The 121,896-nt window shown below is 37.8% G+C and overlaps 1 protein-coding gene across 5 annotated transcripts; it reads right to left on the bottom strand.

Annotated features, from left to right (window-relative positions):
- Positions 1-357: 357 nt before the first annotated feature.
- arhgef11 (Rho guanine nucleotide exchange factor (GEF) 11) lies at positions 358-106,979 on the bottom strand. 5 transcript variants are annotated; one of them, XM_052147479.1, is made up of 41 exons: positions 105,538-106,979; positions 93,332-93,423; positions 93,114-93,212; positions 92,981-93,030; positions 84,501-84,558; positions 84,220-84,416; positions 74,254-74,325; positions 74,056-74,163; positions 72,192-72,240; positions 72,059-72,096; positions 71,778-71,867; positions 71,633-71,701; positions 70,284-70,388; positions 70,028-70,126; positions 68,206-68,248; positions 67,997-68,093; positions 66,220-66,342; positions 65,237-65,260; positions 65,015-65,144; positions 60,785-60,878; positions 60,554-60,583; positions 57,451-57,574; positions 56,919-57,122; positions 53,391-53,438; positions 47,433-47,581; positions 46,480-46,620; positions 46,315-46,391; positions 44,959-45,084; positions 43,099-43,216; positions 37,253-37,431; positions 37,048-37,123; positions 35,856-36,026; positions 29,040-29,121; positions 23,974-24,051; positions 23,858-23,892; positions 23,249-23,425; positions 8,418-8,633; positions 7,649-7,723; positions 6,644-6,960; positions 6,377-6,512; positions 358-2,264 (listed from the first exon to the last, which is right to left on the bottom strand). In XM_052147479.1, the coding sequence occupies exons 1-41, from the start codon at positions 105,570-105,572 to the stop codon at positions 2,206-2,208; spliced, it is 4,290 nt and encodes a 1,429-aa protein (XP_052003439.1). In that variant the 5' UTR covers positions 105,573-106,979; the 3' UTR covers positions 358-2,205. The 5 variants fall into 5 exon arrangements, 4 of the variants coding, with proteins under 4 accessions (XP_052003439.1, XP_052003451.1, XP_052003447.1 ...); XM_052147491.1 differs by lacking the exon at positions 7,649-7,723; XM_052147487.1 differs by lacking the exon at positions 60,554-60,583.
- Between the last annotated feature and the right edge of the window lie 14,917 nt (positions 106,980-121,896).

Here is a 121,896-nt window from a genome sequence, read left to right as displayed (position 1 = left end):
AACTGTTCTGAACAACATGGTATAAAAATGGCATTAAGCCTAAATTAGCTGCAACTACATTATGATGAGAACACAAAAAATTACGGACAGGCAGAAAGCATCAGAGACCACAGCCCGAAGACACATTTGTGTTGGCTGTTTACAGAATCTAGTGCTGTCACAGAGACAGGTGAGATATCTCACAACAATTATTTCATTAATATCTTTCAGGGAGCAGGATTTTTCTTTTTGCATGTCTTTGCATAAAAAAAGCTTACATAACCTTTAAATAACTTTTAAAAAAATGACATGCACAGCCATGCTGCTTTCCTCACATTAAAACATCAATTTAGACTTAAACTTTATTGAACGTTATTACCTCAAGCTTCTGAATTGCTTAATAAATGCTTTTTGCTCTTACTCATTGAAAAAGTGCTCATGTAACTTAAAATTGTGAAAGACATACAATTTCATGATTCCATTCAGTTTTATAAAGCAAGCATCATCTCCACAATGCCCATATTCAGTTTCAAAGAAGCTTTTCATTTTTTGTTAGATACATCAAATTCGACTGAAATTTGATAAATTGTATGAAAAGAGATTTTCCTAAACTAAAAAAAAATAAAAAATACACATTTATTTTACATCTTTAATTTCACAAAACAAATATTTTTTTTTAACATGAGTTTCTCATTTTCCTTCTGTGCATCTAACAATCTCACAATAAAGAAAATAATTTACACATCTTTTGTTTGTCTACAAAAATAAAATTAAAGAAATAACTAGAGCTTTACAGTAAATTAACATAAAACAGACTGTAAACTCTATATTACATGAGTGAATGTCAATAAACATTTTTTTACGTACAGTAGTTAGCACGAGTATGAATATCACTGTGCAGCATACTTCTACAAATCTGTGAGTTGTTGACAGAATATGAATAAACATGGAACAATGGAGGAATGAGGGAATAAAGATAAGACAAGTTTAAAGGGTAAGCATACAGCCAGTGAAAATATAATGGTTAAAAACATAGTGGAAAAAGGGCATTAAAGCTAAAAATGAGATCAGGTTTACATTTCTCCACCTGAGTTTTAAAGTAGTTATCCATTCAAACATATCTCAGTCACACAAAAAAATGTAAGAAAACAATAATAAAAAAATAAATAAAAAAGCTTGTGTGAGGTAACTGTCATCCTTTCGTAGGTTAGCTTTACATGCCAAACGCTTATATAAAGATAACGCATTTCCGTTACGGTTTTTGAATTGGAGTTCCAGATCCCTTCATTTGTGCTTCGAGCATCCGTTGAGAGCTACAACTGAACTACGACAAACAGAGAGGGACAAAAGTTTACATTATTTACACGTAAAATGATATGTCAGCTTGATGGTCATGTGACCATGCCAGACAACAGATTTCATAAATACACTTTTTCTGTACAAACCGGAGTCAGTGCAGTTATGAGCCGTCAGCAGGAAACACTGTGTGTAGACACAACAAACATTTGTGGACTTTTTCCAAAGCACATTATTAAAAGACTTCAAGATAAATCTTTTCTTTTTCCTTCTTTCGCATAGTGTTATTCTATGAAATATAAGCCTCAAAATTAAAGATATTTGTGATATATCCTTAATTGCACCCCATATTTTCCACAGTGAAAAAGAACCTGGATTTGTCAAAGCCGTACCATCCACATACAGCTCCACAGCAATGGTCGACACCGCCATCTTGAGTATTGTTGATATGGCTCATGATATATTCGAACCAAAATGGTGCCTGTTTGGATTTCCGAGTGTCCTGATTAGCTGAATGGATGAGAAGCATGTATAGCAGCAGGTAAAGTGCTAGGATTTCCTTCAAAGGGCAGAGTCATGTCTTCAGCCACACTATTTTACATTCCATTATTCCACTTTCTTTTCACTTCCTGTTCTGTTCATCACTTCACAACTACGTTCTCATCAATAACATTTAATTTTCTCTCAAATGCGTTACTAGAATCCACTTGAATCTTCTCTTCCCTCCTTTTATCTTTCTTCATCTTTTCTTTCTTTCTGGATGTAGGCCGAAGTGTCGTCTGCCCTATTTTAAGTCCCGAATTATTGAGTTACAAACACCACACATTATGCTTCCAGGAGCAAGGCATGCTGGGAAGGGACTACATTATCAGTGCAGAGCATACATGTGTTTGTGCGTGAGAGAAAAATGAACAGGTCCAGTGTAAAATGTCAGAATCCAGTAGACTGGATTTCTGGTTGAGATGGTTCTTCCGAGACACCCTCCTTGCCTAAATGAAAAAATAAAAAAATAAATAAAATGACAAACAAATCACATATGTTGAATAATGTAATCTTGAAATAATAATAAAAAAAATGATATCCTATATAGAAAGATGAATAATTAGAGATACAGCAAATAACTTAAATTTCAATCTGTGAATCATACAAAGTGATCAAATGCTTCAGAAGCCTTGGAATTGGATGCATGGACGTTTTTTGATGACAATTTTGGGTGCTTTATTAAGTGTTATATGAGTAAAGAATAACTGACGACGCATTATTTTTAAACAATTTAACGGGCTGGAGTCAATTATTCCGCTTATACCATGGTTATCACACCTTAAGACATCGTTCAGGGTTCTATCTCAAGACATTTTCTGGTTTTCGTCCCTAAAACTCTCTTATGAGAGGAACTAATGTCTTTCGTCACGGATTCAGCATCTTGCTTTAATACAAGCTTTCCTTGCTATTTAGAAAACATCACTTCAGGACTAGCAACGTCACTTCAGGACTAGCAATGGAGGATTGCGAGGCTTGTGCTGCTTTACTGGAGCACTTACTGGAGTAACAAGTTAGTGTGTTTGTGCGAGTTTGTATTTGAGGGATCGAAAGTGAGAAAATTAGATATCTCGCTTCTGGGATTACCTTTTTTGTTGCAGCTCTTGTCAGAAGTAACATCGCTTTAAAAACACCAAGATGTGTGTCTAGCAACGAAGGATGGGCTGCTTTTAGGCATAGGAGTAAAAAGGTTGTGTGTGTGTGTGCACGAATGTAAGCGCACGTGCATGCGTTTGCATATGTGTGTGCGAGCGTATGTGTGCGCATGCACGGGCGTATGTATGTGTGTGTGTGAAAGTGCGGGGGAGACGAGGGAGCACAAGGGCTCTTTTTTTTAATCGAAACTGAAATAAATGTAGGATATTTTAGACATTGTTTTGACGTTCTTAACCAATTTACTTAAACCAATGACTTCGTTTTAATTTTTTTTATAATTTGGCGAAGTGATATGGATCCGTTATGCAGTCAAGACCTGGAACTACTTTATAGCCATGCGTTTACTTCAAAAATAATTGCACACCTTAAAATGTCCGTGAACCAATCAGAATCAAGGATTCAACAGACCCGTGGTATAAATGTCTTTAATGAACAAATCCCAATAAACATTCACAGTGCTGTGGAAAAAGTAAGTGAACCCCCTAAGATGAAGACGTTAACAAAAGCTAATTAAGAGTCAGGAGCTGGCAAACCTGGCATCTACTTAATGAAACGAGATTGGAGGTGTGGGCTAGAGCAACTTTGACTAATAAAAATCAAACATTTTGAATTTACTATTCACAAGAAGCATTTGCTGACGTGGACTATGCCTCGTTAAAAGAGATTTCAGAAGACCTACGATCAAGAATTGTTGCTTTGCATAAAGCTGGAAAGGGTTACACAGTTATCATGAAGACCTTAGATATTCATCTGTCCAGAGTTAGATCAACAATAATCAACAAATGACACATGAAATTGATATTTTGTATTCATTTTCATAATTTAAATAAAAAAACAAAAAAAGATCAGTCACATGGAAAAAGTAAGTACACCCCTTAATTTATCACACCTTCAAATCCCAAAAATTTGAATCAGGTGTTCAAGATTAAAACCACCTTAGGGAGTGCAGGTGGAACCGGTCTTAATTAAACCTCTCACATCTAGTGGCTGGTGTTTCTTTGCTATTAAGGTGTGTGGTGTCATCATGCCAAGATCTAAATAGTTCTGTGAGGCCTTTGGAAAAAAGGTGGTGGATGCCTATCCAGCCTGCTGGGGTTGCGGGGATCCACAGCACTTCAGGGATCAATGCCCTGTGAAGGAGCTGGGGACTGTGGTCCTGACCAGGCCGGAGCATACCGGATACCAGTAAGGATCAAGAGGGGGACTCACCAAGCATTGGTGGACACAGGTTGTAATTAAACCATGGTCCACCAATGCTTGATTCAGCACGAGGCATTGGGCACAGGTAAAATGGTGAGGGTGAAGTGTGTGCATGGGTATATTCACAAATATAGGGCCGGTTCTTGCCTCCTCCTTTCCATTTAACTGCTTTACAGAGACGTAACAGAAATTACATCAGAAATTAGCATAAATAATTCTGATTCAATGTAATGGCCAGCATCATCCAATCACTGCCAACCATGTTAAAATAAAATTATACATTATAAATTCTGAATCTACGTACTGATTACCAATACTCCATGTCTGCCAAACATGTTGAGAGGTCCAAACATCATCCGTAGCCTGAAACGGAACATTAAATAGGAAGTTTGGACTGAATGCACTTAGGATGCTCCCCATTTAGTGAATGACTGAAATGCTGTCTGTCTGCACTGGTCTCAGAACAGTTTGAAATGCATTTTATTTTCATGCTAAGCCTGTAAACTTTTTCCAAATTTTTGGAAGCATTGATTGATTTGAACTGAAACAGAGTCCACGAATGTGGTCATTAAACAGCGTTTAACAGAGTGCCGTTTAAAGATAAATCTCTCCAGTTATAAAAATGGCATATCGGACGAAACTAAAAGACACTAATCTTTTGACTCAAACAGGTTTTAAATGTAAAAACGTAATTAGGTTTCTTACCAGATGTAGTTTTGTTGGCGTTTCAACCAAACACAAACTCCGCTGTAATCGACGCCATGTTGTTTGTTCACATGAAAGTTTAAACCTTTACTGACAGCACAGTCTCCCGAACTGAGGTCAGTCGGTTTAAATTAAATTAAAATATGCGTTGCGTATAGCGAAGCAAAATACGTCAACGCATGTGGACACGGGTTGCACTAGGTTAAACTGGCCCAGATCGGATTTGAAAATGTCAGACTCAATGTGCTTGTGGCAGTCCACACTGTCATCTAATTAAGAGATCTGTGTCACATGTGAGTGGAAACAAATCAGATGTGGGCCACATTCAGCTGTGGTGTGAACATAGCTTATGTGAAACTGCACTTGTCACAAACACATGAAGACATGTCGACCTGATATCATGCTGATGTCATAAAAATTTACACGTTGTGATTTTGTCCCACGTATTTTCAGATTTTCTACACATGTGCTGCCACATGAGTTCTGAGAAAATCCTTTATGCATCCTAGATAAACGTGCGGCTATGTTTTCCACCAAGATGAAAGTCGTAAGATGACATAATTAGCTGTTTTATGTGACTGTTTTATATGACTTCTTTCTTCTGCAGAACATAATTTTAATTTTAATTTATATTATCCAACATATCCACTTCTGCCATTACTTACATTGCTCTGTACATAATATACAGTTTTTTGTTCTTTATATAACAGATTGTATTAGATTTGCACTACGTGTGTGTATGTGGGTATGTATGAAGGTGAGTGTATGTACGTATATGTATAATTATTTATTTTGTGTTCTTTTCTGTTTTTAATTACCTATGTCTTGCTGCTGTTTTTGGTATTGTTTGTATTGTTGTAGACAGGAAGCTCCTGTCACCTAGACAAATTCCTTGTATGTGTAAGCATACTTGGCAATAAAGCGGATTCTGATTCTGATAAAACAAAGATTTTTAGAATAATATATCAGCTCTGTAGGTCCATACAATACAAGTGAATGGTGACCAGAACTCCAAAAGCTCAAAAAAGGAGATAATTCAGCATAAAATTAATCCATTAGAATCCAGTGAACTTATATTTTGGTCTACTCTCACCCAAAGCCAACTGGATCGCTTCAGAAAACATGGATAAAATCACTGGAGTTTGATGCTGACTTTATCACTTTTTGGAGCTTGAAAATTTTGGTCACCATTCACTTGCAATGAATGCACCTACAGAGATATTCTTCTAAAAATCTTTTGTTTTCAGCAGAAGAAATCATTCAAATCTGGGATGGCATGAGAGCGAGTAAATGATTATTGAGAGTTTTTATTTTTGGGTGAACTAACCCTTTAACCCTGTATTATGCTGTTACTTATATAAATGTTCACAATAAACAATTATTTCACCAAGTAATTTCATTAGCCTAACTGCCAATCAGAATTTAGAGTCAGAAATATTGCTTTTAAAAATAATAATATACATTACACATTATATAATATTTGAGACAGAAACGTCCTCACCATCGCCTGCTCCACGGCCCATTGACGGTATTCCGGCTGCTGTGGGAGACTTGTGGAAGAGTTCACTTGACGCTTTATCAACAGAAAGAGGCTTCCTTAATTTCTTCAGAAGTTTGTAGTGGTCTGCTTCAATGTCCTAGAAGGGAGAAGAAATACATTAAAGGTGAAATCTTGAATGCTTTGAAGCTCCATTTAATTGTATATCAAGAACTTACACTCACAACTTATTTTGTAATGGGAAATGAGTCTTTTGTTTGTATACTTTACCCTAAGGTGCTGAAGTTTCCTCATCAGCTCTTCAATCGTGTGGAAGATCTCGTCCACATTCTTGATCACGTGCCGCTGGCTGTTAGCTTGTGATTGGCCAAGCCCCTCCTCTTGACTCAGGCTCTCAGTCAGTGATTGGTCTGTTGGAGACAGGCAGGGAGTCTCTTGTTGTTCTTCTTCACCAATAAAGGATGATAAGAACACGCTCGGAGTCTGATGGTGGTTCTGAGATGTGTCCGAGTCTTCAATTGCATCTGTGCTGCTCTCGTCTGTGAGAGCACTATTTTGGTTGTGCATGACCAGAAAAAACATGTTTCCTGGAAACAGATGGAATAACATCATAAATCGCTCAGACAGCACTAAGGCTTTGTTCAAATGGCACACAAATCCACAAATCTTTTGGACTGACTGTTCGCACAATCATTTCGCAGGGGATAAAATCAGGTCAATTTTTTCCTTGATCAGGTCAATACCTGTTCTACATCATTTGCTTGATGCTATATTATACATCTGAGATGCTATTCTTCTCACCACAATTGTACAGAGTGGTTATCAGAGTTACCGTAGACTTTGTCAGTTCGAATCAGTCTGGCCATTCTCTGTGTACCTCTCTCATCAACAATGCATTTCTGTCCACAGAACTGCCGCTCAGTACGTTAATTCAGATACATGACTTTGACTACTAAAATAACTACTGTAACTATTGTAATATTATAATTTACAGATGTACAAACTATATCCCCTTGTAACACATATACTTATTGTAAAAGCAAAGTTGCAGAAATTCTGAATTGTTGAAGCTCAAGAACCGACAAAGAGATTGTCTGTATTCAGAATCAGTTTCAAAAACTGAAGATAAATCTCATACCAGATGAAATGATAGTCAATTGAGACTAAAAACAAATTGTGACTTGTCTCCATGAAGTTTGAGACAAGTCACAATTGTTCAGAGGAAACTGGCCCAGAATGCATCTACCAGAGTATTGTACTATATATTAGCCCCACCTTTCTCCATAGAGGATTGGTAGGAGGTGACATCATCAGTGATGTCTTCAGGTATATAAGAACCCGCACCCACAACTGTGTAAGAAAGACAGGTAGAAGGTGTGTGTGTGTGTATGTGTTGAAATTAAAATGTGTGCAAATGAGTGTGTAAAAATTATTTTGTGGTGCATTTATGTTTGTGCATTTAGTTAGCAAAAGACATATACAAGAAAGCCATAGCACCAGTACGTTTGAGTGTGTGTAGGTGTGTGTGAGAGTTAGAGCGAGTGTATGTATGTGTGTGGTGAAAAAGTAGCAAAAAGAGATTGAAAAAGTGTTAAAATCACATAAGCTTCATCAAAGCGAGTTCTAAGCACATGCAGAGAGAGAGAGAGAGAGAGAGAGAGAGAGAAAAAGGGGAAAAGATAGATAAAAAGTTGAATTTGTTTGAAAATGTTAAATAATTTTACCACAACAATATCTGAGAAGATTCAATGCAATCACCAAAAATATTGCATTACAAAAATTTGTATGTAATACAGTAAAAAGTATTGCTCTGCAGTAATGACAATCTAATGGAAATCACTATTGAGAATAAGGGAAATTAATAAATAAATAAACCCCTCCAGAGTAAAACCATGTGGACACATTCAAGTAATGAGAATGGGGGGGGAGGGGGGGGGGGGGGCACTGATAGGGTTACTGTTATATCATATATCCCTGCTGATCAACATTCAATAGTGAAGATAAATGGCCTTGATGATGCTTAACACCATCAATTAGTTTTTACCTTTCCTCACAACCTGAACAGTAGGTTGCACCACCTCAACATGTTCCTCCACCCACTGACTGGGTCTCTCACTAGGGGCAAGTTCAGAAACCTCTGGCTCCACTCTGTCAGAAAAATAATTTCTTTCATTGGCCGTCTCATTTGTGGGTGTGTCATCTGAATCTTGACTCCATCCATCCTCAACATCCCTGAAGATCAGCTGTCTGAGGTTCTCCACTGAGAAAACGAGAGGAAAGGAGGGAGAAGTGTGAGAAGAGAAGATTTCGTAAAATTTAAAACTTCAATCTGATTGGTTGTCTTTATGCAACTGTGTGAGCCAGGTTGCACAAGTTTTTACCAGTTTGCTGCAGTGAGCATTTCTGAGAAGAAAACTATTTTGCCAGATTAAAGGCGGTAATTTTTTTATAAAAAAAAAAAAAAAAAAAAAAAGTACTTTGATACTACACAGCAAATAATGTGCATAATTTTTAACGGAAAAAGAAATGTAAAACTGACCTCCATCCTCTTAAAACTATCTGTCTGACCCAACACTTTGTGTCTATTCGCTACATCGATGACCGCCACATGGCCCAAAATACAGAGTCTGGGGCAAAATGAAACCCGAATGCCCAATATGTCACACACAAAACTCTGAACCTTCAAACAAAACTCCTGGATCTTAACACACCACCAAAAGACATGGGTTATGTCTCCATCCTCTGATTGGAATTGCCAGCAGGTGGGTGTGTCTTTAAGACCAAGCCTATACAATCTATAGGGGGTCCAACAGTATCAATTAGGGCTGGGATAAACGATTATTTTTTAAACGATAAATCTAGCTATTATTTTTTCGATGCATCGATTAATCTAACGATTCATTTTTCCAGTCCAATTCAATTTCAATTCGATTATCTCCCCATTAATTGACTAATAGCAATTTATACATGTTGATTTACATATCTGCATGAAAAAAACATGAATTCCTTAACATTGCAATATGTGTTTATTGCTCTTAAAATTCCAAAATAAAAGACTATACAAGTGCAAAGTAATGCATTTTTAGTCAGAGGTAACATTCAATAAAAACTTGAAGCCTTGAAAACACATAGGCCTAGCTTACTGAAAAAAAGTGCATCTTGTAATTCTTCTTTCAGATTAAAATAACAACAACTTGATGTCTAGCATTCAATAAAAAAAATAAAAAGGTCACCCAGCCACCCTTTCTTAGAGCTATTGAAAGAATACAGTAACTATTGTAAATTGGGGGCTTTAAGCTAATACAGAAAGTTATTTTCCAACAAAAAATAAATAATAAAAATAAACATTCAGAATTCAACATTTATGTTGAACATAGGCCTAGCTTACTGAAAAAAAGCATCTTCATTCACATGCAAAAAACAACTTACACTGACACATTCCTTTCACCTTAAGAATACTGTGTGTGTGTGTGTGTGTGTGTGTGTGTGTGTGTGTGTGTGTGTGTGTGTGTGTGTGCGCGCCGGGTGGCGCCTCTTCAGGTGCTGGTGCATTGTCGTGGTGCTAGAATGGAAGGCCATCTCCATTTTGCAAAGATGAAATATCACGGAATTGTTTCCTTTTAAATTAAAGAATTCCCATACTTTAGAGGAAAGCTTCGGATTTAGACCAATTAACTACAATAGTGATATAATTCTGTGGAGGCAAGGTATAGATCTAGAAGGGTCGGAGACAAACAGACAGAGTAGCCAGAAAAAATCTTAAACAAATATGTGATAATTTTGATTTAACACAGGTAGTCAAGGGTCCAACAAGAAAAACTCATAATACTGAAACGCAGATTGACTTAATCTTTTGCAATAAACCAGAAAGAATTACAAAATCCTTTAATATGATCACAGGACTATCGGACCATAATTTAGTTCTGGTGACAAGAAAGTTAACTAGCAGAAGGTTTTGTGTTTCAACTATTAAGGAGAAAGAAGTATCTAGAATACCATACAATGCACAGGATCATTTTATAGATACAATAAACAGGTTTAACTGGAGTAATTTGCTAGATGGGAAAGATGTACATGATGGAAGTACAGTGCTTACAAGTAGACTACAGTATTTTGTTAAGGAGTTTACCCAAAAATTTAGAAACAGAAATTATAAGAATAGTCTCCCATGGATTAATGCTGAAATTTTTAATATGATGAAAGAACGTGCTCTTGCAAAAAAAAGGGCAAATAATTCAAAATTAAGTACTGATAAACACAGTTTTGCAATGTTGAGGAATAAAGTTACATCTCAGTTAAGAAAGTCAAGGGCTGACTTTTTTCTGACCATTATAAACAATGCAGGGGGCAATTCAAAATTGATTTGGGATCAATTAAACAAATTGCTGGGGCAGGAACATAAAGAAAGAAAACCTGTTGAACTTTTGTTGGATGGGAAATGTATTTCTGATCCAACTGTGGTTGCTACAGCTTTTAACAACTATTTTGTAGACTCTGTTGCATCTATTACACAGGGTTTCTCACACATAGATATTAGTAAGTGCCCTATCATGTCGTCAGAGCACAGCCTTGTGTTTTCCAGCGCTTCTGAAAGAAATATAGAATTCTTAATCTTACCTTAACACTTAATACTTCTAAAGCGAAAGATGTTTTTGGTATGGATAATACAATGTTGAAAGAATTAGGTTCGTCATTGATTATCCCCATCACAAAAATTATAAATCAATCGATCTCTGTGGGGGAATTCCCAAACGCTTGGAAATTATCTATTGTTTCCCCTTTATTTAAATCAGGAGACAGACAAATTATTTCCAATTATAGACCTATTAGCATTTTGCCAGTAATATCGAAGGTTTTAGAAAAATGGGTGTCTCAACAGATTAGGGATCACTTGAATAACTCAGTATTTTCCCTTCATCCATTACAATTTGGATTTAGGTCAAATCACTCCACTGAGACAGCGAACTGTTTTTTTATCGAAAATATTAAATCTTTGCTTGATAGGAACAAGGTTGTGGGAGCTATTTTTTTTTTAGATCTTAGGAAAGCCTTTGACACTGTTAATCACAATATTTTACTGTCTAAATTATCTCAATTTAATTTTTCAGATAATGCTCTAAAGTGGGTAGCATCTTATCTTTGTCAACGATCACAAACTGTACGTATTGGCAGCTATCAATCTGAACCTCTTCAGTTGTCCACTGGAGTGCCTCAAAGGTCTATACTGGGCCCTCTTTTGTTTTGCATGTATATTAATGATTTGCCGCGTGCGTGCCCAGAAGTGAAGAGTTCAAATGTATGCAGACGACACTGTTTTATATATACATGGAACATCAAAAGCAGCAGTGGCAGCCAAACTTACAAATGCTATGGTTAAAATTAGTGAATGGTTAAACCACTGCAGCCTTCAGTTAAATCTTTCCAAAAGAGTTGGTATGTTTTTTAGTAAAACCACCAACTCTGCAGTTGATCCGGACATTTTTATTACCGGTGAAAAAATTCAAATTGTTTCAGAATTTAAATATCTTGGTATTATCATTGACTCCAAACTTAAGTTTAATTGTCAGATTTCAAAAACTGTTAAGAAAATAAAATTTAATCTAATTTTCGACATATCAGGAATTCAATGTCTACCCAAGCTGCCAAAATATTTATGCACTCTATGATTTTTTCACATATGAATTATTGTCTAACTACTTGGTCTCAGGGCAACTACTCAGCCTTGCTACCAATACAGACTATATATAAACAAACGCTAATTTTGTTTTATAAGAAACCACGTCATTTTCATCATTGTAAGACTTTATCAAAATATAAATTGTTGAGTTGGGAAAACTTTAAGTTTTCAAATGGCTGTTTAGCTTATAAAAATTTGAATGGCCTGGCCCCACCACCTCTTAGTTTCTGAGTTTCTGAGTTTAAGATCGGAATACAGTCGTCTCACTAGAGGTACACTTAGAAGGGACTGTGTTATTAATTTCAGGAAAACTGCTTTTAGTCAGTCTGCCTTCTCTAGTAAAGCCTCAAAAGAATGGAATGACATCCCAACGTCAGTTAGAGAATTAAATAGTTATAATGGATTTCGTTCTTCTTTTAAAACTTGGCTTTTTAGCATGCAAATATGTCAACATTGATTTTTTAATTTTTATTTTCTGTGGTTTTGGAAATTGTAGGGTTTGTTGATTTTTGTTTTGTTTTGATTAAATTGTTGTATTTACATTGTATTTTTAGGTTGCCTATTGTACATCTGGCCTAGGACTGCAGATGAAAACTAGCCTTTTGGCTAACTCTGGCATATTTTGACTTGTCATGTTAATATGCATTGTCCTTATAATAAATTAAATTCAAATAAAACCTATGTGGAGTGGTTGTGGTGTAGTGGTCTAAAGCACATAACTGGTAATCTGGTAACCAGAAGGATGCTGGTTCAAGCCTTGAGCAAGGCACTTAACTCCAGGTTGCTCCGGGGGGATTGTCCCTGTAATAAGGGCTCTGTAAGTCGCTTTGGATAAAAGCGTCTGCCAAATGCATAAATGTAAAATGTAAATGTAAAACATCATCTGCGTAAAGCAGAAGCTTATTCACCACACCTCCAGCCATCACCCCTGGAAAATCATCCTCCTTTCTTATTGTGGCTGCTAATGGTTCAGGGCAAGACAGAACATTAAAGGGGAAAGAGGGCAACCCTGCTGGGTGCCCCTATCCAGAGTAAAGTAATCTGAAATGAATCCATTTGTTTGTACTGCTGCTACTGGGTGTCTATAAATTAACTTAATCCATCCAATAAACGTATTCCCAAACTTGTACATTTCCAAAATCTTAAAAAGGTAATCCCATTCTACCATATCAAACGCCTTTTTGGCGTCAAGTGAGATGGCATCGACCACTGACCACATATTGATGAACCTCCTAATGTTATCAGAAGAGCTACGGCCCCGAATAAACCCCCACCTGATCTTAGGGCTGGACGATAAAACAATATCGATATTTATCGCGATAAAGAAAATCCACGATAAGCTTTTGAGGAATTTTCGATATTTACTGCATGTCGCTAAAACACAAGCAGTTCGGCTTTCTCAGGCTGTGTTTCCTGCCTTGCTAACAATTAGGTTACATCAGACACCGGATTGATTCCATCCGCAACGCAAGACTTCATGACAATGATGAGAGCGCGACAGAACAACAGTGATGTGGACAACAGCTCTGATCTTTCTGCGCTGTAATCTTGAATATTGTTCTCTAGCACCAAACATGCATAGTTTCTGCCCTGTCCCGCTCCGCTTGCTTTGCCTCTTTTTCCTGCATGTGTGTAGACATGAAGCCCCGCATGAGTTAACGTGGTTTCAAAGCAACTTTTAGAAATAACGTTTTTCCATTCTAAATGTATCTTTATTAATCAGCATGTTACGAGCCTTTAATAATAAACAAAACGATTTCTGTTCTAATTTTGTGAAAATGGAAAGACTAAAATTATTATTTGGTAGACTAGTCTCTCACTTTAATGAAAATATACAAATGGTTTTTTTTTTTTTACTTTTTCAAAATTTTCTCTCGTGACACCCCTGAACCCACATTCAGCATCATTCCACAGTCACAAGGGCTTCTATGCCCCATACTTGGGTATCTGAATCTAAAGAAATATAAAAAATATTAAAAAGTTTAATGTAAAAATATTCCAACAAATACTGGACAACTGTCACTATGCTTCAGAACAAACAGATGATCTTTTAACATTTATTTTTAATTGATAAACTATAAAATATTTTAATATTTTGGTAAAAGATCCCGCAGACCCCACTGCTTTGGCTGTCTCTGGAGAGTTTTGTAGAGACTATTCTGACTGTTTAGAATAATTTTTTTCTTCTTTTCTTCAGTCAACTTTGAAATAAAAAAAAGACAGTGCAATGTGTAAATGTATAACGTGATAAATATGGATATCAAACAATATGAAAAAGATTATCGTGATAACAATTTTGGCCATATCACCCAGCCCTACCTGATCTATATGTATAAGAGATGTATTTACTTAAACTTTACTTAATTGGTTGGCCAAAATTTTTGACAATATTTTAATGTCTAGCTGGATCAGGGAAATCAGACTCTAACTCTTACACTCACTTGGATCTTTGTCCTTTTTAAGAATCAGACTGATCCGGGCTTGTGTCATGGTTATTGAAAGCTTTCCGTTCTTTAATGATTCCGTATAAACTTCTAGCAAATGTGGAGCCAATTCTGTAGCATAAGATCTAAAAAACTCAGCAACAAAGCCATCTGGCCCCGGAGCATTGCCAGTAGGCAAGGCATTGATTACCTCACCAAGCTCCTCCAGGGTCATCTCAGAATCAAGAGAATTGTTTTGCTCATTCGTCAGTTTAGGGAGTTCAAATGGTTCCACAACGTTTCTAATTTCTTCATCAGTAGATGAAGAAGAGGAACTATAAAGATCAAAATAGAATTCTTTAAAAGCATTATTAATATCAATTGCTGAGTTAAAAATGTCACCACCAGCAGATTTCACTGAGTGAATGGTAGAAAAAGACTCTTTCTGCTTTACATATCTAGCCAAACGCTTCCCTGCTATGTCTCCTGACTCAAAATATGGTCTTGCCCTGAATAGCCAAAACTCCACCTTCCGCGACAAAATAATATATCTATTTAAATCGGGTCAATTCTCTGAGGCCATCAGACAACATTCTGCACTTCATCCCTGCCTCGGCACTTTTAATATTCCCTTCCAACTCCACGAGTTCTCGTACTTTGGATTTTTTGATGAATGAGGCATACTGAATGATCCAACCCCTAAGAACCACCTTAAGTATATTTTATATATATATATATATATATATATACAGAAGCTGGCATTAAGAATTACTATAAAATTCAGAAACAAAATATACTTGGTACATGAGAAAGGACATGTAAGGTCACACAATTGTCCTCCTGTTCTGTCCCTGGATAGCAATTCTGAGTAAACTTCCTGTTGCCTATGAATGAATGCAATGTGAAGGTTGTACAAAGTAATATTTATTTTTAATAATGCTATCAGAGTGAATAGCAGGCACAACAATGCCTCTACGACCCCACACACCCCTCACACAAACTCTTTACCCTCCTCCCGTCTGGCAAGAGGTACCGAAGCATTCGGGCCCTCACGGCCAGACTGTGTAACAGCTTCTTCCCCCAAGCCATCAGACTTCTCAATACTCAGAGACTGGTTTGACACACACGTGTCCTGAGTTGCACTTTAATAACTGTCACTTTATAACTGTCTGCTACCTCAATAACTGCTATGTGCATAGAACATTATCTCATAGTATGTTATGTTTACATTTTTAGAAACTGTCATCTTTTTGCACTACTGTGTACTGGTCGGCGCTGCACTGTCTATTGTCCTGTTCATTGTCAGTAATTTGTTGTACTGTCCTGTACTTTTTGCACATGTTTGCACGTGCACTTTATATAGGTATATAGGTAGTTTATATAGGTATTTTATTTTGTTGTGTTGTCTCCTATGTGGTCCTATGTTGGTCCTTTGTTGTTTTTATGTAGCACCATGGTCCTGGAGGAACGTTGTCTCGTTTTGCTGTGTACTGTACTAACTGTATATGGTTGAAACGACAATAAAAACCACTTGACTCTACAACATGGGCCGCCATCTTGAGTGTTTTGGGTTGATTGGATCTCACATGATAATAAATAAGTCATTGTTTTCAGCTATCTTTGTTTTCCCTATCCCCACTTCAATGCGAAGACTTGTTTTTAAATGCATCTACTTGGGAGAGTGTTTTCTAAAAGCTCAGTTTTCAATGTCAAAAACTTGGTGTGGAAGGAAGGACAAAACGTAGAGAAAGCAATGCGTTTTCAAACAAACATATATTGGTGTGGACATGGCCTGAAAATGATTTAGTCGCAACAGTTCTCAAGTCAACAGTACACTGAACTGAGAACCGCCTCTTTGGCTTTGTTCACACATGCAGAAAAAAAAAAATCTGATTTGATCAGTTTAGGATTTTGTAGTCCAAAAAGGACAAAAAACAAAAAAAAAATCAGATTTTTACAAGCCTGATCCAAACTTATCTTTTTATGCGTTTTTTTCATCATTCATTGTGCGCGACAGGTTGTTTCGTTTAGAAGACATGTACTGTGTTCCAAAAGGCTTAAATGATCTCTTCACAAGGCACTTAGAAGGGAAACCAATAATGATAACCACACTGTAAGATAGTTACCAACTATCAAAGTACCAAACTATCCCACTCTTTTGCTGCAAGCCCCCAGATATCAAGCAAAAAACGGCAGGCCCCTCAACCACCTGCGGGCCCAGCTCGCCCTCCCCCTCCTCCTGTGAGAGCTCTTCGACCTCTGCCACAACGCCAGGGCTCACACCCTCCTCCATCTGCTCGAGGTGAACCAAAAACAACTGATACCAGCTCTCAGTGATATGTGTCGGGTCCCTGCTATGATAACAGACGATAACAGTCAAATGTTTACAAAACAAGCGGGAACCCAGTGTGCCTGTATCTTTCTCTATTGCTGTTTGATTACATGATAGAACGTCTAAGGCCTTCAAAAGCCGTACAGCAAACCCATCTAATCTGGTGCCTATTACACGCCAAACTAAGATTGCTGTGGGGACAAAAACTGTTAAGTTAGCACTTTTAAACATCCGCTCACTTAAAAATAAATCACTTCTAGTCAACCACTTAATAAGCACATACAACCTGGATTTTATGTTTCTAAATGAAACTTGGCTAGAAGACAGCTGTAGTGCAACAGTCCTTAATGAAACATCCCCTCCTAACTTTACTTTTTTGAGTGTCTGCAGAGAAGGTATGAGAGGTGGGGGTTTAGCTGCTCTTTTTAAAGATGTCTATCAATGTAAGCAAATATCATTTGGGAATTACCCGTCTTTCGAATATCTGGGTAGTGTTTTAAAAGGTGCTTCACGCATTTTACTTATCATTATTTACAGGCCTCCAAAATACTCTCCAGCCTTTGCTGAGGAATTTACAGAACTGTTATCAACAATTACCTCAGAGTTAGACTGTCTTGCCATTGCTGGAGATTTTAACATTCACATAGATAATGCAGAAACCAATATGACAAAAGAAATCAAAACTGTTTTAAAAACTTTTGATCTGACTCAGCATGTACATGGACACACACACATTCATGGACACACTCTTACTTATCAGTAAGGGTCTAAACATTTCATCGATTGTTATTAAGGATGTAGCACTGTCTGATCATTTTTGTATTTTCTTTGATGTATTAATCTCTCCTGCCATTGAAGCTAGATCTGTGTCTGTCAAGAAGAGATGCTTAAATGAGAACACTAGTGTACTATTTATGAAGGCTATTTCTTTAACACCAAGTATATCTGCTGACTGTTGATTTTCTCCTTGATTCTTTTAACTCAAAAGTTAAAAGTGTAATTGATGATATTGCTCCTGTGAAAGTCAGGAAGAAGAGTGGCAGACAAAAAGCACCTTGGAGAAACTCAACAGCAGTGCAAAATATGAAAAGACAATGCAGAAAAGCAGAGCGCATGTGGCGGAAGACAAAACTTGTACTCCATTATAACATCTACAAAGACAGCATCCATGCTTTTAATATGGAACTAGGCAAAGCTAGACAGACTTTCTTCTCAAATATTATAAACAGCAACTTAAACAACACACGCACTTTTTTTGCAACTGTAGAGAGACTGACAAACCCCCCAATCCAGATTCCCAGTGAAATGCTCTCAGACAGCAAGTGCAGTGAGTTTGCTTCTTTCTTCTCTGAAAAAATCAATAATATCAGAAAGTAGATCAGCACATCCTTGAGTTGTGCTGGGTCAGACAAATCAAACCACAACCTGAGAAAGTAGTTACTATGTCTGATTTCAAAGAAATTGATGGCAAAATTTTGGAAGAAACCGTACAGCACCTAAAAACATCAACCTGCGCCCTTGATGCACTTCCCACATCTTTTTTCAAAAGTGTGTTCAACTGTTTAGAAGCAGATCTCCTAGAAGTGATAAACTCCTCACTTTTCTCTGGGAGTTTTCCCAAACTCCCTGAAAACTGCAGTTGTCAAGCCCCTCTTGAAAAAGTGCAATCTGGATAAGACCATATTAAGCAACTATAGACCGATCTCAAATCTTCCTTTCCGCAAGATCATTGAAAAAGTTGTCTTCAATCAGCTGAACAAATTCTTGAACTCAAATGGATACTTTGACAATTTTCAATCTGGTTTCCGATCGCATCACAGCACAGAGACAGCGCTCATAAAGATAATAAACGACATTCGCTTAAATACTGATACAGGCAAATTATCAGTACTGGTACTACTCGACCTCAGTGCTGCATTTGACACTGTCGATCACAACATACTTCTTGACAGGCTGGAAAACTGGGTGGGGCTTTCTGGGATGGTCCTAAAATGGTTCAGGTCATACTTAGAAGGGAGAGGTTATTATGTGAGTATAGGAGACCATAAGTCTGAGTGGACATCCATGACATGTGGAGTCCCTTAAGGCTCAATTCTTGCGCCAATCCTGTTCAACCTGTATATGCTCCCAATGAGCCAAATAATGAGAGAGAACCAAATTGCTTACCACAGCTATGCAGACGACACAGATCTACTTAGCCCTATCACCTAACGATTACAGCCCCATTGACTCCCTGTGCCAATGCATTGATGAAGTAAACAGTTGGATGTGCCAAAACTTTCTTCAGTTAAACAAAGACAAAACTGCAGTCATTGTCTTTGGAAACAAAGATGAAGTTCTCAAGGTGAATGCATACCTTGACGCTAGTGGTCAAACAACTAAAAATCAAGTCAGGAATCTTGGTGTGTCTCTAGAGTCAGACCTTAGTTTCAGTAGTCATGTCAAAGCAATAACTAAATCAGCATACTATCATCTGAAAAATATTGCAAGAATTAGATGCTTTGTTTCCAGTCAAGACCTAGAGAAACTTGTGCATGCTTTCATAACCAGCAGGGTGGATTATTGTAATGGAATCCTCACTGGCCTTCCCAAAAAGACCATAAGACAGTTGCAGCTCATACAAAATGCTGCTGCCAGGATTCTGAGCAGAACCAGAAAATATGAACATATCACACCAGTCCTCAGGTCTTTACACTGGCTCCCAGTTACATTTAGGATTGATTTTAAAGTATTATTACTGGTATATAAATCACTCAATGGGCTAGGACCTCAATATATTGCAGATATGCTCACTGAATATAAACCCAACAGATCACTCAGATCATTAGGATCACATCAGCTAGAAATACCAAGGGTTAACTCTTAAGCAAGGAGAGTCTGCTTTCAGCTATTATGCCAGCCGCAGCTGGAACCAGCTTCCAGAAGAGATCAGATGTGCTTCTACAGTAGTCACATTCAAATCCAGACTCAAAACACATCTGTTTAGCTATGCATTTACTGAATGAGCACTGAGCCACTGTGTGTCCGACTGTTTGTACTGTATTTTATTTTATTTTATATTCTAAACTGTTTCAATTATTCTTATTTTTTTTTTTATTCTTATTTTAATCTCTTCTATGTAAGGCACTTTGAATTACCATTGTGTATGAAATGTGCTATATAAATAAACTTGCCTTGCCTACAAGAATATTTTCAATTAGAAATTAATTAAAAAGGGTGTTCAGAATTACTGTTTTATTTCACCTTTCAGTCCACCGACAGTGGAAGGTAAAGCCTATGAGGGGAATAGGGCATTGGGCTAATCACTTCTCAATGGAATGCACCCTTGTGCCATACATATGTTAAAGGGCAGCCAAAGCAGTGCAAACCTCTAAAATAATACAGATATTGGCTTTACTTACCAAAAGAGGTGTGGTAACACACCGGCTGTGAGCCACCACAGTGAGATAAGGTATTGAATGACTCACGGATACAGGAATGTAGTGTACTGGAAATATGTTCATTATTTAGTTGAATTCGAATTTTATCAATGTATATTGATGATCTGGTCACAATAGTTCTTGTCAACAGTACACTGAACATAAAAACGTATTTCTCGGACATGTTCAAAGTATCGATGAGTGAGCTGCTCATACTATGAGTATGCGTGTACCAAGGATTTAAATTAGGGGGCGAAAGTTTCTTTCATAACAAATAACGTGATTGGAAATATGCGTATGACTTTTTATGAAATAATTTGTATTAAATCATGCAAAAATATTTCAGTCGATTTTGCTAAATTTTATTATTGTGTATTATGCATACAGATTATATTTTAAGTTGCTATGAGCTGGAACCCATTCGCAGACATTAATTGGACTGCTTAACTTACTGTTATCATACTGTTTTTTAGCGTACTAAAAGAGAATCACAAAGCAGTTGTAGTGTGTATGCGTTGAACGCATTCATTTTCGCTCACAGTCAATAAAGTTAATTTGAAAAAGCAATGTGGTCAACCAGACATGATATGATATGAAATACAGAAAAACAAAGTATACCTGGGACTTTAGCGTCTTGCGCATGAGCACCATGTTTTAGGACATCCGTAATTTTACAGAATTTAAAAACCATTGACAGATAATTGAAAATGCGGTCCGTCATTTTCACAAGATAAAAACAAGCATAAAACTTTACTTAAACCGTCTTTATGTGGTAAGTATACCCATGTGGCTTCATTCTATTTCTGAGAATGACAAAACAGCACTTAAGTGCAAAAATGTATATAAAAGTTTCAACGTATATTACAAATGAGGTTAGATGCATTATTAAGTTTTTATTCTGATGGTAGGTTACAATATATGTTCTTAAGTTTGGGTGTCAGATGTTACTCGCCCTGGTGCAGCCAAATAGTTCTCCACTTGTGAATGCAGTACATTTTATTTGCAAAAGCTGGTGGACTAGTGGTCGTAGGTGTTGAGGTTACAAATGTTGTGGTCCTTAAAATAGGTAAGGTGCTGAATGCAATCACTTTTTGAATAAAGGCTCTAAATATGATAAAGATTCAATGTAATAATTTTTGGTTTTAAAATATACACTGTTCTATTGATGTTCACACAGTACATTCAACTAACATATTATTCTATAAATAACAGGCTATGTGGACTTCACATATTGTGAAGTGCTCAAAAATCACCTAATATCCTGAAATATACAATATGGCAAAAACTGAGAAATGTATGTATTAAAATTGAGAAATTCATTAAGATACGTAGTTATTGCAATATTGTTTATATTTTACAGCCTAGATCAGTGGTTGGACACGTCCCCTCTAATGTCTACTGTGGTTACAGCCTTGGCCAAATAGCACAGTACGTCGTCTTTGCTAATACTTACTCTTCGCTGTAGCCACCAGCTTCATCCACTGCCTGAGTTCAACAATCAATTGGAAAACTCAAGATTTCAATGGATGAAGCGACACGTAAAAGAATATAATTTGTTCTAGGACTGGTATAGGGTCAGCCGCAAACCGAAAGCGGAGGCTGCAGTGACCACAGGCTCACAAAAGTTGGACAGTTAAAGACTGGAAAAACATAGCCTGGTCTGATGAATCTGTATTTCATCATTTCATTTCAGGCCTACTGCAGCTTTTCTGTTCTTGGCTGACAGAAGTGGAACCCGACATGGTCTTCTGCTGTTTTAGCCTATTTGTCTCAAGGTTCTGCGTGTTATGCATTCTGAGATGCTATTATGCTCACTACAATTGTACAGTGGTTATCAGAGTTACCGTAGCCTTTCTGTCAGCATGAACCAGTCTGATCATTCTCATTGACCTCCGTTCTCTCCACAGAACTGCAGCGCCCTAGATGTTTTTTGGTTGTTTTTGGCACCATTCTGAATAAATTCTAGAAAATTTTGTGTGTCAAAATCCCAGGAGATCAGCAGTTTCAGAAAAACTCAAACCAGCCTAACTGGCATAAAAAATCATGCCACGGTCAGAATAACTGGGATCACATTTTTCCCCATTCTGATGGTTGATGAGAACATTAACTGTAGGTCCTGACCCATAACTGCACAATTTTATGCACTGCAGCCACACGACTTGCTAATTAGATAATCGCATGAACAAGTATACCTAATATAGTGGTTGGTGTGTGTGTATATTAATTGTATCGGCACAGCCCTATAAGAGTATCCTTTTAAATCAAAATAAATTCATATTTGTAGCACAAGTAACAAAAAAGAAACTGTAACTGCATCAAAAATGCAGTAAAGTAATTTCTTGCATTACTTTATAAGAGAAAAAAGTAATCTGCAACACTGTTGAGCAGCACTTCTCTGCATGTTTGTTGCATTGACACTAATTAGACGTCAAAAAGATGATGTCTTGGCGAGTGAAATATCCCTTAACTCGTAATTTTTAAGCCAACCAGAGCACAAAGTGTGATTAACACTCACACATTACTTGTACAATATTAAGATGAAGTAATGGTGGATATCTAATATAATATAGCACTATTTTTGAATTACTACAGCTATGTGGCCCATGACTCCTAATTTTTTTCAGGATTTGGCACCCAATAGAACAACAAATCTGGATACCCCTGATGTATACAGTTGTAAACAACAAAATATACAGGCACCAAAATTACATCCCATAATGTCTAAATCATGGTCACTGTATTTTTACAATGAATTTCTGGCAACTACAGCTTTCAGGTTTACCCCCAGTATATTTTCACAGAATTATTATTATTTTTACAGTGTGCATACAAGTAGATGTGCATATTCTGCTTTGTTTTTTAGCCTGTAAAATAATCTGTTCTTATACTTGTGGGCAGACAGAAATTGAATGAATGTCTACACACATTTTCTTCAGTGTCTATACAACCAATCGTGGAAACGGCTGCTGGTCTCTAGTTCTGTGAGACCAAGCATAAACACACTGAACACAAGCAATCCCTTACCATCTTGAAGAGCAGCTTCTGCAACACCAGCTTTTGCTTCTAGGTAGACATCCTTGTCCTCATCATTACATACTTCTGACTCGTCTGTTGGTGTGGTAGGTGTGAGAGCACATTCATCCTCATCATCATCAGCCGAGTCCTTCTCCAGAGACACAGACTCCTCTGACAGTGATATATCTATCGAAGAGTTTGGAAAATGTTTGGATTCTTTTAATATTAAAGCAACATTAAACAATATTTATGACACATTTAGCTTACATAATGTGATGTGTTTGAGTGAAACAGAATATTCTGCATGGAATTATGTGTTGGGAGGGACTTGATTTCATTGTGATTTCACTGGATCATTACATGTTAAATGGTTTTAAAAATGGTTAGTTAGTTTTACTTTTCCCTGCCCATGCTGCCTCAGTAACATCAGCAGAAAGTAATTTAAAAGAGGCGGATAATTTTATTTCATTTTGATGAAAGATCTCTATAAGAGAATAGAGAATAACTCTCATGAGTAAGACCAAAGACATTTGTTAAGAAAGTAAATGGGGTTCATTTTAATTTCATATGACACCCTGGCCCACAAATAAGAGACATAAATCACACAAGCAGTCTTACGTAATTGATTGGCAGATGAACTCCCACCTGATGACCTAAAAGAGAGCGAAAATATATGTAATAACATATTTACGGTTTTCAACAAGAAAATAAGTCCAAATCATGTGCTGACTTACGGCGCTAGCGATCCTTGTTTGACTTCGCCTGCCCCTTGAGTGGCTAAAGCGATTGTCTTTTCAAGCAGGTCTTTCCAACTGCACAAGAGTAATATAACAAAGTTTGAGAAAGCATAGCTGTAAAACAATTTGAATAATTCTTTGCTTTTCATCTTAAGATTTAAAAAAGGTACTTTTTCCATTTGTGTACAGTGCATCCAGAAAGTATTCATTGCGCTTCACTTTTTCCACATTTTGTTGTTATAGCCTTATTCCAAAATGGATTAAATGAATTATTTTCCTAAACATTCTACAAACAATACCCCATAATGACAACATGAAAGAAGTTTGTTTGAAATCTAATAAAAAATTTAAAAAATAAATAAAATAAAAATAAATCATGTGTACATAAGTATTCACAGCCTTTGCTCAATACTTTGTTGAAGCACCTTTGGCACCAATTACAGCCTCAAGTTATATTGAGTATAATGCTACAAGTTTGGCACACCTATTTCTGGGCAGTTTCTCCCATTCTTTTTTGCAGGACCTCTCAAGCTCCATCAGGTTGGATGGGGAGCATCGGTGCACAGCCATTTTCAGATCTCTCCAGAGATGTTCAATTGGGTTCAAGTCTGGGCTCTGGCTGGGCCACTCAAGGACATTCACAGAGTTGTCCCGTAGCCACTCCTTTGTTATCTTGGCTATGTGCTTAGGGTCGTTGTCCTGTTGGAAGATGAACCTTCGCCCCAGTCTGAGGTCCAGAGCACTCTGAAGCAGGTTTTCATCAAGGCTGTCTCTGTACATTGCTGCATTCATCTTTCCCTCAATCCTCACTAGTCTCCCAGTTCCTGCCGCTGAAAAACATCCCCACAGCATGATGCTGCCACCACCATGCTTCACTGTAGGGATGGTATTGGCCAGGTGATGAGCGGTGCCTGGTTTCCTCCATGACGCTTGCCATTCAGGCCAAAGAGTTCAATCTTTGTTTCATCAGACCAGAGAATTTTGTTTCTCATGGTCTGAGAGTCCTTCAGGTGCCTTTTGGCAAACTCCAGATGGGATGTTATGTGCCTTTTACTGAGGAGTGGCTTCCGTCTGGCCACTCTACCATACAGGCCTGATTGGTGGAGTGCTGCAGAGATGGTTGTTCTTCTTGAAGGTTCTCCTGGAAGGAGCTCAGTCAGAGTGACCATCGAGTTCTTGGTCACCTCCCTGACTAAGGCCCTTCTCCCCCGATCTCTCAGTTTGGCCAGGCGGCCAGCTCTAGGAAGAGTCCTGGTGGATCCAATCAACTTCTATTTATGGATGATGGAGGCCACTGTGCTCATCGGGACCTCCAATGCTGCAGACATTTTTCTGCACCCTTCCCTAGATCTGTGCCTCGAAACAATCCAGTCTCGGAGGTCTACAGACAATTCCTTGGACTTCATGGCTTGGTTTGTGCTCTGACATGCACTGTTAACTGTGGGACCTTATATAGACAGGTGTGTGCCTTTCCAAATCATGTCAAATCAACTGAATTTTCCACAGGTGAACTCCAATCAAGTTGTAGAAACATCAAGGATGATCAGTGGAAACAGGATGCACCTGAGCTAAATTTTGAGTGTCATGGCAAAGGCTGTGAATACTTAAGTACATGTGATTTTTTTCATTTTTTATGTTTAATAAATTTGCAAAGATTTCAAACAAACTTCTTTCAAGTTGTCATTATGGGGTATTGTTAGTAAAATTTTGAGGAAACTAATGAATTTAATCAATTTTGGAATAAGGCTGTAACATAACAAAATGTGGAAAAAGTGAAACGCTATGAATAATTTCCTGATGCACTGTATAAGTCATCACCCTCTTAGGCCAGAAACATACTCTACATAACTAAGCCAATTCGAATGTTCAACCAAGGCATTGTCAGCAAGAGCTCCTGTTGTACCTACTTTGAAACTGTAGCTTCCAAGGTTCAAGCTATGCATAACAATGTCAATAAACTACAGTCAAGCTACTCTTTCATGGAGTTTCCAGGGGCAAATATGGTCTTCAGTGAAGGCTGATGTGGACAATCTTCCACATACTCAAAGTTGGTTTATTACATAATTGCAGTTATTTAATATAGAACATTATTCCTTAATAGCATAAACTTTAGGAACATCTGAAGGCAAACAAGGCTATTTTATTTAATACAAAAAAAATCTGAACATATATTGCAAAGGAAAACCTTTGGCATAATTTTTCCACAAGTCTTGGAGGTCCAGACTTTAAAGCCCTTTATGTACTTGCCCTTATAAGCATAGGTCGGATCTTCATCAATGCTGTTTAGAATGTCGTGGCTGTCTACGATTTCATAGGTTTGACTTTCTACATAGCGCTGTAAACTAAATTCTCAGTAGAATTCACATGGTTCGTATCAGTGTTGTGGTCTGCGCCACGATACAGAGGGAGGCCAGGTTTATATTCCTTAAGTCATCTGCTCTGCGCTATCCTATATTTGGAGCACGGATATCGGAGGACACTCGACTGATGCGAGCATGCTCCAGAGATCGTGTATAGCAGAGCAAAGCGGATCAGATGAGAATCATATTTAGTGCGTCTAAAATGTTGGACACTAGATGAATATCATAAAATTAGCTTGAGCGGCTGTTGAAAGTTTTTGAATGCAGGAAAAATCCTGTGTTTTAAAAAAATATTTAGCTACAAGGGGAGTAAATATTTGGACTGACAACGATTTGATTACAATTGTTTAACTAAAACGTATGATACAAGGTAAAATCTGAAATTTGTACACGATTTGATTCTTTAAGAACGATTCATAATTATTTTCAAAAGTGTAAAGAATTCGAAAAAATATTTACAGTTTTTATGGAACTTTCTAATTTAGACAGCACAGACATGTACCAATTTGAGCTCAAGAGTCACAGATGCATTTAGGACCAGAGAGGTTTGGCTTATGTGCGGCTCTATATATAACCAGAAAAATTCTAATAATTTTACATGCATTATAGATCTGATATAATTAAAGGATATCATAATGTAACAATGACTTGATACAAACACACACAGACAGTATGTGAACCGTGGAATAAGAGTTGGAATTGCATATAAATGTAACGTTAGAATTTATTGCACAAATAATTACAAATTAAATATGTCATGTACAGACAGATAAGGCCCATGTTTAAATGAAATTTAATCAAATGAAAAACTATCTATAAGTAGCATATTAAGGCAGATTTACAAGGTGTGTTGTACCTTCAAGTTGCCAATAAATGTTAAATGAGGAGGTAGAACAGAGGTGGCTCAGCTTGTGTTCACAAGAATGTTTTAACTTTTTGTGGCTCCCATGTGTCACGGATCAATCACAGGTAACTTTAATCAACCAGCATTTAGCTTTTAAATGGCACTTCCATTTAGGACAGTCTGAAACCACTCCCTATTCCCTACAGTATATCGTGCACTATGTGGCATTCAATATAACTAGAGCGAATGAATGAGTGAATGATTTAGCTCCTTCACATTTCTTTAGGCTGTGTTCCATTTGTGCTTAAACAATTTTATGTAGAACTAATGTCCAAAAAGTAAAATTTTTGTCTCATCTGACCATAACATCTTTTGCCACTTGGCATCAAGTTTTTTGCCACCTCCAAATGTTTTTCCGCAAAGTGCAAACCAGACTTTGCATGGCACCTTTTCAGAAAAGGACTAGGGATATTGTTGTCACATACACAGACCAAGCAATCTCAGCCATAATGGCATGTAAATCCTTTGAAGTTGTCATTGGCCTCTTGATAGCTTCTCTGATCAATATCCTTCTGGCATGGTCATCTAGTTTGTGGAGAACTAAAGGAATAGTTCACCCCAAAAAATCTCTCTTTATTTACTCACCCTCATTCCATTCCAAATGTGTAAGACTTTCTTTCTTCTGCAGAACACAAATTAAGATTTTAGTACAATATTTCCACTCTGTATGTCCATACAATGCAAGTGAATGGGTGCCAAAGTTTTGACACTCCAGAAAGCACATAAAGGCAGTATAAAAGTAATCCATACAACTCCAGTGTTTAAATCCATATTTTCAGAAGGTATGATAGGTGTGGATGAGACAGATAAATAAAGTCTTCACCTTGCCCAGTAGGGGGTGTATGAATGAAGAATGTGAATCAATAAAACAACAAGAAGAATGTAAAAGTGAAAGTTTAAGTGGAGCTGAGAAATTCTTCTAAAAATCTTCATTTGTGTTCTGCTGATGAAAAAGTCATACACATGAACTATCCCTTAATGTATTTTATGGCAATATAAAGCAATATAAATATAATATATCGTAATTGGATAAGAATGTGACAATTTACTTTGGTCAAATGGATGAAAAAAAAGAAAACATACTCAAGCACTACAGCAAGTAAACCACTTATCCACACAGTTAACAATAAAACATACATCTGGAGACTAATGTCTTGCCACTGCTGTCCTAAACTGGGACTGACTGAACAGCTGTAGCTTCAACAGCCATCACTCATGCGAAACAGTAACCAGCCTTTCATTTCTGTGCTTACAAACATGACGTAAACAACGCAACGATGAATGATGTAAGCCTGCGATTTGGTGCCAAATCCGACCTGACAGCTCAAAATATAAATCATTAAGGTAGGCTTACCGTAATGAATCAGCGTAAGGCAAGGGTGTGGTTTTGAACAATGACTTCTTAAGTACTCGCTCAATAATGGACATTTGTTCATTTGAACAAACAAAATCTTCTGGGGTGCAGCTTTAAACAGGATGTATTTTTATTCAGGTCGCTAGCTAGAAACTTGTTGACAGTTAAAATCACTTTAACCAACTTGTTCAGCAAAATTCTCATCAAACTGTTACTCTGCCATGACCTGAATGTTGACCTGAAAGAGTGTGAAACTGACCTTGCAGTAACGCTAAAAATGGAAAACTCATGAATTATGTTCAGACACGTTTCAAAATGCAAAACCATGTAAAATTGTCCATGTACTTCCATAGAGTATGTTTTGTGGATAATATTTACTGATAGGCTGCACTCGCTCTCATTCAAACTTATGCAGCCAATAAGGGATCAGCTGAGAATGACTCACGTGTTCTTCTCCGAGGATGTCCCGGCCACCAGCTCATAGATCTGACTCTCTGATGTACTGATCACATAAAGCGCTTTACTGTCTGTGGAAGTAAAACAGCAGGTAATGTGTAAGTTTTTTCAGATCTTCTGTCAGTGTTCAGTAGATAGTCATCACATACAGAAGTTATCACAAAGGCTATATCTCAGTAATGATAACACTTGGAGTCAAAAGATCAATTACACAAATGTGTTTTCTCTAACAGATATCTAGAATGATGATCTTAATATTTTTTGCCTTACCTTTTGGGTAAAACAAACGAACATAATCAAACCACACACATCTATTAAGGAAACTACAGTATATTATGAAGGCAGATTTTTACTGAATGGTTTAAAAGATTAAGACAAATGTGACAAAGCCAGGTCAGGGTACATTCAATTTATAAAATGTATTAATGATAATATTTATCTGCAAAAAATAATCGTACCCCTTTGGAATAGCCTGAAATCAACACCCATTTAAAAAAAAAAAAAAAAAAAGATTCCCCGCTTTATTTGAATTTTGTTTTTGCCTTACAACATTCAAGTAGTGAAAAAAAGGCAAAAAGGCAACCATTTCAAAAATGTATAAAAGGATGAAAAAATAGAATAAAAGGGTTTAAAAAGTGATCATACCCCTTGATTTAATACTTCGTAGAGCTTCCTTTTGCTTTAATGACTGAAATGTGCATTAAAATTTTGGATAAGTGCCAAGCACTGACGATGACTTACGGGCCGTTCTGACCGATCGCATTCTTGGGCTAAAACAGATGCAATCACAGATAATAAAGTGAATGGTGGCTAAAGGTAACTAACATTCTGCCAAACATCTCCTTTTGCGTTTCACAGAAGTCAAGTTTTGGAACAATATAAGAATGTTGGCAAAATGTAACCTGACAAACTAAATGAATTGTACTAGGGCTGTCAACAGGGCTGAAATAATAATAATATATTTAAATAATATATATATTTTTTTAACTAAATTCTAATTTCAAAGACATTTCTGGTAGGTGAAACGTTAGCAGCAAGATATCCATATATTTAAACCGTTGTCGTCTCTTATGTCCACAAGAGGGCGTAATGAATCAGAATGAGCTTTATTGCCAAGTATACTTACACATACAAGGAATTTGACTTGGTGACAGCAGCTTCCAGTGCACAAACAATAAAACAAGCAGAGATATTTATAATACTAATAATAATAATAAAAAAAAAACAATAGAATAAAAATAAAAAAGGACTAGAAAATATAAGTATATAGAGAAATAAACAATAAGAAATATATTTACACACCCACTATTGTGCAAAAGTTTTAGGCACTTGTGAAAAAATGTTGCATAGTGAGGATATCTTGAAAAATAATGAAATAAATAGTTTGCATTTATCACTTAGTCATACAAGGTATGAACTATATTTAGTGACGACCTTTGTCTTTAAAACAGCACCAATTATCCAAGGTACACCTAGACACAGTTTTTCTTGGTTGTTGGCAGATAGGATGTTCCAAGCTTCTTAGAAGAAATGTGGCGAATTCGCCATCTATTTAGGCTGTCTCAATTCCTTCTGTCTCTATATGTAATCTCAGACTAACATGATGTTCAGTGGGGGGCTTTGTGGCGGCCATGACATCTGTTGCAGGGCTCCCTGTTCTTCTATTCTAATATTTTCAATTTGCAAAAGTAATGTTTGGGAGTCTAACATTTATATTTCCTATTGACACACTAAAGTTGAAAATATAAATACTCATCTTATGACAAATGCTTTTGTGATACATCTTATGTGCCTAAGACTTTTGCACAGTACTATATATACAGTGCCTTTCAAAGGTATTCAGACCCCTGACGAATTATCTCATATTACTGAATTACAAATGGTGAATTGGAACTCAAAATCAATTATTGTTAGGTGACATTGGTTTTATGTTGGGAAATAAAAAATAAAATGAAAAAAAAAAAAAAGAAAAACGGAAAGATCTTGCTTGTATAAGTATTCAACCACTGTGCTGTGGAAGCTGACAGGTTAAACTGATGTAAGAAATTGTCATAATGAGGACACAATTACTTTACCATTGGCATCCACCTGTGAATCATTAAAGTTGCTATCGCATTTTCTGGATAAAAACCCCAATGTTGAAGGATCATTGGTCAGGCTGTGAATCTGAAGGAAAATGAAAACCAAAGAGCATTCCACAGAAGTTATAGATAAAGTAATACAAATGCATAGATTAGAGAAAGGGTACAGAATAATATCCAAATGTTTGGATATCCCAGTGAGCACAGTTTGATAAATAATCAGGAAGTGGAAGCTGCACCACACCACCCAGGCACTGCCAAGAAAAGGCCGTCCCCTAGGCCTTCATTAAACCTCAGTGCTCTAACAAAAAGTAGACTTGTGAGAGAAGCCACAGAGAGGCCAACAATCATTTTGAAAGAGCTACAGAGTTCAATAGCTGTGAGTGGAGTAACGGTGCACCAGTCAACCATATCAAGAGAACTGCATAACGCAGGCCCTTATAGGAGGGTGGCAAGAAAGAAGCTGTTACTCAAAAAGTACCATCTGAAAGCACGTCTAGAGTTTGCCAGAAATCATGTGAGTGACCCAGCTGCAATGTGGGAGAAGGTTTTGTGGTCAGATTAGACCAAGATGGAGCTTTTTGGCCAAAACTCAAAGCGCTATTTGTGGTGAAAACCTAACACTTCCTATGCCTCAAGACACACCATACTTAGTGAAATATGGTTTTAGCAGCATCATGCTTCTCATCAGCAGGGACAGGGCATCTTGTTAGAATTGAAGGAAGAATGGATGGAACAAAATATAGGGAAATACTGAAAGAGTGGTGGTGGCGTAGTGGACTAAAGCACATAACTGGTAATCAGAAGGTCGCTGGTTCGATCCCCACAGCCACCACCATTGTGTCCTTGAGCAAGACACTTAATCCAAGTTGCTCCGGGGGGATTGTCCCTGTAATAAGTGCACTGTAAGTCGCTTTGGATAAAAGCGTCTGCCAAATGCATAAATGTAAATGTAAATGAAAATGAAAGAGTACCTGCTTTCGTCTGCTAAAACACTGAAGCTTGGGAGGAAATTCACCTTTCAGCATGACAATGATCCCAAGTACAAGGCCAAAGTAACATTGCAGTGGCTCAAGAACAAAAAGATAAATGTCCTACAGTGGCCCAGTCAAAGTCCTGATCTCAATCCTATTGAGAATCTGTGGCACTATTTGAGAATTGCAGTCCACAAGCGTCACCCAACCAACCTGAACAACCTGGAGAAAATCTGCTAAGAAGATTGGGCCAATATCACTTCATCACTGTGTGCGCAAATCAGATACATATATTGCCCAAAAGACTTTAAAGCAGTTATTGCAGCAAAAGGTGGTTTGACCAAATATTAAAGTGTGGGGGTTATGCAAGCAAGATATTTACGTTTTGTTTTTTTCATAAAAATAATTCCCAACAAAAAAACTGTCACCTTAAAATAATTGATTTTGAGTTTCAGTGTTTTAAAATAATATATCAATCAGAATGAAATTTCAGTGTACCATTTGTAATTCGGTAATATGAGAGAATTGGTCAGGGGTCTGAATACTTTTGCAAGGTGCTGTCTATACACACTGGTGGCCAAAAGTTTGGAATAATGTACAGATTTTGCTCTTATGGAAAGAAATTGGTACTTTTATTCACCAAAGTGCCATTCAACTGATCACAATGTATAGTCAGGACATTAATAATGTGAAAAATTACTATTACAGATTGAATTTGTTTGTTTTTTTCAGAACTTTTTAAAACAACTCATCAAAAAATCCAACATGTGCAGCAATGACAGCTTTGCAGATCCTTGGCATTCTAGCTGTGAGCTTGTCCAGATACTCAGGTGACATCTCACCCCACACTTCCTGTAGCACTTGCCATAGACACGGCTGTCTTGTTGGGCACTTCTCACACACCTTACAGTCTAGCTGATCCCACAAAAGCTCAATGGGGTTAACACTCTTTTCCAATTATCTGTTGATCAAAGTCTGTGTTTCTTTACGCACTCCAACCTTTTCTTTTTCTTTTTCTGTTTCATAAGTGGCTATTTTTGACCTAATATTGACCTTAATAATGCCAGTCTATTGCATACTGTGGCAACTCAAAAACAAACATGATGACAATGTGTGTTTGATATAAATGGCAAGTGATTTTCTTGTACCAAATTAGCAATTTAGAATAATTATTCAAGGATAAGGTGTTGGAGTGAGATGGCTGCTGGAAAAGGGGCCTGTCTAGATTTGATAAAAAATAACTTTTTCAAATAGTGATGGTGCTGTTTTTTACATTTTTACAGTTATGTCCTAACAAAACTTTGTGATCATCTGAATGCCGTTTTGGTGAATTAAAGTACCAATTTCCAAAATCTGTACATTATTACAAACTTTTGGCCACCAGTGTGTGTGTGTGTGTGTGTGTGTGTATGTGTACAAACTAACAAATATATAATAATCCTCTCAGCAGTCCGAACTGTCCTTTGTAGTCTTCTGATGACCGATTTCGTAGCTGAACCAAACCAGACAGTTAATGAACTGCAGAGGACAGACTCAATTACTGCAGAGTAGAACAGTATCAGTAGCACGTGTGGTAGGTTGAACTTTCTCAGCTGGTGAAGGAGGTACAACCTCTGCTGGGCCTTTTTCACAATGGAGTCAATGTGGGTGTCCCACTTCAGGTCCTGTGAGATGGTATTGCCCAGGAACCTGAATGACTCCACTGCTGCCACAGTGCTGTTTAGAATGGTGAGTGGGGTCAATGTTTGGGTGTTCCTCCTAAAGTTTACTATCATCTCCAATGCTTTGAGCATGTTCAGCACCAGGTTGTTTTGACTGCACCATCGAGCCAGCCGTTCAACCTCCCTTCTGTATACAGACTCATTGTCATCTTGGATGAGGCAGACGACATTAGTGTCCTCTGCAAACTTCAGGAGCTTGACAGAGGGGTCCTTGGCAGTGCACTCATTTGTGTACAGGGAGAAGAGTAGTGGGGAGAGCACATATCCCTGGGGGGGCACCAGTGCTGATCATACAGGTGCGCTGGAAGTGAATTCCCCCAGTCTCACTAGCTGCTGTCTGTCCGTCAGAAAGCTGGTGATCCACTGACAGATAGATAGATGTGGGAAACAAGTGTTGGTATAATTTAGTCCCGAGAATAGCTGGGATGATGGTGTTGAAAGCCGAACTGAAGTACACAAAAAGGATCCTTGCATATGTCCCTGGTCTGTCCAGATGTTGCAGAATATGATGCAATTCCATGTTGACTGCATCATCCACAGACCTGTTTGTTCGATAGCCAAATTGAAGGGGATCTAGAAAGAGTCCAGTGATGTCTTTCAGGTGGGCCAAGACCAGTCTCTCAAATTACTTCATGACCACAGAAGTCAGAGCGACAGGTCTATAGTCATTGAGTTTCTTTGGGACAGGAATGATTGTGGAGCATTTGACACAGCAGGGAACTTCACACTGCTCCAATGATCTATTGAAGATCTATGTGAAGATGGGGGCCAGCTGGTCAGCACAGGATTATAGACAAGTGGGTGAAACCACCATCTGGGCCCTGTGCTTACCATGTCTTTTGTTTCTGGAAGACATGGCTCACCTCCTCTTCACAGATCTTAAGTGCAGGTTGAGTTGCAGGAGGGGGGTTGCAGGAGGTGTTCATGTTTGTGTCTACAGAATAACACATTCAAGTCATCAGCCAGTTGTTGGCTCCCTACAGTGTTGGGGGATGTTCTCCTGAAGTTAGTAATATATTTCAGGCCGCTCCACACTGATGCAGGGTTGTTAGCTGAAAACTTGTTTTCCAGCTTATCAGAATAGCTTCTTTTATACACTCTGATTTCCTTCAAAATAAACTAAACAGCATTGTGTTATAACTATTGTTTATTGCAAAGAACATTTGGCTGTTAACAACAATAACAATTATGCGCTAACAGATAACAAATGCATCAAATAATAAAATCAAAAGATTTAGATTGTTCATATTCTCAAATCTTAAGTATAAAATAAATCGAGAAAAGAAACGCTTTAACAGACATTTCTATGTAACCTTTGGGTTTTCACAGTAGCCCATAATGCTGTACCACAGACTCGAGCTTCATAATTCTGGAGGTACTGAAGTCTTTTTCAATACGTACAGTTGTATGTATGTACCTAATGTTTATACAGCGAAATGCTGATTAGAGAGCAAGACACAACTGCCAAAGAACATGTAAGCTAGAGTGATGTCTTAGACCACTGTTTTTTCAGCACTTCATGTTGAAACACTGTGTTTTATTAGACACTGTATCAGTTTAAAAGGTAATTCAACTTTTAAATGAATCTCTAAACACCCTCGTTCTGGATTATTCATTGTGCTGCATCTGTTTTAGCCCGAGAATGTGATCGGTCAGAACGGCCTGTAGTCCAAGTCAGAGCTTGGCGCATATCCAAAATTTAAATGCACATTTTAGCATTTGAATTAGAATTTTTGCCTAAGCTTTAACTCATTAACTGTTGAACCAGTTATAGTGAGCAGCAGTAAACATTGCAATCTAAGGTCTTCGTTACAGTCAAGTTTGTAATTGACAATGATTCACTCCCGATCACCCTTTTATAATTTATGCTCATTTTCAAAGGTAATACTGCATGTTGCAACATTTGATAAACTCACATTTATCACTTTATTTTCTGTATAGGGCTGAAACGGTATTACGCAGCACCTAAACGCAGGCTAGGAAGTTTTCTCTATCAGAAGGTAGAAACACATGACTTTTAAACACTAACCTGTAGCGACTGATCGAATGAGCAACGAGTCGAGACGGACGACAGGACAGAAAGGAGCATTGAGGTCTGTAGCCCCACCTCCGACTCGTGATGGACACCGCAGGATGAGCCGGTCATCTGGACCCCTTTGAAGCAGCACTAACAGATCTGAGAGCAAGAGTGCCTGGATCTCTGAGACATTTAAACACACAAATAAACAAAGCAAGCGTCAAATTAAGAGTTACGCCATGTAGCCTGAACAAGACAGCGCACACACACACACACACACACACACACTAAATATAGTTTCACTAAAATACCAGAGCTACTATAAATATTACTACTACTATAAATATCATGAGCAGAAAGACTCCAGTCATATCAGTAACCTTATAAAAGTCTGTTGAATTCGAAAGGTTGCAGATGCTTAGATGACCAAAAACAACTAATATATTACACAAACATGAAATGCAACACAATTACATTAAACATTAATAACAATTATGTCATAAACCAACTTCCAGTAATAAAATTAAAGCTACTAAATATTTATCTATCCAAGAACAGCGAGTGCTTTTCTCGTTTTCTTGTCAATATTGCTCATATTTTAAAAGCTCATTAGGTCTGCCTTGTTAGAATCACATGACTAGCCCAATACTACTCACTTAATCTTAGTAACTACCCTACTATTGGACACTTTCACTCTTGGATTAATCATGGCTGACTGTGTATAGTGAATTTCTACAATGTCATCTATAGCTAAAAACGAATGATTTTGAATGATGCTGCATCTGCATTGTCACTGTAGGTCCAAGATGACACAAACACAAAAGTTACTGAATGCACCTTTACAATTGGCTTATGCAAAACCTGATGAACACATGGATTTTTGCCTGTTCATGTAAAATTCTTTCTTAAGCATTTTCGTATAAACTTCTGATTACATAAACAGCACTTCACAAATTTGTGTAAATGTTGGGCTGCACGATAATGGTTTAAAGTGATAATCATGATTATTTTCATCAATTTTAATCAGGATTATTAATCATGATTACTGTCATTTGATATTTTTTTCTTCATATTAGCTACTGGTCTGCACAATATTGACAAAGAAAAAATCCCCATATTCCAAAGCAACTCACACATCTTTCGCTCTGACATTTCCATCTACTTTAAACATTTCTTTATATTTTTTCATTTTGTCATTTTTTACCGATTGCTTTGTCTTTGCTGACTTTCCACGTGAGCGGCCCCTCATGGATCATTCTCTTGGTGGTGAGATTCAGATTCTGTAGCAGTTGAGGGAGGGAATGACCAAAAAGGGAAGGAGAAAATGTGAAAGACAAAAAGACAAATGATGATGCCCTCATTAATTGAGAATATAAAGTACACAAAGAGAACACAGACTAGACTTTAACCTTAAACTGTGCTGCAACGAGATTGGTCTGTCTCTCCAGGGGTGTCAGGTCCAGCCTGCGCTGGTATTGGCTGAGGCGATGCCGGTGCTCTGTCTCCCTTACCACTTCGTTGACGGCTTGCAGTATCCCGCGGCAGCAGACCTGAGCTCTCTGCAGCAACTGCAGGTCCGCAGAACCCACTGCAAATACAGACACAAAAACCTAGTAAGCTGCCTACCTAGGCAACATTTTAAGGCATAAAAGTCATGCTCCCAAAGCAAAGGTTGTTACAAACAATAGGCAAAAAAATTTTGCAACTAAGATACAATGAGTAGATTAGGGATGTACATTTTGGTCATTTTGTCTACTCGAGTACTCAGACTAATTACTCGAGCACTCTTCGAGAACACCGGGGCAATGACTTGTACATAACTGTATATATAATAACATGTCTCACAAATGTCTTTGGCTGCTGCATTGTGTCTTGATGTTCCTGTGTATCGTCTATTCATTATTTTAGGCTGTTATAAAATAATTTGATACTAAATGTACAAAAGATTGCATAATAATATAATGCATCATATATTGTCATTATGTGAAGATTCGCTGCGCAACTCAATGAAAGAATGTGCACAACGCGCGTCTGTCTGTTCTTTCTTCAGGTTACCATAGTAATCTTAGTAAGCGCAGTGAGTCCACTGCCATACTCCTGGTGTGAGTGTGTGTATGTCTCTCACCAAGTGTTCGCTACTGTAGGGAAAGAAGTGACACTCCGTATTGTTGTTGCCGTGATGATTCATGAAGAGTTTCATTAAACTCTGAGTCAAAATTTCCTCCTTTCAATTTGGAAAAGTGCATCGGAATGACACCTTATTTCAGACTTCTAACTTGGAAACTCATGCGGAAATCTTCATCGAGATGCAGCGATTGTTACGTCACGCAAACATTTCTGCACCCAGGGCAGTGACAAATGACAATAATATCCATTAAAGTCACATCATACATGATCACCATCGATCATTGTATTTATGATCGATCATTGCTGCCACCTCCGAGTTCTCGAGCCCATCCTTAAAGTACATTAACATGCACAATCTCCTTATATCGGTTATACTTCGTAAGCCAACAACTTGTGTGGTCAGGTAAACACTTAAAACAGGTTCGTCTTTAAGGATCAAATTGCCACTTTTTTAAGTTCAATTTCAAAATTTTATAATAAAGGCTCTGTTTACTTTATCGCTCTACTTTTAGTCTTAAATCGTTCATCTAGATGCCAGCTAATACTAATAGCTAATACTATAATTTTTATATATATCACATTCTGTCACAATATACAGATCAGAAAGTCAGGGGACACCCCAACGCAGCTTCAAAAAACTTCCCATGTTTTGTAGAATATTTCGACCACTGAATGGACTACAAATGTGATATTTGTGTCATTTGAAAGCTAAGAACCTCAGGTTTGTAGTGATGTATAACATCATTATCAAATGTCAGGAACATTTTAAAAGAATGATTTGATTTAATACTTCTTTTGTTAAACTGTATTTTATTTTGGACATTTTAGACATAACAGTGGCTTATTTAACCAGACAAGCTGAGAGACAAGTAAAAATAGATTTATTTTGTAGGATTGGAGTGATTGGAGTGGACATGAGATGTTTTTTATTTTGATTAAACCCAGCCCTATCTACTGAAGTGGTTCCCAAACTGGGTGCTGTAATGACTGGCTAGGGATGCCGAGGAATCTCTGCTCAGTACAATATTTTTACAGAAACAGATGTTAAAAGTATAGACTATAAAGGGTCTACTTTTATTTGTGTACACTCACAATAACAACAAAACCTTGTTCTTTTGTAAAATAAAGAAAATACAAAGGGTGAGCTTTCAGCAGTCTCTGTGTCAGCGAGCATATTTCTGAAATGCGTCAAAAAATGAACTGAAACTCCGCAAATACTTATCAGACAATCATAACACATATGTCTAAAGAAAGCTTAAAGTGTCTACTTTTAAATAAAACAATTCAAATTTAAAACAAATATTCTTCTGCAATGTACAGTTTCTCCTGGTTTCAGCTAATTATCCCTAATGAGATCACACCCACGGGCAGAGGGCGCTATTCATACGGTACTGTGCTGAGCCGATCAATGCGAATGGTAAACGCCCCCGACTGTGCCTTAAAAAGCATCAAGTTCATTCACTTTTATGCACGTTTGGAAGATGGCACAATAGACATGTTAGGAAGAGTCCACATTTTCCTCAGAAGAAGAGCGGGACTCCGATGAACGTTTGCATTTTGAAGAGAGACTTGATCCAGCTGAGGATACAATTTCATATTAGTTGACATCCTCTTTTATATAAACGTACATATTTTACTAGTGGGACTGTTTCCAGGCTTGCCAGCCAGGATTCAGAGTATTTAAATTTTAAATATGTCCTAATAGGCAAGTTTTAGTTACATTTAAATGCTGTTTCGGCTAAAGCAGGCATTTAATTTGTATGCTGTATGATATAAATATGATATGTAAGATGATATAAAAATAATATGAATGTTTAGATTATATTTTAACTAGTGTTTATGCTGCCTCATTATCATCAACGAAGCTTGTGCTTGCAAATATGTGTTCGTGTGTAAATGTTTCAAATATTATGTAAATATGCCCATATTAGAAAATCAGCATATTATAATGATTTCTGAAGGATCATGTGTCACTGAAGACTGCAGTAATGATGCTGAAAATTCAGTTTTGATCACAAATTGCATTTTAAAATATATTCAAATAGAAAACTGTTCTTTTAAATTGTAAAGAGAGTTCACAATATCACTGTTTTTACTGTATTTTGGATCAAATAAATGCAGCCTTGGTGAGCAGAAGAGACTTCTTTTAAACGGTAGTGTAGGTCTAAAATTAAGTCTTTATGAAATGAAAATGTATAGTCAGATTACTTCTTTTAACTTAAAACTTGATTTTGATCATTAAGTCTCCTCACATTAATTCTCTTTCTGTCACATTCCTCATTGATAGGCCCAGGGGAGGGGTCTTTGTCTCCTCAAGTGTGAAATACATCAATATTCATGATAATTCATGCCTCCATGCATATTACATTTCTAACACTAAAAGTGTCTTACAAAAGTTAAATGACTAAATAGTTTTGTATGAATGAGTGATCAGGATGGTTTTCACGTCATTTTGTAGCAAAAACTATTTTGTAGCAAAAACTCTAGGCTACAAGATCCAGTTCTCAAAAGTCTTGTGGACAAATGTTTAGTATGTGTTATATGGCCTTATTTCAATGACTTAAAATGTAGTTTTTTTTTCAAAAACCATGCATAAACGTTATTTTCTCAAAAATACAAACATGTACACACATGTTGGTCACATATTATGAATGCTGAATACAGTGTTATCAGACATTAGCCATTCATATGTTTTTAAGAAACTGAAAAAAGCACAAAAGGTCAAGGCATGTCAAAATTTCTCCAGGGCCCAAAACACCCTTAGACCCCAGAGGTTTAACAGAGGCATCTGTAATGCCATAACCACAGGCAAGACAATATATGGGCTCCGTCTAAAAAATATAAACTGTAGTATTTGTTGAAAAATAATAGCCACAATTAAAAACTATTATTAAATACATTTACTAGAGTTAATAGCATTAAATACTACTAACTACTAGTAAATACAATTTTCTGTTATTGTTACGGTCAGTGATAAACTTTAGAAAGAGTTATAGTGAAATCCTTTTAATTGGTGCAGTGCTGTTTATATTGTTGGAGCTGTCAAGCCATTTGATATTTCTGACATGCTTCATAGTGTCGCTTGGAAAGTATAAAGTTCTCGGTAGAAAGTGTTGCATGAGTTTTGTGGTCTGTGCCGAGATATCGAATGAAGAGTAGTTGGCCTGCACAAATGACCCACTGTCCTATTTCTGCAGCACACATATAAATCGATATATGTGGAAGACTGGTTGACTCGGGCGCACCGGTGTGTTTCAGATCCTTTGTGCGAATCTACAGTGGTCTGTGCGACAGTAGGCTTCAATTGTGGCACACAGATGCATATTTCAGATGAGAAGGTTTTTAGCTCTTGTTAAGTACAGAACACAAGATGAATATCATTAAAACAGCTTGTTGATTCAATTTTTATATATATGTATCTTTTTGGATTGTTGAAAGATTTCAGGTGTTTTAATATTACAAGTTTTAACCACCCCCCACAATATATGTAAAATGACAATTAAATTTATTGTCATTTATGTTATATATCACAATAAATTTCAGGACTAAACATACTCAATAAAGAATATTAACATTAAAAAAAATTTTTTAGCTTAGCAACATGCTTATGTTACTCTTTTCGAATAACCAGTCTCTTGAGAGCTCCATGTAAGGTAAACTGATTGTGTCGCACTCGAAAGTAATCATTAACGGTCACCTATAAAGAGTTTATCAAATCACTCAAATCAGTTATGAGTTTCCATTTCAGTTATTATGCTGCCTAAATGTTTGCTCACACAGTCCATTGTCTGTCCGTGCCTATCAGTTAAATTTTTCTTTAACATATGCTATACTGACAGCTTTGAATGTTGCGATGCTTTTTGCTGTTTTTTCAGCATCACCAAAAGCAATGGGTCATGATGCCGCACCAAGTTTAAAGAAGATAAATTCTTGTAAACACCTGCTGTCTGTTAACTCTGTAGCACTACATTTAGCAGTTTTGAAAGGGAAGAATATATCCTGTATGAAAAGTCCCCAATGAAACAGTACCAATTACAATATCATCAGTGATAATGAGACATCACGAGTAAAGGCCTTTTCTTACCAGAGTTAATGCAATAATAAGAATCACTGACGAATGGTCCATTCACATTAAAAGCGATGTGAATGATCGCCATAAGCATATTCACACCTTTACAATGGGTGGCACTGACAGAGCGTCAATTTTACTCCGGTACAGTAAGTGACAACCTTTAATCCGGTCCATCCTCCGCCTATCACGCATAAGAACTACTACTTGACAAGTTTGCAAAACAACCATGAAATCACAATACAAAAAGACAAGCAAGCGAGCTGTTAATGATAATGATAATGAGACCAATAACTATAATTTTTTATTATTATTATTATTTTCTCCCCATTTGTCCCAAATTTGTCATACCCAATTCCCAATGCACTAAGTCCTCGTAGTGGCATAGTGACTCGCCTCAATTTGGATGACAGAGGACGAATCTCAGTTGCCTCCGCGTCTGATACAGTCAATCCGCACTTCTTATCACGTGGCTTGTTGAGCATGTGGGGCCCACGATATTCTCCGCGGCATTCACGCACAACTCACCACGTGCCCCACCGAGAGTGAGAACCACAGATTATAGGAAGAGGAGGTTATCCCATGTGACTCTATCCTCCCTAACAACTGGGACAATTTGGTTCCTTAGGAGACCAGGCTGGAGTCACTCAGCACGCCCTGGATTTGCACTCGTAACTCCAGGGGTGGTAGTCAGCGTCAATACTCGCTGAGCTACCCAGAACCCCTATTACTTAGTTTTGTTGAGAAACCACGATTTTTGTATACAAAGGCACAGATTGTAAACAAAGGCACACTTCAGCTTCAGTTACTTCAGAGTTTAATGCCGCTGATCACCAGTTGCTCTATTTTTGGTAACTGCATGACATGTGATCCAAAGCTCATATTTTACTGATCGGGGGAAGGGAAAAAATTACACACGCACCATAAAGAAGAAACCTTGCATTGCTGGCATATGAATGTTCGCATCCAGTGTAAATGGCTATGTAGCAATCCACTGTTTCTATTCAAAATGTTCATGCTGAGAAAATTTGCAATTAGTGTGAAAGGGCTTTAACTCACCCTCTGTGTGTTTGATGATGTTGTCCAGCAGCAGTGGATATTTAGTCAATCTCTGCATCTCAGACACCAACAGATCCTTCAGCTGTAGTCTGCGACAGTGAGGACTGGCCTCACACTCCTGTGAAAGATCACACATCCAACATACATGAAACTGTGTAAATAAATATACTAATGGCTACAATGAAGGCACATTCCAATAGAAACTCATCACAAGTCAGATGTTTTAGAGTCTTAGGTCAGTTAGGATAACTAATGTAAATAAAATGTGAAATGTCACATTTCTTTCTTTCATCACATTCCCAATGGGTCAGAAGTTTACAAAGGTTAGTATTTGGTAGCATTGCCTTTAAATTGTTTAAATATGGTCAAATATTTTGGGTAGCCTTCCACAAGCTTCTCACAATAAGTTGCTGGAATTTTGGCCCATTCCTCCAGACAGAACTGGTGTAACGGAGTCAGGTTTGTAGGCCTTCTTGCTCGCACATGTTTTTCAATTCTGCCCACAAATTTTCTATCGGATTGGAGGTCAGGGCTTTGTGACGGCCACTCCAATATCTTGACTTTGTTGCAGGGATGCCCCGATCCGATACCTGGATCGGTATCGGCTCCGATACTGAAGCTTTTAGACGGATCGGGTATCGGTCCGACAAGCGCGAATACAAATCCGATACTGAAAGTCATGTTAGTTACTGTCAAGCTCAATTAAGCAGTTCATATGCCTTGTGCATTTTATTCAAAGCCACTTGAAGACGTGTGATAGATCTGTGAATCACAAAAGGCTGTGTTTAATAAGTAAATATATAGTATCCGCAGCACCAGCACGTTAGTGAATGGCGCTTCTCTTGTTTTGCCACACCTTTGGAGGTATGCTTGTGGTCATTGTCCATTTGGAAGACCCATTTGCGACCGAGCTTTAATTTCCTGATGATGTCTTCAGATGTTGGTTCAGTATATCCACATAATTGTCCTTCCTCATGATGCCATCTATTTTGTGAAGTGCACTGCAGCTTAGCACCCCCACAACATGATGCTGCCACCTCCATGCTTCATGGTTGGGATAGTGTTCTTCGGCTTAGAAGCTTTACTTTTCTTCAGAACATAACAATGGTCACTATGGCCAAACATTTACATTTTTGTTTCATCAGACCAAGGGACATTTCTCCAAAAATTAAGATCTTTGTCCCCATGTGCACTTGCAAACTGCAGTCTGTCTTTTTATGGTGGTTTTGGAGCAGTGGCTTCTTCCTTGCTGAGCAGCCTTTCAGTTTTGTTGATATAGGACTCATTTACTGTGGATATAGATACTTGTCTACCTCTTTCCTCCAGCATCTTCACAAGGTCCTTTGCTGTTGTTCTGGGATTGATTTGCACTTTTCGCACCAAACTACGTTCATTTCAAGGAGACAGAATGCATCTCCTTCCTGAGCTCCCAATGATGAATCAGACTTGTGGAGGTCCACCATTTTTTTTTTCTGAGGTCTTGGCTAATTTCTTTGGATTTTTCCATGATGTCAAGCACTGGATTTGAAGGTAGGCCTTGAAATACATCCACAGGTACACATCCAATTCAGTACACCTCTTGTCAGAAGCTAATTTGCCAATTGCAAAAGGCTTGACATAATTTTCTGGAATTTCCCAAACTGCTTAAAAGGCACAGTTACACACAGACAGATTAAACTTCTGACCCACTGGAATTGTGATTAAAAGTGAAACAATCTGTCTGTTAACAATTATTGGAAAGATTACTTGTGACATGCACAAAGTAGATGTCCTAAATTACTTGTCAAAACTATAGTTTGCCAATATTAAATATGTGGAGTGATTAAAAAATTAGTTTTAATGACTTCAACTGTATGTTACCTGTATAAGGTGAGCGAATCGGGGGTCTTTGCGCTGTTTGCTTCTGATGAGCTCCAATGCTTGACTCTGCTGACTGCACAGATGAGACACCTGGTCTTGAAACTGATCACCGGCCTCATCCTCAAACTATCACTCACACACACACACACACACACACACACACACACACACACAGTTATTGCACATTTCACATGCATCATTAACACGCAGGTTTCCAAGACTTTTTGATTTATTAATTTCCATGAGTTCTTCATGAATAAGTTGTCTGTTATTGCTGGATAATGATTTAAAATAATAATAATAATAATAATAATAATTACTACTATCATCATTTTGATTCAGACAGTTTTCTAATAAACCATTTAGTCCAATTTGTGAACCTGTGGCTGTAGACTAGTAGAGCATGGCAAGAGCAACAGCAAGGTCATAGGTCGGGCTGCACGATTTGAAAAAAAAAACAAAAAACACATTGAGATTTCGAAAAATAATTGCAATAGTGATTTTAATTTTGATATGATAAAGTGATTTGTTTAAATAAAAATGAAGTCATGTTTTGCCAATGATCTGCTGCCCATAGAAGGAATTACTCTTTAAGGGTGTTCACACTTGTATCCTCTCAAAAGAAACACCAAATTTAGACAAAAGTTATTTTATTTCACACAAAAACAAAAATTATAAAAATAAAATAAATACAATGGTGAAACAGTCTTCTTCACATTAGTATTGCACATATAAAGTGTGTCCATGAATGTCTTCTGTGTGATGGGGTCTCACCACTTTTCATCATTATTTTTTGGAATCCAGTCAGCTTGAAAAAATATAATACAATAATATAATAAGAAATGTATTACTATTGTATAATAACAATAATATTAATAGTTGCTATTATACAAAATTATTATATGTCTTAAATTGCATATGCAGTGTTACCGCTCTTTTCAAGGCACTATTTTCCAGGACATTTCATGTGCCCAACCGGTTTAATATTTATACAAAAACACACGAGAGGTCATGAAGTATATTGTGCTTTTTGGATGGTTATCAGTTTAATTACATTTTAATATATATATATATATATATATATATATATATATATATATATATATATATATATATATATATATATATATATGATGATGATGATTTTTCCATGCCTGGACAGTATCATTTTAAAATTCACTGATATTTCCAGGTTTGTCTTTACCGTGGGAACCCTGAACAAAGCAATCTAATGTTGAAATGCTTTATATTTCATTGAGAATGACATACAGACAATGGCTCTTGATTTTATTTCTTCTGAGCATATCCAAGCAGCAGCTAGTGAAACTAATGAAGGAACACACATGAGAAACTCACTCTGGCCAGCATTATGTCACCGATGCCATGAACGATCACTGATTCCCTGCGCTTCCTCATGGACTCACATAAGCTTGCTGAGATACAGAGACAACATTATTACATTAGCATGTCTGCCCATCTACAAGAATAATCTCTGAAGTCCAAAATGTGCCTTGCACTGACCGTGTAGTTCGTAGACCTGACGCAGGTTCAGGAAGATACAAGAGAGTTCCTCTGGGCTGAGAACATTCTGCATCTTCTGGAAGAACACCTGATCTAGAACCCTGAGAGTCCGCAAGTGTGACGCCTCTGTGGTGAACAGCTCTAGATACAAATCAGAAACAAGAAATTAGGGATGCCAAAAGCATTTCACAGTAAAAACATTGTCCTTTTAACATAATATGCAGTTGTACAATGGAATTGAAGCACTGCATGCACACCATGTAAAAAGTTACAAAAAGTGGCATGCACACGACCATGCAAAACTAAGCCTCGCATAGGCTAGGCGACAGACGCCTATGCTCACTTTGCGAGCGTGACCCCTCATGAACAAGGGGATGCGGCAAGAATAAACCAAGCTCAAGCAGTTGTCAGATGTTGTTTTGATGTGTGAGAATGCTACTTTGCTTTCACAGCTTTGACAGCACTGAGATGATATGCTGCTGCTTTCTGCTCCATGTCTGATTACAACAGTTTTAATGGTAGATGGCAGTATTTAGAAAGAGTGGCATGACTATTTCAGTTGCAAGTCTGGCAGAAGTTCCTAAATGACTAAGAGCGCTTCCAGCAGGGGTTTTCAAACAGGGGTACAGAGACTCACAAAGAAATAAACAAATAATATAATTAAAATATCGCCCTTCCGGTGCTTGAAAATACATAATACAGAGTATATATGTGTTAATAATTTTGGAAGGTGTCCCCTGCAAAGGGTTCATTATATTTAGGGTACTTTGCTGTAAAATGTTTGAAAAACCCTAGCTTACTGCATCTTTAAGCAGCTACAGTCTTTGCAGTCCTAAGGGGATTAAGCTCAACTTTATCGATATTTAAACCTCTCATGTTGTGCAATAGTGCACGTTGCATAAAGACCTAAAACTGTAGGTGATTAGACATTTAGTTTATGTTCACATATATACCGTAGATGACAGCTTGTCTGTCGATCTCTCGTGAGCTCAGTGACATCAAAATGTGCGGCTCCACTGTCTCCTGCCAGTTGTGAGAGTCGATAACGTCCTCCTCCAGAGCAGGAGCATCTGGCAACAGAGGTACCGGAGAGTCCACGCTCCTACACAGACACAAACAGAGAGAGTGAGATGGACTTTTCAGAATGACAAGAATTTGCTATTTTGTGAGAAATACATCATTGCACTAAGATGTTTGAGAAAGTCTAACCTCTATTAATTTTATGATTCGTAATACAGGTCTCAATCTATCTAGTTGACATGAAACAACGCTACTATCAAAATCTACCATGATGTTGTATAATCTTAACATAGGGGTGACCTATTGTTTTTCAAAAGAACGTTGTTTGGGGATATTTTGAGCATTTTTTTTTTTTTACAACTACTTTTGTTTTTAATGTTGATTTAATTTAATAGAGAACAAATCTGTTCAGACTGAGATTTTATTTAAATTAATAAGGTCAACTGAGGAATCTGACAAGACACCATGCTATGTAACTGTATATGCTGTCATTTTATAAGACTTATAAGACTATAAGACAAGACTCTAGCTAAATCTCACGGCCCTCCACTACATAAAGTACAATTTTTAGGTACTGCTCCATTTTGTGGGTGCAGTACAGTATCTTGTGTATTCGATCACAAGTTAAACCGGTATGTAATATGTATGTGTAAAGAGATACAGGAAAGGAGAAGGTGAGAAGCGGCTTGACAATATAAATCATATTTTAATATAAAACTGAAACAAAATGACAAACACACAAAGGTGTCGGGCAGATGTCCGTAAATCTCTCTCTCTCGCACTGCAGCTTCCAGTCGGCCTTTATCCCTCTCTGAGGCTGAAATTTTCCTTATTTTCATATCATCTATTCTCATCCTCCATGACTTGTCTGCTGCTTTCAACACCACCAGATCCTCCTGTCCACCCTCTCCCACCTTGGAATCACCAGAACTGTGCTTGGATGGTTGAGTCATACCTCAAAGGAAGATCCTTCAAGGTCTCCTAGAGAGGAAATATGTCCAAGTCACACCAGTTCCTCAGGGATCAGTGCTTAGATCCCTTCTCATCTCATTCTACACTACGACACTCGAGGCGATAATTAAGGAACATGGCTTTTCCTACCACTACTATGCAGATGATAAGCAGCTTTACCACTCATTCCAGCCTAATCACCCCACCGTTTCAGCTTGTATCTCTGCCTGGCTCTCTGAGATCTCGGTCTGGATGAAGGAACAGCCTGGAACCTAGGATTGGTGGTTGATGACCAGCTTAACGTCACAGTCCACATCTCATTAACCGCCCGTTCTTGAAAATGTTGCCTTTTACAAGATCAGGATAAACAGACTTTCCTGTCTGAATATGCTGCACTGCGCCTAGTCCAAGCACTGATCATTCAAGACTGGACTACTGTAAAACTCTGTTGGTTGGTCTCCCAGAAAGCACAATTCGGCCACTGCAGATGGTCCAGAACGCAGCAGCGTGGTCTTCAGCAGGTCTTCAATAAAACAAAGTGGGCTAATGTCACCAATCTCTTGATTTCACTTCACTGGCTAACTGTAGCTGCCCATATCAAATTTAAAGCTTTGACTCTGGCCTTCAGGACAGCCAATAGAACAGCCCCCTCTTTCTTGAATTCAATCCTTCAGGTCTATGTCCACATTTGCTCTCTGCTGTCAATAAATGAGCGGTGCCTGGTAGTCACATCGCAAAGAGGCACAAAGTCCATTTCACAATCATGCACTTTCCCTGTTCCTCTGTGGTAGAAAGAGCTTCCAACCTCAACACTAGGTTGGATGCTGAAACCATCATCTCAACATTGAAGAACCAGCTGAAAACACATCAATTACGTGAGCACTTAACTGATCCACACTTATTTAACTTACTAAATAATAATAATAATCCTTCCTTCCCATCTCTTCTGCGCAAGATTCAAAACTACTCCTGCTACTCTAAGAAAATGGCACTGCGAGACTGCAGATTTTGACTATTGCATGCCAAATTGCTTGCTATGTTCCTCACTTCAGATAAAACCATCTGCTAAATGTAAAATGTAAGTGAAACTCCAGAGCTCAGAATACTTTTTCTTTCAACTCTTTGTTCTGGTTAAAACAATAGAAAAGAGTCTATAGCTACTGTAGGTGTGAATCTTCCCTTCATCCAAAAGTATAACATTTCAAGGAAAGTTTATATACCTCAGCCTATATTAACAATGGAATAGGTATATGTCTAAATGTTCAGTATTACTGCCTATATAGTCCATATTATTTTACTAGTGCTGTTGATTAAAATTTTTAAACAGAATTAAATTGCATAATTTTTTGTAGTTAATCGCATATATTAAAAGTGCTGAAATCTGACACTATATATGCTCCTTGTCAAAATGTAGATTTTTATTTTATTTAAGAAAACAAAACATGTAGCAATTTTATGCTTTAACATTTTCCAAACATAGCCTTCCACAATATAGGTAGAAATGCATTAAAATAGCACAAATTTAAGTAACAAACGTTTCCCAAAATCTAAAGACTAATTGAAAGAATAGTCTCCCCACATAGGTTGCATATTCATGGCAATGGGCATTACATTTCTTAAACTCAAATCCTCCACAATATTAATCTGCCAGTAGACTGTGACTATACACATTGCTACAGCAATCATGAAGTTGTGTTCATGATTCATGTCAGAGCGTCAACACCACAAAAACGCTGCATTGAACTCACCATGAAAAGCGCTTGCAAACAAAGACGTCTCATTCGATGTTTTGGCGAAAGTTAAGACTTCTGCTTCTGTGGTAATTAAAATCTGCCTTGCATAGACTGAAAAATACTTCATTTATATCACAAGTGGCATTTGGGCTTGTTTTGTACATCAAATAGCACTAAGAGCTCCTTTCTCCATCATTTTATCACTGACAGGGAGGCGTCGTCAGAGATTCTTTTATTTACTGAAATGGCAACCTCCACGGCTCTATCAAAAAACTATTTATGATTTTAAATCACATTTTAGCTTTTAAAAATTTACAAATTTCACATTCTATCAATTTATATGATGTCATGAAATCACATTTTTAATGATGATACAAGCTGTTGCCACTATTTGAAATTTCATACAAATTTTTAACAAAACAATTCACAAGGTAGGTACCAAATAATAAAAGATAGGGGTCACGATTGTGACAATTGGCTGACAATTAATTGTCAAACAAATAATTGCGATTATGATTATTAATTGCCTGTTTTAGGACTATGATGATTAATTGTCTGTTTTAGGTGGTTTAGGTCACGAAAATGACGATTAATCACTATGTAACACAATTTTTGTTCCTTGTAGTAAGTGTTATTTCCTAACTGCTTATGCCTCAAAAGTATAGAAAATGGCTATTATTCCCCACAAACTTTGCTTTTGTGACCAGGACAGTGATATTTTGGAATATACCCATTTCCAATGAGAAAAAGGGCAAATTTGTGTCTTTTTGTTCACATAAAGCTTTCACATAAACAACATATGAATCCAAATGGTATTTATACTAAAGTAATACAAAAATGACTACAAAAGATTTAGAAGAGAGTAGTTTTTCGAGATTTACGATTATACTGTAAATCACTTTCACGAATCAGCCCCCAAATGTACTCCTCATACTTCAAGGTATCCAGCAAGGTCTTAAAGCTGTTGTAATCCTCTTTGAGGGGCATCGAGTGAGCCAGGAGAAGAGACGGGTACTTGTTACCATTATGGAGCAGCACGGCTTAGAGGCTCCTGGATGAACTGCAGTTCATTGCAGGCGATTCTGATTGCCTCGAAAAGACTGGTCACGTTGTGGTAGAAGCAGAGCCCATCTTGATGGGTGAAGAAGCTGGAAAAAGGTTGGTGACGCTTCCTCTGATCTGCGATTTGCACACTTTCATCCAACAAGTTCCACTGCTTGAGCCTAGACATCAAAAGCTCTGCACTGGACTTGGTGAGACCAAGATCTCTAATGAAGTCGTTGAGGTTTTTTTGCTTAGGGTAGTATGGGTTTCTCTCCTCAGCTCCACATCTGAAATTGTCATCTACAATGTCTTCCTTGCTCTCTGACTTGCTGCTCTCTTCTAAAAACGGCTGCTCTCTCTCCGGAGGAGTGTGTACGGGGAGCTCATGGCAGTGTGGCACAGGGGCGACGGATGAAGGAAGGTCTGGGTACGTGATAGCAGGCCACCCACAGAATGTCTATAATTTTTTTTTAATTAACACATTTTATAACATAAAATTCCGAGCAACAACATCTTACCTTCCACAGTTTTTGTGCTGTGCTCGCAGGTGAAATGAGGGTTTGTCTTCACCCCGACAGGCATGCAGAAATATGCCTTGTAGACCTCACACATCTTAGCAGATGCTTCCATGGAGTACTTTTTCGCTCTCATCTTGACAAATTGGCTGCAGACATAGCCAAATGCGTCTGCCGGATACTTGCAGACTCTTGATGCCATCTCAGAAAAATGCAGATATGTATCCACTTAGGCAACAGGAACTGAACTGGTCGGCTTAAGGCCTCTGTATTTATACTACTGTTTATATTATTGGAAAGTTCTAGAAAGTTCTAGAAGTTACTCCTTGTGTCTCAGCACTGAATCTATCTGGAATGTTCTGGAAAATCTGTACATTTCAAAATATCACTGTACTGGTCACAAAAAAAAACTAAAAAGTTTGTGGGGAATACTTGCCATTTTTTATACTTTTGAGGCATAATCAATTAGGAAATAACACTTACTATCCAGGAACCAAAAACATTTTTTATACAAATTTAGCTTTGGTCATATAATAAAATAAGGGTATATGATTTATTTTTCAGGCTTCAAAAACGTATGACTGACACTCAAATATAAAATATAACATTTTAAATAATTAAAATAATATTTTAATTATCAAAATGTCTAAACCAAAATATATCTCTTATTTGTCCAATTTACATTTGATCCATTAGACTTTTTCAATGTTTTGTTTTCTTTTGCTTCTTTTGTAACCCAGCCAACCTGTATAGCTATTATATTATATCATGCAATAGTAAAATATTTCTGCCATAAATGCTTCACTTTCACACATTATTTTAAGGTTCTCTGATTAACTCACAAGCCCTTATTTCTTATGAAGACTTTTAGATTCTGTTTCTTGCATTTTATAATCTCCAAAGAAATAGAGCAGGGCATCTCCTCTGTCTCACTGCGTGTTGCCATTACATGGCCATTAAGTGGAACTGGAGTGCGTTGCTTTCACAAAATTAATATGTTTATTCATTTATAACCTTGTTTATATTTTCGGGGAGTTTGGTGCAAGCCTCTGTAGACGGTGTGCACATCAGAGCACTTGAGAAGTGGTTCATCTTCACACATTCTCAAAAGAGCTGCTCTTGTGATGTCCGGGGTGCGGTTCCCTGAGAAGCTCGGAGTTCAACTGAATGAGACACAAGTGCTTTTTCCTGCATGCTCATGAGACAGCATACAGGGAAAGACGAGGCTGAATCCAGCTTCTTAAATCACCTGCTTTTTATTCAGTAGAAGGCCTCGGTGCTTCTACACTACACAACTCTCACTGGCGAGTGAAATGTTAATATTTACTTGCCAGTTGCTAATAACCGAAGTTTGCATAGTGTGAAATTTACTCGCATTTGCGAGTGATTTACTCGCAATGTAGTGAGGGCTGCATGAAGCACATTTTTAAGCTCTGTGGGTGTTTTTAAAGATTTCCTGTTTTAGTGGAATACACAAAATTAAGTGGTGTTTGTTTAAAGAATGAAACGTGACTTTCCTCCTAATCATGTCTCTCCTTCAGTGCCTAATGTCATGTAATACCACATGAAATCATAGGATCTGTTTGCATTTGATGCACATTCTCAGAGGCCCTATCTATATGCCTGAGTGTGTAATGCAGTAAGTCACCTGCGTCGGGAGCGAGGAGTGTATGGTGGTGTTGGGTTCTCAAATGATCTGAAATGGAAAAAATAAGATATATTAATTTCACACTAAACAAAACGAATACAAAAACTTCACCCAGAGCTGTTGCAATTCTTATAGTTCTTTGGCTGATTATTAATTCTTATATAAATAATCATGATTAATAGAGACCCTCCCAACATTATCCAAAAACAATTGGTTACAGGAGTTGCATTTGAGTGACCAGGTGTAAATGCTAATGTGTCTTACCTGACCACTTGTGATCGGATCATGATCGTTTCATGACACTTTACATATTCATTAGGGCTGTCAATCGATTAAATTTTTGAATCGAATTAATTACATGGTAAGCCAATTAATTAATCGAATTAAATCGCAATTAATTGCATGCATAAATATTTGCTGAGAAAGCCCCTCAAATAACAATAATTCAAAATATAATGATTAAATAAATATAAATAGATATATTTAAATAATTAAAAACAATATATATATATATATATATATTTTGATAATTGATTAATCAAACGATTATTAGACTATTCACCGATATTTGCAATGATTAATCATTAGCTCTTGATTATTCTTCTTGTGTCCTGACTTAAAAGGTTGGATTAAACGCGCATACTAACAATAAGAGGACAAAATCATCTTTTAAAAATACCTCTAAATTACATTCACTGAATTAAAGGGAAAATAAATGCTTTTTATTAAGTTTAATTCAGTAAAGAAATTCACTGCAAAAAACCCTATTACCATCAAGTGTTTTTCTCTTGTTTTCCATATAAAATTGTCTAAAAAACAAGATACATTTAATTGAGAAGCAACATATAAGATATTTAGACTTGCTTTAAGAGAATGTATCTTAAATATAAGTGTATTTTGCATATACGTGTAGTTTTCACTTGGTTATAATTCTGCGAATGCAGTGAAGACAAAATATACTTATATTCAAGATCTATTCTGTAAAAGCAAGTATACATATCTTATATGCTGCTTCTCAAGTCAATACATCTTTTTTTAAAGGATTTTTAGATATTTTAAAATATTTGCATTTTTAATATTATATTCAACATTTGCAGAAATGTTCCTTTATCCGCAGTATAGATGCTAAAGAAAGTGTACATTGTTTTAAAGGAGTTTTAGATATTTATATTGGAAAACAAGTTAAAACAAAATCAAATCAAAAACATTTTGTTGCAGTGTCTATAATGGGCTGAAGACTACCTCTCTCACCTTTCTGTTCACTTCAATCCATCTTTAGCTCACTAAAAACAAACTCCTACTTATTAATAAAGCTGCATATTGCTACGATAAGGAACGCATAGTGACCTATATAATGATCCAATAAGTCATGAGCCATCACGTTCTAATCTAGCTGCAGCAAGTGTGCCTGCTCGAGGGATGAGCGTCCCCCATACTTTCAATCTCTCCCCCTCAGATCGGGACATTTGCGCAACTCATAGAAGAGGCGCTGAACGAATAGAAAAATGTCAGTTTCAGAGTTTGTAGTTATTTACATGATACTTTTTTAATAAAGCTATAACACATTAAATAGAACTGCATTTAAGATTTAACGCCTGTGTGTTTCATTTAAAGAGCTCCGGCTCTGCTTATTCCACAATGAGTGATTCTGAATTAACTTTTTTTTATAATTCCCTCATACTATGGGATCTGCATCACCTGAAGCTGTTTGGAAAGTTTAGAGTGTGTCTGAGCTATGTAATTCTTCCTCTCCTCAGTCTTGCGCAAACTGCAGTGCTGCTCTCGCTCGTCATCATTAAAGTTTAATGTGATCCCATGTTACGTTAAATGAGATCAAACAACTATTCGACAACTAAAATTGTTGATTTTTTTTCAGTGTCGACGTTGTCGATAATGTCGACTAATCGTTTCAGCCCTAGTTCACAGCAATCCATTTTGCAATTTGATTCGTCAATCAGTTCAAAATATACAATAAGTGCTTGTCTAAGGATGTGTAAATGTACACCTGTGTCAGACGGACACTTTTGCGAGTTTCACTTACTGCTCCCTAGAGAAAACAGGTGGTACTACATGTTTGAGTTGCTAAATTGGAAGGAATATTCCTTACTACGGTCCGGGATATGATTAATTGCGTAAATTTTTTAAACAATAATTAATAGCTCTGACTTAATCCTTTAAATCGACAGCCCTTAAACTTCTTTACAAAGTCTTTACATTTAAACATGTTTTCGGAATGCTGTCAACCTGAATAGTATACTATAGTAGTATAATATTATTATAATTGTACTTATTTCTATAGTCATTATTATTAGAAGAGTAAGACAGAAATGGTAATATATTTCTGTCCTAATTTCACTTTCACACGTTATTTAAAGGGGTCATTTCATGAGGAATACAATTTTCCTTGATATTTTGACATACAAGAGGTCATTCTATTTTAAAAACATACTGTAAATTCCAGATCTCACAACTTAATCCCCAATGCAATAAAAGCATTTATTGAAACCAAACTGCCAAAACGGCCCATTCTCTACTTCCGTGACAACTCTACGTCACTTGGGGTACTCATTAATTCAAGATGGCCTCTACTGCAACAACAACGACAACAACAACAACACCTATTTTAAATCATCGCACCCATGGCCCCGCCTACTGGTGCTCACTTGGCTCATAAACAGAGACAGAGAGAAGGACAAAAGGCCTATTGTCTGTGGCCTCAGTACTCCTATGCCGGCATGCTGACACAAACTTTCTGAACCGTTTCTTTGTGTTGTTGGCAGTAGTAGTAGTAGTAGTGGAATGGGACACTTGTTTATTTACTGTTGGAGTGACTTGCTGCAGCGGATTCTTCAATGATAGACAGCATCATTGATTATTAGAGTGTCCAGTGTAGACAGGGTGTGCGTGTTTACACTTGTGCTTGAGATCAATAGTGTAATATATTCGGATGCAATGTGTTGGATGTGTGTTGAGCGTAAAACGTGAAATGTATATTTCTAGTGATTTGGTGCTTGTTTATTCTGGAATTTGAGGGCCTGCACGCTATTAGCCAATCATAACAGAGGGTGTTTACATTGAAGTTTAAAGTAGGAGCTTAGGCGAAAATCAAGCTTTTCAGAAAAAAAGTCAGAGACAGAGTCGAAAATGATCATATATTGCAAAAAATTTTATAACAAATTTTTGGTGAAATAAATTGTTACTAACATAACCAGAGGACCTCAGGGAACTGGTAATGTAAAAACCTTTACAATCTGATTACACCCACAAGCCTTCATTTGGCATTAAGGAGAGTTTCTGTGTGTATTGCAAATGTTGTAATAAATTCTTGTACATTATTAAATTAAATACAAGTTATTTGCATTCACAATGCACGGTAATCCTTGTTTATAATTTAAAATATGAGTGTGCACAAACTACTGCGGATAGCATACATGCACATAATGTGCAGAAATATTAAAGCATTCAGGCTGTTCTCTGAGTGGGACGGGTCTTATTTGAGCAAATAATTGATTTTTGTGTGTTTTATACCGTGCTGAGCTGCTGGACACTGAAGAAGAGGTGCTGTGATGTAGTGGCCTCAGCCCTGGTCCCTCCCTCTCCTCAAAGTCTTCCATATCCACATCGCTACGGGAACGGGGGACAGACTCCACCCCTGTTCCACCTTCATGTCGTCGCCCCTCCCCGTGAGCTTTCAAGGACTCGCTACGAGCCAAACGCATTGATATGGTCGGACTGAGAGAGTGCATACATAAATGGGCAGTTAACATGAAATATGTGACATGCCACACTGAGTAAAATGTACATTTTGCTAATTATTTTACAATGATTACACATGCACATTTAATCATATCATATTTAACGAGAGATTAAATGAAATATTTGTACTTTTAAAATGTATGTCACCACAGGGCAATTTAAAATGATCTAGCAGGCAAAAAAAATTATTTGGCCTTCCTTTTGGCCTAATGATGGCCAAAAGGCCAGATTACAAGACATTGATTATATATATATATATATATATATATATATCCCGTGTTCAGACAAAAAAAAAAACACATACCTGTCCATACTGTCCTCTCTGAAGCTGTTGGAAGACAAACTCTGTCCATCTGTCTCTCTGTCCTCAACAGAGTCTGAATGATTCTCAAACTGCTGAATGATGTTTTGCACACTGCCAGGACGAACTACAACAGAGAGAATGAAACAAATTCTATAATATTTTAGCGACAAAGACAACAATCTTCAAATGACAGAAACAAATTTAAAGACCCCATGAAATGCCACAGTTTTCTGTAAGTGTTTATGTTGTTCCTATTGAAACTGGAAGCTGGGTTGGTCCATTGCTTTAAAGAACAAATAGCCTTTTGTCACAGTCAGGCAAAACCACACCTGACATCATCAACGAAAACCATGAACACAATTACAAAATAGATTCCAGCCTCTGCCATTGCAATCAATTGAAGGTTGGGAAAGGAAACAAAGTACAAGCATTAAAGGGATAGTTCACCCAAAAATGAAAATTCTCTCATTGTTTACTCACCCTCATGTAGTATTTTCTTTCTTTAGCAGAACACATTTGATAAAAAAAATTAATTCAAGTGGATGCTGATCAAACCTTTGAAGTTCCAAAAAGAACAGACAGTCCATATGACTCACTAGTTAAATTAATGTCTTCTAAACCGAAACGATTGCTTCTGGTGCAAAAAATATAATTTTTTAAGTACTTTTTAACTATAAATCATTGCTTCCGGTCAGCAGCAGTACACTCATGACATATTCGCATTGGCGCGTTCAAGCGAGAACAGAGGCACGTGCGACACACCCAGAAGACCAGCACTGTTAACAACAAAATAAGACGAATGATGTACAGAAGCTTAAATGGTTTTGATTTAGATCTGTATTTGTATTTTTGTTTACTCACAATGTTTGTGCTCATCCTGGATGTCTCAACAGGGAGAAAAACGTCTGTAACATTCCAACATGAATACCTTACCAGAGAGACCACGTGAACTCCACCCTCTCATAAATGCGCATACTGCTGCTGACCGGAAGCAATGCATTATAGTTAAAAAGCGTATTGCTTTAGAAGACATTTAACCAGTGGACTTGTATGGATTGTGTTAATGCTGACTGTCTGTTCTTTTTTGAAGCTTCAAAAGGTCATATCACCATCCACTTGTGTTTTAAGGACCTACTGACTTTTTGGGATGACATGAGGGTGAGTAAATTATTTTGATTTTCTATTTTAGGGTTAACTATCCCTATATGAAAGACTTGAAAAAACATGATTTTCAACCTGCTACTGCCAGTCAAAGGCAGGTGGTATTTATAATTTAAGGCAAGTGGACATTTTCATTCTAGAGAGATACAAAAATTGTGTAGTGCATGGTGAGACAATATCAATAGTCAAAAAAACATTTTAGGTTATTTTCCAGAATTACAGTAAAATTAGAACTTTAAGACTACACTAGCCTCTACACTGATGAGCCAAAACAATGACCACCCACAGGTGAAGCGAATTACATTGATCAACTCCTAACAAGGCCATTTGTCAAGGTCTGTGTAGATTATGGGGCTTTTCCACTGCACGGTACATCTAGACTCAACTGTGCTCACTTTTTGGGGTTTTCCACTGTGGATAGTAACTGGTACATGATGCTTTTTTAGTACCACCTCGGTTGAGGTTCCAAGCAAGCAGAGCCAATACTAAATGTGACGTCAAAATCCTGCAGATCACTGATTGGTCAGGGAGAATTGTCACTACCGGAGTCACTGGATTTCCCGGCAACCAACAGTGTAGGGAAAAGTAAAAAAAAAAACTTAAGTTACTACAGAACCATCAAGGAAATGTGGAAGTGGTTCGACCAAATGTACGTTATCTAAACCGGCGAGCAATGGGAGGGAGAGTGCCCTGGACTCCACGATGGAGGATGGTATGTTTTGTTATGTTAACTCTATACTCTGCTTGAAAACTTCACTCTATTTAATTGACCAGCTACTGGAAGCTTGCTTCTAAAACAACCAGGCCAATTTAACTGTTACACTTGTGTAAAATCACCATGCAACAACTGCTTTACGCAGCACAATGAGCAAGTAGCTAACAGCTAGCGGTTGTGTTATTGTTTTGGTCAGTTTGTGTCGTGTTTAAGATGATGTCACAGCAGTAGAGGTGGCGCAACTATGACGATCAGCCTATAATCCCACCCACGTTGAGGTGGCACTAAACTGCAATGGAAATGCAAGCTCAGAATTGTAAAGCAAGTAGATTGGAAGGGAGTCGAACCGTAACATGCAGTGGAAAAGTACCATTAGATGGAAAGCGTAGTCAACGTGTTGAATGAAGGAGAAATGGGAAGGAGTAAAGACCTGAGAAACTTTGACAAGGGCCAAATTGTTATGGCCAGATGACTGTTTTAGAGCATCTCTGAAACAGCAAGGCTTGTGGGGTGCTCCAGGTCATCAGTGGCGAGTACCTACCGGCAGTTGTCCGAGGAGGGACAAACCACAAACCTTCTGTCGGTCCGAACCGACAGAAGGTCTACCATGGCACAAGTAACAGAGAATTGTATTGAAAGTTACAAGAGGAATGTGACAAAACAAACTGCGTATAGGGCTGCAAAGCCACAGATCGGTCAGAATGCCCATGATGACCCCGGTCCACCTTCGAAAGCTCCTACAATGGGATCCTTCATGGCAACGGAATTCCCTGATAGCAGTAGCCTCTTTCAGCAGGATAATGTGCCTTTCCACACTGCACACATTGTTCGGGAATGGTTTGAGGAACATGATGAAAAGTTCAAGGTGTTGCCCTGGTCTCCAAATTCCCCAGATCTCAATCCGATTGAGAATCTGTGGGATGAACTAGACCAACAAGTCCAATCCATGGCGGCTGCTCCTCGTAACTTACAGGACTTGAAGGCTCTGCTGCTAATGTCTTGGTGCCAGATACCACAGGACACCTTCAGGGGTCTTGAAGAGCCCATGCCTCAGTGGGGGCAGCACGCGAGGCCCAACAGCATATTAGGCAGGTGGTCATAATGTTTTGGTTCATCGGTGTAGGTGCCCTCAACGCTAACAGTAAAATTCAAATCAGATTTTATAGGGTCTTTAAAAATAAAAATCTGAAATAACGATGTGAAAATGGAGGGAAAAGGGATGTGTACCTTCAGTGGGGGACAATGGAACATGGAATGCTGGAGAAAAATGTTTTATATGAACAACAAAAAAAGAGAAAAAACAAAGAATAAATTTCATCTGTAAAAGACAACATTCAAAATCAAAATGTCAAAAAGAAAATGTGATGCAAAATAAACACACACTAAAGGAGGTGAAAAAAAAAAAAACATCTGGCCCATCAGTGCGGCCTGAAACAACTGTGTGTGTGTGTTTTTTACTGGACTGAGATGTGCTCTTGGGCTTCCCAATGTATTTTAGAATGGGATTTCTTTTCTTATCTTCTCCATCCTTCTCTCTTTTTGCGCTGCTTGACTGTTGGAAATTAAAAACAAAATAATAATTACTGCAATGTGGAAGAAATTCAAGAAAAGAAAATCTACATCTATGAATAACTACAGCCTTGACCAACACAAAATTTGAAAGCTTAGATTTACTTTCCAATGCATTCAGGAATTATGACCAAAACTGAACAAGTGCTTTGATATTTGCAGACAAATCAGAAGTGTTCAGTTTTGATAATTAAAAAATATATAAATTGCTCTATACATATTATTGCAATAAGTAAAAACATCAAATTCATCAAATAGCCATGTGCCATATGTTGTTGGAAAGCAGTAAATTAAGGAGTAGAATAGAACCAGTTTATTTGATTTATTCTCAGACAAAAATAACGCGAGTAATAGCGAAGTATATTTCTTTGACAATTATGTTGGTGTTGCTAATATGCCCGCTGTTTCACTTATAACGTCATGAAAAATGAACTGAACATAAAATATCTCATACCACTACTTAGAGGAGGTGATTATTTTTCAAATGAGCCCACAAACAAGGTAAATAGATGCATAGATCATTAGATAATCCACATTTACATTTACATTTATGCATTTGGCAGACGCTTTTATCCAAAGCAACTTACAGAGTCCTTATTACAGGGACAATCCCCCCAGAGCAACCTGGAGTTAAGTGCCTTGCTCAAGGACACAATGGTGGTGACTGTGGGGATCGAACCAGCGTCCTTCTGATTACCAGATTACCAGTTATGTGCTTGGACACTACACCACCACCAATCCACATGAAGCACAATGTCACATATGGTCACCAAGAGATGGCGACAAGTAAATGACAGATTTGATGCAGAATCATTGAGTCAAAAGGCACTCATTCTGTGAAATCTCATTCCTAAAATTATGTCTTTAGTCATTGTTGTGTTTGCATGTGTAATTAGATCAATTATTTTTGGAATGTTATAACTTTTGATTGATTTGTCGGAACAATACACACACAAAAAAAAAGATACAGTTGACATGATTTGAAACAAACAAAAGCAGTTTTTCAGAGCCACCTTATTTACACCCAGAGATATATAATTTCAAATGAGAAAACTAAGACAAAAAAAAGTACATTTTTGTCTCAATTGTGATTTTTTGAGGTTTCTTAGGCTGAGAGTCTCAGAATGTATCATAAAATATATCTTAACAAAATGTGAGTTTTCTTTACAATGATACCAACACTTGACCCTCCCCTTTTTTGTTGAGTTATAAGCCTTTAATTTTTGGTATGCCACTGAAATAGAAAATATTTAAAAAAGTACATTCAGAGCTTAAAGGGTTAAAGAGTCCATCATCTGGAAAGAATCTTGTTCTATTTGAAGCGTCACATTTGTGCATCTGATAAACATCTTCAGCAGATACATTCAAAATCAAAAACGTCACCAAAACATCTGTTGAATGTCTGTTTAACATATGAAAGGGAATGTTTTAGAGATGTTTTGCAGATAACATTACATCTACCTGGTGAGCCTGATCGCTTAGAAAAGTAATAGCAGACCTCTCCTCAACAAGCTGCTTGAGATATTATTCATGTACATAACACAATTGTGCGGGACGATATAGGCACCAGTTTAATACTTGGGTTGTGGGGTTTTTCAAATGTCTAAACCGAATTATGAATAATAGTTGTAGTAAAGCTTGCTTTAGCAAAAATGAATTATTACTACATCTGACAGATGAAAATGCACAAACTGAATAAACAAAAATATGATAAAAAAGGACAATAAAAAAATAAAAACATTTGATCTTATTATGCTATCAATTAACATACAGTGACTGTGGAAAGTATTCACAGCGCTTCATTTTTTCCACATTTTGTTATGTTACAGCCTTGTTCCATAATGGATTAAATTCATTATTTTCCTCAAAATTCTACAAACAATACCCCATAATGACAACGTGAAAGAAGTTTGTTTGAAATCTTTGCAAATTTATTACAAATAAAAAATAAAAATAAATAAATCACACAGCTCAATACTTTGTTGAAGCACCTTTGGCACCAATTACAGCCTCAAGTCTTTTTGTTTTTGTCTTTTTCAAGCTTGGCACACCTATTTTTGGCCATTTTCTCCCATTCTTCTTTGCAGGACCTCTCAAGCTCCATCAGGTTGGATGGGGAGCGTCAGTGCACAGCCATTTTCAGATCTCTCCAGAGACGTTCAATCAGGTTCAAGTCTGGGCTCTGGCTAGGCCACTCAAGGACATTCACATAGTTGTCCTGTAGCCACTCCTTTGTTATCTTGGCTGTGTGCTTGGGGTCGTTGTCCTGTTGGAAGATGAACCTTCACCCCAGTCTGAGGTCCAGAGCGCTCTGGAGCAGGTTTTCATCAAGGATGTCTCTGTACATTACTGCATTCATCTTTCCTTTGATCCTGACTAGTCTCCCAGTTCCTGCCGCTGAAAAACAACTCCACAGCATGATGCTGCCACCACCATGCTTCACTGTAGGGATGGTACTGGCCAAGTGATGAGCGGTGCCTGGTTTTCTCCAGACATGACGCTTGCCATTCAGGCCAAAGAGTTCCATCTTTGTTTCATTAGACCAGAGAATTTTGTTTCTCATGGTCTGAGAGTCCTTCAGGTGCCTTTTGGCAAACTCCAGATGGGATGTTATGTGCCTTTTACTGAGGAGTGGCTTCCGTCTGGCCTCTCTACCATACAGGCCTGATTGGTGGAGTGTTCTTCTGGAAGGTTCTCCTCTCTCAACAGAGAAATGCTGGAGCTCTGTATTCTCAGACAAAAATAACGCGAGTAATAGCGAAGTATATTTCTTTGACAATTATGTTGGTGTTGCTAATATGCCCGCTGTTTCACTTATAACATCATGAAAAATAAACTGAACATAAAATATCTCATACCACTACTTAGAGGAGGTGATTATTTTTCAAATGAGCCCACAAACAAGGTAAATAGATGCATAGATCATTAGATAATCCACATTTACGTTTACATTTATGCATTTGGCAGACGCTTTTATCCAAAGCGACTTACAGAGTCCTTATTACAGGGACAATCCCCCCAGAGCAACCTGGAGTTAAGTGCCTAAGAGTGACCATCGGGTCCTTGGTCACCTCCCTGACTAAGGCCCTTCTCCCCCGATCGCTCAGTTTGGCCAGGCAGCCAGCTCTAGGAAGAGTCCTGATGGTTCCAAAGTTCTTCCATTTACGGATGATGGAGGCCACTGTGCTCATTGGGACCTTCAATGCTGCAGAAATGTTTCTGTACCCTTCCCCAGATCTGTGCCTCGACATAATCCTGTCTCGGAGGTCTACAGACAATTCCTTGGACTTCATGGCTTGGTCGGTTAACTGTGGGACCTTATATAGACAGGTGTGTGCCTTTCCAAATCATGTCAAATCAACTGAATTTACCACAGGTGGACTCCAATCAAGTTGTAGAAACATCTCAAGGATGATCAATGGAAACAGGATGCATCTGAGCTCAATTTTAGTGTCATAGCAAAGGCTGTGATACTTATGTACTTTCATTCATATTTTCATTTTTAATAAATTTGCAAAGATTTCAAACAAACTTTTTCACATCGTCTTTATGGGGCATTGTTTGTAGAATTTTTAGGAAAATAATGAATTGAATACATTTTGGAATAAGGCTGTAACATAACAAAATGTGGAAAAAGTGAAGCGCTGCGAATATTTTACGGAAGCACTGTATGTATACTATAGAACAAGGTTTCCCAAACAGGGGTTTGTGAGATTGTGACAGAAATGCCAATGCGGAATTACATTAAATAAAAAAGCACAATATAATAAATACAAAAAATATAATTAAGAAAGTTTAATTAAAATCTAATTATAAAAGCAAAAACAGAAATTCCACAAGTAAACATGCTGAATACTTACTATAACAAAATAAAAACTCATGGGGAAGTTTAAGTAAGTATTTTAGGATATACAGTAGAAGGTATATTAAGTAAATACTGTAAAAACTATTAGTAGTACTGTATAAATATAGAAGTCACTCAATATAAAAAGAGTTAATTACAATGTAGATAATTATCAAGTATAATGATAAGTGATACAGCTGAATAAATTGTGACATCAGAAAGGTTAAACCTGATCCTAGGTCAGAACTAAGGTTCTTCATGATGACTACATTTACCTTTTTAGTTTTGGGAAAAAACGGAAGCCACTTCTCCTTCTCCGATATCAAGCCAGGAAAGACTTTAGAGTCTCTGAGCTTAATGCCTGAGTGTCTGAGATACAGATGAACAGCAGACGCTAATGGAGAACTGAGAGAGAGACAGAAAGCATCATACAGTAACTGCAAAGGACAGAGCAGTAAAAATGTGTCTAAACCAAAACAAAAGCTGAGTTCATATACCTTCTATCCTCATCATGTTTTGAACTATAAAGACAGGAAACAAAAGTGAATTTTAACATGACCATATTTACACATACATTTTCAAACTGAGATACCATCTACAAAAACCTAGTAATTTCTTTCTTGTGAATTGTGAGGGTCCTGTGACATGTCCTTAAGGGACACCCATGATGTGTACAGCAGTCATGTGATCTTTTGCAATGTCTGGGTCATGTGAGCAGGTTGACATGCTGAGGTGTGTTGTGTTTGAGACAGGACCTTTGTAACTAATTTATTTTAATTTTATATCCATATCAACTGACCTGTTGCTGCAGAAACTAACTGCTGTACTCGAGAATGGTGGCTCAGATAAGATGCACTTTTGTCATTAAATTTGTTGCCTTTTTAAGTAACGGAAAATAAATGTTTCCTACACAGTACAGTCTAATGAGTGTCAAAATCTCAACTGCGTAGCAAAAAAGTTTTAGATGAAACGCCTTTAAAGTCAACATTACATGGCATTGAAAACCCATTTTACTTAAAAGCAATATGTATATGTAAAAAACAAAGAGGGGCAAGACTTTATCTATGAGGAAATTGATTGTAACGTAAAAAAAAAAAAAGAGGTCTCTATGGCTGCATCCGAAAACTTGAAAATGCTGCCTTCTGAGGTTGTATGTATATGGACCAGTTTCTTTAAGAGTTCCATTCATTCAAAAATGCCGTCAGTTAAGCAATTAACTGATTACGCAGCAAGTCAGCTGCCTACATTTTCAGATGCAGCTTATATGACAAATGGCTGGAGGGGAGGAGCAAAAAATTAAGAGGGCTTGGTAATGTCAGCAGAAAATAAAGCTGCTTCAGAGACAGAGTTACTAAATTTAGAAATAATGTGCACTAATGAATCATGCCAAATAAGACTCAAAGTAAATAGGGCCAGTTTTGATAGTAATTTAGATGGTTAATTTTAACAAGTAAAATAACAGTTGATTAAAGAAACTCACAGGACTTCCCAGAGTGCGATGACCTGCTTGTCCACCACCTGTCTCTCTTTCACAGGGTCTCCATCTAACTGCTGTAGTTCGCTCTCTCCAAACAGAGAGCCCAGACCCATCATCTGCTTATTCCTGCATTACACACATATAATATACAACAAATTTCTAACCAAATCCCCACTTTGTGTATATAAACATGTTTCAAGCAATGAAACGACTAGTGTGTGTTTCTGTGTGTTCCTATTTATTTAACGTTTTGTGTATTGGACACGTTTACATCTATATGTGCCTTGCTGCATTCCATTTTTTTTTCTTAAAAAATTATTTCTGTCAATCAATATTATGCCACAAACGCAGTCAAAAGAGTTTAATTTTTATTAAACTCGAAAACTCCTAGTAAGAATAAATATCTATTAATTTATGTTAAGTCTCAAAATTCCTTTGAACAAAACATAAAAATCTTTGATTTGCAAATGGTTCTACTTTTGTTCCATACTGATATACAGCAAAGTCCAACATCAAAAATCTAAATGTTTTGTAACCACTCATATTTTGATGTTCAGTCATCTCTGTTGTCAGTGTGTTGAGGAAGTGAGAGAGTTGTGCTTGATCCCCTTCCGCCCCCATCTTTTACATCTTTTCACACCCATTTCATTACCCTTTTTTAAAGTCTGTGGTGTGAATGACTGGTGCTGAACTAGGGGGTTTCATGACACTTTGAGAGCAAAGAGTACATAACTTTTAAACAGAATGGTTTGTGTTGTCTTGTGGGATATAAGAATCAGAATTAGCTTTATCGCCAAGTATGCTTACACATACAAGGAATTTGTATTGGTGACAGAAGTTCCAGTCCAAAAACAACACAGCAACAAGACAGAGATAAAATACAAAAAAGTGAATAGAAAAGTATATATAGAAATAGACATTAAGACAAATATTATATATATATATATATATATATATATATATATATACACATACATATATATATACATACACACATACACACAAACACACAAACACACAAACACACTCTGATCAGCCACAACTTTAAAACCATCTGCCTAATATTATGTAGGTCCATCTTGTGCCGCCAAAACAGCGCCAACCCGCATCTCAGAACAGCATTCTGAGATAATATTATTCTCTCACCACAATTGTACAGAGCGGTTATCTGAGTTACGGTAGACTTTGTCAGTTCAAACCAGTCTGGCCATTCTCTGTTGAACTTTCTCATCAACAAGGCATTTCCATGCACAGAACTGCCACTCACTAGAGGTTTTTTTTTTTATCCGAGTAAATTCTAGAGATTGTTGTGTGGGAAAATAGCAGGAGTTCAGCAGTTACAGAAATACTCAAACCAGCCCATCTGACACCAACATTCATCCATGCGATTATCTAATCAGCCAATCATGTAGCAGCAGTGCATAAAATCATGCAGATACAGGTCAGGAGCTTCAGATAATTTTCACATCAAGCATTAGAATATGGAAAATTCTCAGTGATTTGGACCGTGGCATGATTTTTGGTGCCAGATGAGCTGGTTTGAGTGGGGAAAAAATATTTAACCCACTAGTAGATCTAATACCAGTACTGCATACTCTACTAGTCTCGCAAAACCCTTATCAGTATTAGCTGTTTTAACATAATTTGATGCTTTTTTGTTTGTTTGTTCACAGTTTATATCATATCACAGTTAAAATCACAAATCGCAATATTTTTCAAAATAATCACAATATGATTTTTGGTCCAGTTCAGTCCTAGTGAAAATGGTATGATCAAATACCTGTAGTCTTGAAGTTGGTCTTGAATATCTGGAAGCATTTGCTGCTGTAATTCAGACAGAGACCCACGAATGTCCTCCTGAGCATGGAGTCGACACTCTGAACAAAACAAAACCCTGTTTAAATAACCTTAATTTTCCTAATCAGGCATTCTAATTTAGTCTTTGTTCAGTCTAGTTATTGAGATTTGAACAACTGCACATAATCTTACCTATATCAGTCAGAAACTCCTCTCTGACTTCAATCTTCAGAGGCTAAAAAGCATCAGAAATCAACAGTCATTCTGGAACATACCATCAGTTAGGATATTTGAGAACATTTTTATGATTTTGGAGTAAACATGGGTGCCATGTCCAAGATTTGAAATGCACAACATTCTAATGAAAACATTGATATTTGGTGTCAGTGTATTGATGCAATGCCTTGAGGGTTTTTCATGCTTTGGAAATTTTTCGCCAGTCTCCCTAGTGAAACTTAAGGCTGTCGAAGCATTTTTTGTTCCAAAAAGGCCAAAAATATGAGCCGCTATATATGCCTCCCCGCCCCTCAGTGCTCAGGTTTCACTCTCGATCGATCTAATCATAAACACAGCACTATCGAGCAAAGGCAGATGTGGAAATAATTCAAAGCAGTACCGCTGCTCAATATACGCATACTACGCAGTCTTCGTAGGGCACCAACTCCCTAGGAGGGTACCATCTTACCCTAGGATGGCACCAGAAAGTCCACCGGGTGCCCTTCCTCGCACGATATACGTTATTCAAGGACCCGAAAGCAGTTGCGGAACACAGACGATCGATTCACGCTATTAGGCAAACTCGAAAATCCTCTTGACTACTGGCGCATGAACAAAGATTGCTTTCCATTGCTTGCGCGGATTGCACGCAGGTATTTATCTGCCCAAGCACCAGCAGGCAGAGAGAGAGAGAGAGAGAGAGAGACTATTCAATGCAGCATCTCATGTTCTAGATGAGAAGAGGAACCATATCTCATCTAGAACACTGAGCAACTTTTGTTCTATAAGAGAAACCTGACACTTTTACATCCAATTTGCTGTGTATAGCAATTACATGAAATTTGTTTAGCCCTGCAAAACTTTGTTCGTCACTTGAGGCTACATCTGTCGTTTACAGTTGAGTTTGGTTTTAGTTCTATTACTGCTGTTTTGCACAATAATTTTATATTTTAGTATAAATATGTTTACAGAAACAGAACAGAACAAGAATTCTGCTTGTTGTTATCATTAAAATGACTGTGTAGCATATTTAAACTTTTTGTATTTGCAAGAAGATACTAGCCTAGAGCTGCTAAGTTCATTACTTGACTGCTGTTTTGCATATCATTAGAGTTTTCTAGAACGTTCCATTTATTGAATAATTAGTAAAAAAAAAAAAAAAAAAAATATCTGTTAAATTTGATTTAGGTGCATCACTAGAGAATAGCGGCATCAAGTTGCTGCATGTATGTACAGGGCTTAATAAGGCTTGGTATTAGGAAACAAACTAGCCATGTTTCTTGAATAAAAGTACAGTCCCAAATGAGTGACACTGAACTCATGGAATAGTCAGAATATTATAACTATTAGCCATCTAGAAATAAAGTGATAAAGGAAAGTTAGTTTTGTTTTTAAGTAAAAAAGTAAAATACAAAATGTTTCAGATGCTTAGATGATCACAAATGTCAGGTTTATAAACGTGATATGCAACTGCAAAATTCAGTCAAAAATAAATTGCAATTATATAAAAAACCTTTGTAGGTCTTTGCCAGCCACCAAAGACCACTTTTGACCCAGCAAATAAGAAATAAATGTAACTTTTGTGTTCCATGCAAGAAACAAAGCCATACAGGTTTGGAGTGCCATTAGGGTGAGTAAATGACATCATTTTCATTTTTGGGCAAACTACTGTATTACTTTTATCTGTACATCGTCACACTCCGAAGCAGGATAATTCAACAATGTAAAAGCATTTTGTTAGAGGGCCTTTGTGGTCTGGAGTGGTTTAAGGGTGCAGATCCATTCAGGTGGTACTCACAGCATCATGGTCCAGGAAGTGGGAGCAGATCTGAGAGGCGAGTGAACGGGCGTCTTTTGGACTTGAGCTCAGGTATGCCTCCACAGACAGATAAAACAGCTGGAAGTGCATGAAAAAATTCAGTCTTTTGTAAAAAGACATCTGCCAAGTCAGGTTTTGCCTTATCAATAAGCATATTTAAGATGTTACAAATATTTTTTCAAATAAGTATTGCTATTACAAAAGTACAATGACATGAAAGCCTGTTAGCACTAACCAGTGGGTTGGGATCAAGTTGTTGACTAAAAACATATCTTATGAACACGGTCATGTATGCCGGACGACTTTTTAGCAGCTCAATGTCCTGGAACAGCCCGTGCATCTTACAAAGAAAGGAAGAATGAGTGTTAAAGACATAATAGCACTAAAAGACCTATATGAAGTATAAGTCATTAAGCATATTTGGAATAGCACACTACCATCCTACTCATTCTATTTTTACAGATAATGCATAATTTACACAATATGTGAATTATCTATATGTGTGGAATACCCAGATGACCTACTATGCCAAAATGTGCAGTGTACAAGACAGTAAACAGTCAAAGACTTTATCCCATATTGTTATGCATTTCACTTGAGCTTTCATTTTCAAAGCTAAGAATGAAGTCATTTTAACCGGAGTAAATTCATTCATGATTTAACATCTCCTTATTCACACATTATTTGACCAGAATGTCAAAAGAGTTTTACAAAAAAGTATTAAATTCAAAATGACCATTAATTTACAAGAAAACTGTAAAGTACACTCTAAATTAAAGTGATAGAGTTCACTCATTTACTCATACCTCATGCCATTCCAGGACGTGTTTGACTTTCTTCTGATGAACACATATGTAGCTTTTTAGAAGAATATTTTAGCTCTGTAGGTCCTCACAATGCAAGTTAATGGATACCAAAATGTTAAAGCTTGAAAAAGCACATAAAGGCATTATAAAAGTAACCCACAAGTCTTCAGAAGCGATATGATGGGTGTAGGTGAGAAACAGATCAATACTTGATTCCTTTTGAAATATTAATTCTTCTCCCTGCCCAGTAGGTGTCAATATGCATGGAGAATGCGAATCAGCAAAAACAAAAACAAAAATGTGAAAGAGCCAAATTATAGATAAAAATGACTTTAAAATTATGGATCCGTTTCTCACCCACGACTATCATATCACTTCAGAAGACATCAATTTATCTACTGAAGTCCAATGGATTAATTTTATGCTGCCTTTACATGGTTTAGGAGCTTCAATGATTTGTTGCATTGCATGGACCAACAAAGCTGAGATATTCTTCTAAAAATCTTTGTTCATCAAAAGAAAGAAAGTCATACACATCTAAGATGGCATGATATGAGAATTAAATTTTTGGGAGAACTTTTCCTTGATATGAATGTAAAGTACTGAGGTCATGTGATAACAATTTACCATGCTATTATTTAAAACAATTATAGTTGCATACTGCTTCACGTACTATATAAAAAATAAATAAAAAACAGCAGGTAGTGTACAGTGTATACTACGCATTATGCAGTAGTAATCCATTCCAATCACAGCCATTGATATTAGCCTCTCTTACCTCATTGATTGTGTACTCATAATCATCCTCCTCTTCTTCTTCTGGTCCAATGATCTGTGCTTTTCCTCCCTGAGATGACAACACATTCAGAATCATAGCTCAAAGGCCCTGTTTGTGGACTTAAGGTTTTTAAATAAAACCTCACCAAATCAGAGGTGTTTATGTCAGATCCCTGCCTGTGTTGCAGAGGATTCTGCAGGAAGGTGGAGGGAGAGGAGAAGGGACTTTCACATGCCTAAAATGGGAGATGGAGGAAAGGAAAAGATTGGGAAAATGAAAAGGTGGTGTGCTTTTTTCTATTTCTTCACAAATACTTCAGTACTGAGGCTGGTCAATCAAAATATTTTCGGTAACATTTTATATTCATAGTGGGCTTGTGTCAATTCTAGAAGTCATCTGATCTTAAATTAAGTGAATAAAACTCACCTCAACATCTCCTTCACTGGAGTCCACTGATAACCGACCTAACGAAGCATCACATTTATCAGAGCAGTAAAATCTTCATCAAGGTTAGATCTTCAAAACACATTATAATTAAGAAACTAAAACACCCAATTACCTTCTCCAGCAGTGAAATAGTTGGCAATAGCTTCTGATCGTGTTCCATGCTGAAAGAAGGACATTTATTACCACGAGGGTGGACTACTGCAATAGACTCCTTAACAGCCTTCCCAAAAATACCATTAAGGGGGTCGCACACCGGACACATCTGACCGAACGACATGGCACGTTCTTAAATTAGAAATAACTGTTTTCAATGAAGGTACACACCGCCGCCGCCACTCGGCGTCTGTCGGCAGCGCCAAGCTATGACTCCAGAGGCTGCTCACATTTCTGCCGCACCACAAATCAGCACTCGCATATTTTCTATTAAATTAAACCCAAATAATTATCAAAGAACATACAGTTAAAGTCAGAAGTTTGCATACACCTTGGCCAAATACATTTAAACTTAGTTTTTCACAAGTCCTGACATTTAATCAGAACACTTTGCCTGTCTTTGGTCAGTTAGGATAACTATCCATCCATCCATCCATCTTCAACCGCTTATCTGAAGTCGGGTCGCGGGGGCAGCTGCTCCAGCAGGGGGCCCCAAACTTCCCTATCCCAAGCCACATTAACCAGCTCTGACTGGGGGACCCCGAGGCGTTCCCAGGCCAGTGTGGAGATGTAATCTCTCCACCTAGTCCTGGGTCTTCCCGAGGCCTCCTCCCAGCTGGACGTGCCTGAAACACCTCCCTAGGGAGGTGGCCAGGGGCATCCTTACCAGATGCCCAAACCACCTCAACTGACTCCTTTCGACGCAAAGGAGCAGCGGCTCTACTCCGAGCTCCTCACGGATGACTGAGCTCCTCACCCTATCTCTAAGGGAGAAGCCCGCCACCCTTCTGAGGAAGCCCATTTCGGCCGCTTGTACTCGCGACCTAGTTCTTTCGGTCATGACCCTTCATGACCATAGGTGAGGGTAGAAACAAAAATTGACCGGTAGATCGAGAGCTTTGCCTTTCGGCTCAGCTCTCTTTTCGTGACAACGGTGCGATAGAGCGAATGCAATACCGTCCCCGCTGCACCGATTCTCCGGCCAACCTCCCGCTCCATTGTCCCCTCACTCGTGAACAAGACCCCGAGGTACTTGAACTCCTTCACCTGGGGAAAAACCTCATTCCCTACCTGGAGTACGCACTCCATCGGTTTCCTACGGAGAACCACTTTTTTTTAAATGTGAAATATCAGAATAATAGTAGAAATAGCTATATATTTCAGATTGTATGTCTTTCATCAAATTCCCAATGGGTCAGAAGTTTTCATACACTTTGTTAGTATTTGGTAGATTATACACACCCGGTCCCTTATCAGGCTAATCAAGCCTCCGAGCGGGATAAAGGTCGACTGTGGACGGTGGTGCAACAGAGAGAGTGCTTACGGGCAGCTGCCCCATGTGTGTGTGTGTGTGTGTGTTTTTTGGTTTAAGTTTGTAGTTAAATATTATTTATATTGTCAATCCCGTTCCAATATTAAATCTGTGGAGTGGTTAAAACATTTGTTTTAATGACTTCAATCTAAGTTTATGTAAACTTCTGACTTTAAATAAACCGTAGATTATTTACTTTAGCGTTCTTGAACAAGGGAAAAACCGTGGTAACGTGTGTACTGTCTGCAACCTGAACCGCATCGACGTGCCCCACGTTTGATACCTGTGCTGTGTCCTAGCCGCGACGCGGCATGGTGCTTCCGGTCCGGTGTGCGACCGCCTTTAGACAGCTGCAGCAAATTCAGAATGCTGCTGCCAGGATTCTCAACAGAACCAAAAAAAAAGTTTAAGCAATTACAGTAGTGATGCTTGACTTAGAAAACACCACTAATAAAAATTAAACAAGAAAAGTTTAACAATAAGTATGCATTAGCACAAAGACAAATCTTACCACATCTTGCTGAATTTTTACTCTGACTTGATTGGCTCTCCGTTTGGCACTTCCTATTCGCTCCTCTAAGGAAGAGGAAGGATTTCGAAACTGTTCCTCTAGTAGGTTCTGAAAAGTGTTTGCAGAAAAACAAATGTGTAATCAAAGTTGACAGGGTGGTGTACAATGGAAAGTGGACTTTATAGCCTGTATTGTTACCTGTAGCTCCGCCTCCTCCTGTTCTAACATCTTCCTGAGGATTTCTGTGGCATGTTTTTGCACCTCAGGGTCCTGCAAATGATGAAGACAATAATGCATAAATGACAAAGGTATTGCTAATGCTGGACGTTTCTGAAGTCTTCAAACTCATTCAGTTACAGTCCCACCAACCGAATATTTAACTGCTTTTCAGCTGTTCAAGTGTTTTTAGAAGGGCTGTCGATTTAACTCGTTAATTCAGTGCAATTAATTATATAAAAATATAACATGTTAAAAACATTAAAACAATCAATCATGACCCTGGACCATAATAAGGAACATTTCTGAGCAATTCAAGTTTGAAGTACCAACTGTTTTCTCCAGGGGGCAGTAAATGAACCTTCAGCTGTATAGGCAATGTGCAGCTTATACAGAGGACAAACCAACCCTTCAGCAGACAGCACAACACGAGGACGCGTTCTTGCATTGAAAATAAAGCTTGGAGTGTAAATCCGAATTTAGGGATCTCAAGATATGTCTAAGTATTAAACTATGTTTAACTTGACACAGCAACATAAAAAAGGTATGTTTATGATGCTACGCAACCAAAGTGAGATGCTCCAAAAGTGTCCTTCTGACGCAGGTGTACATTGATGGGTCCTTAGACAAGCCCTCATAATAAATCTCCAACTGACTGACAAATTAAATTGCAAAATGGATTACAGTGAACTGTAGGTCAATGATTGTGTTATGTTCAATGATATGCAAATAAACAATATATTACATTCTAAAGCCACTTTTTGTATTGTCTTATCAATGCTCAACTCCTCTGCCACAATAATGTAATGCATTTTAATTATCTGAATGTAATATATATTCGTGCTGTTCTAAACTAAAGTGTAAAGTGCAGATCTGTTAAGAGCTATGGTTTGTCTTTTTTATTTACATGATTTTTTTTTTTACATAATTTTTGACATTACATATGTTATGTAAATCATTTTATATTTCTCATTAATATGAGTCAGTTAGGTGACATGAAGTAAATTAGCTTCAGCTGTTTACATACAACAGCTCTTCGTGATCGCTTGTATTACTACTACTAAAGCTAGGAAATAGCTTTAAATGGCTTTAAATGAACAACTTCAGCATTACGGCTCATCACAGCTGAGAGACACAACAGACTGATTAATTACACAAACTGAAGGCGCTTACTTCCTATCTGACTTTCCACACACTGTTTAAAATGGAGGATTTTGCAGTTTCTTTAGTGAATGAATCTTGCAAACCGGCTACCGCGAAATAGGGAGAAATACCCCTGCTTGGACTGCTATTTTTCCACTGAGAAAGCTGATCTTCAGAAAGCTGGCAAAAGGTGATCACACACGCTTCGTCCGTCTGTCCAGCTCATGCACGCACGCATGCACCCACCCACGCACGCACACACACGCATTATATATATAATTTGTAATTATTTAAATATAACTATTTATAATTATTTCATCATTATATATTGAATTATTATTATTTGAGGGGCTCTCTCAGCAAATATGTATACAAGCGATTAATTGAGATTAATTGGATTAATCGGCACACCAATTAATTCCATAAAAACATTTCGAAAAATTAGGGCTAAGCATGTGCAACAGTGAGTAAATTTTGATGGCCCCAGTGATATCATTCAGTGTCAACTCAAAACACAATTTAGTTTTTGATATTTTCTTTTTACTTAAAGAAACACATATAGGCTGAACTCAAAATATTAAATGCCATGGATCAATATTTACAAAGTAATTATTTTGAATTTTCGTGTATGATTTGTGTAAAACTACAAGTTTTATAAAAAAAATACCAAATAAATAAAAAATAGAAAGGTGAAGGTGTAATTAATTATTTCAAAAATATAAGTATTACTAAAATCAGCTGACTTATATTGTAGTATATAGTAATAAATCAGCAACTATTGTTGCAATGGTGTGATTTCAAAGTGTTGTTTTTCCAAAGTTGGAGTGTCTATAACTCCACATTAATTTTTTTCTGACATTGTTTGCACATGCGATACATGTGCAAACAATGTCAGAAAAACAACCATATGGGCTAGAATACATTTTTATTTATGGTCATATAGATTTTCATCTCCACAAGAAAGGTTTTTAGGAGTGGCCCATAATCACACTCTCGATGCTTGTCTGCAGAACACAGTTTTAGATTTTTTTTAAATGGCTTTTGATCAGTGTTAATACAGTCAATGAAATCACTGACTAAAATGTTAGTTGACAAAGGGTTGTTTGATTTCGTCAATGATAACACAGACAAGATGAATAAGGCGCATCATGATGATACACTATTTTATTAAAGTATACTATTGATGAAAATATGATGAGATCAAAAGTATACTGCAAAATATTAACAGTGCAATATATGAAAAGAAGAAACATTTATAGAATCTGTATATAGAGGATGATATTAGATATAGATTAATCTAACTCATTAATAATTGGGGATTTCTCCTCTTGAGCTGCGTGATTTGAACACAGGCAAAATGGACCGCTTCAAAACGGGGTAAATACCTCATTCAAACACATCCTATTTATGCATTATTTTAATCATTATAGTAGCCTATATCCACAACATATATGTAAAATAACAACTTACATCTGCACAGTGAAGTGAATGAACAGGTGAACTTGAAATAAATGATGCGCTATTCAGAATATGCGTAATTTGCATGGAGTCAATTATTTTTGAACTAATTATTTTTAGTCAAATTAATCGCACTGAATTAACGCGCTAAATCGACAGCCTAGAAATAACCTGTTTTCATAAGAAACATGCTACACGCAATGTAATCTCCTTTCAATGAAAATTAATAAGTCTCTAAAGCATGAAGAATTCAGAGTACAGTAGGTTCATTTAAAAAAAAGTAGCTAATACTCAATGACAGTAGTATATAGTTATATGTTTGATACATTTTTAAATTAGAAAATATTTATAATTTTTTTCCCTAAATGTTTGAATATTTGATTAAAGTTTGGTCTGTTATAGATTGAAACATTTCTGTCCATTTTGCGCATCGTCATCAACTATATTTTCGTTGACTAAAATTTTTTGTCAGACTAAAATTGACTACAACTAATGAGATGATGACATTTGACTCATTTTAAAGGTTGTTTTCATCAAGACTAAAACTATGACTACAACAAAAACTGTGAAAAAAATTTACTGCTTTTGAGGCCTTGGCAGTGACTGGTAGAAGTTCAATGCAGATGTGTAAATTATGAACTTAACAGAAAGAGTAGACAACACCAAGGCACATATTGCAAATGCTTAAGATGTTGATTGTTGTCCATGGTGAATATTCTACACATTTATACAGAGGTGGGTAGTAACACACTAAATTTACTTTACTCAAGTTACATTTTACTTGAATTACTTTTTAGAGAAAATAAATACTTTTAAAAGGTGCACTCAGCCATTCTGTTAATAGAAACACTGTTAATATTCAAACTCAACTGCCAAAACAAACACACCCCTCCCATCAGTGCTCCTTTGGAAAACCCCCCAAGCAAATTAATCATTTTTACCTCTCCACTGCTGAAAAGCCTAGCTGATGATAACACAGCTCCTAGCCCTCGACTTATCCTAATCCTTTTATAGTTTATATTCGTCTGACCTTTGGCATTTGGAATGTTTCTCAGCCATTTGTCCTCCTTGGAGTTTAGAAAGTTCACATCAGCCAGATTTGCCATCACTCGTCTAATGTATTACCCTCTTGCTCTGCTCTCACCCCCCATCCTGTGCACATGCAAGAACCACCCCCTGTTGCTGATTGGCTGGAGTGGTGTTGAGTGGATCGGTCTGATCCACTTTGTTTTTGTCCCATTTACTGAGCCAGGGCTATGTACAAATACTAGATTTTTTTTCAGCCCACCCATAAAACAGACAGCTAGCAGACTGTTAGGAGATATTTGAAGAATTTGACAAAAAAAGTGTAGTGGATTAGAATTACTGAGTACACATTTAAAAGTAGGTTTAATGATGGGTACTTTTTACTCCTAGACTTAAATAAATTTGTCGTACTTTTAAAAAAAGTACTTTGTTACAATGGGCAACACTCCTGTCACTACAAGTTCATTTGTAAATTTGTAATACAATTTTTTTTTACTTTTACTTCATTACAATGGGCAACATTCCAGTAATTTCTTCTAATTCTCAGACCACACCAAATCTGTCAATCATCCTTAGTGATAGTTCACCCATTAATTCATATTTTGTCATAATATTAATTATAAATCATTCTCTTTGTTCCAAACCTGTGTGAAATTTGGTCTTCTCTGGAACCCAAAACAAGATGTTAAGCAGAATGTTAGGGACTGACAGCCTCATAACTTTCACAATACGGGAATAAAAGATGCAATGAAAGTGAATTGTGACTGAGACTGTGCGAAACGGGGACTCGATCTGGAAGGCGTGTTGGAAGAAATAATTCAGTGTCAACTGTCCAACATCTAGGTGATGCAGAGCGAAGGTTGTTACTGACTTGGAGGATATTGCTATAATGTCGATCGATTACAGCAATGGAAACAAAATTCTCTGAGTTGGTCACAAGAGTGGCAGATGTAGAGAAACATATCGATTATCTGGAGTCATCAGAAAGGGAATTATCCGCTAATCAGTCCGTGTCTAAAAAATACTTGTAACACATTTTGGAAAAACTGAAGTTGAAGGAATAACATACGGATTTGTTGGCATTCCTGAGCATGTAGAAGGCAGAAATATGGTGAAATTCCTTGACAAGCTCTTCCCGAGTCTGCTCGCCATAAACTGGAAATTGAGCTAGCTCACAGAGTCCCGGTTCGCAGATCTACTGAGGGAGAAAGGCCCCGATCAATTCTGGCCAAATTTCTGAGATCATCCAATTAAGATCTTGTGTTGCACCAAGCAAGGAGAAAAGAAAAGGTTTCTTTGAAGAATCACAATATTTTGTTGTTCCCGGACTTTGCGAATTGGACAAGAGAAACGCGATCGGTTCAATGAATGTAAGAAACTCTTACATCAATGGAAGATCACTTTTGCACAGATGTTTCCGGCAAAACTGAGAATAAACACAGAGGATGGCAGCAAAGTATTTACATGTCCCAAACTGGCACTCTCCTTCATAAATACATTGGACTAAGGCATTTGATGTTTTTTATATTAGTGGACTGACTCGCTGTTCAGTGACTCGATTGTCTGAGGAAGCTGGTCGCCATTTGTGTTTCGTTTTGTGCATTTTTTGTGGAATTACACTGCTTCGGGATAGTTGTGGATGAATCTGTTCGATCTTTGTGCTTATGACTCCTGTTGGCTAGAGTTTGTTTTTGTGGAATATTTTTAAGGGCCATTAGAATGATTTCGTCATCACCTGCATTCATAACGGCTGGCTCACTGAACAATTGTTTGTCTGTTCAAGGTTGGGGTTTGATTGTTGCACTAATGGGGAATGTGGTCTGTAAAGTCTTGTTTTTGACACAAAGTGTTTTTATTTTTTTTAATTATATCAATATGTCAAATGTTAACATGTGTAGGTTATCTCTCTCCACATGGAATGTGAATGGGTTGGGGCACCCCACAAAAAGAAAGAAGGTTATTTTTTTTCTTAAGCATAAGAAATATGAAAGTGTTTCTTAAAGAAACGCATCTTTCCCAGCAGGAAGATGACAAATTTGGGAAGATATGGGGTGGGCATGTTTTTGTTTTTTTTTTATCGCTGGCTTAAGTAAGAGCAGGGGAGTTATTACATTAATAAGTAAGCATCTACAATTCAAATGTCTTAGATTAAAGATAAATAAGGAAGATTCATTATTGTTTTAGCAGAAATTCAGGGGCAAAGGTTGATTTTGGCTAATATTTATGCACTTAACACTGATGATCAGGGATTTTTTAACAGATTTTGAGGAGAGGTTGAAAGCCCCTGGCACACCTCATGATATAATATTGGAACGAGACTTTAATCTATTGATGGATGATCAGTCCTTGATCATAATGAAGCAAAAGTGTGCAAGCCCCCTGGACCAACATTGCCACTTCACAGGATGTGTAAAAATCTTTGTCTTGCAGATATTTGAACCCATCTTGTAGGGACTAAACATTTTTTCATCAGTCCATAAGATTTATTCTAGAACAGATTTTTTTTTTAATATATCCAAGTCCCTCATTTCATCTATTGTTGATTGCTCAATTGGAAATATCTTAGACTCAGATCATGCCCTGGTGAGTTTAGAGGTGTTGCCACATACAGAGAAAAATAAATCAGATAGTTGGCACTTTAATGTGTCCCTTTTGCAAAATCCTGATTTCCAACAAATGTTAAAAACTGAAATCAGTGTTTATATGGAGAAAACTGGTCCTCAGTTACTTCTGTGGCTTGGGAGGCACTTAAGGCGGTTCTTAGGGGTCGGATCATACAACATGCCTCATTTACCAAACAATCCAAAGCCTGAGAACTCTTGGAGTTGGAAGAGAATATTAAAAGTGCCGAAGCAGAGCTAAAGTGCAGAATGTCCTCTGAAGGCCTCAGAGAATTGACTCTGAAAATAAAGATATAATGCTATTTTGTCAGGGAAGGTGGAGTTTTGGTTATTCAGGGCAAACTCATACGTTGAGTCGGGGGACAAAGCAGGGAAGCTTTTTGCTAGATAAATAAAACATTTTTGTACCATTCCCGCCATTGATATTAATAATGCCTTTAAAGAGTTCTATCTTGATTTCTATAGGTCTTCGTCTACTGATGAAGATATTAGAAAATTTGTGGAGCCATTAGAACTACCTTAATTGCCGACTGAGCAAAAAAATTCTATTGATTCAGAGATAACCTTGGAGGAGCTTGAAGAGATAATTACGGCCTTACCTACACGCAAGGCTCCGGGGCCAGATGGCTTATGCTACAGAATTGGCTCCACATTTGGTAGAAGTTTATACGGAATCATTAAAGAATGGAAAGCATCCGCCAACCATGATGCAAGCCTGGATCAGTCTGATTCTTAAAAAGTACAAAGATCCAAGTGAGTGTAAAAGTTATCGTCCAATTTCCCTGATTCAGCTAGATGTTAAAATTTTGTCAAAAATGTTGGCTAACCAGTTATGACATCTCTATTATTATATTATACATATAGATCAGATGGGGTTTATTCGGGGCCATAGCTCTTCTGATAAAATTAGGCGTTTCATTAATATCATGTGGTCAGTAGAGAACTCCGCTGCCATCTCACTTGACACGGAAAAGGCGTTTGATATGGTAGAATAGGATTATCTTTTTAAGATTTTGGAAATGTATGGGTTCCGGAGTACATTTATTGGTTGGATTAAGTTACTTTAAATTTATTTTTTTTAAAAAAGTTTTAATTTCATATTATTTTACTGTGAATATTGGCACTAGGCACGGCTCTTTCCCCATTATTGTTCTGTCTTGCCCTGGAACCATTAGCAGCCACGATAAGGAGAATGATTTTCCAGGGGTGATGGTGGAAGGTGTGGCGCATAATCTTCTGCTTTACGCAGATGATATTTTATTATTTGTCTCTGACCCCACTAGATCTATGCCTTGCCTCAACAGAATTATACATTTCTTCTCTAAGCTCTCAGGATACAAAGTCAATTGGTCTAAATCTGAAGCTTTGGCTCTAACAGCATACTGCCTGGTAACAGCTTTTCAGCCGGGTGCCTTCCAGTGGCCCAAACAGGGCATTAAGTACTTGGCTATTTTATTCCCAGCAAATTTGTCTAATTTAGTTAGAGTTAATTTTGACCCATTAATAAAAAGGTTTGAGTGATTTGGACAGGTGAGCTTCATTACCTTTATCAATGATTGGGAAGGTTAATGTTATTAAAATGAATAGTATTCCAAAATTCAACTACCTACTACAGTCACTCCATATAGATGCCCCCTTCTCTATTGTTTGAAGCAATTTTATAGCATAGTAAAGTCCTTTATTTGGAATGCGAAGCGTCCCAGACTACATTTCAACAAACTACATAGGCCAATTGACAAAGGTGGGCTAGGCCTACCCAAGATTTTGTTTTATTATTATGCATTTGGTCTCAGGCATTTGGCTCATTGGTCACTTCCACATGAAAGAGCCCCTCCCTAGACTTACATTGAACAGGAATTCCTTGCCCCTATTTTGCCACTGCAAAGCCTTTCTATCAAACTAACTGAAGTTATTAAATCACACCCTGTTATTTCACATTTGCACGTGATTTGGACAAGAGTGGCCAGAGTACTTCATTCAGACATTTATTTAAATGTTGCCTCAAGCATATGGCTGTATCCCAAATTAGGTATCAACAAGTCCCCTTTCTGCTGGTCAGAGTGGATTGTGAGGGGGTTACTACACTCGGCGACCTGTATGAGAGTGGAGTGTTGAGATCTTTTGAGAATTTGAGTCATAATTTTGGGATTCCCAGATCTCAGTTTTATAGGCATTTACAGCTGTGCCACATGCTCTGTACTGTTTTTGGGAGTAGCACAAAGCCCCCTAAGGTGGCAGGTGCTTTGGGAGAGGTGATTACTGCTTTTGGAAAAGATCATGAGGAATTTGTGTATAACTCCCTGCTAACTCAGAGTCTGGGGGATGGAGCTTTAACTTCTATCAAGAGATTATGGGAGAAAGATTTGAATTTGGTATTAGAGGATGGAGTGTGGACTAAGATTCTGAAAAAATGACAAAGTCTGTATGTAGAGATGCAAAGGGTTCACCTTATGAACAAATTGGGTTCTGACCAGTCTCATGATCGGCAGGCAAGTCATTTTAAGGGGTTGAAAGTCAAGTGGAGCACCCTCTTTTTCAGAGTGGTGTGTGGAAATGGGGAAGGTAGCTGCATTTGAGGAAGTGGTGAGTAGAAGCCTGGGGTTTAGGGACTTATTTGTTAAAAAATGGTACAAATATTTAGCTTTTTTGGGGGACTCTCTGGGAGGGGATGTTGAGCGTGTAGTTTAGTTTAATCATGTTTATTATTTAATTTATTTATTTTGGATTTTGTGTGTGTCTGTGTGTTATTATGTGGGACCACAGGGGGGTTCGTTGGGGGTCAGGGTGGGATTGTATTAGTGGGGTTTAAATGTAAAATGCTGATTCTTCCTATATGTGTTGAGTCTTTCTGTCATATGCAAATGAATCAATAAAAATGCTAAATACAAAAAACTTATGAAGACAGCATAAAAGTAATCCATATGACTCCAGTAATTAAATTAATATCTTCATAAGTGATATGATAGTTGTGGGTGAGAAACAGATCAATATTTAAGTCCTTTTTTTACTATAAATCTCTACTTTCACATTCTTTTTTTGTTTTTGGCAATTCACATTTTTTGTGCGTATTGCCATATACTGGGAAGTGAGAATTTATAGTAAGAAAAAATACTTGTATATTGATCTGTTTTTCACCCACACCTATCATGTCACTTCTGAAGATATGGATGCAACCACTAAAGTTGTATGGATCCCTTTTATGCTGCCTTTATGTGCTTTATAGAGCTTCAAAGTTTTGGAACCAGTTGACTTGTATTATTATATTGTATTGTTTAGCAGTAGAAAGTCATACACATCATGGATGGCATGAGGGTGAGCCTCTTATTTCTTACTTTGATAGTTTTGAGCAATAAGATGTTATAGTTATTTAGCCTTTTTATTTGTTAAATCTCTGTTAGTTACCATGCTGTTTGTTTAAATAATACAAATACACTTTAAGCAGTATAACAATGTGTCAATTTATCACCATAATTGTAATTATTTGTTTGTCAATTAATCCTCAGCCAAATTTCATAATAATTACAGTCTTACACAGAAGAAAGATTCATATGAGTTTGGGATGGTATAAATTTGAGTAAATTATGATAATATATGGGTGAACTATTCGGTTAATAACAAGACGATCATTGCGCAAAGACGCCAGTCCAGTGCATGTTTACATATTGCATGTTGCATTGTCCCATTTAAAAACATGGTATACCTGTAATGGTTTGGGTGCTGTGATTCTGTGTGGGGTGCTGCTTCCTGTGGGTGGCGTCAGTGGAGGTGGAGGAGGCAGTGCTTCAACTCCCAATGCTGTTCTGTGATTGGGCAAGAGGTCAGTAGGGAGGGGCTGAAGAGGGACAGATGCAGCTAAAGGATGTGGGCCCTGCAGAGTCAATGCCACATATGTCCCAGCTAAAAGATAAATAGAAAATGTATGTGAGCACTGATGGGCTGTGGTTACCATTTTATAAAAAGGTTATAAACTATGATGCTCACATTTGATCATTTTTACCACTTCCTGATGAGACATGGAAGAAACCAATGAACCATTGACCTGAGAGACAAACAGATAAAAAAAAACAAATGTTTATGTTTTAATCATAGCATCAATAGCATAAACAAAACACCTGAGCTTTTAAAGAGATAGTTCAACCAAAAAAAAAAGTGTTAAAGTGAAAGCTGAGATTTATAGTAAAAAAGGAATTAAATATTGATCTGTTTCTTACCCAAACTTATTAAATTGCTTCTGAAGATATGGATTAAACAACTGGAGTCATATGGATTACTTTTATGCTGCCTTTATATGCTTTTTGGAGCTTCAAACTTCTGGCCACCAATCACCTGAATTGTATGGATCTACAGAGCTGAGATATTCCTCTAAAGTTTAGCAGAAGAAAGAAAGTAATCTGGTATAGCATGAGGGTGAGTAAATGATGAGAGAATTTAATTTGTGTGAACTATCCATTTAATGCAGTCAGAGTCTAATTGATATCAGAGTTTGATTTGTTTGGTTCCTGTGAATGCTTTTTCCAAATCCAATATTCAAAGTGCACACCAAGTAAACAGATCCGTGCCTACTTGAAAATGGGGTCTGGTGCATGGTTTATGTGGAGTAGGATCAGTCCCGGCGCCATGGGCGGACATTGGGGGGCCTTGCCCGCCCTGTGAGTCACTAGTGCCCGCCCTGGACGATCCTGTCTCCCTTCATCAACTCTACGTCACGTCTCACATCTCATTTCATCGCGATCTCACAAAGCTCTTTTATTATGCAGCATGCAGAATTCAGCACTGAACAAAAACTCCAACATTTTGTGCGGTGAGTGGATTTTATCTGAAATGCATCTGATTGGCCATTGCGTTTTAGAAATCAACACATATGTCTGTGATTGGCTACGTTGCACAACGCTGCAAAAACACATTATAATGAGAACATCTACTTATGCTTGCGACTGTAAATCGTTATTTTGTTTAGATGTTCTTATTGCTTTTGTGCAATAGATGAATAACAATGTATTTGTTTTTGGATGTTTTATTTAGATAGGGAGTCCCACGAATCGTTTTATTCTCCATGAACCCATTACCGCCAGCGCCGCACTTCGACAATCAAATCTAGTCGTAAATGTTAGTAGTCCCGCGGAGTCGACCAACCACCAGTCCTTGCTTGTTTGCACTTTTATTTATATTTTTTATCAATAGACTACTGTAACTTTCGTTACAAGTTGGTAAGTTGTCGTTTTGTATATACATGATGAATAAACTCCTGAATAAAAATAAAAATGTGTTTGGTCTGATTTAAAAAATAATATTTTTAAATGGATTTGATTGGTTTGTCGATAGTGAGCTGGGAATGTTTGTTTGTGTCCTAAGCATAGTAGCGCTTAATAACGATAGCTGTTATTTTTTTTAAACAACTATGCTGAGATATTTCGGTGGACAATTACCAAGGAATATACGGCGTTTCTTTAATCAAAGACCACCAAAGTTGGCAGAAGAGAGCAGCGAGGTAAGGGGAGAAGACCCAGGGTGTAGCAGTTCACAAGAGGTCGATCCAACTCCCAACACTGCAGAGGCTAGCCATTCCAGCGATACTAGTTGGTCTAACGTTACTTGCCAAAGCCATAGCCTCAAGCAAGGGACGTCACGGCCACAGGTGGGAGCACCATGGGATCTCGGAGTTGAGAAACCCAACCAAGTATTCTTGAAAAACTTTCCTGCACGTGTTTTCTCAGGCAAAAAAAGATCTTTTAACAGCTCCTGGTATGGAAGCAGAGACTGGCTAGAATACTCTATTCATGCAGATGCTGCATTCTGCTACCCATGCAGAACGTTTCGAGCACCCTCCTCTGCCACAGACACCACATTTACGATGATTGGATTTTGCGACTGGAAGCATGCATCTAAAATGTAAGTGACTTAATATGAATTACTTGTTTATTGAACTGTCGAAATCAGTGTTACATTTTCAATCGTGATGGTATTCAGCACTTGGTTGTATGGTCTTGCTTCATGTTATAAATATAAAAACTAACTTACACATTTTGAATTTTTTACTGAAGTATGCTAACTGAGTTTTCTTTGTGTGAGCTGCAGTTAGGCCTATTTGTTTCATCGAGAGGCTGTGCGAGCCTAAACAGCACAAATCTTTAGCGTCAGTTATGAATTTGAATAGCGTCAGTACATTATGTAACAGGCTACTATCGATCATTATATTATACAGATTCAATTCATAATCGGTCATATCATTTAATGTTATTATGCAATTAGGGAATTAGGTTTATCTCAGTTGTGCCCCCCTGAAAAAAATGTAATGCCCGTCCGTGAATTTGTGTCTGGCGCAGGGTCTGAGTAGGATAATCTATACATTTGACACAATGTTGCTTAAACGCATTTAAGAGACCTTAATAAATCAAAATAAGAAAACACACATTAAACAAATGCAGCATTTCTCTGGCAATTTCAGGATAACAAACACCATGTGTGCTAACAGATTCATACTTGTGAATTAACATTACAAAAACAGCCGCAAATGTCATTACAAACGTGAAAGTTCACAAATTTAAATTTTTGAAGCGGAGTACAAAATCAATGATTGAAACTAAAACTAACTTTAACATACTAATTCAAACAGTTTGGCATTTGTTTATGGATAACATTGTGACTATGAAATGATGTGTATTTGTGCATTTTGATGCGTTTGATGGGCAAAACCCTCCCAAAGCCAGAGCGACAATGAAACACACACAGAGTTAGGGCTGCAATATTATGACAAAAATCATAATTGTTGATTATTTCCCTTGATATTGTAATTTATATTAATTTTGATTAATATAATTGACATTAAAATACTTATTTGAGGTGACAATTGCATGATATGTATGCTACACATCCAAAACAAACTGAGATTTTTTTTTCATGTTTTATATATCAAGACTACCATATTTAAATATGGTCACACCTGACTACAAGTCGCACCTGGTCAAAATCATGTTGTTTCCGCAAGTAGGTATAGCTGCAGGCTGGAGACCTTGAAATGGGGTGAGAATCTCCAAAAGAGGGTGGGTTTACTCCTGAAGGGCCGTGGTTACTCGAAAAAGGGTTGCGCCAACTCCAAAAAGGCAACAACACTTCCACTCACAGTTAAGGTTAGCAAAAGGGTTAGCTAAGGGGCTCCCTTATCTTTAATGGTTGCCCCTTTTAGGAGCACTGCCTTCAGCTATATCCTCCTCAGCAGCCGCTCAAGTCCTGACTTCTCTTCAGATGCTCAACATGTCAGACGTGCTCCGTTATGGTTCACTAACTGAATGTTTTTACTATGTGATGACATGTCATTTCATTGGCAAGTGAGGAGTCGTGTTTGACAGCAGTCTAAAGTTTGTTCGAACAATACTATTGATGGGACAGAATATTTCAAATGGTTGCATGAAGTCATTTTTAAAAGGCAAAATACTCTGAATTGGCCGGTTTAAAATCACTACAACAGTCCCTTTAACTGATGTTTTCATCTGTTTGTGTGTTAGCAGTGTTGCAGTGTGTGTGTGCGTTTGAACGGCTGACAATAATTATGTATACAAGTCGCTTCACACTATACATCGCAGAACATTTCAGATGATGAAAAAAAAACGCAATTTATTTTCCGGAAAATATGGTAGCTGTCTAAATGCTGAACTTTACATTGGCGCTCTCAGAAGAATCAAATATAAAGCTGTTATTCAAATTTGGAATAAATCATACACAGAAGCAAGCAATGGACATGTCTCTGATTGGTTAAAATTATCAACTACTGCAAAAACATACATTAAATAGAAAATATTTACGCAACATGAATAGACCTACATGAACTGCTATAATTGACACTTTTGACGATTAGTTAATTGTGCCAGCTGTATTTTCTTGTAATCTCGATTAATTGTGCAGCCCTAGACAGAGTGATGATTCAAATAATAATGAAAATGTTTTCGGCAGGAGTTGGTACGATATGCAATGTAATGTTAAGAAAACATGCAAGCACACCTTTAAATTCTTTAGATTTGAAACATTTGCAGTGGACAGGATATTAAGTTTTGACAGGCAAAACTTAGTATTCTATTTTTAGAGTTAACATTGCAGAGTAATGTTTTTGCTCTTTAAAAGTGAAATGATTTTTGCTCCATCTGCCATGTAATTATAGCCACCTGGTAAGTGTCTAGTACAAGGAGCTTTAAAGTCCCTGGATTAAAAAATGTATAAACTCCAGCCATTTTCTCCACATCCTAATGGCGATTCAGGCATAAAATGCCTTGAACACAGCGAACAATGAATTTGCTGTTATTCCTCCTTTGAAACACACAAATTCAAGCAAGAGGGCCCATAACCAAGGACGTTTGGGGAATTAAACAGGGTTTTAGGAGGGAAACGGATGAAAATAATTATCTTCAGCATCTCAGCTCTTGAAGGGGCGGGGTTAAAACTGACTAAAAACCTTAGACTATTGGCTATGGTCTCGTGCATACCTCAGCAGAGAGGAGTCTGTCATATCAGCGGAAGAGCAAGTTATTACATTTTGATTAAAGATTACGTCCAAAAATGTATTAAAAAAATAAAATAAAAACAAATTATATCGATTAGGGGCATAAAAATGCAAGGATGCATTGTGGTGCGTAGATTAAAGAATTTAAGAGTTGATTATCATTACAAAATAATACCCAATGTGACCGTTCATATTCACAAGCCTTCTCGCAACAGACATGAAGTGTAACTTGTGCGATTGAAGGGGAAGAAAGTGCATTTTGAAATAAAATGTATCCTGCCGAGTTCAACCTGCGAACCTACATAAGATTAAACCTATTAAATAAATGTCTGATCGCAGTTATTTTAGATAACTGCGATTATTGTGCACATAAAATTACAAGTTCGAATCTAGGGCAAGCTAAGTGACTCCAGCCAGGTCTCTTAAGCAACCAAATTGGCACGTTTGCTAGGGAGGGTAGAGTCACATGGGGTAACTTCCTCGTGGTCGCTATGTGTGGTTCCCGCTTTCAGAGTGGCGCATGGTGAGTTGTGCGTGGATGCCACGGAGAATATCGTGGGCCTCCACACGCGATATGTATACGCGGTAACACACTCAACAAGCCACGTGATTGACGGTCTCAGACGTCGATGCAACTGAGGTTCGTCCACCCCGATTGTAATGGCAAATGTTCCTGAATCCTGGTTACTGCGAGACAGCAGTGTTAATACATGCAGTGTTAATGACACGCAATGACACAGAGGAGACCTGTGTCACACCAGAGATGATAGAATGAAGAAACACAGAATCTCAAAAGGTCTTCATGTGAAATAAAGTCTTGTGTGTTTATTCAGAGAGACTTAAAATAAAGTAAAAGAATTAAGAAAAAAAAAATAAGTGTAAAAATGTAAAATGGACCAAGACTAAAGTTGAGCAAAAGGAGAGATATTTTAGTATTTAGAAATATTTTTATATTTAAAACATTATTTTTACATTCATAAGTTTTAAAGCCTTAAAAGGGAGTCATATATCCATGTTTTATTTTTTAATTTATATATTTGAAGTTAAATAAAAAAACCTTAAGAAATATGACAATGTTTGACAATTAATAAAAGACCTAAAACAGATAATTAATTAATCATCATAAATCACAATCATTTGAACAAAGTTCATTGCCTTCTTCCCCGATTACAATATATTAGGTTAATCTTGCTTTTGTATCTCCATAAAATGCGTTATTTGTTATCAGTTATGTTATCAGTATGCAACCTTGGTGTCATTTTTGATCCAGCTCTTAAAGTTGCATTCTACCATCTGCGTAACATAGCATGCCTCCATCACATTATAAATCATAAGGATGCTGAGACTTTAGTGCATGAGTTCATAAATACAATGCCCTTTTAATCGGTTTACCATCCAAAACAATCAGAAGACTTCAGCACATTCAAAACTCAGCAACTAGAGTTCTCACTCACACTTCACACAATACCATTTTATATAAGCTACACTGGCTATCAATATCATCCCGTATACAGTACAAAATCCTCCATTTGAACTATAAAGCCCTTAATGGTCTTGCCCCTTCATATCAGTCTGAACTTCTCCATCCTTATACCCCAACATGCACTCTCAGTTCCTCTGATACTGGTTTACTTGTTGTACCACATTTCCATCTCTCCACTATGGGTGGAAGGTCATTTGCAGTCATTGCTCCTAAACTCAGGAATTCACTCCCTCAGAACCTCTGTGACACTACTTCTATCTCTGTCTTAAGTCTCGTCTTAAAAAATCTGTTCTCATTGTATTTCTGCTCTGTCCCTGAAAATGATTAATCTCCGATTGCTTACTGCTCATGAAACTGAAATTGTTGATGTTTGTGTTTGTGAGAAAGCCCTAACCACGCCCCCTGAGTGATTTGTATTATATAGCTCTCAGCTAGGTGTGGACATGCAAAATCGGCATCTGAGTTACAAATTAGGCCGGCTGGTCTGTTATTCAGCGACGTATATGTTTTTTCTCCGTGCGTAAATGATTACGGGTGAGTTTTCATATATATTCCCCCTTTGGTGTTAATATTATTGTTCTGAATGTCGAGATTTGCTCGTAAAATGAATGCAATTTAAACTGCGTCACAAAGTGAAACCGAACCGTTTTCATATTGGAATTTGAGCCTGAAAATGATTGTCATTGTATTATGTTATAAGATATTATATTCTCTTCCTAGTTACAGATCACCCGGTTTGTTCAATATTGTTTGAACATGTTGATTTGATGACATTTTATATGTTTACTGCTGCTGTAATATTGAGCACACGCAATGAGCGTGCAATCTGCGTGTCATTGTTTACTTTATTATTTTATTATAATTGGCACGCAGTTAACCCATTTGTTAATTTATATATTATATAATAACTGAATGTTTATATAATTTACTGATATAATTACAACTGTTTTTTCTTTGTTTCTATTTTGTTTGTTACAGACCACACATTTGTGAATTAACATATACAAAACTCCTTTGAATAAATAAGTTAAACTGGGATTCCATTTCGTGTTTCTTTTACCGGAAACACACACCACTGTGCACCATCTTGACGGCATTAATCCTGAACCCCTTGAGCGTCCCATACGCTCGTACAGTGTTGCTCTATTTGTCTTGTCTGACATTGATTGATGTTTTTCTGTTTATTCCTGAGATTGTAAAGTGTTCTTGAGCTCTGGAAAGGTGCTTTATAAATTAAACCTATTATTATTATTATTTCTCCATAAAACAGTTTAACCATGAATAGAACTTAGCTTAATTAAATATGATTGATAAGAAGATATGTGGCTGTGAACGAAAACACTCACTCGTTAAGTCATTCTCTTTTGTTCTTCAATTGTTTGTTGACATGATATCACTAATAAACTTTTCAAATTTCAAAATTGTTACTTTAGTCTGGGACGAAAGGATGTGTAGTTGCTACACCAAGTCGTGGTATGCGTTTGCCTGCAAAATGCGTATCTTGTGAATACGCTGTTACCATAACAATGTGCTCTGTGGTGCAAAATCAAAAAGTCTCTAAAATATTGAAAATGAATACACCCCTGTGTTAAAGAATTAACAAAACAGATACTAAAGATCTAATACGTCATTCTACTCATTAAATGACATTATTTAAGAAATCGATTTCAAGTTTTTGTAGGTCTTTTATGTAAGTTGATATGTTTGTGTTACGTGCATAACCACTGATGGCACATCTGAATGATCATTCGCATAGAGACATTTTCCATGTCGTCTACTCTGTGTTCTGAATATCAACACTCTATTTGCAGTAGTATCAGAGTCATAATAAATAAAAATAACAGAGTAATCGGCACATTTTAATGCCACGTATAGCATGTTAGTGAATTCAGAATTTAAAAAAGACAAATTAAACCTTTTCTTCTGCAACATAATTTTAAAACGTAATCAAGTGGGTTAAAACAACTTTTTACTGATCTACACTGAATTCTACTCATAGGATGAGGCATTAAGTCATTGATAACACATTTTGTTAAGGTTTTACTGAGCATCCTCTAATCGCCTCCCACAGCAGTGTGGCTGGTGTCTGAATGTTCTCAAACTTCCATGTATCCCTGAATTAAGAATGAGTAAATTCAGGCCATTAAGAATGGCCTAAATTCCTTTGTTATTGTTGGTTACGTTCTTGAAATTATATATAGTTAAGGAATCTAGCCTAATTTCCTCTATTAATGACATAGGCTTATGATTTAGTTATTGTAGTAATATACATTTCTCATTGCTGCTTTTGCATTCAGAAATCACCTTCGGTGAGAAGCATTCATTCTTTGCAACTCTTACAATGCAATAATTGTAAGAGATTACAATTGTAATCTTTTTGTAATAATAATAAAAAAGAGACGAAAAATAAGAGTAAAAGTGATGAAGAAAATCGCTTTCAATTTTTGCAACATTTTCCTGATAGGTGGTTCAAACAAATGAGAATACCTTAATGATTCTGTCTCCTTCATGAACCCCAGCCTTGATCGCTGCTCCACCTGAAAAGCAAAGAAGAATGCTGGCTTAATAATGATAATTATTTAATACTGTTTTACAATAGTTTATGTAAAATGTGTATTACCTGGCCGCACATTCTGCACTAGTTTGATCCGCTCCCCACACACAGTGAAGCCAAACCCCAAATTGTCCCTCTGCACAACTACACACCTTTGGACCAGACCTGTCCGTAAGAGACAGATGAGTGAAGTAAACAATGAAGTGGTTGGGTTATAGTTTATATATTTTATTAAGACCAGAACACCACACGTCATTCACATACAATACATTTGCTTGCTTTACCCGTGCTCTCTGAAAGGAGATCTGGTAGTGTCTCCCTCTCTTGGCCAAGAGAGGACCTGCACTCAGAGTCTCCTAATGTCAAACTGCTCAACCTTCGAAAGACAGAATCATGAGTTCAATACTAATGCGGCAACCAACATGAAGGGGAAAGGGAAAAAATAAATAAGTAGGGAAGGAAGTACAGTGGACACCAAATTATTGTATGATGCAAAATCCCTTGTAACATTTTAGAATGGCCTAGCAGTGCTCAAAATTGCCAAAAGTGCCACTACACATATATTGTGCCGATGATATAGTGTAATCTAAAAAAATGTTGCTTTATAGTGTATATCTCAATATGTAAATATATATATGTGCATGGTGTTTCTATCAGTGGGCAGGTTGACGTGAGACTGAGATAATTGAAGATACATGGACAAGGTTTTTCCAGCATTGAAAATTGGGAGGGAAAAAAAAATTATATTTATATATATATATATATATATTCTTGACGCAACCTAATGCTTGCAATCCCCAGTCAGCTGTACGCTTTGTACACGGCAAAAGGGGTGTCACTACATAACACGTGTCAAACTCGCTTAGTTTCAAAGTGGCCCACGAGCTCATTTCTGAAATGTAGGATGCCGGGATCGCAACGTTTCACTGAACAATCAGTAAGTGCCTTCTTAGCGAATATAAATTAGCCTTCCCCTGTCAAATGTGGAATGAAACAGCACTACACGGGTCAATTAACAACACAACTTAATCATAGCAGCACGAGGGTAGAGCAGTTGCGGTAATTTGCGGACTGGTCTCAACCAAACAACAGACTATTTTAAATGCGCTTGTAAATCAGTGAGATGCATGGCATGGATTGCGGAACTCGTTTGAATGCGGTACAGAATTGTCTGTTGCAAAACTCTCAGTTCTCCGTGATGAAACTAGTTTAAAACAAACAGTCCCCATATTCTAAATGGCACTGACAAAGAATTGTAACGCATACAAAACGCTTACAAAAATTTACCATAAATGTACTGTAGTGACACTAACTGTAACTAAATACCTTTAGTAGTTGTGGCAGGAGAACTTTCTAATCGTATTTAGACTGCTGTTTTTTCATTACAAAAATGCCCTAGTTCTTTATATAGTAACCATAGTTACCATGGCAGTTACCATACCATAGTTACCATGAGGAGCCATACATGGTTTTACATGGTTACCATGAACTATTACAATTACAACAAGGGGTCCCCATCACAGGGGGACGTAGGGCCCTCGCAAAATGTAGCCAGGGCCAACTCGTGTGAGATGTGTCCTGAGCAGGAGAGAAAGCGCTTGGAATGTCAACAAGAAATTAGAGATTCATCAAAAGAACTTGAGGAGCATGCTGATATAATTCCTGATCTATCTATTCAAAATGAAAGCAGCAATACATTTGCATGAAGTTTGAATGTCTTGTGTAGATCAGATGCTCTCAAACTCTCTGAACTCCAAACAAAATTATATTTTCTACCAAGTAAGACATTGGTGCTTTGAGAAAGTTAGTGTTAAAAAGCCAGAGACTTTCCATGTATTTGTTACTGGAGGTGCAGGAACAGGAAAGCCACATTTAATCAGAGCTATTCATTATGAAGCAATCAGATTATTATCCCAAATTGCAACTGCAACATGCAGACAAAGTTTCTGTTATTTTGACAGCACCTACTGGAATTGCTGCTTTCATCTTGGGTGCCAAGACCATGCATAGTATATTTTAAATCGGAACAGATTTAAAAATGCCTTACACATCTTTAAGAGAAGTGTAAATGCAATGCGTGTGGTATTTAGTGACTTGCACTGATTCAATTATATTTTTCTGGTAAACCACAGCCTACTAGCCTATAGACAGGTGACTACTCTCCATTTGGTAAAGCTAGTATAATTGTTGTGGGAGATTTTTTTTTCTAATTGCCCCCTGTGAGAGGAAAACCAATGTATTTGCAAAATGCTTCATTGGATTTGTGGAACATCACATTTACGGAATTAACAACCATTGTTAGACAAAAAGACTCGGCTTTTGCTGAAATATTGAATAGATTGTGTACACATAGTAAGAGTTCCCCACTATCACTTAATTACTTAAAAACTGGACAAACCTCTTCCGCTTTACACATTTTCCCAACAAATGCACAAGTGGAACTGCATAATATCAACCAGATAATTGCATATTGCTCAGACCACATTTGTGAGGCTACAAACGGAACAAATGCAACTTTAAAAGGGACACTTTTCCAAAGAAACATTTCAATTACATAAAGGTGCACGAGTCATGATAATTAAGAATATTGACGTCGCTGATGGCCCCAAACACAATTGTGAATGTAGTATTTGTTTAGTTTGGTGATGATAAAGTTGAAAGGGAATACCACTGGAAAGCGTACACCAACACCTAGAAACATCATAAATTCCACTCCAATTACTTAGAGGAAGAGCGAGATAACAGCAAGCGTGGGATGTGTAAGCAGTTCCCATTAAAGTTGACCAAAAATAATTGATTGCGACATTCGTTTAAATTCTAGTCACCATTGGCGACATTCAGGTTGTGTGCGCTCATATGCAGTTTCGTCAGATATCATCTTGTGAGTTATTTAATACATATTAATATAATTTTTGTATTGTTTTCCTGTAAAAATATCTAAAATTCCTTAAAACAAGATTGTTTTAGAAACAACACTGCATAAGATATTCAGGTTTTTCAGAGAATGTATTTTTAACATGTGTAATTTGTCTTACTGTACTTTTTATAACTGAGTTTTTATAGTCAAAACAAGTAAAAAAATCTACAAGTTTTGAAGAAGTAATCCAATGTATTTGGAATATTTTAATGACTTTTAAGTAATCTAACGGAATATGTTACAAATTACATTTTACAGCATGCATTCTGTAGTGGAATACATTTCAAAAGTAACTCTCCCAAACCTCTGTGTGTGTGTGTGTGTGTGTGTGTATACACACACACACACACACACACACACACACACACACACAGACACAGACACAGACACAACACTAAAACCACCTGCCTAATATTTTGTAAGTCCCCCTCATCCCACAAAACAGCAACAACATGCATCTCAGAATAGCATTCTGAGAATATATTTTGCTCTCCACAATTGTACAGAGTTTGAACCAGTCTGGCCATTCTCTGTTGACCTCTCAGCAACAAGGCATTTCCATTCACAGAACTGCCGCTCACTGGATGTTTTTTGTACCATTCAGAATAAATTCTACAGACTTTTGTGTGAAAATCCCAGGAGATCAGCAGTTACAGAAATACTCAAACCAGCCCGAATCAACAATCATTCATGCAATTATTGAATCAGGCAATCGTGTGGCAGCAGTGCAGTGCATAAAATCATGCAGATACGGGTCAGAATAGGACAGTTCATGTTTAATCAACCATCAGAATGGGGAAGAAACGTGATATCAGTGATTTGGACTGTGGCATGATTGTTAGTGCCAGATGGGCTGGTTGTGAGTTTTTATGTAACTGTTGATCTCCTGGGATTTTCACACACAACAGTCACTAGAGTTTAATTTATTTATGGTTCGAAATGACAAATTCTATGGTAACTCAGATAAACAATCTGTACAATTGTGGTGAGAAGAATATCATCTCAGAATGCCATTTCGAGATGCAAGTTGGCGCTGTTTTGGCGGCACAATGGGACCTACACAATATTAGGCAGGTGGTTTTAAATCTAAATTTTGATCTAAATCACACAATACACACTGAAGATATTAGCACTTCCCGTTTCTCATTTTTCACCATAAATGTATCGCCTAGCCATGGCAACACCGTTCGATATATCAAAACTCTGTTCGCAATTTAGCATCTTAAATGTCTTGGCCACGTTTGGTGCCTGTCAAATTCCAGAGCATGCATTTTACAAACAAAGCAAAATGACGACTTCCTGTTGGGCAGAGCTAATACAAGCCAATAGGAGATATGTCTGTCATGTGAGAACAATGTGCTCCCCAAAACTTGTGAATATCAGACAAGCAAAGGCTGATGTCAGCGGTGTGGAAATACGATATAATACTAATAAGCAGTACCGCCGCAACCTATACGCATACTACGCAGTCTGCGTAGGGCACCAACTCCCTAGGAGGGCACCATCTTTCCCTAGGAGGGCACCAGAAAGTCCACCGGGTGCCCTTCCTCGCACGTTATACGTTTTCAAATACCCGAAAGCGGTTACGGAACACAGTCGATCGCTTCACGCTCATATTGCGAATGCAACAATCCTCTTGAATACTGGGGCATGAACAAAGATTGTTTTCCATTGTTGTGTGGATTGCGCGCAGGTATTTAACTGCCCAAGCACCAGCACAGAGAGAGAGACTATTCAGGGCAGCATCTCATGTTCTTGAGTTGCCAGAAAGTTGAGCAACTTTTGTTCTATAAGAGAGTGGACTTATGCGAAAAGTGACTTATGTTGGGATAAATGACACCTTATTTTAAGTAAAAGTGACTGTAATTATTATATTGTCACTGATATTTTAAAATGAGTATTTGCTGAGTATAAGCAACTTGTACTTGGTTAAAAATGTGTATATTATTTTATTGAAAGACCCCATTTAAAATATATATATATATCAAATATGATACAACAGGCTTTTGAGGTACATCTCTCAAATCATTACATTCTATGCCCACCACACAAAAAAAATAACAGCACTTTGAAAATTCTGACACATATGTTTTTATATATTTAAAGTGTGAATTAATATTTCAGTGAATATTCATATATGCAGCCTGTTCTATCATTATAAACATCTCATTTTTTTACATTACAAGATATTATGATGTCATCTTACTATAAGTTCAAAAGACCCAGCAAAAAAGTTAAGACATCAGAATATTTTCAGACTGCACAAGATTTGTTACAGTTTAGATCGGCAAATGAGCTTGCATTACGGATGTGAAAAATGGACACATTGTCGTCCTCACATAAAACCGGTATTACGGATGTAACCCCTTCATTATAGACGTGACTTAGATCATGAGGGGAAACCATCCAAAATGTTGACGTGGACCTTTAAAGAATATTATATTATGTTATAATACCCCACCAAGGCTGTATGATGAATTGGAATAAGATTGAAATAAAAATGTTTCCATGGTAAGTTCCACAAAAATGTGAACCAGCCCAATTTCCCTTTTTTAAATGTCAATATAGTGTTTGATTCATAAAATATATATGATAAAAATTGTTTACTAAAAAAATAATATTTTATTCATATTGTATTTGATGTGCTGAATTGAAATGATACATTTCAATTCATATTTACAGACAAAGGACAGAAAGTTGTCATGGCCAAACTCATACATTTGGTATCTCTGAAAGCAATTCAACACAAAAATGTATTGCTGGATCTCTTTAAAGCATAATGTATCAATTATTTGATACATTATGCTTTAAAGAGATGTGTTTTTTTTACATTAAACTGATTTTAGCCCCATTAGACAATCTATCTTATGACACATTAAAAAAAAACCTTGCAATTTTTATTTATTTTTATAGTTTGTCTAATGGGGCTAAAATCAGTTTAATGTAAAAAAAAAAAAAATTGAAATTTCTGACAATTCTATCATATGTCAAGCTTTAAATGGTTAAACTAAACAATTATATTCAATTACTAAAATTATGTTTCAATTATGTTAAATAGGAAACAACCCGGCAATGTCTGCCTTCATATATTCTCTACAGAAATGTCTTAAATCATTAAAAGCCTATGTGTTTATTATTGCTGAACTTTCTTTTCTTTTTTTATTGTATTATTTTCTTGAGTTTGAGGAAAGTTTATAATACTAATAATAATAATAATATTGGAAATAGAGCATCATGTGAAATTTTGATTATGGTAAGGCTGATTTAAAACCAAGTAAATGTTTTTCCTTTTTTTATTTGACTATGTCAAGTTCCAAATAAAGAGAAGATTAAACTAGTTTTCATTTATAAAGTATATAATTCAATGACTGGATTATCCAAAAATAGGCATAATATGATTATTTTATATATAATTATTTTATTGATTTTCCAGAAACATTTCACTATATTGTGATTTTGGTCATATCGCCCACCCCTAATGGCCAAATATTGGTCTACCCCAAATTAGACTATAACAAAACACTAATACAATTATCAGAAAATGGAAGAACTCACCAAGCAGCAAAAGGACTAAAAGTAAGCATGAAAGAGAAAAGAAAGGTATTACAGTGAGAGGTAAGACACCAAATTAAAGAGAGAGAGAAAGCAAGGAAAACACAGCATGAGAAACGGACACCATGAAAACAGACTGACACAGTGAAAGGCATAGAAACTGAATGCATGAATGCCATGAGCAAATGTTTACAATCAATGTTACTTCTCGTAAATCAGAAGGAACTGGTGCAATTCATAGCTCAAAAACACAATGACCATGTTTACGTGCACTTCAGAAAACCGTTTATTCCAGGGTTTTTGCTGAAAGCGGTGTTCTGAAACGTCATGTAAACAAGAACATAGATTTTCTTACGCTATTAAAAGGATTAAGAGTAACCGGTTTAAAACACACAGGCTTCTCCTTGAGAACACGGCTTATGTGGTCATGTAAACACATCAGTGGGTTTCTGATGGGTGTTTGAAGAGTGTGCATGTGCATGAACATACCAGATAACAAACATCATAGGATGAAGCCCAACAACAAGCCAACAGAGTGGAAAGAATTCAACAATTCTGGGAGTACACTGGGAAAAGCACATACACTAAACTATATCCATTTATACACACTAAAGTAAAAAATTGAGTGTCCCTAACGCTTGTGTTTATGCGCTTGTACATTCGGGGAATCACAGAGTTTATGTAAAAGGAAACCCCACCATTGCAGCGCAACTTGTTGCAACTCTGGAATATCTGGAAATAAAGTGAAGCAATAATAATAAAATAGCAAAGTTTGTTATTAACACAAGCATCGCAGGAACAATACGTTACTGTGGAGAAAGCTACTTACTGACCGAGCTATACGTATACACGGAAGTACATATTATGTCACTTACAGTATACAGTGAATGTAAACGGGAAAGCTGCTTTTTCACAATAAGCCACTTTCAAGTGGCCATATAAACGTAGTCAGTCTCTACAAAGTCAGTTAGGCTAAATAATTATCATTATTCAACCGCACGGCAATAAGCTGCAGAAATCTTTAGTTAATCGTTGATAGACGTCGTATGTTTTGAGCCGAGTCATCATACCTGTGCAGATGAGTTTGTTTCTTAACAGCTGCCCTGCAGTCACAAGCACATGACACAAACAGGAAGTTGACTCAAAAAATGAGATCACAGAAACAAGTAACACAGAGAGAGACAGGTGCATATATACATGACACAGACAATGCGCGGATACAAAATCATGAAGAGAAATTTCCAATGGCTCGTCGTTAACAGACACTTTAGATGATAACATATTAATTTGGTGTACCATAGCAGCTCTTCTAATAAACACAAACACACTGCTGTAACCGAAACTGCTGAGGGGTTAAAAATAGAAACAAGGAAACCAAGACACACTGGATGGATGGGGAAAATTCTGTATTGTTATACAGAGGATAGGAGTCACTGATCTGAGGGAAGCATTAAAGGGATAGTTCATCCAAAAATGAAAATGTTCTCATCATTTACTCATCCTCATACCATTTTAGATCTGTATGACTTCTTTTCTGCTGAACACAAACAAAGATTTTTAGAAGAATACCTCAGCTCTGTAGGTCCATACAATGCAAGTGAATGGTGAACAGATCTTTGAAGGACCAAAAAGCATACGAATACAGCATAAAGGTAATCCAGAGGTTAAATTCCTATCTTCAGAAGCATTATGATAGGTGTGGGTGAGAAACAGATCAATATTTAAGACCTTTTTTACTTGAAATTCTCAAATCACCAAAAACGGTAGAAAAGTATGGGGAAGTGAAAGTGAAGATTTATGGTAAAATGGCTTAAATTCATATGGATTACTTACAATTGAAGTCAGAAGTTTACATACACCTTAGCCAAACACATAAAAACTCAAATTGTTTTTCACAATTCCTGACATTTATTCATAGAAAACATTCCCTGTCTTAGATCAGTTAGGATCATTACTTTACTTTAAGAATGTGTCAAATAGTAGAGAAGCTTTTATAAAAAAAAGCTTTTTCAGCTTTTATTTCTTTCATCACATTCCCAGTGGGTCAGAAGTTCACATACACGTTGTTAGTATTTGGTAGCAAATGTTTTGGGTAGCCTTCCACAAGCTTCTCACAAAAAGTTGCTGTAATTTTGTCCCATTCCTCCACACAGAACTGGTGTAACTGAGTCAGGTTTGTAGGCCTCCTTGCTCGCACATGCTTTTTCAGCTCTGCCCGCAAATTTTCTATTGAATTGAAGTCAGGGCTTCGTGATGGCCACTCCAATGACTTTGTTCTCCTCAAGCAATTTTGCTACAACTTTGGAGGTATTGCTTGGGATCATTATCCATTTGTAAGCAGTGGCACCCCCAGAAAATTTTAATAGTGGTGGCCAGTGGAGGCCACAGCAAAATCTTGGGGTGGCACCAAAAACAAACAAAAAATTCAGTGTAATGTGTGTTAATGTAACAATATGACTTTAAAGCCGCAGTCCGTAACTTTTTTTTGGTTAAAAATTTTCCAAAATCAATTTGTCGCGTGTGAAAATGCAGCCGGTGTCAAATCGTTTGTAGCCTCTTCTTACAGCAGCTGGAATGTAATTAAACTTGTCATTTTGATGACGGTTTGTAATCCAGCAAGTTCAAAACAACTGTCTATGAAATTGCTTTTTTAAAACATTAATGATAGACATTCACCATTACAGTATAATTGAAAGCTATATCAATTTCAACATTTATTAGGCTATGGAAAATAACAACTTTTAATTTAAATGAACTGAAAACAATCTTCACATAACCCATTAGAATAAATGTTGTATTTATCTGTGGCCTTCCTACCTGTCTAACAGATAGGAAATATATAGAAATTGAATAATGTTATCAAACATTCTGCCCTGCATAAATAAATTATATAGATTAATTCTTATTAAAGCTAAAATTTTCTGATACATTTGTTCTTTTATTAACATTAATAACAGACATCACAGCAACTGGTTTATTAGGCTACTGTGACTTTAAGAACATGGCATCTCATTTTCTCACAACTCTTTACGTTCATTTAAGACGTTATTTAACTCGTTTAAGACCGCTCTTATGAGACTACACAACAAAACCGACATTTTGACATAATTATGTGTGTTATCGTTCGTTCAAGTGTGAAAGAGAACTCGATTCTGGTGTATGTGTGTGTGTGTCACGTGTGTGTGTGTGTGTCACATCAGGACATCCATTTCATTAACAAGGGTAACCTAAACAGTCTTGTCTATTTAACTTCACCTGCTGGCGAAGTTAAATAGACCCATCACTGGATTCTGCCTGTTCCTCACTTTGGACATTATCTTCAAGTGTGTTCTCACACCTGCCTTCTTCCTCAGACCTACACTCCCCTGTGCTACATTTCTTCTTAAAAATGTTTTAGATGCTTGTCGATTTTCTCCTCATCCTCTGCAAATTGATATAGCACAGTGTGACTAGTCATAGCTAGTAAACTAACTTTGCAGTTTATCAGCGCTAGCCTTAATTTCAGCTAATGTTAATTCAACACTGTAAAAACTTTACTGAGGAAAAGTTAACTTAGAACATACATTCATGTCTTCACTATAAGCCACTACTGTTATGGCATACATACCCGTTGCCGTTTGTCGTCTCTCCTAAAAGTGTAGATGCTCTCCTGTGGTGGAATCAGTCATTCAGTCCTGCTTCTTGTGCTGACTGAGCAGTCAACGACGGGATTGGAGAGGGGGAGGGGCAGTGAAAATCTGGTGGTGGCGCGGGCGCCAATCAATCTACAATCTTATTTGTAGCTGCAGCGGGTGTTTTATTTTATTTAATTTCACTTCACGAACTATTGTGAATTTACATTATGTATACAAATTAATAGTACCCACTGCAAAAATCATACTAGGGGTGGCCAGAGTTTATACAGTGGTGGCCGTGGCCACCCCTTGGAGGCGCCCCTGTTTGTAAGACCCATTTGTGACGAGCTTTAACTTCCTGGCTGATGTCTTGAGATGTTGCTTCAATATATCCACATAATTTTCCTTCCTCATGATGCTATCTATTTTGTAAAGTGCACCAGTCACTCCTGCAGCATAGCACCCCCATGCTTCATGGTTGGTATTGTGTTCTTCAGCTTACAAGACTCACCCTTTATCCTTGAAACATTATGATGGTCATAATGGCCAAACAGTTTAATTTCTGTTTCATCAGACCAGAGGACATTTCTCCAAAAAGTAGGATTTTTATCCCCATGTGCACTTGCAAACTGTAGTCTGAATTTTTAATGGCAGTTTTTGAGTAATGGTTTCTTCCTTGCTGAGCAGCCTTTCAGGTTATGTCGATATAGGACTTGTTTTAAAGTGGATATAGATACTTATCTACCCATTTTCTCCAGCATCTTCACAAGGTCCTTATTTGCACTTTTCGCACCAAACTATAGACAGAATGCGTCTCCATCCTGAGTGGTATGATGGATGCGTGGTGCTATTGTGTTTATACTTGCGTACTATTGTTTGTACAGATGAACGTGGTACCTTGAGGTGTTTGGAAATTGCTCCCATGGATGAACTAGGCTTGTGGAGGTCCATAATTTTTTTTATGAGGTCTTAGCAGATTTCTTTGATTTTCCCATGATGTCAAGCAAAAAGGCACAAGCAGTTTGAAGATAGGTCTTAAAATACATCCACAGGTACACCTCCAATTGACTCCTATTAACCTATCAGAAGCTAAATTATGCTGGCCATCATTTTCTAAAATTTCAAAGCTGCTTAAAGGCACCGTTAACTTAGTGTATGTAAACTTCTGAATTGTGATAGTCAATTAAAAGTGAAACAATCTCTCTGTTAACAATTGTTCGAAAAATGACTAGTGCATGTACAAAGTAGTTGTCGTAAACGACTTGCCAAAACTATAGTTTGCTAATATGAAATCTGTAGAGTGGTTAAAAAAATGTGTTTTAATGACTTCAACCAAAGCGTACGTAAAGTTCTGACTTCAACTGTATATGATGCCTTCATATACTTTTTGGACTTCAAAGTTCTGGTCATCATTCACTTGCATTGTATGGATCTACAGAACAGATATATTTTTCTAACAATCTTAGTTTGTGTTCAGCAGAATAAAGAAAGTCATACACATATGGGATGTTATGAGAGTGAGTACATGATTTTGGGGTAAACTATCACTTTAAATGTCTGAACTTAAACCTTGTGAGTGCACAATAACTTTAAATTTGACCAGTGCATTCTCTATAAACAAATGATCAAGACTGCTTGAGTTGTTCTCGTTTATCAGGTAGGCCTAAGTTCAGATATAATCTAAAGCAAAAGTCAGGAAAAACAAGTTTAGAGATAGACCAATAACCTGTTTGACCAGTACCCCCAACCCCCCAAATTATGTTTTTTAACATCAGGTCTCCCAATAAACAGCACCAGCAATCTCAACAGTTCACACCGAGGAACGTTCCAGGCTAAGTACAGGTCAAACTCTATTGATAGCATTTGCGATCATATCGATTAACACAGAAAGTAGGATAATTATGACTTCATTCTCTTTAAAAGGGGAAAAATCATGTGGTATGCCACAATGCTGTAAATAATTAAGTGAAAAAGTTTAAATAAGCAGTCGACAGATTTACAAAGGCTAACGGCGATAAGATTGAGAGTAGTGGCCGATAATGAAATGTATACAAGTTTGCTGAACTAAAATAATTTTTCACTCAAATTCTCTAAAAAAAATAACAAATATTGGCCAATGCAATAATCTTAAAAATCACCTCCAAATGTTGGCTGATTAATTTGCCTGGACTTTGTGTCTATTACTAGTTGAGTTTAAGAATATTGCATTAATAATAACTATTATATATTTCTAATCAATTTTATGCTTCATTGCTGTCTAGAGGTTATTGTTCTTTATATTTGTGTCATCTACAACAATCACAATGTTATTGGACATTTAAACAAAAATGAACTGTATTGGGCATAAAAAAAAAAATTTCATAAGACATTTTTGGTTGGTCTTTGCCATCCTGGGATGCTTTCTTACCTGTCCAGTGTGGAGGTCGGATGGCGAATGCTCATGGCTGCAAACCGTCAGACGTTGTTTGTAGTGATTTTTTTTTATCAGTTTGAGCTTATGTCATTAATGAAGCTTCAGTTGGATCTCCTCTTTCCACTCCTTGAGATGAGTCTTGTGCTTTGACACCACTGCAGGGGTCAAAGTTTAATTTGGGACAACACAGTGTTCCTCCTCATCATAGCTCCATTTGATAAAGCTGTTTGAGCCATCCACATAAGCCCAATCACTCCAAATTCACTTTAATTGCATGTGTTTGATAGTGTAATAACAACTAAGCACTTGTGCAACACAGAGAGTCAATATTGCAGTATTATCTCTGCAGCTTCAACTTTGTGTCTGGCCAACTGATTTGAACAACAATTCCTGAAGACTGAATCATCTTTCACTTTAAAATTAACACCCTGTGGTGATGTCAACAACTTTATTTAAACATAACCAACGAACTCGACACTGTAAAGGATCTCCCAACACAATCAAAAAAATAAAAATTATCTAATAGTGAAAGCCTGACTAAAAGCATGATGAAGCATGACCAAATTCAGTGTATAAAGAAGATGCAGACCATGTATGCTTCAGTCAATTAGTCCAACAGCTTTCAGATTTTAACAGGTTACTCTGGTCTTTGGAGCAAGTGATCTCAGAGCTATTCAAGCTGAGCTTATAAAAAACACCCCCTGGGAAACCAGTTTTAATAAAAACCAAAAGGCTTGAGATCAGGATGTATGCAAGCACATAACCCACAGTGGTAGCAGAGAAATAAAGTGCATAAACCACTCCAACCTTAATACACAGGCAGCCAGATTCACAGTTGTGACATTTAGACTACTACAGACAATCTGAAGCTCAGTGCACTAAACACTTTCTACATTAGTGTGCGATGCGCAAATCCATAGATTCGTGATTCTCGTGTTTAGACATAACCACCATGGACAAACCGCAGGCTCGATTCAATAAGCTAGAAAACTCGCATCCCCGACGCTGGGTACGGATAGGCGCCGCAAGCGAGGGCAACTCAAGCGGCCGCTGCCTTTCACCTTCAAGCACGAGCGAAATAAGTCTGGTATGAGGTGCAATTACACGATCCCGAAGCGATTCTCAGCACTAGCGATGCTATTAACTCACCACGGGTCGCCTTTGTTTTGGGGTGCAACTACTGGCCGAAATTTGACGACTTACACACGCTCGTTTGGTTGCCAAATAGATTCATGTAATCCTTCAACGGCTCGGATCTTTTCTTGTCCCGTCTCTTGCACCCGTCTCTTGCACCCGTCTCTTGCTGTAAGGACCTTCAACGCAGATACGCCATCAGTGTTTCCCCAAATGTGTGTTTCGTAGGTATTTAAATGTAGTTTTATATCAATGTCCAAGGTTCGCCATTCTGGAATAATACCGTCATCCCTTGATGTATGTTTGGCCACTAGGACGACTAAACAGACTCTCGGTCGCCCTCTATCAGTTGGATTCTGATACTTTGTGAAGTTATCCAGCGGAGATGAACATTGCTGCTTTGTAGGAGTGTAGGCTGAGTAGATTGTTATTCCATGTGCCCAAGGCAATAATATATTATTATACTCTACTCTGCTTGCCATTTATTGGCCAAGCAAGTCAGGGGGCATAGAGCAATTAAAGAGGAAGCACTACTGATATCTACCCCCAAATAAGAACTGATTTTAATTACAATTTGAAACAATTAACCTGATCCATGGCATTGAGAGCATCAATTCCCAACCACTAGACCACCAGGGAGTACTGACTAAGTTGTTGTAGGTCTTTATGAACGTAAACAGTTTATTTTATTCCTGCAACAAGTCTGCTACGAGAAACAAGAGCTGTAGATCTAACTATTCATATATGCATTGTTATTACGACATGTCCTTGGTGTCTGATTTACCATCAGCCAACAGCTTTAATTTAGAGGAGTGCTCTTAAATGGATAGTTAACCCAAAAATTATAATTTTCTCATTTAATTATGGACCCTTAGAGTACAGGGTGGGAATTTATTTCTGAAATATTTTTGCGTGTCCTCGCAATAAGTTTAGCATTCCCTCGCAATAGAGCACAGCAGTCTGGTGCCGGAAGTAAAAATCCCATGAATCCCATAGACAATTGATTTTCAACAATAACTTATAAACCTTTAAAGACAGACCTACTGTGAGCAACAAGGTTCCCTTCCAAGTCACTAATTTCAATGCTGCGTCGCTGACGCTATGGGTTTTCGCCACAGGTGTAACCAATCTATGAAACTCTTTAAAATCTTGCCAGTTTTGATTGGCAGATAGCGCTTTGTGCTCCACCTCCCCATGCGTATCATTGGCCATATATATGGCCACACACGCATCTCCTCAGAATTTCTTCCTCAGGGTACCATTGTCTCTCCCTTGTACTCTGCACTACTACTGAATTTTTCAACTGAATTGCCATCAAGATAAGCACCTTCACAGTAGGTGGATCGAAGTTTACAAATTCACTGTTGTGCTCTGGTGACTGCCTAAATCCTACATTTGCCGTTGAACATCAGACGTGAGGAATTTCCTCCTCTGGGACATCGGAAGGACGAAACATCTGCGCCGCTTTCTTTGCCTCACAGCGATCGGATTAATCCATGGCCGTGGGCCTCAAAGAGAAGTATCCTTTGAATTATTGGAATTTCATTGGAGGGGTTTATTTAGGGTGTAACATAAGCGCTACAGCCTGATTGCGTTTGTGTGTATTTGTATACTGTTCACAAGCGTAAAACAGCCATTTCCATATACTGGTTTCACGGTATGAAAATGTACGGTTATCATATCATGTACATTTGCTTATCTACGGTATTGAGAGAAAAAAAATGCAACCGGATGGAGAATCTCACCTGCGTGTATGCATCTCATCAACTTGCCCCACACACACACATGCAGCGGAGAAAATGACAGAGAGAAGCGAGGCAAGGGGGTCTCATATAAGTGTGTGTGTGTGTGTGTGTGTGTGTGTGTGTGTGTGTGTGTGTGTGAGCGTGTATTTATCACTTTGTGGGGACCAAATGTCCCCATAAGGATAGTAAAACCCTAAATTTTTGACCTTGTGGGGACATTTTGTCGGTCCCCATGAGGAAAACAGCTTATAAATCATACTAAATTATGTTTTTTGAAAATGTAATTTTGCAGAAAGTTTTCTGTGAGGGTTAGGTTTAGGGGTAGGGTTAGGTTTAGGGGATAGAATATAAAGTTTGTACAGTATAAAAACCATTATGTCTATGGAAAGTCCCCATAAAACATGGAAACACAACATGTGTGTGTGTGTGTGTGTGTGTGTGTGTATGAATTAAAGCAGTGTTTCTCAACTGGTGGGTCGCAGTTCTATTCGGACTGGGTCGCGGACAGCAAGGAAAGAACAATGACATGGTTCTCTCATTGAAGATATTTCGACGGCCACCCAAGTAATAGCCTATGTAGAACTGCCGAGGCAGATTTTATGATAATCTCACAATCAGCTAAAGGCTTCTCATCTGCACTTTCGCACAAGTGTAATGGAACCAGCTCACGCTAATGCTCTGCTCTCTGACGCACGTGTCAATATCCCTCGATATTGCGGAGCGCAGACCTCAAAACTGATGTGACCAATTTAAATTCTAGTGAGACTTTTCTAGTTTAAAGCATTACGGAGGAAGTCAGGTTGAACCTCTCATACAGTAGGCAGCCCTGACATGCCAAATAGCACTGAAATGGAAAAGAGCAACACTGTGCTATGCGCAAATTTATATTTTTATTATATATCATCACTTTTACAAAAATGTTTCATGATTTTACATGAGTAAAATTAACTTATATTTTGACAAAATGTTATAGTTTCATATGAATTCATCTAAAGGTAGAATCTATTAGACCTCATTTTTATATCAACAGTGTCAGCTAGTACTTATTTTTTTATAAATACTATAATCAGTGTTGGGAAGGTTACTTTGGAAATGTATTAGTTTACAGATTACAAGTTACCCTATTTAAAATGTAATAGTAGTGTAACTATTTCAATTACTTTATTAAAGTAATGTAACTGATTACTTTTTGATTACTTTTCTAATTTTCGAACGAATATTTTCAACTGTTAATCATTTTCAAACATTTAAACCAGGCAGGGTTTACCTTACAGTAGTACTCAACACTGATTACTGTCAGACTTTCAAAATCCTTCTTCACTTGAATTAAGATTATAATAATTTAATTTTAAAGCACAGCTACCACAAAATCAGACTTTAGCACCTCTTTTTACTTTGAGATCATTCTGAGATTAAATACAGATTTAAAATCATTGGTTACCTGAATTTCACAACTCAATGACCTCACGAGTCATTAGTATAGGTTATGCTACAATGCTGAAATAACTGTAATATTAGATCTGACATGGTTCATAAATAGAATTGTGGCTGGTATAGCTAGCTAGCAGACTAGATCATTTGTTATTTAAATTTCTTTTACATTTTATGCATTTGGCAGACGCTTTTATCCAAAGTGACTTACAGTGCACTTATTACAGGGACAATCCCCCCGGAGCAACCTGGAGTTAAGCGCCTTGCTTAAGGACACAATGGTGGTGGCTGTGGGGATCGAACCAGCGACCTTCTGATTAACAGTTATGTGTTTTAGCCCACTACGCCACCACCACGCCACGTTATGAATGGAGATTAACATTGTTAAATAAACTACTAAACATGCATCAAGCAATACAGAATAAAAACGTCTTGAATAAAAATTAGTAGCATGGTGTGGCAGGCTGGAGTAAGCAATGCCTTTCCTAATTTATTTAATGACTGCTTAGTTAACTGTAGGCTACATACCTGTAGATGCTTCCTCAGGTTTGACATTGAAACCTTCGATGTCGATAACATTTTAATAGTTGGCATACATATTTTGCACTGAACTATATATCATTATTTTTGTGCCCTTTTCTGATTTCTGGATGAAATGATATTTAAATTCCCAGCACTGGAACACATTTTTATCACTTGCCATGGTGGCAAATCTCAGACAGGTTGTAGCCTAAAGCTTTCAGCGGCAATGTGGATTGATATAATTGGCAGGCGTGGTGCATTGCAAATTCAAACAAGAGAACCAATCAAAAGCATCAGAATAGCATAATTTTACTAAACAGCCTTTAAATGGCAGGAGTTATCCTGCACATTAAAAACAGGCAATGCAACAAACTAACATTATTCAACATATCCTTTTTACAGAAAATATTCAGATATAACCCCCTTTTTGTAATCATAACTGTAATTTACACATATGTCTCAGTAACAGATTAAAGTTACATTTCTTTTGTAATTAAATTACATAACAATGTTACATGTAACTAGTTACTCACCAACACTGACTATAATTTATTATTACTATTATTTAAGACTAGTTACACTGACATAAGCATGGTAATGATGAGCCTTTCCTCCTGTGTAATATGTATGTTCTGTTTGAATTATGTTTGAAATTAGGAAACAAACATATACTGTAATAATGCCCATTATAATTGGCTCATATAAGTAAATATGTTCTTCAATTTTTAAAAGGGGGAGAGAAAACTTCCTGTCGCTTTTGTTGTTGACGTCAACAACAAAAATAATGTCACTTGATGCATGTCCTTGTACTTGAAATCCAAAAATTAAAACTATGCAACATAAAAGGAAATGCGGCCCAGGGCCCATTAAATACAGGTCCATGATACAAATTTTTATCATGTTTATAATTCGGTTTATTATTATAATTCTGTTAGGTTTCTTATTTATTCTATTTATTTTATTTATTTTCAAAAGGGAGACTTTTTTTACACATACTTCGATGAAACTTTTTTAAATGTCTTTTATTTTTGTGCTTTTGTGCTTTTATGTTGGAATTCTTGTTTAGTTTCATATTTCCTGTATTAGTTTTGTAATCCTTGATTGATTCTCCCTGATTGTTTCTCATTCCCTGATTGTTTCCCCAGGTCTCCCCAGTTTCCCCTTGTGTATTTAAGGCCTTGATTTCACTGCTTTTATGTTCTGTGCCTGGTTTTCTGCATTTTGTTATATTCTGAGTTACTTTGTTAATCTTTTGTTTGCATTAAAAGCTGCACTTAGATCCTCATTCTTTGCCTGCCTTGTCACAAAAAAAATTATTTCAAGTTTCAATTAAAATAAAGTGTTTGTTCAACCAAATTGTGTAATACCATTATATTTTCTGAGACGGTTATCGTACCGTGAAAATCTCATACCGTTGCAACCCTAGCGGGCACAGGTGCTGTTTTACGTAAATCGGCGCTCGTTGAGGCTGACTGTGTTCACTGTGAATGAATCTCAAAACACTTTGTTCTCTGCATTGTTTTTGTTCTGAAAGCCAAAGTTTTGTCCCCTCTTGTCCCACCATACTCCTGTGGCTTCTGAGGAACTGCAAAAGTGAGGTGCGTGAGGACGGGATAAAGCACAGAGATTTATGGAGGATTTATCGCTGACTCAGTCCTTTTTGGACCCCCAACCACATCAGATGTCTTGCTCGTTCAGCAGAGCCCATGCTGGCACAGTACTCGCTGATTTTGATTGCGTTTTAGATCAAAATGTATTTTTAAAAAAGCGCATTACACTGCGCTCAGTTTTCGTTCTGAAAGCAGAAGCCGGTCCCCTACCCTCATACTCCCGCGGCTCATGAGAGATTGCACGAATTAGGCACGTGAGGATGGAATATAGAGCTCAGAGAAGTTGTGGATAATTTGACACCGGCTCGTGCCTTGAGATCCTCCTCTCTGTCTAAAAGTGGCTTTGCCGGCCCATTGCGGCCTTGATGATCTGCGCTCGGTGCACATGATGCGATCACGTTCGGCAGAGTTTATGATTAGAGAGGTTCTATCTCACTAACAGTATCCTTGCCAGGCACAAAATGCTCATTGAGATTGATCATGTTTATTGCATGATAGTACAACTCTTTGCTCAAGAGCTTGCTTCTGAGGAAGCTGAACCCGTTACCCTCTCCTCCCTATATCTAGCGAGGACGGGATGCAGAACGTGGAAAAATTCAGGGTGATTCTTGCCGGCTTGATCCTGTGTCTCTTCCCCATCATTCATGTGGTGTTTATGTCATGGACACTTTGTCAGTGGCTTCATTAGTGAAAAATATATGCGCTCTGGTGGGACACTTATTGTCATTTTTTCCCCACGGGCTCTGAGACGGCAATGCTTGAAGTGTTGGCCGTCTCTGAGTTTCAATGCCGGTGCCTTTCTTTCCAGAGCTGCACAAACGGCTTATTTTGACTTGACTTTCTCCCTATTCAGTGAGAGCTCAGGTATCTGGTGCTGTCACCTTGTGGTGCTTATTAAACACTTTGGCAACATGCCAGGAGACTGTCTAAGTCGCAACACATACATTTTAGGCACCTCCACGTCACCTAATGGCAATCTCGCTTTACCCGCCGCTGCGAGTTGGGAACAAGTTTATTTCATGACACAAAGCACGACTATGTCACGGTCGCCTCGTTTTAGCAGTGTTATTTCCTTCATCGTAATGGGATGTGCCAGATCTCCTTTCAGAGATATTAAATGTTCTCATGAAAGATGTGAGAAAATAACAATGAACGATGCTCACAGCAGATTTTACAGCCACTACTTTCTACTTGCCAAAACAACGGCAAATTACTTACCAATTTGGATGTTGAAACTCAGAAAGTTTCTATTTAAAATTATTACTCAGAAGCAAATTCTGTCTCATGTTCACCCTATAGACTGGTTTGTGTCAAACCTTAAAGAAGCCCACTTTCATGTGCACATAGCTCCTCATCACAAGCCATTCTTGAGATTTGCCTTCAAGGGGACTGCTTACCAGTTCTAAGTCCTGCCCTTTAGATTTTCCCCGGCTCCTTGCACATTCACAAAATGTGTTGATGCGGCACTCGCTCTGCAAAGGCTGAGCGGCGTTAGTTATATGAATTACTTCAACAACTTGTTAATTTCAGCACAGTCAGAGGAACAAGCTTGCAAACACAGAGACCTGTTGGTTGCACATCTGGAGCATTTGGGACTCAAAGTCAACTGGTTGAAGAGAGTGTTAATGTCCAGCCACCAGATTTCATTCCTTGACATGAATCTCGACTCTGTGTCTAAGCTGGTGCACCTGACAGAAGAACACTGTGTGTTTAGTCACATTCAAGCTATTCAAAAAAATAATGTTTCTGTTTAAGCTTTTTCAATGGTCTCTGTGCCTCATTGCTTCCACAGCAGCAGTCACTCCGCTGGGACTTCTGCGAATGAGACCCCTTCAGTGTTATGCTGTTGCACCTGACAGAAGAACACATTAATTCCACTCACCAGTGTTTAATCACATTCAAGCTAATAAAAAATTATAAAGCTTTTTCAACAGTCTCTGGTTCAGTGATTACCTAGATTGAAGACACCCCATCATTAATGACATCACGGTTGCTTATGTCTTGTGGTATCACGCTGCTGACTAGCCACGCTGACAATGAAAAAAATTCCCACATACTACAAGATGGGCGTGGTACTCTGTCAAGTATCCAGACATGAAGTGGTCATGATGGATGCTTCAAACATGGGCTGCTGAGCCCTGTGCGACTGTCTCCCAGCCTTTGGCACCTGGACAGGTGCTCAAACAACCTGGCACATAAATTGTCTGGAATTACTTGCTGTATTTCTAGCATTAATGGCTTTCCGGCCAGCCGTCCAGGTTTTTTTTGTTCGATCAGAACCAACAACATGGCAGTTGTGGATCACATAATTCGCCAAGGGGTTGTTCGATCATGCCCTTTGATGAACTTGGTGCATCAGCTTCTCCTCAGGTGTGAGAAACATCTATCAATATGTACAACGCACGTTCTGGATCACCTAAACAGCGGCACTGATTTGCTCTCACGACAGGGCACTATACAAGACTAATGGATCTATTTGCATCTCCCGAGACAATGAATTGTTGCTTATGGTATTTCCTGACACATTCTCCACTGCGAGGGATATTCTTCTAAATATCTTAATTTGTGTTCTGCAGAATAAACACACACATGGGATGGCATAAGGGTGAGAAAATAAGAGAATTAAACTAATAATCAGACTAAACTGAAAGGAACAGATTATATCTCTTAACAGTACTGTCTGGAATTGATTACTTTTATTATTGGATGCTTAATTGAGTTTTCTTCTTATCATAATCGTACGTATTATTGCGATAATTTTGTTCCTTACCAAAGTTACCATTGAAGTACATTTGCTTTGTTTCCATTCATGTTGTCATGTTGGAAACTCAGAAGTGAAGACCCCCGTCTGGAGCCAGGCCCAAATGGAGGGCTCGTCGGCGAGCGCCTGGTGGCCGGGCTTGTCACGGAGCCCGGCCGGGCACAGCCGAAGAAGCGACGTGACACCCCCCTCTACATCCCTTGGGCCCACCACCCATTGGAGAAACTGCAGGAGTCGGGTGCACTGCCATATTGGTGGCAGTGAAGGCCGTGGGCCTCGACGGACCAGACCCGGGCAGTAAAAGCTAGCTCTAGGGACGTGGAACGTCACCTCACTGGGTGGGAAGGAGGTGGAGCGTTACCAGTTGGATCTGGTGGGGCTTACTTCGATGCACAGTTAGGGGATGGACTCTATTCTTCTCTGGAGTTTCCAGGGTGTGAGGCAACGGGCGGGTGTGGGGATACTCATGAGCCCCCGGCTGAGCACCGCTATGTTGGAGTTTACCCCGGTGGACGAGAGGGTTGCCTCCCTATGCCTACGGGTTGTGGGGGGGGAGAACAGCAGTTCAGAGTTTTCTGCCTTTTTGGAGATCCTGAATGGAGTCCTGAATAGGGCCCCAGTAGGGGACTCCATAGTGACGCTGGGTGACTTCAACGTGCACTTGGGAAATGACAGGGACACCTGGAAAGGCGTTATTGGGAGGAACGGCCTCCCCGATCTGAACTTGAGTGGATGTTTGTTATTAGACTTCTGTGCTAGTCATGGATTATCTATAAAAAACACCATGTTCGAACATATGGATGCTCATAAGTGTACATGGTACCAAAGCACCCTAGGCCGAAGGTCGATGATCGATTTTGTAATCATGTCGTCGGATCTGAGGCCATATGTTTTGGACACTCGGGTGAAGAGAGGGGCAGAACTGTCAACCGATCACCATCTGGTGGTGAGTTGGGTCAGGGGGTGGGGAAAGACTCTGGACAGACCAGGGAAGCCCAAGCGAGTAGCGCGGTTGAACTGATAATGTTTGGAGGAGGTCCCTGTCTGCAAGATCTTCAACTCACACCTCCGGCGGAGCTTTTCAGGCATCCCTGCGGAGGTTGGGGACATTGAACCGGAGTGGGCAATGTTCAAAGCTTCCATTGCCGAAGCCACGGTGGAGAGCTGCGGCCTCAAGGTTTTAGGTGACGCAAGGGGTGGTAACCCTCGAACACCGTGGTGGACACTGGTGGTCAGGGAAGCCATCCGACTGAAGAAAGAGGCCTTCCAGGATTTGTTGTCCCGGTGGTCTCTGGAGGCAGTTGCAAGGTACAGACAGGCCCGAAGGGCTGCGGACTCGGCCGTGAGGGAGGCAAAGCAGTGGGTGTGGGAAAAGTTCAGAGAAGCCATGGAGGAGGACTTTCGGTCCACACCAAAGTGCTTCTGGAAAACTGTCCACCACCTTAGGAGGGGGAAACAGGGAACCATCCAAGCTGTATACAGCAAAGATGGGACGCTGTTGACCTCAACCGAGGAGGTTATTGGGCGGTGGAAGGAACACTTTGAAGAACTGCTAAATCCAAACACGCCCTCTATGCTAGAGGCAGAGCTGGAGGCTGATGGGGGATCAAATTATATTTCCCTGGGGGAGGTCACTGAGGTAGTCAAACAACTCTGCAGTGGCAAAGCCTCGGGCATTGATGAGATTCGACCAGAAATGCTGAAAGCTTTGGATGTGGAGGGGGTGTCATGGATGACACGCCTCTTCAACATTGTGTTGAAATCTGGGACAGTGCCTAAGGAGTGGCAGAACGGGGTGGTGGTTCCCCTCTTCAAAAAGGGGGATCAGAGAGTGTGTGCCAACTACAGGGGTATCACACTTCTCCCTGGTAAAGTTTACTCCAAGGTGCTGGAGAAGAGGGTTCGGCCGATTGTCGAACCTCGGATTAAAGAGGAACAATGCGGGTTCCGTCCTGGCCATGGAACGACGGACCAGATCTTTACTCTCACAAGGATCCTGGAGGGGGCCTCGGAGTATGCCCATCCGGTCTATATGTGTTTTGTGGATCTGGAGAAGGTGTATGACCGGGTCCCCCGGGAGAGACTGTGGGAGGTGCTGCGGGAGTACGGGGTGGGGGGGTCCCTTCTTAGGGCGATCCAATCCCTGTACGTCCAAAGCGAGAGCTGTGTCCGTGTCCTCGGCACAAAGTTGAGTTCGTTCCATGTGGGGGTTGGTCTCTGCCAAGGCTGCGCTTTGTCACCAATCCAGTTTGTGATATTCATGGACAGGATATCGAGGCGTAGTCGGGGTGGGGAAGGTGTGCAGTTTCGGTGGGCTGGGGATCTCATCGCTGCTTTTTGCAGATGATGTTGTCTTCATGTCTTCATCGGTCTGTGACCTTCAGCTCTCACTGGATCGCTTGGCAGTCGAGTGTGAAGTGGCTGGGATGAGGATTAACACCTCTAAATCTGAGGCCATGGTTCTCAGCAGGAAACCAATGGAGTGCGTACTCCAGGTAGGGAAGGAGGTATTGCCCCAAGTGAAGGAGTTCAAGTACCTCGGGGTCTTGTTCACGAGTGAGGGGACAATGGAGCGGGAGGTTGGCCGGAGAATCGGGGCAGCGGGGGTGGTATTGCACTTGCTCTATCGCACCGTTGTCAAGAAAAGAGAGCTGAGCTGGAAGGCAAAGCTCTCGATCTACTGTCAAGTCAAGTCAAGTCAATTTTATTTGTATAGCGCCTTTCACAACACACATCGTTTCAAAGCAGCTTTACAGAAGATCAGCATTAACAGACGATACAACTGTAATGTCTATAAAGTCGATGAATCATCATTGTGCAATTTAGATAAAATATGATTCTTAATCGTGTTTAAAAATAATTAAATAATAATTGTATTAATACCCCCAGAGAGCAAGCTGTAGGCGACTGGTCAATTTTCATTCCTACCCTGGTCAATTTTCGTTCCTACCCTCACCTATGGTCATGAAGGCTTGGTCATGAAAGAACTAGGTCGTGAGTACCAGCGGCCAAAATGGGTTTCCACAGAAGGGTTGCAGGCTACTCCCTTAGAGATAGGGTGAGGAGCTCAGTCATCCGTGAGGAGCTCAGAGTAGAAAGAAGCCAGTTGAGGTGGTTCGGGCATCTGGTAAGGATGCCCCCTGGGTGCCTCCCTAGGGAGGTGTTTCATGCACGTCCAGCTGGGAGGAGGCCTCGGGGAAGACCTAGGACTAGGTGGAGAGATTACATCTCCACACTGGCCTGGGAAAGTCCCATAGTCAGAGCTGGTTAATGTGGCTCAGGATAGGGAAGTTTGGACCGCCTGCTGGAGCTGCTGCCACCGCGACCCGACTTCGGATAAGTGGTTGAAGCTGGATGGATGGATGGATTTGATTATCTATAATCATTTTGGAAATCACAGATTTATTTGCAAACTAATATTATAAAAGTCAGAAGACATTGCCAGTGTACCACATTTCTTCAAATTAATTTATATGCATTCATACACTCATGAAAACCTTAGCCGAATTTGATTGGCTGCTGGCAGTCATGTTTGTTGATTTTTCCAAATCCAATTTTTCCAATTATTTGAGTGATAGTTAGCCTTTGGGCCATAGAAGATACAAACCAATTTTCAAAATCATTGATCATACAGCTGCGGAGTTATGAGTGTTTTTCAGTTGTAGCGCCCCCTATTGGCGGAATTTGACGTGACTTGGCATGCAGCCTCAGAATATCCTGTTGTCTATGTGTATCAATATACATTTTGATTATATCGACGACGCCTGACCAGTTCGTTGGCTTATATCTTCGTAACGCTTTGGACATACGGCCTTGGAGGAGCAAGATTCAAAATGGCAGAAAATGTTATAGACTGAAATTAAATCAGAGATATAAGTTTTGTAGACCTTGACCTAGCCCTGATCCTAGCCCTTAAGGTACCAGAGTTATGACCACAAATGCAAAGGTGCTTATCATAGTGCCACCTAGTGTCCAACGGGAGTGTGTGAGTAGTGGGGGGTATTTCTGTCCATCCCACCAAGTTTGGTGTCTTTGCGACTTATGGTCTCTGAAGCCCAGACGCTTTTAATGCAGAAAAAGAATAATAAATAATAATCAGAAAATCCTGCACCTTCAGTGCTTGGACCCCTAATAAACAGAAAATCAGTACGAATACAACAAGGTTCCTGCACCTTCAGTGCTTGGACCCCTAATAAGGCCAAGTCTTAATGTCTGTCATTTAAATTACTCTTTTAGATTGTATTGTATGTATTGTATTGGCTGTTTAATGTATGTTATACTTATTGATCCTCACCTGTTTTTGCGAGATGTGCAAAGTTATGAACTTAATGTGGTTCTCTTTGTAAAAAGAGATTTATAAATAAAATTGAATATCTGTAAGCCTGTGTCAACAAGGTACTTTTTTGTCACCTAAAGGATCAAAATGGCAGTCACTGGGGTGGTACCCTAAAGATACAAAGTTGTACCTTTTAATAAGGTCCGCTTTTGTACCTTCTTCATAGAGTGCACGATTGTGCAAATGGTACAAAGTTACAGTATAAGATACACATTTGTTCCTCAATTAAAGGTACAAAAAAGGTGCCCTTAAAAGGTACCACCCCTGTGACGAGTACTTTTTTTCCTGAGAGTGCACCTTATGATGATCTTAATTTATTTCAATTTGAAAAATAATCAATTAATCAATTTATTTATATACATTTATTTATTGGCTTCTTTATTTAAAATAGTTTAATATTGATGTAAATATTAACAAATTAAATTAACAATATTAACTTTAAATGTTTCTCCTAAACATTGCTTAAAATTTTTAATTATTCTAGAGCCAGTAATAAAGCAGAGTAATAAAATAAAGAACAAAGTAAACATTGCTTTAAGTTTTCCATAACAGCAGCAATTAAATGAAAAAAAATGATAAAAAAAACATTGAAAAGTAATCTAATGGGACTTCCGGTTGAAATGGCGTCGTGAATGGTCGTATAATCAGTAGCTCCCGATAGTCAGTCAGATTTATCCCCTGAAATTCAAATACTAAACTCGTATTCTGATTAAAAATGAGTGGGGGTGGAAGAATGAAAAGTCTGGAAAACTTCTAGTAATCAAGCAAAAGGAACCGAACAAAATATAATCGAGGACGCAGGCACTTCACCTGAAAGGGATGGCGATGCGGGGGAAGCTAAGCTAACAGGCGAAGACGAACAGTCTGTGGCTTACGTTGGTCTTGAAACTATCAGCAGGCAAATCAGTGATTTGAAAAATGAAATGAAGTCTGATCTGAGATCATTTAAAGAAGAATTCAAGAATAATATGAAACAGGAATTCGCCCAATTTAAACAAGAAATACATGACAAACTCTCAACGAACACCAACAAAATTCAAAATCAGCAAGGCAGACTTACTGAGGCTGAAAAACGCATTGAACAACTAGAAACATGGTCTGTTGAAGCGAACGCTGCTCTGCTGAAAACACTTCGAAAGAACAGAGAAATACAAGAGAAGCTGACTGACCTTGAATCAAGATCACGTAGAAATAACATTGGAATCTACGGAATTCTTGAGGGTGCAGAGGATGACAGTTTGGTCTCCCAATTGGTAGAGGGGCTTCTCAAGAAGGAGTTAGGACTTGACATTGATCTTCAAATCCAGCGTGCACATTGAGCCTTGCTCCAAAAGCCAAATCCAAACTCGCCTCCAAGATCTGTTATTGTTAACTTCCTCCAGTTCGTGGTTAAAGAGACTGTTTTGAAACCGGCCTGGCAAAAGCGCATATAGGTGCTGGGTCGTCCCATATCGTTCAACCACGACTACGCGACAGAAATAATGCAAAAACGTAAAGCATTCAGTGGGATAAAGACAGTGCTGAAAGAAGAGAAGTTACGGTTCCATACACCCGTCACGAAAATTTGCATTCATTGGAGTGACGGGACACAGACTTATAATACCCCCGAGGAAGCGGAACAAGAAATGATGGGCCGCGTGATCATCAGGAGGTCATCAGTGAATAACGACGGTGGCAGCGCAGTGGATCCCGGAGCCGATCCCCTCGAAAAACGACTACAGCATTGTATGACCTGGCAAGGCGTTGGTAACAAAGACCCGGAAAGTATCTACGAATTTGGCAAAAACTTCAGGAATTCCAACGCATGCCGTCAAAATAGGAGAGGAAAAGAGAAGTGAATTGACTTCACTCGTTTCTTTTCATTTCGTTGGACTTATAACTTTGGAGAGTAGCATATATTCTGTACAGTAATTGAGATGCTGCTTCACACGTCTGCGGGCTCCTCTTCCAAGGCCAGCCCCGCATACGTCCAACGGGACTTGTCGCTTGCACAAGAACACCCCATCTTTCTGCTGTATCTTTTCTCTTATCACTGTTATTGTTATTCTTTTATTTTATTTGATCACGTTCAGTTTGGGAAGTCCGTTCAAGAGCACTAAAGTTGAAATGTTTTTTACTGTGTTCAGAAGGTATTTACGAATTTGGCAAAAACTTCCAATGCATGCCACAAAAATAGGAGAGGAAAAGAGAAGTGGAGCACCTTTAGAGATATTAATAATAATAATAATAATAATAATAATAATTCAGGGTGTTCCCTTTTATTCTACACAGAATTTGAATCAGGATTTTTTTACTATCAGGGAGGAATTCAACAATTGACTTCACTTGTTTCTTTTCATTTCGTTGGACTTACAATTTTGGTGAGTAGCATATTTTCTGTACAGTAATTGAGACACTGCTTCACACATCTGCGGGCCCCTCTTCCAAGGCCAGCCCCGCATACATCCAATGAGACTTGTCGGGTGTACAAGAACACCCCATCTTTCTGCTGTATATATTCTCTTATCACTGTTATTGTTATTCTTTTATTTTATTTTATTGCATTCAGTTTGGGAAGTCCGTTCGAAGTGCACTAAAGTTGAAATGTTTTTTACTGTGTTTAGAAGTTCATGGTTCTCTGGTCATGGTCTTAGTGGGGTATCATACTGTTTATTCATTCAGTTTCATCCTAATATTGAATGAAGATTGTATCAAAAAATATAAATGGATTATGTAATCCAGTTAAAAGGGGAAAAGTCTTAGCTAAAATTACAAAAGAAAAATCACAAGTGATATTCTTGCAGGAGACGCATCTTTCGCAGCAAGAACATGAAA

The sequence above is a fragment of the Xyrauchen texanus genome, chromosome 2, assembly GCF_025860055.1.
Source record: "Xyrauchen texanus isolate HMW12.3.18 chromosome 2, RBS_HiC_50CHRs, whole genome shotgun sequence".
Taxonomy (NCBI): Eukaryota; Metazoa; Chordata; class Actinopteri; order Cypriniformes; family Catostomidae; genus Xyrauchen; species Xyrauchen texanus.
Note: the sequence above shows the minus strand (reverse complement) of the source record. Positions and strands in the feature narration are given on the sequence as shown.

Coding starts and splice junctions, on each gene's coding strand:
- arhgef11 (XM_052147479.1), bottom strand. CDS start 105,572: ATGAGCATTCGCCATCCGACCTCCACACTGGACAG. Junction 46,392..46,479: donor TCAGGTCTACGAACTACACG/GTCAGTGCAAGG, acceptor TCTGTATCTCAG/CAAGCTTATGTGAGTCCATG. Junction 29,122..35,855: donor CATTCGATCAGTCGCTACAG/GTTAGTGTTTAA, acceptor TTACTTCCACAG/ACAGTAAAGCGCTTTATGTG.